The following is a 137,087-nucleotide window of genomic DNA, read 5'->3' on the forward strand; positions in this document are numbered from 1 at the left end:
ACAACAATGAAATTCTTAGTGTACAACAACTTCAGAATGCCACACAGCTCTCCAAACAATATACTGAGATTTTAGATATCTATTTAGCCAAGTTGTGCTTAGTGCCACAGTGTTGCCCAAGTGCCACAATGATGCCGTGCCAGGCTAGCCCAAGACATTTTGCTGCCTGAGGTGAAAGACAAGAACGCACCCTATTCTCCATTTAATGCACATAATTCAATAAGATGGGCACTTTTACTTCAACACTAGTGATGGGGCAATGCCCTCCACCATATTTGAGGGCAGCAGGCTAGTTTAGGGGTCACAGGGCAGGCAGTGTGGCATCCAAAGCTATGCCCCTCAAACCCTCACTGCCACGATAATTGCTAGTAACCCTTCTGGTTCCTTACGGAGGGGAAAACCCAACAGGAACTAAAATGGTCACAGTGCAGTGTGCATACAGAAATAGTTCCTCATCTCACACTCCAGTTAGATAAATAAGGAAGTTGTTCTTAATTGTAGAAATGGGGCTCGGAACTAGCTCCCTAACCCATATTCTTAATTGCTATGTTGTGGAGCACATACCTTGTATCCATAAGGTTCTAGGTTCTGGTCATCGCCAGTTAATAGGGTCTTGGACAGAAGAATTCAAACCCCCAATCTGCCATTTTGGAGTGGGAAGGTTGCATCCTCGCTGGCACTAGCCAATAAAACCCCCCAAAACATGGTGTTTGAGGTGGGGAAGGGGTTAGGGATAGGGGAGAAACTTGAATTAGTTTGCATTTGAAGCCAAATCTATCAATTTTACACTTTTTGAAACAATATGCAAACTGAAGCACAGCTATCCTTCAGAATTCTGTTATCAGCATTTTGCAACGCAGTTCTGCAACCTACCAGTATTCACAAAAATAGCAATAGGAATGCGGTGGTCTACACCACTGAGCCTCTTGGACCTGCTGATTGTAAGGTCAGCAGTTCAGAGAGAGAACTGAAATTGACACATCCTTCCATCCTTAGTGGGGGCCTCTGCTGGATCCTATGCCAACTGCTGCTGGGACCAAGAAGTAGAGTAATGTGGAAAGTAGAGTCCACCCAGGTTTGGTATTTAGACCTGGTTTTTTTTTAATAAAAAAACTTATTCAGAAGATTGGAGAATGGTGACTCAGGGGATGGATGGCATTCTCTCCCTATGTTGTGGAACTCTCCATAGAAGTGTGCCTGGAGACTTCATTCTATAGCCTTTGGCAAATGCTGAAGAAGCACCTCTTTCCTCTTGCCTTTGACATATTTTTCGGACCCACTTTATTTCTGTGAATCTAAGTTGTTTTAAACTATATTTAAGATTGTGTTTTAATTGTTGTAACCTGCCCTGTGACCTTAGAGTAAAGGGTGGGTTGTTGTTGTTATTATTATTACTACTATTATTGTTAGTAATAAATGAATGAATAATGGTATGGAGTTAGGAGTGAGGTGGTGAAGTTGCTGATGGAAGCAAATCGTTCAGTGCTGTTTTTGTGAAAAGCTCCAAAAGATTCTCTCCAAATGGGATGAACAGTCAGTAAAATGGCAAATGCAGTTCAATGTAAGCAAGTATAAAAAAATTGAAATTTTGCGTATACTCTCAGCTGACCAGGAAAGAGATCTTGGGGACATAGTGGGGACTGAACTTGAATACTACTTATGGGAACTGTTTTAAACTTGTGGTTTCAGCATTTCTTAGTTCCTTTATGCTTTAACTTCTGGTCACCAACCTAAACAAACCATTCATTACCTCAGTCCCAACAAGACCATGAGGACCACATGCAGCTGCCTTCTTCTGGGTGAGTAGGAAATGGATAGGCTAAGAAATTCAACATAAGCAAGGAGAAATAGCTGAGAGGCAGAACAAATGCACTGCATGCGGAAAGTTGAATTGATTCAGACTGCATATGCCCCATATATTTAAAGGCATATTTAAAACACATTCACCCCCAAATGGTTCTGGGCATGGTAGTTTATGCTACAATTCCCAGCACCATCAAGAAGCAAAATTTCTCAGGATTCTTCTTCTCTCTCTCTCTCTCTCTCTCTCTCTCTCTCTCTCTCTCTCTCTCTCTCTCTCTCTTTTGCAAGGGGATGTGCTTTAAGTGTGTTATAAACACATGGTAGTATGTATGTACAGTTAGACAGGTAAGATATTACAATGGTACTTCGCAAGACAAATGCCCTGCAAGACAAATTTTTCACAAGACGAATGCATCTTGCGATCTGATGGTGACTTGCAAGATGAATTCATTTTGTGAAAAATTCGTCTTGCAAATCGCCGTTTCCCATAGGAATGCATTGAAATTTAATTAATGCGTTCCTATGGGCAAAAAAAGAAATTTCAATGCATTCCTATGGGAAACTGCGATTCGCAAGACAAATTTTTCGCAAAACGAATTGACTCGCGGAACGAATTAAATTCGTCTTGCGAGGTACCACTGTAGCGGGTGATGTGAAAGACCCCCTATTTTCACTGGAGAAATGTCGGAGGGTGTGTTGTTAGGACTGGCGTAGAATGAACTGCTGTGAAGACCATTTAGCCAAAGCCTCCATCACACCCCATTTCCAACTCAAGTGGCAGACCCTGATATTCTGGGTGGCATTCAACTAAATAAAAGCACTAGTACAAGGGTGAGCACTAATGCAATTGGACCTCCCCCCTCCTACCTCTGTATGCACTGCACACTGCACACCCCAAACTCAGCTTTGGAAGGTTGGATAAACCTACAGAAGAGACTAAGGGGGCATGGGAGGGGGGGCATTCTGCTGCATAGGAAGAAATCCTTACTTTGACAGAACCTTGTCCTTGGTGCTATGCTGAATACAACCCTTTGTAATTATGAATAAGACGGAAGCAGGGAGAGGAAAGGGACAGACACAAACCTGGAACAACCAAAAAACATTAGAGGAAATCCGTTTCTGCAAAATGTGAAGAAGTCTCTGGCATTTTAAAGATGAATGTACAAAATTTTATAAGGAAGAACTTTCTGCGTTAGACATTTGCTGCCTCAGCAATGTTTCTTTTTTTTCTTTTTTTAAAAGCAACTCAGTATGGGGCTTTCTATCCCGGCAAACAGCTGTTTTTAACATCGTTTTTTAAAATATTGGTCCTAGGATTTGTTATTCGTCAAGGGATTTGTCTTGGATTTGTCGTGCACAAAGATGAAAGAGGTAAAAATTATTTTCTCCTGGAGAATCATTGGAAAAAATTGGGAGCAATTATTGATTCAATTTTTACTATTGTTTACTATTATTTTAATGTTGTTGAAGAGGGCAATGTGATTGGCCCCTACTCCTTGCAGGTATTCATCTATTTAAGAATGACCGTTTCCCCAACATAAAAGTGGAGGCGCATTTTGCGCAGTCGCGTGCAGCCCCCCCCCCTGGGATCCCTGAGGCAGTTCTGGAGTTTGGAAGCTGGCACTGCCTACCTGAGGCTGGAGGCTGGTGTCGCCGCCCACTCCGTTAGCCGACCAATCCAGCCAAGGGGAGGCATGCCAGGGGGATTGGCCAGGTAGGTTCAGGTAGGCTTACCTGCACACAAAGAAGAGGAGCCATTCCTGGGAAGCAGCCGACGGATTCAGAGCTTTCCCACCCTCCACTCCCTAATTTTATGCTTGATTTACAGGTTATTTACTTCCACAGGCTGCTTGCTTTACAGGTTCTTACTTCGACAGGCGTACACACATGCAGGCAGGGCCGTCTTAAGCGCCCCTGGCGCCGTGGTGTGCCGGATCCCTCCGGCGCCCTCCCACCCCGTTTCCCAGCGTGGTGGGCGGGTGGGCGCCGATGCACGCCGGGTGGGCGGGCAGGCACAGCGCGGTTGCCATGGGCGCAGCTGCGCGGCGGACCGGCCGGCCAGTGGGTGGGCGCAGCTCGCGGCGCCCTCCTGGCGGGCCGGCGCCGTGGTGCCCTGCGCCACCCAGCCTGCGACCGGCTGCTGTTAAAGGGCTGGAAAGGAATTTCCCTGCATTGGCAGGTTTCGCCTTTCCCGTAGCAATTCGTCACAACTTTGGCGGATGCAGGCCTTGGGAAGAATCCTTTAGTCATTTACACCAAGGGGAGGGGTGTGGGGGCGGTGACCCCCCGCCCTATTGCGGCGGCGATAACAGGGTTCCCGTAAACGGGGCTCCAGGGGGGGCATTTGGCAATGCCAATTGGCTGTTATTGCCCTCCCCTTCCAACAGCGGCGATCGAGGTGGGGCGGGCTATCTGCTTGAACATATGTTCTCCAGAGTTAGCCCAACCCCCACACATGCTGGACAACCCTGAAGATCACCCCACCCCCGGCTGGGGGCTGGGGGGGATATATGCCCAATGCCTGCGCCAAGGTCTTCCTACATCTGAATTTTAATAAAGCTGTGGCCAATTTTAATCCCATAAAACGTGGTCTTGTGTCATTATTCCGCTTGGGACTGCCCTGGGGACTCGGGGGGACTCCGCCTGACTGCGCAAATGTATTTAATTAAATGATCTATCAGCACATGTGATGGTCTTGCAAAAGAGTACAAATGAAGAAAATTTATGAATAATAGACCTCAATTTGTGGCTTTTAAAGAATTTTATGGGTCAAATATAGACTTAATATATAAACCACACACACACACACACACACACACACACATATACATATTATATATATATATATATATATATATATATATATATATATATATATATATATTAGTAGCTGCTTGTTTGACCATAATACAGGAACTGAAAGTTGTGTCAAACTACACATGCATTGTCCTCTGTACCAGACTTTGGAATGAAAATAAAAGGGTGGATAATTCCTGATGCATGGGTTTCACTTCAGAAGATGGGTAGCTAATTTGCAACTGCAAGATCCAGACAGAAAGTGAGATGGGGAGAATTAATATAGGCAGCAGTCAGCTCCTTAGCTGAAGCCCAGGGACAAAGGTTAATCCCTCTTTCTTTCCTTTATCTGCTGAATAGTCCATAGTGTCTATATTATGTGCACATCCTATCCTCAAATGCACTAGGAAGTACTGCCATGTAAACATATCTTGTTCATGGGACTCTGCTTCTTTAAAAAATGTTAACAATTGCTGCTTCTTTGTAGGGTCAGGTGGTCCACGACAATGGCGATTAGACGAATTATGGAAGCTTTATGGTAATGGTATGTTTTGGACCATGTCCGCGTTGTTAGCACCTGTAAATCCCGTGCTGGAGCAATTGAAAGGGTAACAATGCACATTGCTCCGTGAAGTGGAGCCCGACACGGAACAACACTGCATTTGCACTTGTTATGAAGTAAATGTTATACGAAGGCATGTACAAGCAACCCCTTCACACAGTAGAATTAGACAAAAACGTGTAGGCCATTGGCATGCATTTGATTGTTACAGTATGTATGCATTATTATTATTTTTCCAAATTTTTAATTAATTAATTCTATTAGAAACAAAACACTACATCCACAATACACAAATACAAAACAGAACATACAGAAGAAAAATACAAGAAAAAACAAAAACAAATAAACAGCAACAACAAAAATACAAAATTTCATAAACTTAACCTCTTTTCTAAGGGGCCCAGGTGGCGCTGTGGGTTAAACCACAGAGTCTAGGGCTTGCTGATCAGAAGATTGGCGGTTCGAATCCCTGCAACGGGGTGAGCTCCCGTTGCTCGGTCCCAGCTCCTGCCCACCTAGCAGTTCGAAAGCACATCAAAGTGCAAGTAGATAAATAGGGACTGCTCCGGCGGGAAGGTAAACGGCGTTTTTGTGCGCTGCTCTGGTTTGCCAGAAGCAGCTTTGCCATGCTGGTCACATGACCCGGAAGCTGTCTGCGGACAAACACCGGCTCCCTCGGCCTATAGAGCGAGATGAGCGCCGCAACCCCAGAGTCGGGCACGACTGGGCCTGATGGTCAGGGGCCCCCTTTATCTTTTTAACCTCTTTTCTAATCATTTTAGGGTGACATCCTCGAACCACCCATACTGCGATTCACAGCAAATCCTCTTTAGCAATTTCTATTTCTTAATCTTTTGTCATATTTTCTATCTATACTTATTTTTAATTCTAAACCATTATCTATCATTTTTTCATATTTTCCTTAATCCTAAAACAAATTCCTAAACTACAGCATTTTATGTATTTCGAGATCCATTTCATACTAATTAATATTACAATACTTCTGCTAATTTCCCTAATTTCAGCTAATTCCATATATTTCATCATTTTCAACTGCCATTCTTCCACTGAGTATGTACGCATTAAACCACGACAGAATCAACTTTAAAGTTAATACAACAGCCTAAAGGATAGTGACCTGGGTGGCAGTGCGAGCCTTGCCTCACCTTGGATCAGACTGATTTAACTGACCAATTGTGTCGCAAATACAGTGGTACCTCAGGTTACAGACGCTTCAGGTTACAGATGCTTCAGGTTACAGACTCTGCTAACCCAGAAATAGTACCTTGGGTACTAGGATAAGAACAAAAATCACACGGCTGCGGCACGGCAGCAGCAGGAGGCCCCATTAGCTAAAGTGGTACCTCAGGTTAAGAACGGTTTCAGGTTAAGAACGGAGCTCCGGAACAAATTAAGTTCTTAACCCCAGGTACCACTATAACTCGGTTCTCCCCGCCCCAACATAAAGCTTGTCCCCCTAACATTAAGCCTGCCCCCCCAACCAAATAAATCCTGCCTATGCCCTTGGCTGCCACCATGTTATGCCTGTTGGTATAATGATGTAGAGCCCTGACCCTCTCAGAGACAATCAAGCCATTATAAAATCGAGAGGGTTTGAAAATATTGCATAGCTAGCTGGTGACAGTTCTCTTTCCAAAAGTGTTTTGTATGAAAATCAGTGCACTCATACTGTTTATATACTTGTCATTGTGCTAGTTAGCATTTGCTAAGTAACACTGCTTATAAACTTGCGGCTTAAATATTTGTTCCTTGTCCACATCTTCCCAAGACCAACCAGTTCTTCTCTGCCCTCAGTGCAGGAGAGCACAGCTTGCCCGTGGAATACCATATTTATGTTTTCATCTGTTTAGTTTCTGTGGATGATGAAGACAGTACTACCAATGGCAGTGGCGTATCCATCGACTGTTGTCCTAATTCTGTTTCACATAATAAATCCAGCTGTGTTTGTGAAGAAGGATACAGGGAAATGACAACTTTGGGAACTGGTCAGACCAATTATGAGAGTAAGTGTGTTAATTCTCAGATCCTTTAAATGGCATCTTCTTGAGCTGCACAGTGATGAATGGAAATTCAATTTTCAGCCGTTGCTAATGTAATAACCAATGGCAATTCTCCATTATTGTTCTGTCAATTCTAAACTGTTTCTCAAAGGGTTTTAATTGTCATGGTTTCAACTGGCTTCTTTATTGTATGTGGAATACCATATTTATGTTTTCATCTGTTTAGTTTCTGTGGATGATGAAGACAGTACTACCAATGGCAGTGGCGTATCCATCGACTGTTGTCCTAATTCTGTTTCACATAATAAATCCAGCTGTGTTTGTGAAGAAGGATACAGGGAAATGACAACTTTGGGAACTGGTCAGACCAATTATGAGAGTAAGTGTGTTAATTCTCAGATCCTTTAAATGGCATCTTCTTGAGCTGCACAGTGATGAATGGAAATTCAATTTTCAGCCGTTGCTAATGTAATAACCAATGGCAATTCTCCATTATTGTTCTGTCAATTCTAAACTGTTTCTCAAAGGGTTTTAATTGTCATGGTTTCAACTGGCTTCTTTATTGTATGTGGAATACCATATTTATGTTTTCGTCTGTTTAGTTTCTGTGGATGATGAAGACAGTACTACCAATGGCAGTGGCGTATCCATCGACTGTTGTCCTAATTCTGTTTCACATAATAAATCCAGCTGTGTTTGTGAAGAAGGATACAGGGAAATGTCAACTTTGGGAACTGGTCGGACCAATTATGAGAGTAAGTGTGTTAATTCTCAGATCCTTTAAATGGCATCTTCTTGAGCTGCACAGTGATGAATGGAAATTCAATTTTCAGCCATTGCTAATGTAATAACCAATGGCAATTCTCCATTATTGTTCTGTCGATTCTAAACTGTTTCTCAAAGGTTTTTAATTGTCATGGTTTCAGCTGGCTTCTTTATTGTATGTGGAATACCATATTTATGTTTTCATCTGTTTAGTTTCTGTGGATGATGAAGACAGTACTACCAATGGCAGTGGCGTATCCATCGACTGTTGTCCTAATTCTGTTTCACATAATAAATCCAGCTGTGTTTGTGAAGAAGGATACAGGGAAATGACAACTTTGGGAACTGGTCAGACCAATTATGAGAGTAAGTGTGTTAATTCTCAGATCCTTTAAATGGCATCTTCTTGAGCTGCACAGTGATGAATGGAAATTCAATTTTCAGCTGTTGCTAATGTAATAACCAATGGCAATTCTCCATTATTGTTCTGTCAATTCTAAACTGTTTCTCAAAGGGTTTTAATTGTCATGGTTTCAGCTGGCTTCTTTATTGTATGTTTTAATAAATGACATTTCATTCCTCTCTTATTGAATTGCTATTGTGTATTATAATCACGAATGAATGTCCTAATTGATTCTATAGCTGTAAACTGCTTACAAGCCATTCTGGAATACAGGAAGCATGTAAGTTAATAAATAACACTGGGGTTTCAATCATCCCAAAAGGTAGAAAGCATTTCTTTATTATCAATGAAACTCTGATTCTGTTTCTGGAAGAATGGTGCATCTGTCAGGATCAGAACCCGAAGCTCTTTAGGCACAGATAAAAGCAGAGGATTGCAGCAACACCTGGTGGGTTGAGGGTGGCGGCTGCAATATATTCTTCTCTTACACATATAAGCTTAAATGATTGTTATACAAAAGCAATCCACGCCAAAAGTGTTTAGTATTTAGAAACCTGAACTCACCAGTTCAATACGTTCAGAAATAACTAGAAGATATAATTTTTGATCAGAAAAAATAATGGTGGCACAAACTGTCATCTCCACACACATAACAAGCACACAAATCATACAGGTTTACATGGACCCCTTCCATTGCATGTTAGTTGTACATTATGTTTTCTTTACAGAAATTCCCTACCACTGCCAACCAGATATTGTAAGACAAAATGATGTGTGTTTCAATGCAACAAAACCAGAGGTATGTGTGTTGTGATATGTGTGAAATTAATACAATTCTGTTAAACCACAGAGCCCAGGGCTTGCCGATCAGAAGGTCGGCGTTTCGAATCCCCGTGACGGGGTGAGCTCCCGTTGCTCGGTCCCAGCTCCTGCCCACCTAGCAGTTCGAAAGCACGTCAAAATGCAAGTAGATAAATAGGTACCGCTATAGCGGGAAGGTAAACGGCGTTTCCGTGTGCTGCTCTGATTCGCCAGAAGCGGCTTTGTCATGCTGGCCACATGACCTGGAAGCTGTACGCCGGCTCCCTTGGCCAATAACACGAGATGAACGCTGCAAACCCAGAGTCGGTCACGACTGGACCTAATGGTCAGAGGTCCCTTTACCTGTAAATCTGATATGCTTAACCACACCGGGTTGGCTGGTGTGCTAACACTGTCAATGTTTCTTTTTTGAAATGCAAATGGTGATTCTCCTCACTGGAACAGTAGTGCTAAATGAAAATTAGATGTTTTTATTGTTAGCTAACTCACTCTCATTCTCCCAATCTGTTGAAAATTGAGGGAACAGGGAAGGAGGGAATTGAACAAGGAAAATTCTTAGTTCATGTTCTACTTACTCCTTTACTTTATGGATAAAGGACATTAAAAAAAATGTTGAAGTGCTTCCTTCCCCTCTGCTGGAAAGTTGTTTTTTTCAGTTGGGCAGGTGGGGAAAACCATTTTTAACTGATTGTTGTTGTTGTTGTTGTTTAGTCGTTTAGTCGTGTCCGACTCTTCGTGACCCCATGGACCATAGCACGCCAGGCACTCCTGTCTTGCACTGCCTCCCGTAGTTTGGTCAAACTCATGTTCGTAGCTTCGAGAACACTGTCCAACCATCTTGTCCTCTGTCGTCCCCTTCTCCTAGTGCCCTCAATCTTTCCCAACATCAGGGTCTTTTCCAAGGATTCTTCTCTTCTCATGAGGTGGCCAAAGTATTGGAGCCTCAGCTTCACGATCTGTCCTTCCAGGGAGCACTCAGGGCTGATTTCCTTAAGAATTGATAGGTTTGATCTTCTAGCAGTCCATGGGACTCTCAAGAGTCTCCTCCAGCACCATAATTCAAAAGCATCAATTCTTCGGCGATCAGCCTTCTTTATGGTCCAGCTCTCACTTCCATACATCACTACTGGGAAAACCATAGCTTTAACTATACGGACCTTCGTCGGCAAGGTGATGTCTCTGCTTTTTAAGATGCTGTCTAGGTTTGTCATTGCTTTTCTCCCAAGAAGCAGGCGTCTTTTAATTTCGTGACTGCTGTCACCATCTGCAGTGATCAAGGAGCCCAAGAAAGTAAAATCTCTCACTGCCTCCATTTCTTCCCCTTCTATTTGCCAGGAGGTGATGGGACCAGTGGCCATGATCTTGGTTTTTTTGATGTTGAGCTTCAGACCATATTTTGCGCTCTCCTCTTTCACCCTCATTAAAAGGTTCTTTAATTCCTCCTCACTTTCTGCCATCAAGGTTGTGTCATCTGCATATCTGAGGTTGTTGATATTTCTTCCGGCAATCTTAATTCCTGCTTGGGATTCATCTAGTCCAGCCTTTCGCATGATGAATTCTGCATATAAGTTAAATAAGCAGGGAGACAATATACAACCTTGTCGTACTCCTTTCCCAATTTTGAACCAATCAGTTGTTCCATATCCAGTTCTAACTGTAGCTTCTTGTCCCACATAGAGATTTCTCAGGAGACAGATGAGGTGATCAGGCACTCCCATTTCTTTAAGAACTTGCCATAGTTTGCTGTGGTCGACACAGTCAAAGGCTTTTGCATAGTCAATGAAGCAGAAGTAGACGTTTTTCTGGAACTCTCTAGCTTTCTCCATAATCCAGCGCATGTTTGCTATTTGGTCTCTGGTTCCTCTGCCCTTTCGAAATCCAGCTTGCACTTCTGGGAGTTCTCGGTCCACATACTGCCTAAGCCTGCCTTGTAGAATTTTAAGCATGACCTTGCTAGCGTGTGAAATGAGCGCAATTGTGCGGTAGTTGGAGCATTCTTTGGCACTGCCCTTCTTTGGAATTGGGACGTAGACTGATCTTCTCCAATCCTCTGGCCATTGCTGAGTTTTCCAAACTTGCTGGCATATTGGGTGTAGCACCTTAACAGCATCATCTTTTAAAATTTTAAATAGTTCAGCTGGAATATCATCACTTCCACTGGCTTTGTTATTAGCAGTGCTTTCTAAGGCCCATTTGACTTCACTCTCCACTCTTTAACTGATTAGAAAAATAATTATTAGAACACAAAATGAAAAGCCTGTGCTAAGCATGTGTGGGAGACAACCTGCTTATGATTTCTATATGGGGAAGTAATACTTTATGTTGTTGTTGTTGTTGTTGTTGTTGTTGTTGTTGTTGTTGTTGTTGTTGTTGTTGTTGTTGTTGTTACTCTATATATCCACAGAGGTATTCATATGCATTCATATATATAGTATATATTTTGTATTGTTCATTGTTTTAAAGTTTCCTGATTTTAAAATCCTTTTGTTGTATTCTATTATTGGGACTTTTATGTTTGTCACTAATAAATGTAATAAAAATTATTATTATTATGTTGCAGACCTCACCCTGATGTTGAAGACAGGGTGTGTTAAGAAAGGGGCTGGGGGAGGGTTGTGAAAGAACCACAGTTTTTGTGAAGAGTTGCTGGAAGGAAAAGGAGGAAACTGAAATAGGTCTTATCTGCCCAACATCTCTGTGAAGTAGGTTTGGCTGAGAGATAATGGGCAGATCCACCCCATACATTTAAAACATATTCAGTGGGCAATAATAAACACATCTTTCTTCACAAAATCATGGGAATTGTAGTTTGTTAAGGATTCTGCAAATAGCAGCCCTGGGAGGGGGAATTACAGTTCCTAGGATTCTTTGGGGGCAGTAATTTGCTTTAAATGCTTGATTGATCTGCCCAGCAAAAGGCAGCGAGCTTCATAGCTAAGAGAGGATTTGAATCTGGGTATCTCTAATCCCAGTGCAACCATTATAACCACTATTTAGCCCAGGAAAAGTTTTTCTGCTCATGCCTGAGGCCATTTGACATAATCCCAGCCTATACAACTTTGTAGGTATTTCGTTGTATTTCCTTGTCAGCTGATCTCTGCCAACACACGATTCTTCTCTTCTCTTAGAATCACTTCAGTCATAACAACAGTTTCTACTGCTCAGTGGTAGGGCCAGCCTTCAACGTTTTGTTATCCTTCTGTGAAAATGGCAGTGTGACACCAACTGCCTTGCAGGTAAGGCTTCCCAAGAACTGAGGCAACATTTAGCCATAGTGTCTCCTTCCTGAGAAGTTCTGTGTCTTCCTGTTTGCAAGACTGTGTGGTTTCTACTGTGTACTGTGGTCAATGAATGATGGTGTGGTCGATCTATGACAGTTTACACGGACAAGGCTTTCAAAGTTCAAAACTGTTTAATTTCAAACAAATAAAAATACGGAGATCATGTGGCCCTGCAGATGTTATTGGACTAGAACTCCTATCGCATCATCCTTACCGTATTATCCATGGAAGAATATAGAAAGAAAGATAATATTTTTCGGTCTTGAAGTGGTCTATGTAGTTGATAATAAATTGTAAATTTTGTTGTTTGTTTGTTGTTTCACAATTGTTGTTTGTTGTTTCACAATTAAAGAACAGACAGACAGGTAGATATTTTCTTTTGCTCTAGGATAATGTACACCCATTGAGCCGTACAAAATCTACTGTGCTCTGTACGTATTCTGAGAATTTATTTATTTATTTATTTATTGAATTTATATACCGCCCTATACCTGGAGGTGTCAGGGCGGTTCACAAAAAAGATTGCAATATATGAAATCAAAGTAAAAACAATAATCCAATAACATTCCCCTCCCAAAAGTCACATTTTAAAGGGTATAGGATGTTGATTAGGTCAGTCAAAGGCCTGGTTAAAAAGGAACATTTTTGCCTAGCACCTAAAGGTGTATAATGAAGGCGCCAGGTGAACTTCCCTGGGGAGAGCATTCCATAGATGAGGAGCCACTGCAGAGAAGGCCTGTTCTCGTGTTTGCTACTCTCCTGCCTCTCTTGATGAAATGATTGTAAAAAGGCAAGCAAGGTTTTGAATGGTCAATGTCGTTTCTTTGCTTCTTGTAATGCTGCAGGACACAGTGGGCTCCTTTGACGAACTTCTTGTCAGCAGTTCCCTACAGAGTATTGAAACAAATGAAGAGCGTGTATCAGCCGTGACATTGGTTTTGGACGGACTGGCCTCAATCGCAGTTGCAAAAGCTATTGCATCTCCAGAGCACCAACGTCAGACTGTGGTTACTAACTCAATAGGTAAGGAGAATTAAGAGGGTTTTCAAAGCAGCAGCAGCAGGAGGAGGAGGAGGAGGAGGAGGAGGAGGAGGAGAAATGTTTTGTTCGTCTTCATTTTATATTGCTGAAACCTAGTGGATAAAATTCTGCTTCCCCTTTCCTTCATTCTGTTTCCTTGTATTTCTGTTGTGATGCTAACAGTAAGCCATGATTGGGGATTTTTTTAACCAACTATATTGGAAGGTTTAGAAGGAAGGTTTGGAGCATAGCTGCCAAGTTTTCACTTTTCTCGCGAGGAAGCCTATTCAGCATAAGGGAAAATCCCTTTAAAAAAGGGATAACTTGGCAGCTATGGTTTGGAGATTTCGAAAGGTTTGTCACACATAGGGGTGGAAGAGAATTCTGTTTGGTCTGCACTTTAAACTAGGGTTACCAGATGTCCCCATCCCCGGAATGCCCCCAGATTTCATCTCATGTCCCCGGGAAACGCAGCAGCGGCAGTCTCAGCAGCTTGGAGCAGTTGGCTCTGGGTGGCTTCAGGAGCTGCTCGGAAGTCCCCATATGATGGTGGTGCAGGGGCTCTAAGATGCAGCTTCTGGGCTGCCTCCACCTTCCCTCCGAAAGGCAGTGTGAAGCCTCCCTTCCCAGCTGAGGGATCCGCCCCCCCGCTCCTGCTTGCACGCAAGTAGGAATGGGATTGGGGCTGCTCCGATGGGAGGGGAGGCATCACACTGCCCGAGCCTCGCCGCCGCTGCTGCTCTCGGCCCTCCTTCTCCGTGATCCACGCCTGACCCACCAAGCACTGCTTCCTCACCACTCCTCCTCCACCAAAGAACAAACAACTCAGGGGCTGCCCAGGCTCATGGAGAAAGGAGATAGAAGCCTCAGAGGAAAGGAAAATGTGGCGGTTGAGGTCAAGGCGGTGGTGGCCCCTCTGCCATCGCCATTGCTGCAGCACCAATGTCCCGAATGTGTAGTAATTAATTAATTAAAGGGTCCCTGGATTCATTGAAAAAAATCTGGTAACCTTACTTTAAACAGAACATTAACAAACTTATACATTGAGTGGAACACAGTTAAAAACTCCCCTGCATGCAAAGGGGGATGGGGGATGAGTACAAAATGTGTATATTAGGAGAAAATGAATGAAACCACACAAACATTTTTCTTCTTAAAAAAAAAAAGTGCAGTAAATGGGATGCAACAGACTTTTTATTGAATGCATGTGAAACCGTCACTTAAATGGAAATAAGCTGATCCATACACCCCTAGTCATTTATAGTGATGGGTGAGCTCGCATTGGCTAGATCGGGAATGAGCTAGGCTCTTTGTGAACTTTCATGGTTAGTGTTTGGAAAAGTCAGTGTTTCATGGTTTGTGTTTTCCACAAAGGTCAGCACATAATGTTGGTGTATGTGTGCTCCTGCTTGCATGTCTGTTGTTGCAGTCCCTTCTGGGATTTGCTTTTTCATTGCCCCACAAACACATAGTTAGTCATCATAGAATCATAGAATGATATGTATCTAAGAACCCATGTCCTTTCTTTGCTCATTGTAGTGATCCAAACCCACATAATCAGTGAAGAGGTTATTTCAAAAAATGAAGCTCTGCATTTAGAGGCTCAAGAAGACCAATTGGACATTGATCCCAGGGCAGTGATTGACAGGTTCACCGAAGGTATGCTTTCTGCTCATTTCTCAGATAAGACTTGTTCAAGATAAAGAATAGCAACTTATCACAGCGCTTCTAAATCCCTTAGAAAAGTACCTCGAATATTCTCTTTCTTCAGACACACCAAACGTTTTACTATCTTTACCATGTTCTTTTAACTAGTTTCATTGACTGTCAGCATCAGTGTGACCTGTATTTCTTAGCAGTAACAAAGTGCAACCTAATTGTACATATTTGAGAAGGAGGTCCAGGCTTCAGATACAAACCACTGGCCCTGGCTGGGAAATGAGAAACTGAGACTTGTGGAAGGACAACTAGAAAATATGACTCCCTATCCCTTGTGGCTGGCATCAGGATGTGGTGTCCCTGTGCAGGGACTAAGAGTGCTTTGCGCAGACAGCAGCAAGAGAAATTTATATGTGTGGAATTGCCTAAGGGACAATCAAGTTCTCACTCCTGCAACACTCGATTCTACCAAAGAAGAGTACATGTGCATATACTGAGGCAATCTTTAGTATGGGACATGTATTTTCACTATTCTGCCTCCGATATTCCTTCTGTCTCTTGCAGGTCCTGTTGCTGTGGCCTTTATGTCATACAGTGGACTGGGATCACTCCTGAGTGGGATTCTTCTGCAGGATGAGACTCAGCAGAGCAGGGGAATTCTGGGAGAAATCTTCCACATGAACTCCAGGATGCTAAGCGTTTCCACCAGCCACTGGGCGAGGAATATTTCCAGCCCTGTCAACCTCACTTTTCGTCACCTTGAGGTGTGCAAATGAATTCTGTAGAGGAAATCAGGGAAGTGGGTTTTTTTTTCTATTCATACTGTGAATATCTATTAAGACATGAGAGAGACCCCTCCCCCAAATATCAAGGAAAATGTAGAGGTGGGCCAAGACCCCCAGCTGAACTCTCTGTATACTCCCTGACACTCAGATTCACAGGCAGGTATCCTAGTTTACCAGAAATGTTGTCATAGACATAATTCCTTCTGCTTGTCATGTATTCATTACCTGTTAATCTTACTTGGTGGCTCCTATTCTTTGCATCAGAAAGATGCATAGGTTTCAGTGGACTTTCTCCCCGTCTTCCTCCAACCCTTCCCCTTTCTTGCAGAATAAAGTTCCCCAGGAAAAAGTGGTTTGTGTCCACTGGGACTCTGCAAGCAGAAGTGGTGCCTGGTCCCCTGAGGGCTGCCATCTCCTCCAGTCTAACAGCACTCATTCAGAATGCAGCTGTCAGTACCTGTCCAACTTTGCTGTGCTGATGGCCCCCACTCCCAAGCAGGTAAGTCAGACTTAGGCCCGACAATGTCTGAGTTCTCTAACGGAGGAAAGAGTGAAACACTAGACCCTAAGTCACCACTAATCCATTTATTTTGGGTCTTGTTATAGTATTTCATGGATTAGATAGTGTGAGACTACTCTAGAGTTAGTGGTGGAGAAACACGTTCATAGAATACTTCTTAAAACTGCTGCAGGATTCTCTGCATACCTGCCAAGTTCCTGTCGGAAAAATAAGGGATCGGCAGACCGGAAGTAGCGCTGCCGCCATTTTGGCGCTGGGCGGAGCATGCTCAGAAGCGACTTTCAATGCTGCTCTGCCCAGTTCCAAAATGGCCACCGTGCCGGAAGTTGCGCTGCGGCCATTTTGGAACTGGGCAGAGCAGCATCGAAAATCGCTTCTGAGCATGCTCCGCCCAGTTCCAAAATGGTCGTCGCGCCAGAAATTGCTTCTGCGAATGTCCAGAGACTCCAGACATGCGCAGAAGGAGCCTCCCCCAGCCAGTAAGTAAAGCGGGGGAAAACAAAAAAATCCGTCTTTCCAGCTGGGAACAGCTGGAAAAACGGGGGTTTCCCGGGGAATACGGGAGACTTGGCAGCTGTGATTCTCTGTCATCATTAATGGTTAAAAGGGCAATGCGGACACCTGATGTGCCACACTGGTGAGGGGGTGGAATCAGGCTGAGGTGCTGCACACCAACTTTTTAGTATATTTAAGGCATAACTATTAGGTGATTGAGATATATATATGAATGACATTTCAGCAAGATGCTCAGCATCACTTTAATTTCCCTTATGAAATCACTGGAGTTTGTGGAAGCTGATGATTTTGTTCCTTTATGGAATCAAAATCTGCTAGATGCAGTGTCAAAAACCCATGTTTATCAAAAGTCAGTTTTTGGTTCTGAGAGCAACTGTCCTGTGTTACAGGGAGCTCTGATCCTCTCCATTATCAGCTACATTGGACTCACCATCTCGCTCATCTGCCTCTTCCTGTCCATTGTTACCTTTCTCTTTTGCCACTCCATCCAAAACAGCAGCACCTTCATCCACCTGCAGCTGAGTTTGTGCCTCTTCTTTGCTGACCTCCTCTTCTTAATCGGAATTGACAAAACATACAACAAGGTATTTTGGCGTGTCCTTGAAGGATATGGGGGAGACTCGATAACTCTGCTCACTACCCCATCCAGTCATGCCCTCTGATCCAAAGCAGTACAGGAATCTAGTACCGAGTACTGACAAAAGGGCCCCTTTCATTTCCATTCCAGATCCTATGCTCAGTCATAGCTGGGACACTGCAGTACCTCTTCCTGGCCTGTTTTGTGTGGATGTTCTTGGAAGGCGTGAACCTCTTCATCATCGTCAAGAACCTGAAAGTGGCAAATTATGGTGGTGCAAGCAAGGGCATGAAGATATCCATGTACCTCTGTGGCTATGGGCTCCCTGCCATGATAGTTGGCATTTCTGCAGCAATTTCACCTGGCTCATATGGGACCCATTATCAGTAAGTGTCTGTTTTAGAAGATAGACAGGGAGATCTTCCTTTGAAGTCCTCTGTTTAAAATAATTGGATTGCCCATGTAACTATTGCACCTCAATCTTGAATGATGGGTTTTATTATCACTCTACAGACCCAGGTTTGTGGGCTAACAGACACAAAGACCAACTAAGGTTTTCCAAGCCCTTTCCACATACCCCAACACAATAAGGAAGTGGTAACTGTGAACTTAGTTAGAACGTCACTGGGCAGATGTGGATCTCACCCCCCCTGCAATCGCTGGATCTATAATCAAATGGACATACCATACTGGGCATTAGACATAAAACAGAATCAATCTGCATTGCGTTTTTACTTTCAGAATGAAACTAAGTTTATGAAAAAGTGTTTTTGAGGGGTATATAGTAAGCAATAGTTCTAGACTGTGTGGGACTAGGTAGGGAGAAAAAAACAAGCTGAGTGAGCACTGAATGTAAACTATAATGTTGTGTACATGTAGCCATGTTTCCAGGTGTAACCACATTTTTGGTGCTTGTGGGTTTTCCAAGAGTTATGTTGATGGTATTTCTTTTTCCTTAGCTGCTGGCTTAACCATGAGAAAGGTTTTATCTGGAGCTTCCTGGGACCTGTCTGTGCCATAATCATGGTCAGTAAAAATAGTTTCATTCTCTAAAAAAAAAAACCCACAGGAAAATGGGGCAAAAACACAAGAAAACACAGACTGCTTGTTGAACATCTCCCTGCTTTATAACTGCTAAAGGAAAGGAAATCTTTTATGGGCTGAGGGACAGAATTCATCATTCTTGTTGTCAGCCAGATCTAGGCCAGGTCTTTGGCTTCATCTAATACTTGAAAGGCGTCAGACACTGCAGCCTTATATTTCCCTCAAGAGCCCTGAGAGTTACTTCTATATTTGCCCTCATGCCTTCAGTTTAATTAGTTATCAATACTGTGCAATAGCTCCCTTTTACTACACTCATATGGGCTAGGAATAATTTCGCAATGTCACTAGAAACTTTTTCAAACTGACAGTGAATCTGCATCACTCATCTAGAAACTGGATATGAATAAAGTGACTTCCAGAGAGTTTGTTCATTGAAATGTCATCCTGATTGGTTTTCACAATATTTGTGGGAAGGTTATACAATGACCCAGTTTATTATTTCTGCTTAGCTCATGGTGCAGTTACATGAGTTACCAGTACATTGCCCCATCATTTTCTTTCCTGCAAAAGGTCTGGTGTGTGAGTGTTTTACAAGTGGGTATATTGCACGTAAGCACTAAATTTGTTTTCATTGCCCAACATAAATGTACTGCTTTGCAATTGAATCCCACTCACAAAATGCAACAGCCCTAAGAATTATGCTTTGCATTTTCCAGTGGAACACTTTTTATCCTTTCTCAAATCATTTCTCTTTTTCTCAGATCAACATTATGTTTTTCTGCCTTATTCTGATGATCTTGCGTAAGAAACTTGCATCTCTCAATTCAGAGATAACTACCCTCAGAAATAGCAGGTAAGATAAACCACATAGTAGTGCAAAATCCAGCTGCCCAGTTTTAAGTGGTGATTTTAAAAACTGGACTTGGTGATTGGCGCCTGAGTTACTGGAAAAATTCAGATTATAGCAAATCTTAACTGCTTTCCATCGCTACCCACAAGTTTTCCAAGTCCTCTCCTGTCTTATGAAGCTTTGATTTCCTTCTATTAAACACCCCAGTACAGCCTTTACCTTTTCATGACATCCATGCTGTTGCCTTCCTCTTTTATAGGTCACTGACATTTAAGGCAATGGCCCATGTATTCATCCTGGGCGTGACTTGGTGTCTAGGCCTCTTTCAGTTTGGCCCTCTGGCTGAGGTAATGGCATACCTGTTCACAATCACCAACAGTGTGCAGGGATTCTTCATCTTCCTGGTGCATTGCTTGCTGAACAAGAAGGTAATGTATGGAACAAGAGAGGGCAGCACTTAGAGCAAGCAATATCAAATAAAATGTGGGGCAATAGGATACAGGTGTCATTTAAATTCTGCTCAATATTGATCCAGAGCAGATTCCAATGCATAGTTAGCAGGGGGAAAAACTTAGACCAGAGGCAATGAATATTTCATCCAGCAGAGCTTTACTGCTATAGAAGGCAAATGAGCATAATGGTCACAAATCCAATACATTCAGGACTGGCACTGTCCATAACAAATCCAGTTGCAGCAGACTTAACTTAAACTTACAATACTTATAATAAGTCTAAAACTTAACACTAAGCATACAGAACACCACACCAGACGGAAAAGAGATAGAAAGAGAAAGTAAGTGAAACCCAGACTCCTTCTGGCCCTACTATTATAGTCGGCATGACCTTGACAGAAAGAGATAACAGAACCAGTTTAAACCAGCTGTACTCAGCTTCTCAAACACCATGAAGATTCCTCCACACTGAGAAGCTTCCAGAATCCTCTTGAACTAAGTAGAATAGGAAAGATCTCTACACATCAGATCAATACTTTCTGTACTAAGAAATGTAAATTGACAAGAAGATATAACTTAGTGCAAATTTTCAAGGCTGACTCCTGGTTTGTGGACCGTTGAACAAGGGACAATTTTGTTCCTTGCTCCCTGCAATACTCAAAGAAACAGAATGAGATTGTTGTGTGGCCCTGGCAGCCAATACTGAGCAGATCAGCTCTGCAAGTGCACCTTGGGTTCAGAATCAGAAACTTCCTTCCTCCTCCTCCTCCTCTTATGACTCCCCAATGACCATTTATATTGCTACTACAGGTATTCAGAACTAAACTCCTCACTTTTGACAGCGCTTGTCCCCTTCCTCCTCTTAACTGGCGCAAGTGGAATGAATTTATGAAGCCTAATTAAGAGTATATAAATCACATTGAACAATTTCCTTCCATTTGGCTGGCTGTTACATGCATGCAATATAGGTTATGCTCTAGTGCAGGGATGGGGAACCAACAGTCTGGGAGCTGTTCTGGGTTTACTAGGCATCCAATTTGGCATGTGAGGAGGTCATTTCCCCCAAAATGCACCCACCTACCATCAGGTGATGATGGTTGGGAGGGCAATGTTTAATCCTGCCTTGGCTGTGTGCCCTGTTCCCAGGAGGAAGAAAGTTCACACAGCCAAGGCAGCAGGGTTTAATCTCCGCTCATCGTCTGATGAGTAGGGATTAAATCTTGCTCAAAAGCACTGTTTGAAGCAGCTCATGCTCCTATGAAGTGAGTGGCTGGGCAACTGTGACAACAACCTCCCCCCGCGCTGCTGCCTGCCTGCTTGCTTGCATGGGAAGCATGCAAGCTACTTCAAATAGTGCTTTTGAGAAACACCTTGAAGTAGCCTCCACTATCCTCTTTCAGCTCTAATGTCGGTGCAGAAGCTGCCTTAAAGTGCTTCTCAAAAGCACTGTTTGAAGCACCCTCACCTCCATGCATTTGTTTAAAGGTTATTGCGGAGATGGTAGATGGTAAAACTTAATCTGTGCCATTCTGTTTTCTTTCTTTTTGTTTTGCACTCTCATCTTCATATAACCTAATTAAGAGTGTATAAATCACTTTTAATAATCGGTCCCATTTTGCTTGCTTGTTACATGCATGCAACATAAGCTATCCTCTAGTGCAGGCATCCCCAAACTGCGGCCCTCCAGATGTTTTGGCCTACAACTCCCATGATCCCTAGCTAACAGGACCAGTGGTCGGAGGAGATGGGAATTTTAGTCCAAAATATCTGGAGCGCCGAAGTTTGGAGATGCCTACTCTAGTGACTGCAGAGACTAGGAGGGTTTGACTGAGGCTAGACCTTTAGTCAGCAGCTAGCATCTGCACTACTCTATTCCCTCTTTTTTTCTTCCTTTCTGGCAGTTTTTCACTCTCCATTTTGCAATCAGGCAATACAGTGGTACCTCGGTTTATGAACACAATTGGTTCTGGAAGTCTGTTCATAAACTGAAGCGTTCATAAATTGAAGCGAACTTTCCAATTGAAAGTAATGGAAAGTGGATTAATCTGTTCCAGACGATCCACAGAGTACTTAAACTGAAGCATTAATAAACTGAAGCGAATTTTCCCATTGAAAGTAATGGAAAGTGGATTAATCCTTTCCAGATGGGTCCGTGGAGTACTTAACCTGAAGCGTACTTAACCCGAAGTATGAGTGTAATTGGTTCTGGAAGTCTGTACTTAACCTGAAGCATACTTAACCTGAAGCTAACGTTCCCATTGAAAGTAATGGAAAGTGGATTAATCCGTTCCAGACGGGTCCGCGGAGTACTTAAACTGAAAATACTCAAACCGAAGTGTACAGTGGTACCTTGGTTTATGAACACAATTGGTTCTGGAAGTCTGTTCATAAACTGAAGCGTTCATAAACTGAAGCCATAAAGTGGATTAATCCGTTCCAGACGGGTCCGCGGAGTACTCAACCTGAAGCGTACTTAACCCTAAGTATGGGTGTAATTGGTTCCGGAAGTCTGTTCATAAACTGAAGTGTTCATAAACTGAAGCAAACTTGAAAGTAATGGAAAGTGAATTAATCCGTTCCAGATGGGTCCACGGCATTCGTAAACCGAAAATTCGTAAACTGAGGTGTTCGTAAACCGAGGTTCCACTGTATTGGAGTTCTCATAAGTAAGGACAATGAGCACAACCCTCAGATTTATTTTAGAGAAGCAAGGAGAGGGAAGACAGGATGTAGTTAAGAGAGGGCCTGAGAGTTAAGATGGGAGACAATAAGTTGAGAGTGGGGAGAAGCAGGAGAAAACTGAACATTGTGAATGTATTGGAAATGAGACAAAGGATGTGTGCTAGAAGGGAAAGCCTACAGTCACTGAGACACATGAAAGGAGATGTGGTGTTGGCTAGAGAGATGCATTCCAGAGATAGATCAGAAAAAGAACAGTGGGCTCAATAGAGACGGTTCAGACCTGCAGCTGTGAACCATGGAGTGATGAGACATCAAGCAAAGTGTTAACAAGTGATGTACAAGTTTAGGTAAAACAGCCCTCTGCAAAGGATGGGGGTCAAAGACAGGCCCCAAATAGGGAAATCTAAGGATGGATATCAAAGGAGGCGCTGAGAAAAAGAGGAATCTATGGTCACCAGTGTGAATACTGAAGTACTCAAGAAGGAAGGGCATACATCAAAATCTTAAAGGAAAAATCAAATAGGAGAGGGGCAGTGGGGAAGAAACAAGCACATACTTCAAAAGGAAAATTAGTTTGCAGAAAGTGTGACATGGGGCAATTAAATGGGGAGAGGAGAAAGGTTAGATAGTCACAATTGTCACTCAGCATCACGTGAGAAGAAGGGGCAGCTATGCAAGGGAGTGTTTTTATGGGGAGACTAGAAATCTCTTCCTAGTAGCTTTGTATTTTGAATCCTCAGGTGAGAGAAACATACTGGCATTTGATTTCTTGCAAGAAAGATATCAAGTCTCCTGTTTCTGAGATGACAATGACTTCTGTCCCCATCACCAATCCCATGGTAAGAATGGTGCCTAATCCTGATATTTTAGCAATAATGATATGGTTACCCTTGCTTCCGTCATGTATTCATGGAATTCCATAGGATAACTGCACATTTAGGGGGCAGATATGCTTCTCCAGCACATGCCATCCTCCAAGTAGAGGACAAGAACTCAGGCCACTGTAATAATAAGGTCCTTTTTGTGATTCAAATGATGCAATGATTTCAAAAAGTCTCTTCTATATGGGGATTTATTTATCAGATGAAGCGTGCATATCAGGTATGTCAGATATCAGATCAGGACAGGGCCCTGTTTCAAATATTCTCTTCATATAGAAGAGACTTTTTGAAATGATCGCATCATTTGTATCACAAAAAGGACCTTATTATTACAGTGGCCTGAGTTCTTGTCCTCTTATCGTTTTTGTGTGGTTCCTAGGCAAGAACTCCTACTTACTTATTGATCCTCCTAGTAGAAACATAATCTCTCCACAGATTGTAATTGGGAGAAGATAGCTGGCCATCATCTGGGTATCATAAGCCTGGCTAGAAAGAGTAATGCTGGGGCAGGTTCTGGGATGACTATGACTTCTGTGCCTGTCATTGTCCCCATGGTAAGACAGCTGCATGATCCAGAGATTTTCTCTAACCAGCAAGGCTATGGTTAACCTTGCATCTATCAGCCCCTAATATTCACAGAATTTCACATTCTTAGGACATCTGCCCTTTATAGGTGATGGATTTGCTTCTCCGGGACATTTGTTCCTCCTCCTATGAAATACGGTACCATCTATTCACAGATAGCTAAGCTGTTGTGGGATTATTATATACCTGGCCAGAAAGAGAAATGCTGGTGTAGGCTCTGCATGATGTTGTACCTTCATTTCTGGGAGTTTCTCTCCAACCTTCTGGTTCAGCAGTAAATTGCTCAGTCAAGTGAAACCTCGATGCAACTTTGATGAACTCTAGAGAGCAATCAGAGCTCTGCCTGTAATAATAAAAAAAACATCACTTTGAGCTGTGCTGTGCTGGACATTTTGAAATTTTCTTTTCAACCATTCATTGCATGAGAATGAAAGACTCCCAAAATATCATGGGGTGGAGAAAAGAAATTTCTTGGAAGTTTTGAGAGGGGTTTCCTTTGCTTAAGCTCACCAGGTGGCCAAAGGTTTTCCTTATTCAAGCTTTTTTCTTTCCTTTTTTTTAAAATTCCCATTCTGCTGAAATGCTGCAAAGCTCCTACTGCAGCTTCCCACTGGCCACACCCACTGAAAGGGATTTTCAGCCCAGCCTTAATTTCAGGCTCATATTTTAATAAACTATTTGGTGTATAACCCTAGTGCTGATCACTGCCTTGCATGGTTTAATCAGAGATGGTGGGAGGAACATGTTGTTCATTGCGCCAGCCTGGAGCTCGCACAGCAATTGCGCCCTAATTGGTCCCAATACCATCATGTGATTGCAGTGCAGCCAAACTGGGATGCAACAGATTTTGGCCACCTCAGTCCCTCCCTGTCGCAGCTCAGAGATTTCAGCTAGCTGTTGTTGGCAGGAAACACTTCAGCAAATGAAACACTGACTCTGTGCTGTCAGTGTGACACTGGCTGGTGTCATTCTGTATATGGATGTTGGCAGGGCTGAGTGTGGAGACACCTTGGCCCAAGCCCCTGGTGCCCCCGTGTAAAGGGGGTTTGGAGTGCTTTGTTGCAGATGTGTTTTAGAGATCCAGTATTTCATGGAATGTTTCATAGGAAATGTGTTCAGATATTCTGGATTACAGTTTTTAAAAGGACTGCTTTTTACTATTAGAGTTGCAGGTTGGGTGTTGTAGAAAATTCTCCCTGCTGTTAAATGCGGAAAGTGTCTTATTGGTTTCTTAAAGGCAGAAGGGGCCGATAGGTTTCTATGTTAAAAGTAGACGGACTCACATATTCTGAATTTTGCACTGTTTTGCTTATGTATCATAGCCTGTGACCTAAGGAACTTCTTTCCTTATCTTTTGCAGAGGAACGAGGAAAGCACCGCTTCAGGGAATCAACAGATGGTGGGATGGGGGGCAGAGCCATAATCAAATACCATGTTTTGGTCTCTTCTTTCTGTATCCAAAATACAACTGAATGAAACTGGACGAACTACAGGAATTTTTCATATCCAGACAATTATTCCTTGTTTGGTTGCCTTCCAGCTTTTTAATGTACCAGGATTTAAAAAAAAAACACGGAAATGCTCATATTCAACATGGCTCGTTAACCATGCTGGTATCATTTGGGCTTTCCTGGTATCTTTCCTGATCTGTAGTATACAGTCAGTGGGTGGTGAACCAACCTAAAAACTCCTTGATCAAGAAACTCCCCAATCTCCAAGCAAGTTGAAAAGGCTGCCAAGTTTGGCCCTTGAATCAGATGTCTCATCTGGTCAGAATGTGAAATTGTGAAAGGAGGCAGTGAAAGCAGATGTTGCTCCAGAGAAACCACTAGATGGTGAGGGGGCACACAGTTTAGGACAATATTGGTTATCAATAAGGGCATGCATGGAGAACTTTTGACCCTACAGTTCCCATCATCCCTGAACACTGACCATGCAGGTTAGGGCTGAACTGCAGCTCAACAACGTATGGGGGCCCACCGGTTCCCTGTCCCTGCAAGAGGAGTGCTTGTATCTGTGACAACTCTCCAGTTCTGCGCGTGGTATTAGTGTACAGTACTTGCTGTGTATTATTTATAGGGCACAAAAAAGAAAATAAATGAGTACAAATACTGTCAATGTATCTTGGTGGCTTTTTATTCTCTCTTTCTCTCCATAACTTAAACTTGAGTGATCCTGAGAGTGTGCCCTTTGCCCTTGCCTTTTCCCTCCCCATCGACCTCAGAAATGGCACCTCAGCTTCACTCACATTAACAATAGGGTATTGTACGCAAATCATATCCAAAAGCGTAGCGATGGAACAGTTTATTAATTTGAAATACATAATTTTCAGATCATATATGCCACAACGATGCTACCACCTGCACCTTCTTTGAAGGCATCTGACAAATAATTTTTAATAGGATATTAAGTGATAGTATTAGTTCAAATATATTGCTACGAAGTGACGATGTCATTGGCATTAGTTGATTAAATGAGCAAATACAGTGCTTGCATAGTTTAAATGCAGATTTTTTTTTTTACACCGCCTTTGCCAGTCCAACTTGGTCATTCTCCCGGTCAAAAATACTGTAGTATTCTCTGAGGAACATATCTCCTAGTATCAAGTGATCATAATCTTTGCTGCCAGAGCTAAAGCCACTCTTGCAATGGTCGTTATCCTAGAAGGAAAGGAAAGGATATCCTTAAGATGTGGGTGATTTGACATCCATATCAACCAAGAAATTAATCTAGGTAAAAATGCACAAGGTAAGGTTGCCATATTTTAAACCCTAGCATAAGGTAACATTCCAACATAAAGAAGGACAATGAAGGATTTTTCCTGGGGGGGGGAGTCTCAAAAGGAGATAAATATTGTAGATGTAACACTAGGACAATCGTAATAGCGTACAATATTGTAAATTGTGTATTCAGCCTATAATAATTAGCATAATACCTTAATAATGAACAACTAAATTGTACAAAGCAAATTCTCTACGTCACTGAGCTATGGGCCCCTCTATAGAGTAAATGGAGATCACAAGAAAATTATTTCCCATCTCCTCCTCGCTCCGCCTCTCCTGCTATCTGTAAAGGATCGGAGCACTGTGTCCCTCTGCAATAGAAGCCCTTCTTCGGGGCTACACGGGGAGCATTAGGATGCTGCTGAGAGTGAGATTTAGAAACTCTCTAGATTGTGTCATCACTACAAAGAGGAAACGAGGGGAGAAAGAATATCATTTGCTTCAAAATTCTTCCATATCTGAAACTGCCAAGCAAACACATCTGAGAGCTGCATATATATGTTGCTATATGTGATGGAAGGTTTAAGTCCTTCTGGGGGTGAACAGGCGCCTATGTTATACAACATATCAGGGGCAACCTTCCTGGGCTAGGAATCATCTGTAGTCAGAGATACTATACTAAACTGTCATGAAACTATGTTGGGAAATTTGCATTGGCCTTTTGCTTAAGACATGCAAGTTTGGGTCCAGCTCTTCTGACCGGCTTAGCATATCTAATAGGCTTTCTGCCCCAAAATGTATTCCATTTTTTCTTGTCTTTAGCTCATGTGCTCATAAATATTTTGCACTTCTAATCTGCCCCAAACTGTTTTAACCTGCATTATTATGGCAAGTAGATAATATTCCAGTTCTATCATGTACCTTATGAGTATAGGCTTGTGGAGTCAAAGGATATTGAATTCCGTTGATTACATAAACAACATCTGGCATATTGTGGAGGTTTCTGCAGTTGAAGGAATGCTGAAAGAGATAAGGAAAAGAGTTGAGTTTGGGCATTGCTCAGATCATGAAGGAATTGAACCAGCAAACCTCAAGTTTGCTTGAGAAATCTCGTGGATTTGTCCCTGAGCCAATCTCAGGAAAGCAAATGTACCACTTTAAGTGTGAGGACCTAATAACCATCTAGTGTAACTCACTTGAACAGCACACTGTAGAACACTGTAGCACAGAAGCAAGGCATGTTGCTGAATATTACAAATAAATCATTTCAACACTTCATATCGAAAACTCTCAGTCTAAAGCAGGCATTCCCAAACTTTGGCCCTCCAGATGTTTTGGACTACAATTCCCATCATCCCTGACCACTGGTCCTGTTAACTAGGGATCATGGGAGTTGTAGGCCAAAACATCTGGAGGGCCGCAGTTTGGGGATGCCTGGTCTAAAGCAATGGAGGTGATGCAATCCATTTCTAAAGTCCAGTATGAGACCAAATTCTCCATTCTAAAATTGGTGTTGCGGGCACACGGATGTACTGAATCTGTGTTGAGAGATGTCGTCTGGGGGAAATAAAGCCCTCACAGCTGTCCTTCAATGTTTTTGCTCCATAAGACACACCTCACCATAAGATGCACCTAGTTTTTAGAGGAGGAAAACAAGGAAAAAAATCTTTTCTAGCAAGAGCTGCGCAGAGGAAGGGGGGGAGTGGGCGGAGCGCACTACCTCCGGCACCATCGGGGAGGGGGGTACCATCGTGGCTGCCCCACCGACTTGCGCTGCACACCCCCCCCACTGTGCCAGGTGCCACACCCCTGTAGGCAGCATGCCACGCCCCCAGGATGCACGCCACGCCTCCATGATGCACGTCCCGTCCCGCAGGACGGCGTGCCACACCCCTGGGACGTGTGACACACCCCAGGATGCGCACCAGCCGTGCCCTTGCCTGCTCTCCACCCCCGGTGCTGGAGCATGCAGCTTCACTGATTAGGCCCACTGGAAGTGTTTATTTCACTGGAAGTCACCCTCCCAGATTGTTTTCTTTCCCTGCCATTTCCATAGTCATACTTTGTATGCTCATGATACATTTGCATGCATGTGCAGTGTCATGAAGAACTATGAAGCCTGGCACTGAGGTTTCAGCAGTTGCAGTCCAGGTGATATCCTAGGTCAAGCCTAATCCTCACCACCTTCGGTTGTGTGCCTCTGAAACTTGAGCTTTGGCTAACAATTAGAGCAGGCTTCCACAACCTCAGCCCTCCAGATGTTTTTGGCCTACAAATCCCATGATCCCTAGCTAGCAGGACAGTGGTCAGGGATGATGGGAATTGTAGTCTGAAAACATCTGGAGGGCCGAGGTTGAGGATTAGAGAATTAGAGTATGGGGTGTGGATGCTGGAGTGAAAAGGATGGTACAGGGCCTCTTCAGCTACAGTATGAAGACAACCAGCAAAAGTCAATCTTACTGTTGTAACTCCAATGGCTTGTTGGATTTGGCTAATTTCAGATGCTGGGCCGAGTAAGAAGGATGTCCCCGTGTCAAGAAGTGCTTCACAGCCATCTCTGCAGGCAACTGCCTGACCATACACTAGAATGCTGAGAAATTGGACATCATTAGATTCTTTAGATTCTGACCTTAAACATTAAAAAGCCACATTGTATGGAGCAGCTCTCCAGGATTTTGGAGAGGGAGTTCTCATAGCACTGCCTGGAAATATCAGTTAAGCAACCCAGGTGGAATATAAAAACAGTTCTGAAAATGCTTTAAAAAAAGTTTTTAAAAATAACCTTGAATTTTCCATAAGGCTCACCAACAACATCCAGCATCACATTGTATATTTCACTTAAAACACACTTAAAACAGCTGTATAGCTGTGTCCCTGGAGGATTCTGCTTGCAAAGCAAATGGTCCTCAGCTGAGGTAGGGCACTTCCCCAAACACGGGTTTGTTTTTTTAAATGGAGAGTGGGATGTGATAAGTACTTTCAGAAAGCTGCATTCAGTAACGTAGGAAGGTGGGGGTGGGGTGGGGCGCGCCGCCACAGCCAGCGCGATCCCAGGGGCGCCATCATGGCTGCCCGTCCCACCCCCAAAATGCGCACCCCGCCCCTCCGCGCACTCCACCCCGCCCCCAGAACACACGCCACATCGCTGGGGGCAGCGCGCCTGTGCTCCGCCACTGGCTGCATTGGAAATAGCAGAAGGCATAAAACAAAACTCATGAACTACAGATTGTAATATGCTCAGGGCAAGGACCTGCCCTCATATGCTCTGTAAATGCCATTTACAAGAACAGTTCTATATATATATCAACTGACAACTAGAAAACACAAAGTAAATTGCACATTCGTATTTGCATTTTATTGCCCTCCATCTCTTCCTGTTTAGCTAACTAGTAGCCATTAAAATTATTCAGGAAAACTTTTCAGTTTTATTGTACCCAGTCAATATGTTCAGATTAACAATAGTTGCTGATACTACTAATAAAAATAATTCCTGCTTACCTGTCCACTGCAATCTTAAATTTCTTATATGTGGCAGGAATCCAGTTAATAGGACCGGTGAAATAAGATCGATCAATTCCACCAAAAATGATCATGCTCCCATCTGTTTTTCTGAAACATAGATACGGTATACAGTGTGCTGTTGTGAGGTCATTCATTCAGAATAAGCTGGACTGCATATTTAAAAAGTGTGTGTATCATGTTCTTGTACCTCTGTCCAAATTAGAGAAAAAGAGAGAGAGAATAGAACTTTTTGCAGTGCACCAGTATCTACTGGTGAACACTGGACAATGAAGGCTCTAAGATTTTGAAAGGTGAATGCTGTTAATATACTATTCCTGTTTTGTTCTCCATATCACCATGCTTCGTGTTCAGCTTTGTATACAACACGCTGACTTCCCCCTTCATAATCTTCATATTTGAAGAAGTGTGCATGCACACGAAAGCTCATACCAAAATAAAAACTTAGTTGGTCTTTAAGGTGCTACTGAAGGAATTTTTTTATTTTGCTTCGACTCAGACCAATACGGCTACCTACCTGTTCATAAGTTTTGTTCTTCTAATTGGTTTTCATTGTGATTTTAAGCAAGCCAGTCTGGGGAAGTGGAAGCCATTCTGCGGAAAGGGCCTCTACTCCACCAACCTCAGTCTACCTCCAGCCAGCCTCACCTGCCTGCCTGCTTGCTTGCAGCACCCAGTCCAGGGAGTGTCACTGCCTGTCAGATTCCTCCTCCTTAGACAGTCTAATTGCTCCCAATATATCCTCAGCTCAGTGGAGAATGCGGGCAAAATCAGCTGGCTTTATTTGTGGCTGGCTCTGCTTCTACCTACTGCTTCCCTTCCTGCCTTCTGCCCTAGAAAGGCTTGCTACCTCCCTTTCAAAAAACCATCAATGCTGCAGTGCCAGGCACTATAGCACTGAGCTGACATGTACAGGATGGGCAGCATATTAGCCACCTGAAGAGAGGAAGCAATTTATACCCTTTAGTTCTTGATCTACCCCCCAAATAGTCAGTTGAAATGGTCTTTGTGATACTATCCTCCAGTTATTCTGCATGGGGTAGGATCGTGATTTGGAGCAAAAACTCCAAATCTCTAAAGAGGGGTTGGCCTCTTCATTTTCTGCCTCAACTCTGTCTACCTCCCTCTCTTCCCACATTAACACTTAGCTCACCTGAGCTTGGCCCCTGCTCTGCTGTGCTCTCAAGGCACAACAAGCAAGATGGTGCAGTCGACTGCTGGGTCCTAGAAAACTGGAGGGACCTTTTCTTCATCAAGTAGCCTTGGCTACAAGAGCTTATTCATCCCTGGAGGGGCTCAGCACTCTGACCAATTTGGGGATGGGGGTTCCATTCCCCTCTACCCATCAACCTCTGTGCAAACAAAGCACAGTGGTTGTTCTACAATATTCAGCAGGCAAAGCAATAGCCAACCTGTAAAGTAATCTCAGGCACGGTTTCCTTCCATGAGTCCTCTATCAACATGCAACAAATCTTCTTAGCAGTAAAGCAAAATAGTGTTTACCCGCTGAGATAAACAGAAAATTCATCTTTCTCAAGCAAGCCTTTCTTCATCAGGTTTTCAAAGAATGAACTTTTTTTCCAAGGGTTTAAGCCGAGGATCCCATCATATTTAGTTCTGGAAAAGGGGTCTTCTGACTCACTGGTACTCAAGCCGAATTCCAAATCGGAAATGGTAAGATCAGATATCTAGGAGAAAAACAAAGTATTCCCTTACTTCTGTATCAAGTTGTGAAGTTCAGAAGTTTTACGAGCGATGCATTCAGGCTACAATCCTGTGTTAACATGAAAGGGAACCTCATTTGACCTTTCAGACAATAATATTCAAACATGGATAGTGGCAGGTAACAAAATATTGGGGGCGGTAGGTAAGTCCCATCCTGCATGATTGATCACAAGACAAAGTCCATGCACACCATTTGAATGGCAAAGCCCATTAACTTTGGGGCGCAGCCCCCGTCATATAATATTTGGGGGATGAACGGACCACGACCCATAGGAATTGGTTCCTATGGATAGTGGGCAAGAGCAAATTAGGTCCCAGTTTTAAACCTGTTTATTCAGAGGTAGGTCTCATAAATTTCATTGATATTTACTTCAGCATTGCATAACCTTAGTACTGCAGCTTTAATTTGTACTACTTTGATTGTAACAACAACAATTTTAAATAAACTTCTTGGTTACCACATACTGTGTTCTGAATTCCTTGAGGAGCAGCCATCAATGTATATATACTGTACATAAATACCTCCACAGAATATAAAGGGCTGGTTCAGTTTTTACTGCTTTACATTTCCCAGGATTCAAAAACACTGAGAAGTATTGGCCTTGGAAATGCACAGAAGATTTGATATTTTTATAAGCTTGTATTCTCAACTTGTCCTGTATCTATAAAATACTATTAGTTTACCTTGACTGTATCAAGTCCAAAGATCCCTTCCATGCTTCCTTTCCCATACTTAATGGAGAATGGCTTTCCTGTTCCATGGAAGGTAGAAGACTTGCGTGGGTCAAATCTATGGTGTCTTTCTAAAAGTAAAAAGAAAACAGACACGATCCAGCCATAGCGTGGGGGCAGTGGTCCATAAAGTTTCCTTCAGATTATTGCCACCTTCTCTGCCTAGGTATTGAGGCCCCAGTAGTGGCAGCAGTTAGGGGGTGGAGGTATTGGGACCCCTAACAGGAGAGGAAGAGCAGTTGCCTCTGCAATACAAGGCCTACTGGGATGTGTTCTGTGAGAAGGAAGCGGACAAGCTGCCCCCCCCCCCCAGGTCTTATGACTGTAAGATAGATAGACCTCCTGCCAGGGGCTCAGATGCCTATAAGTCACCTCTATTCAATGTCTGAGACAGAGCTGGCCACTTTGAATGAGTTTTTAGAGAAAAATCTGGCACAGGGTTTCATCAGGCCATCCAAAGTGCCAGGGGGTTCCCCGTGTGCTTTGTTAAGAAGAAAAACACACCTGAATTGAGACTTTGTGATGGTTTTAGGAAGATAAACAGTATAATGGAGCCAAATCACTACCCCTCACATGCATTGGAGATTTATTAGAGAGGCTGAGGTCATTTCATTAAGCTGGACTTATAACTTGATATGTGTGTGAGAGGGAGATGAATGGAATACAATGTTTTGCACCAGGTATGGCAGCTTGAAATACCTGCTCATGCCTTTGGGGCTGCAGTCGGGGACAGCAATGTTTCAAGCCTTCATCAACCACATTCTAGGGAGCCTAGTGGACATGTTCATGATTAATTATTTGGATGATCTTCTGATCTACTCAGAAAGCTCAGAAACATGACAGAGGTGCTACAGCGGCTGAGAGAGCACCAGCTTTACATGGTTGGAGAAATGCCAATTAAACATCCCTGAAGTAGAGTTCCTGGGGTACAGGATAACACCGGAAGGGGTGCAGAGGAAAGGGTTAAGATGCAACAGAAGGACAAGAGGGGAAGGACCGGACATTGTCAGCCTTTGTGTTGCATTCAAGGCAGGGACACAGACTGAGCACCTCGTAGCTGAGAATGGCGTATTAATTGTAAATAAATGTACCGTAAATCTTCCAAAAAGCTCATTACCGTACTTCTTTTTGGAGCTTGTTTTCCTGCCTGAGATCATTACACCTGATCATTAAAAACTGAGATCTCTCTCTCTCCAGCAGGGGAGTGTTCTGTTTTGCCACTTGAAACATAATGGGATGTGCCCCCCCTACTACCCTGCCTCTCCCCCTCCACTGCCACCCTTACTTGGGCTGCGTGGGGACACTGGGGACACATCAGGTAAGTGGGTATAGGATTGAAAGCACACATTCAATTCTGCACATATTTATTTAGAAGTTGGCCTCACTGAGTTCAATCAACCTTACTCATAGATAAATAAAATTATGACCTGAGTCTGCAATCAATGCTGGATTGTGAAATAATGAATCCCTTCCTTTACATCACTTCATAGGCCCTCCCAGCCCATTTTTAATATCAGAGTGACATGCTTGAAGACTTTTTATTTTATAGTCCGTTACTTACGGCATGCTGGACTACTGCAATAGACAGAGGGTACCCAGAGAGTAGATGATCCAGTGTCAAACACAACAGTGAACTTCTGTGGTGGGGTTCCAATGTAGATTGTTCCATAGTATTCGGTCTGTTAATTCATAAAACAAACACAATTTGTAAAACTTTCCTTCTTTTTAGGCTTTTGAACATTTTACTTCTTCACAGATATGCAAGGTAATCACTGTAAATCTAAGTGCTACATTTTTAAAAAAATAGTTAGAAAGGAGAAATTTATTTCCTGTCAAAAGTGGGATAATGTGAAAAGGGAATTGTTCAAATAAACAAATAATAAACGACATAATGTAAAAGAGGTATGTGCTTTAACGTAACTCACAAACAGGAGAAATACAGAAGAAGAACTGACATTTTCCCCACTCTTCAAATAACTTCTGTGCATAACAAATAAGTGCTATTGTAAAAAACCTGCAGTTTCTAAAATATATAATAACATATTTTTTTTAAAAAAAGAATAGATTGAGACAATTTGGGGTATGCAGGGAAAGATGAAAACAATTTTAAGGCACCACAGGAAAAGGGGGAGGGAAGTCGAGATTCAAAGTGTCACAATTACTGTTGATTGATTTGTGAAATGTTTTCCTTTTTGTTATAATTGAAAATTATAAATATTTTTTAAGTACCATTTATTGCCATAGAGGAGCTCTCACAATGTTCACCAGAAAAAGCAAGCTAAAGTACTATTTTTCTGGCCTACACAACATCGTGGCTTCATCATTTTCCTGCCCTGCCCTTTAATAAGATGGCTAGATGCAAAAAAGAACAGGTTCTCACACCTTGAATAGTTGTAATAAAGGGGCACTCAGCATCTGTGAACTTGAATGAAAAGCCACAACCTGCTGAAATTCCCTCTTCTACACAACTATTAAAGGTGCAAGAACCCTGTTCTCTACTGTGGCTACCCTAGGTGTCAATGGGATTTCAATGTAACTGGCTGGATCATAACTCCTCTATGGGTCACAATCCAGCAAAAGTTAGTTGCAACCTCTTATGTTGAAAACAACAGGGCTTTGTGATAGTCATGGCTAAGTCCCATAGTGTGATTGAGTTGTGGCTGTGTTTTGCTGAATTGCATCTAACATATGTTAATAACCTCTGGGTGTCAGGAGAAATATGAAGAAGTATCTCAACTGAGCATCATGAAAACTTTGAGGAAATGTTGTTCAGCAGCACAGTAAATTGATAAGAGCAAAGCATCACCTCACCTCAAAAGAGTTCAGAAGTGGTTCTTCAGCCACCTGGGCAGCATTAGAAATATCTGAGTTGTATTTTGTACCAGTGTCATAACGGTGTTTCTGAAGAAGATTTTCCAGCAGATTTTTCTCCTTGAGAGTGTCTCTTACATTTGTCCCTCTCTGCAAGGGAATCCTGGAACACAGGAAACAAAATTACTAGGTTTGGATTTTCTGTCTCCCTAAAATTTGCCTATTTTGCAACCTGTCTTTACACTCCATAACTCCAAACGGACATGGAGCATTGGTTGAAGCTACAAGAAAGAAGATTCCACCAAACATTAGGAAGAACTTCCTGACAGTAAGAGCTGTTCAACAGTGGAATTTGCTGCCAAGGAATGTGGTGGAGTCTCCTTCTTTGGAGGTCTTTAAGCGGAGGTTTGACAGCCATCTGTCAAGAATGCTTTGATGGTGTTTCCTGCTTGGCAGGGGGTTGGACTGGATGGTCCTTGTGGTCTCTTCCAACTCTATGATTCTATGTCCCATCAGCCCCAACCAGCACGGCAAATAGTCAGGGACAGTGGGGGTTCAAGTCCAGAAACATATGGAGTGTTAGGATCCTAGTCCCCTGCATGACAGGGATGATAATCTGCTTCATCTCTCAATTAATTAAAGAAAGATATCTGAAAGGAAAAAACAACAACTGTAGGTGTGTAGGGTGTTCAATATTTGACTGACATAAAATGAATTCTTTGCAGCCCATTTTTTAGACTCCTTTTGTTTCAAGTAGTGTCAGCAGCACTTTAAGGTGTGCTGTTGTGCCTTAAATTGCTGATTACAAAGAACAGTTTGACAATTTTACTTTCTCTTGTCACTTTGGACATGCTGTGGGGAGCGTCAGGTGCTGAGCATCATCCTGTTACTGCGCTACTGAAGGCAAGGAGACCTATTGAGCTAAAAAACAAACAAACCACACACACAAATGCCCCAAAATATTGTTCCCTCTTAAATTAGATGTTAGCCATGCTTTCTTTTCAGTGAGTCTATGTGTTTCTACCCTTGTAATTGCTGCCAGAGGACCATTTTGCATTTACTGATCTGCTCTCAGCTGTGTGTATGTGTTTATATATATGTATATATCTTTAAAATTCTTTAAGATTTGAAGTTATAATTCACACTCCCTCTCCTCTTCATTAGTTAATCAGAAAGTATAGCTGTCAGATGAGTAAATATCAGCAACAAAACGATAACTTACTTAACAAGACATTCGGAGAGAGCAACAATGGTGAAGAGTACTGCAAGGTATTTCATCCTGCTTGACCAATGGGGGCTGCTCTAGTTTTTCTGGTGCTTGTTGGGGAAAAACTCTGTTATTTTATAGCTGCTTGAGAAGTGCCCACCATCATCTAAAGATCATATTTCATCACAGAAAGTCCAGCCCATTCTTGGAAATGAGAAGTAATCAGTCACCTTGCTTTGTAAACACAATGAAATCATACCTAAGAGGAAGCCATGTATCCAGCATATAATATTGTAAATATCTCACTCGCTGGATTGTCACCTTGTTGGGGAGAGTGGGTTTGCCCCTTCCTGTGACCCTTGTGAGCAACGCCATCAGGAGTCTCGTACTCCCAGCAGAGTCACCCAAGACGGTTAGGTCAAAGGGGAGGAGCTAGACAAAGAATGATCCAAAAAGTCCTCAAAAGATGAACAGGTGGAAGATAACAAGGTATGTTACAATGGCTGTGAAGGTGGATAAAGGCTGCAGCAGATAAGAATCTACCGGTCGTCGTGGTACTCAAGCCATCGAAATAGAGCCTTACTGAGAAGACTAAGTGTTGGTCAGGATGAACTGCATACATAAAACAAATTCACACACAGGTTTCTTCCAAAAATCCACCCCAAACCCAAACCCCCAAAGTCCCATGGCCATTGGCAAATGGTAACTGGGGCAGGACCGTAAAATCTGGAAGGCCCTATTCACGAACTGGCACATGATCACTGGATACAGATTCAGTCACTCTGACTCAAGGAACGAGGCAGTTGAGCAGCTCAGCAGCTGTATCCATGACTGAGCAGCTCTATATGGGATCCACTCAGTTCACCCCAAAAAGGGGGAGAGGCTAGAAAAGTTGCCCTAACCATAGCCTGGAGAAGAGAAGGTTAAGGGGTGATTTGATAGCCATGTTCAAATATATAAAAGGATGCCATATAGAAGAGGGTGAAAGGTTGTTTTCTGCTGCTCCAGAGAAGCGGACACGAAGCAATGGATACAAGCTACAAGAAAGAAGATTCCACCTAAACATTAGGAAGAACTTCCTGACAGTAAGAGCTGTTCAACAGTGGAATTTGCTGCCAAGGAGTATGGTGGAGTCTCCTTCTTTGGAGGTCTTTAAGCAGAGGCTTGACAGCCATATGTCAAGAATGCTTTGATGGTGTTTCTTGCTTGGCAGGGGGTTGGACTGGATGGTCCTTGTGGTCTCTTCCAACTGTATGATTCTAGTCTGCCTCCCTTTTTCCCTGACTGGATTACCATTCCCAGTGGAGTCACCACCCAGCGGTTGTAAAAGACAATTGTTTTTGGAAGATGGAATATTTTGGGTAACACAGACAATGAGCATCCCAAGCGCAGAACTGCCATCATTGCAAGGGAGCTGCAACGTTTTAACATTGATATTACAGCGCTTCAAGAAACTCGAAGAGCAGGTGAGGGACAACTTAAAGGAAGAAAAAGGAGGCTACACATTCTTCTAGAAAGGTCTACCTGAGCAAGAATGTTGAACGAAAGACTGTGTGTGTGTGTGTGTGTGTGTGTGTGATTTCAGAATATGCACTGCTTGCAAACGAAGCACTGTGACACTCCAGAAATTTTTCATGTGCAAACATAATTAAAATCATGACCACATGTAACCACCTCAATCAAATGAGCACAAATAATCATGAATGGAAAAAGAAGAAGAAAAAGGGATGCCAGGAAGGACCTGAAATTGCAGAAAAAGAAATGAATAAATCTTATTTTGGGGGTTGTCATTTCCTTAAGGGTGCTATACCAGCCATTTAGGAACAGAGAAAGCTCCCTTATACAGATCCAAGATGTTAGTCCACCTACATTATATCAGCCAATGTTCTCATGCCCTTGATGGGTATATTTACAGGCATTGTATGTCCAAAGAACAAATTTACTACTCTTATCTGAGGTCCTCAACACATATATTTGAGCACAATCACTTTGATGTCTTATTAATAACGAATGTACATATTTAACACTGCTATTGGACTAAGCAGTCTAGTGGAAATTTGATAAGCTGCTCAAAATGGAATGAGATAAGCTTCTCAATAACTTAGCAGGTGTGTATTAGGTAAAAGGTAAAGGACCCCTGAATGCTTAAGTCCAGACAAATGTTCAGTTAAACCTGGCTTGAGAGCAGTACATGTGAAAAGGATCTAGGAGTCTTGGTAACCACAAACTTGACATGAGTCAGCAGTGTGATGCAGCAGCTAAAAAAGCCAATGCAATTCTGGGCTGCATCAATAGGAGTATAGCATCTAGATCAAGGGAAGTAATAGTACCACTGTATTCTGCTCTGGTCAGACCTCACCTGGAGTACTGTGTCCAGTTCTGGGCACCACAGTTCAAGAAGGATACTGATAAGCTGGAACGTGTCCAGAAGAGGGCAACCAAAATGGTCAAAGGCCTGGAAACGATGCCTTATGAGGAACGGCTTAGGGAGCTGGGTATGTTTAGCCTGGAGAAGAGAAGGTTAAGGGGTGATATGATAACCATGTTCAAATATATAAAAGGATGTCATATAGAGGAGGGAGAAAGGTTGTTTTCTGCTGCTCCAGAGAAGCGGACACGGAGCAACGGATTCAAACTACAAGAAAGAAAATTCCACCTAAACATTAGGAAGAACTTCCTGACAGTAAGAGCTGTTCGGCAGTGGAATTTGCTGCCAAGGAGTGTGGTGGAGTCTCCTTCTTTGGAGGTCTTTAAGCAGAGGCTTGACAGCCATCTGTCAGGAATGCTTTGATGGTGTTTCCTGCTTGGCAGGGGGTTGGACTGGATGGCCCTTGTGGTCTCTTCCAACTCTATGATTCTATGATTCTATGATTCTATGACTATGGGGTTGCAGCGCTCATTTCGCTTTTCAGGCTGAGGGAGCCAGAGTTTGTATAGAGACAGCTTTCCGGATTGTGTGGTCAGCATGACTAAACCGCTTCTGGAGCAACAGAACACTGTTTACCTTCCCACCGTAGTAGTACCTATTTATCTACTTGCACTGGTAGGTTGGCAGAGTCTGGAACAGAGCAATTCATCCAGTTCATTGGCATTAACTATAGACTCACATTAACTATAGGCTTCTGCACATGAATCACTACAGAAAACCAAGCTTTGAGCCAGTTTCATAATTCATAATTTTCAGATTGTCTGTGCCATAGCAATGCTTCCACCTACAGGCACTTTAAACTTATTACTTTTAGAAAAAATAAAAAATCCTTCCAGTAGCACCTTAAAGGTAAAGGTAAAGGGACCCCTGACCATTAGGTCCAGTAGTGACCGACTCTGGGGTTGCGCACTCATCTCGCATTATTGGCCGAGGGAGCCAGCCTACAGCTTCCAGGTCATGTGGCCAGCATGACAAAGCCGCTTCTGGCAAACCAGAGCAGCACACGGAAACGGCGTTTACCTTCCCGCTGTAGCAGTTCCTATTTATCTACTTGCATTTTGACGTGCTTTCAAACTGCTAGGTTGGCAGGAGCTGGGACCGAACAATGGGAGCTCACCCCTTCACAGGGATTCGAACCGCTGACCTTCTGATCAGCAAGCCCTAGGGTCAGTGGTTTAACCCACAGCGCCACCTGGGTCCTAAGTGTGCATGCACATGAAAGCTCATACCTATGACAAACTTAGTTGGTCTCTAAGGTGCTACTGGAAGGATTTTTTATATTCATTTTGACTGTGTCAGACCAACCCGGCTACCTACCTGTAACTAGTACTTTTAGAAAGGCAGAAAGGGATCTACTTTAATTTTTTCTTCCCAAAGTATCATAATTTTCTGTATAAAGTAATTACTTATCATGGGGGGGGGGGCGACTTACAATATATTTTAGTGGATTAGATTTTTCTTTTGAAATTCAGTTGTTCTATATATTTTTAAATAAAAAGCCTCTAAAAACTTAAAGCTCTGTTTGGTTAATATTCATCTTGCATGCCTCACTCCACACCCAATAGGCACGGGACGCCTTTGCAGCAAAATACCAGGCAAGTATAATACACAGAGGAATTATACCAGAAAGATATGGAGGTCTCGTACACCCCAGGTAGTGTGGTTGCTGACCTTGAGCCAGACATCTTGGAGAGTGAAGTCAAATGGGCCTTAGAAAGCACTGCTAATAACAAGGCCAGTGGAAGTGATGATATTCCAGCTGAACTATTTAAAATTTTAAAAGATGATGCTGTTAAGGTGCTACACCCAATATGCCAGCAAGTTTGGAAAACTCAGCAATGGCCAGAGGATTGGAGAAGATCAGTCTACATCCCAATTCCAAAGAAGGGCAGTGCCAAAGAATGCTCCAACTACCGCACAATTGCCCTCATTTCACACGCTAGCAAGGTTATGCTTAAAATTCTACAAGGCAGGCTTAGGCAGTATGTGGACCGAGAACTCCCAGAAGTGCAAGCTGGATTTCGAAAGGGCAGAGGAACCAGAGACCAAATAGCAAACATGCGCTGGATTATGGAGAAAGCTAGAGAGTTCCAGAAAAACGTCTACTTCTGCTTCATTGACTATGCAAAAGCCTTTGACTGTGTCGACCACAGCAAACTATGGCAAGTTCTTAAAGAAATGGGAGTGCCTGATCACCTCATCTGTCTCCTGAGAAATCTCTATGTGGGACAAGAAGCTACAGTTAGAACTGGATATGGAACAACGGATTGGTTCAAAATTGGGAAAGGAGTACGACAAGGTTGTATATTGTCTCCCTGCTTATTTAACTTATATGCAGAATTCATCATGCGAAAGGCTGGACTAGATGAATCCCAAGCAGGAATTAAGATTGCCGGAAGAAATATCAACAACCTCAGATATGCAGATGACACAACCTTGATGGCAGAAAGTGAGGAGGAATTAAAGAACCTTTTAATGAGGGTGAAAGAGGAGAGCGCAAAATATGGTCTGAAGCTCAACATCAAAAAAACCAAGATCATGGCCACTGGTCCCATCACCTCCTGGCAAATAGAAGGGGAAGAAATGGAGGCAGTGAGAGATTTTACTTTCTTGGGCTCCTTGATCACTGCAGATGGTGACAGCAGTCACGAAATTAAAAGACGCCTGCTTCTTGGGAGAAAAGCAATGACAAACCTAGACAGCATCTTAAAAAGCAGAGACATCACCTTGCCGACAAAGGTCCGTATAGTTAAAGCTATGGTTTTCCCAGTAGTGATGTATGGAAGTGAGAGCTGGACCATAAAGAAGGCTGATCGCCGAAGAATTGATGCTTTTGAATTATGGTGCTGGAGGAGACTCTTGAGAGTCCCATGGACTGCTAGAAGATCAAACCTATCCATTCTTAAGGAAATCAGCCCTGAGTGCTCCCTGGAAGGACAGATCGTGAAGCTGAGGCTCCAATACTTTGGCCACCTCATGAGAAGAGAAGAATCCTTGGAAAAGACCCTGATGTTGGGAAAGATTGAGGGCACTAGGAGAAGGGGACGACAGAGGACAAGATGGTTGGACAGTGTTCTCGAAGCTACGAACATGAGTTTGACCAAACTACGGGAGGCAGTGGAAGACAGGAGTGCCTGGCGTGCTCTGGTCCATGGGGTCACGAAGAGTCGGACACGACTAAACGACTAAACAACAACAACCAGGCAAGGTTTTGCCCAGTATCTTGCCTGTCTGATGGGCTCGTGGGGAAAAGCTGTGCAAAACAGGATGCGCAAAAACCTAGGTGCTTATTTAATGAGCAATTTGTGTCGGTCTTTCAGCATGCCATAGCAGCTGTGGATTTGCCAGTACAAATGCACATGAAGTGGTGAGCAGAGTTGGGGGGAAAATTTGATTCTGTTCACATTGAAAGGCCACCCAACAAATGCCAAAATGCAGCCACCTTTCAGGAGTTGGACTACTCCAAATTTTGCAGGACAATTCTCCCGCAAAGCAATGCATGCAAAAAAATTAAAATCCACATACCAGGGTAATGTATTGGTGAGAGTAGCATAGAAAAACACACTTTTGCTTGGGGGAAATATGAATATTTGGCAAAATGGCATGCAAACGTGCATATTAGGAGACATTAGAACTAAAATTATGTAAATTTTCATGAACACATTTTTTTTAATTGTGGAAATGTGGAGAACTGAAGTTAAGGCTGAAAAAGGAAGAAACTGGGAGAAAGCTAAATGGATGGATTTGCCCATCCCTAGTGGTGAGGCTCCCTGGAGAAAGGATGTTTCCCGTACAGGATCCAAATATGGTCGTATTTCAATTAATCCAAATGTTCAGTTAATCCAGATGTTATATAATAATAATAATAATAATAATAATAATAATAATAATAATAATAATTTATTATTTATACCCCGCCCATCTGGCTGAGTCTCCCCAGCCACTCTGGGCGGCTCCCAATTAAATATTAAAACAATACAGCATTAAATATTAAAAGCTTCCCTAAAGAGGGCTGCCTTCAGATGTCTTTTAAAATTAGGATAGTTGCTTATTTCCTTGACATCTGATGGAAGGGCATTCCACAGGGCGGGTGCTGCTACTGAGAAGGCCCTCTGTCTGGTTCCCTGTAACCTCACTTCTCGCAATGAGGGAACCGCCAGAAGGCCCTCGGTGCTGGATCTCAGTGTCCGGGCTGAACGGTGGGGGTGGAGACGCTCCTTCAGGTATACAGGACCAAGGCCGTTTAGGGCTTTAAAGGTCAACACCAACACTTTGAATTGTGCTCAGAAACATACTGGGAGCGTGTGTAGATTTCTCAGGACCGGTGTTATGTGGTCCCGGAGGCCGCTCCCAGTCACCAGTAAGCTGTCGCATTCTGGATTATGACCAACATCTGATTATACACTCACTTTTCAAACTGTTCTTGCCTACCTAACAAGGTGGCTCTAAGGATAACTAAGATAGGAATCACCTGAAACTATTAGGTCAGCAAGGTGACACTGTTGTATCCTCTCCACCCACTTTAGGGCAAAATGTGATGATCAATTAGGAATAGAGTTGGGTAACCTTTGGTCCTTTGGATGTTGCTGGACTACAACTCACATATGGGGCATAGCTGTCAAGTTCTCCCTTTTTTAAAGGGAAATTCCCTCATGCTGAATAGGCTTCCTAGCAAGAAAAGGGAAAACTTGACAGCTATGCTATGGGGGGCGGGGCGGGCGCAGGTTCCCCATTCTTGAATTAGGAGCTCCTATATCTCTGGTCACTCTCTAATTCTGTGCATTGTTTTTTGTTTTGTTTTATTGTGCAGTAGAAAAGAAATAAAAACAAATAAAGTATATTGATGTGTTTTTTTCCTCCTTATAACTTGCACTGGAGTGATTCTTAGAGTGGGTCCTTGGCCCGTGCCTTTTCCCTCCCCTGCTCTGCTTGCTGACCTTTGAAATGGCACCCCAACTTCACTCATATCATAGGGGCCAACTCCTAGGCACCGGGGTCCCTTTGGTCCCCCAATAAAATATTTGAGCCCCCCCCCCCAAAAAAAAATTAATGGGCATTGCTATTCAAATAGTGTGTGCACACTGCATCATGTGATTGATTATGCAGGGTGGGGTTTACCTGCCCCCCCCCCATATTTTATTCAAGTTGGCACCCCGACTCACATTAACGCTAGGTTTTTGCACTTTGCACAGAAATCGCTAACAAAAAAACTTCACTTTAGGACAGTTTATTAATTTGAAATTCACCATTTTCAGATTGTATATGGCATAACAGTGCTATCATCTGCAGGTTATTTAAAGACATTAGATAGTAATTACTTTTAAAAGTACATAACTGGAGTTGCTGCTATTTGCTCAAATAAATAGCTATGAAGTTAAGATGCAATCTGAGTAAGTGGATTAGATGAGCAATTACAGCCCGCGCTGTTGTTTAAAAGCACAATTATTCTAGACTGCCTTTGCCAGTCCAACTTGGTTGTTCTCCCGGTCAAAAATACTGTAGTATTCCCGGATGAACACATCTCCTAGGATCCAGAGGTCCCCAGATGTGTTTTGGAAACCGCTAGTGCAACCTGCTTGCGTCACCTAGAAGGGAAGAAAAGGACAACCATCAGATAGGGGTTATTCTACATAAATACCCATCTAGGTAAAAATGCATAGGGTAACATTCCAACATTTAAAAGAGGAAGCTGAAAAAGTCTCAAAAGTAATGGAGAGAAATAATGCAAATTCAACAAGAAAAGAGACAATGGTTCACATTATGTATCAAGAAATAATTCAATATCCTAATCAATTCAAATAAGCAAAGGATAGTATTTAAAAGTTATAGGAAATCATGATTCTGACATTGCCTTTGTTCTGCTCTGTTGAAAACAGTAATTGAATGGAAATGCAATCCTATCCTTGAAATTTGTATAGGGAAAAGGTCATGTCAGTGTGGCGAATTTGCACCGCTGCACTGACATTAACCTTATTCCTGGCTGACACCACCACCACCACAAAGGGGGGGGGAACTTGATAGGGAGAAGAGCTTAGTTGGATGACAACAGAATGTGACAATATGCCCGCAAAAGAAGTTATCTAAAGGGGGGGGGGAAATACTTCCATTGAAGTCATAGGAAGATAGGGAGCTGCCTTATACTGAGACAGACCATTGGTTCATCCAACCTATTATTGTATACACTGACTGGTAGCAATTCTTCAGGGTTTCGGAGATGCCACAAATGGAAGATGCCACAAATTGAACCTGGGGCCTTTAGCATGCGATGTAGATGCTCTAGCAGTGAGCTACGACCCTTCCTTGTGGAGTCAGTGGAGGGCCCAAGAAAAAAAAGCATTGATTCCTGCATTGCAGGGGGTTGGACTAGATGACCCTTGGGGGTTGCTTCCAATTCTATGATTCTATTAAGTGCTACTTGCTTCCTCCCACCTGCCTCTGCTACATCAAAGGACAGGATTCAAGTCAATGCAAGTGACAATTACCTGGCACAGCACAATCATAGAATCAATCTGCCAGGCATCCTATATTGAAAACATATTGTATGCTAGGGTTTGTATTATGTTATGTTGCTGCTGTATCTAGGTTATTTCCCCCCCCCCTTTAGGATGGAGTGGGGAAATTGTGGCTCTCAGATGTTGTTAGACTCCCAACTCCCATCAACCCCAGACAGCATGACCAATGGTCAGAGGTGATGGGAGCTGGGGTCACACCTCATTGGGAAGGCCACAGGTTTCCTATCAATGCTTTAGGGCAACGCTTTGCCTTCAAGCCCTTGGTGTGGAAATAGAGGAGCTATTACGGATGGAGCAGTCAGGGGCAGCGGGTGCAAAGAGGCCCTTTCTCTTGCATTGTGTTTCCGAGGTTAAATTTGATGCATTGGGAAATAGGGTAATGTGGGGAGTGAGATTTTGAAACTCTCTGGATTGTACAATATCTGATAAGGGGAAAGAAGGGGAGAAAAACAGAGCATATTTCCACATTCTGCCATCTCTGCAACAGAAAAACAAATAACTTGTAGCACGTGAGCACTGTATTTATAGCTTGATCTCAGGAGGCTATTTTTGGTGGAAGGTGTAATGTGAGTCCTCCTGGGAACAATCGGGCACCCAGGTCTTCCACGTTAATGGGGCACCTTTCCAGGAAGGGAATCATCTGTGGTCAGAGATGCAATATTAACAGTCATGAAACTATGTTGGTGGAGAGTCTCTTGATCCTTGACAGGACCCAGCCATCTTCTGTACCTGGGTTGACCATTTTTGTGTGTGAGATACACAGGTATCAACTCAGCTCTTCAAGAAATCCTTTTAACTACAAGCCTTTGCTACCGGCCTCCCCTCCTTGCTTTTTTTTCGGTTTTTCGGTTTTTCTTTTCTCTCCCCCCCCACCCTTTTACCTCCTTTCAACTAAGGCAAAGTTGTTGTATCCTTTTTTATATTTTTCTTATCGTAACCACTGCCGTGCTGAGATCTAATTTTAATGAAGTTAAATAGCCTCATAGGCACTGCCTCCGGATTTTCTGACGCTTTTTTGCCAACTCTGCGCCAAACTGTGTTAAATTCTTTCCAAGGATTTCAAAGGCTTTCAAGGCTTTTAACTTTCAAATTCAAGGCTTTTAACCCCTAAAATCCTTTAAAGGAACCGCCTTAAACTCCTCTTAAACCCAGCTCTTCTGACAGTGTCTGTATATCTAATAATATTTCTTCCCAAAGATTTCTTTCCTTTTTCTGGTTTGCAGCCCATTTGTTCATGAAGATTTTGCCCTGCTGATAAACCCCCAAACCCTTTTGAACCTGCACTCGTGATGAGTAAATACAATTCTGAATCTGTTTTGTACCTGATTAGTATAGGCTGAAGGGGTGAGCGGATACTGGATTCCGTTGATTACAAAAACAACATCAGGCATATCGGGGAGGTTACTGCAGTCAATGTCATACTGAAAAAGATAAGGAGGAGTGTTGAGTTACTCTGAAGGAAATGAACAGGCAAACCTCAGGTTTGCTCAAGAAATGTAGTAGTCCCCTCCCCCCCCAAAAAAAAGTCTGCCTCAGGAAACCAAACCTTCCACTTGAAGTGAAACTCTGAAACTTCTGGACTTCACTCAGATAAGCATCTGGTATAACCCACAGGCCTGAGCGGAACATTGTGACATAAAAGCAAAGCAACTCACTGAAGACTACAAGTAAAGCAACCTAAAACTTCTCATCTAATCTTCATACATACAACAATGTGTGCCTCAACCAATTCAGATAATACAGCACAGCATTTTGAACTCTGGTCTGAGGCTCAGTTCCTAATTCTGAAGGTGGAGCTATTTGCATGCTGAAGTAATGAATGCCTAGGTATGCTCTGTGCTGAAGAACACTGTTTGAGGGAAAGGACCCCTTTTCACAATTATCAGTCAGGGTATTTTGAAGAGAGACAATAGTACAAATTAATGACAGTAAGGTGTCCCTCTTTTTCTCTCTCTGCGGGTAGTGTGGTCAGATGCAGAATTGAACAGGGCTCTTGTGCAGGGGTCAGCGACCTTTTTCAGCCGTGGGCCGGTCCACCATCCCTCAGATCATGTGGTGGGCCGAACTATATTTTTTGGGGGGGGAATGAACAAATTCCTATGCCCCACAAATAACCCAAAGATGCATTTTAAATAAAAGCACACATTCTACTCATGTTAAAATACCAGGCAGGCCCCACAAATAACCCAGAGGTGCATTTTAAATAAAAGGACACATTCTGCTCATGTAAAAACACGCCGATTCCCAGACCGTCCACGGGCCAGATTGAGAAGGCGATTAGGTTGCCTACCCACGGGCCTTAGGTTGCCTGCCCCTGCTCTTGTGAATGTCAGAAGACTTAGCCTGTCATGCTAGCTTACACCTACTGAAAATCCCTCTTCTACACAACTATAAAAGGTGTAAAATGTTTTTTAAAATTACAATGTAAAAAACTGTAAACCCTTCTCAGAATTCTGCATAGAGCAAAGGATATCCAGGCAGCCCCAAGCACACACAACAGTCCAATAAACTCATGGGACATTCTCGGGTTACCCTTATCATATGATAAAGGCAAGGAAACATGTGAAATCCCAGTCAGTCAGATAGAAGATTTCACAGATCATCCTCTCATTACATCAGGATCTAACAACAGAGGGCAATTTACCAAGAGTCAACAAGCCTTTCCGAATGAGTGCCATCTTTTCAGCTAACTTTGTGAATTCAGTATTAGGCCCACTGGAGCTGTTTCTTTCCCTGGATGTCACCCTGGCTCAGCCAAACCTCAGCTTGTTTCCTTTTCCTACCATTGCCGTTGTCTCTTCCTTCTGCATCCATTATACATGCTCACAAGGGATGCTACCACTCCAGTCTTACACACTGCATTTCCTTATGCTTGTGCACATTTGTTTGCCTCTGCAGTATCATGAAGAAACATGAAGCATGGGGCTGAGATGCCAGCAGCTGTAGTCCGGGAGGAAACTGGGATCAAGTCTAATCCTATCCATCTTATGTTGCGCATATCTGAAATCCAAACTCTGGCTAAAGATTTGAGTATTGATTGTGGATGCCGCAAAGTGAAGAGAATTGGTGTGGGAGAATAAATCTTACCTGCCCATACTGTGCTGCGGTAGCTCCAATGGCATTTTGGAGTTTGCTAATTTCATATCCCGGACCAGCCAAGAGGGACGTCCCAGTGTCAACAATTGCTTGACAGCCACCACTGCAGGCAATTGTCTGACCATTCACTAGAATGCTGAGAAATTGGAAATCATTAGATTCAGACATGGAACATACAAAACTGCCATATATAGAATCAGACCATTAGTCCATCTCACTGAGTAAACTCCAAGCTGACTACCAGGGGCTCATCAGTGTTTCAGATAAGGCTTCCTCCTAGCCTTACTTGAAGTTATTGAACCTGTAACCTTTTGCATGCAAAATAAAAATGCTCTGCCACTGAGCAATGGACCTTCCCCCAAACATGAACTTCAAACAACATGGATAGCAGGATGTGGTAACTGCCTTAAGGTAGCTATCCATTCTCATTAAGGAAACGTTTTCTCCTGTGTTAGCCAATATTACATCATTGGAAATTGTAGAAGGCAATAAGACCACAGGAACTATAGTTTGCAAGCTATTCTGGGCAGGGACCTGTCTTCATACACTGTGTAAAAGTGCTGTTAATGAGGATTCTATATAATTAGATAATAACTAGTCAATTCAACCTAACTGCCAGCTAGCAAATACTGTACAAAGTAAACTGAACATTAGTATTCACATCTCATTGTCCTCTATTTCTTCCTTTCTTTCTGCACTTCTGTATTTCTGTACTTCTGTAGTAATAGTAATAGTAGCAGCAGGAATTTCTGCTTACCTGTCCACTGCAATCTGCCAATAACCTTCCTGAGTGACAGGAATCCAGTTAATAGGACCAGTAAAGTAAGAGTGATCAACTCCACCAAAAATGACCATGCTCCCACTTGCTTCTCTGAAACAAAAATATATGGTGTGCTATTGGCAATCCATTCATTCAGAATAAGATAAACTGCACATTTAAAATGTGAATGTCACTTATTTCTGTACCTCTGTCCCAATTCCCATTAAGAGAGAACGAGAGAGAGAGAGAGAGAAGGTGTATAATATCTCACAATGAATAAGTATCTATTGGTGGTTAGCGTATTTCGAAAGGCATATTCTGTTAATACATTTCTCCAGTCTTGTCAAGTACATCATAATATTGGCAACTCTGGTCTGTATATCACAAACTGATTTCCCCCTTCATAATCTCATAATATTTTTCAGTTTCCTCCTCCATAGTGTCTGTCGAAACAAAATAAAAAAATTCTTTCCAGTAGCACCCTAGAGACCAACTAAGTTTGTCATTGGTGTCAGTGTTGCCCTTATAGTTCTCAGCCAGAAAGAGGACAAGAACTAGAATTGTCACCACCTGGAAGATTGCAGTCTTCCTTTCACAAGACTTCAGTCCTGTGCACACTAACTCATGAGTAGCACTGACTTCTAAGCTGACATATATAGAACTGGGCTGCATATTATACACATGGTGAGGGGAAAAGATTGGCACTTTTTGTTGACTCCTCTACCTCAGAAATAGGTGAAATTATCTTTGCAAGAATGCCCTCCAGTTATTCTGGATGGGGTAAGTTTGTGATTTGGAGCAAAGACTCCATTAATGTTTTTACAGGGATATCAAGGTGGTTCAATTGAAATCAAAAGGGATATTAACTCTACTGATGACATAGTACTTAATTAATTATTCTATTCTATTCTATTTTCACAAATTATAGAATAGTAAATGAATTAGAAGCCTCTTCTCTCCCTGCTCAACTCTGTCTACCTCCCTCTCTTCTACATTAACACTTAGCTTACCTGAGCTTGGCCCCTCTCTTCATAGCAAAGCCCTGCTCTCAAGGCACAACAAGCAAGAGGGTGCAGTCAGCTGTTACGTCCTAGAAAACTGGATGGACCTTTCCTTCTTCATCAAGTGGCCTTGACTACAATAGATCATTCAACTCTGGAGGGGCTCAGCCCCCTGGCCAATTCAGTGGGGCTTTCAAACCCTTCTGCCAATCACCTTTTGGGGTCCCTGCCTTATACCAATGCAAGGACAGCACAGTGGCAGCCATCTTACTTAGAGTACAGGGTAGGCCAGCCTGTTTTACAATACAACAGCCAGAGCAATAGCCAATAGACAAGCCATTTCAGATCAGGTACATGATTCCTCCCATCTATACAAAACAAATAATATTTCCAAGAGATTAAAAAATACCATTTACCGGTTGAGATAAACAGAAAACAGGTTTTGCTGAACTAAGCCTTGTTCCACCATGTTATCAAAGACTGGAGTCACTTCATCAACAGCAATGTTTGGGTAGCCTAAGCCCAGGATCCCGTCAAACTCAGAATAGAGAAATATGATGCCTGGCTCACTGCTGCTCAAGCCAAATGGCTGATCTGAAACGGAAAGACCGGATACCTAGGAGAGAAACAGAGTAGACCTTTACTTTTATGTCAAGCTGTGATCTACAGAGCAGGCTTTTACTAGTGATGTATGCAAGCAAACTAAACCCGGTAGGGTTTATTTCTTTTTCTTTTAACCATAGAACAGGATTAATCTGTGAAAAGGTGCAGAGCAAGTAGTGGCTCTTTTAAACTTGCTTTTTTCTTGAAGATGAAACTTCTTTATAAGGCCAACTGTGTCTTGACATTTTGTACATGAATCAATAACGTCCTCCTATGTAGCCCTCATTTGGGAGTCTTCCCTTTTGTCAGAGTATGTGTCTTATATTTGTTCATCAATGTTTGTTTCTGTTTAACATGCTTGCATCCTCTTCTTCCATCTGTTAATTCAGAAGGAAGTCCCATCTCTTTCACTGAAATTTACTTTAGGATCCTATGACTTAAGGACTCCAGCTTTAATATCGCACGGCTCTGATTCTCAAAATGACCATTAAAATTTACACTATTTGGATAAGAGATGGTTTGTTCTGAATTACTTGATGTGCATCCATCTACACATCTTTAGAGGAAAAGCTGCTTTCCAGTTCCAGCATTCAAGCAGACTGAATTGCACTGGTTCTAGAGAAGCCTATAACAATAACATTGTCTTCTCAGTTTTTGCTGTACTCATGTAATGCAACTGAACTGAGTTGAATTACCTTGACTGTATCATATCCCAAGTAGCCTTCCATGCTTCCTGTCCCATACTGAATGGATATGGTCTGTTGAGTGCTTTGAAAAGTAGAAGACCAAGATGGGTTAAACCTCTGGTGCTTTCCTAAACATAAAAAGAAAGGAGTGTTTAATTAACGTAAAAACGGCTTTTAATCATAGATATAAGACTACAGCATAAATTTGGTTGCTTGAAGAAAACTGTTGGAACAATTTAAAGTGTAGGGCATTTGGAACATATCTAGTAAATCTTAGGGATTTTGTTAGTCTACTAACAGGAAAAGTGAAATAAAACTGGCAGCAGAAAAACTCATATATTCAAAAAAGCACATTCTTTTTAGCATTTTCGTTTTTGTATACATTACTAAAAATAATTGTGGACAAAAAAATGGGAATTAAGTTTTGCAAAACCAAGTCCACATGATTTGGAGTAAAGTTTTACGCAAGTTTACTCAGAAGCATGCCCCATAATTGAATCTGAAGGAGCTTACTCCCAGGTAAGTGGATATAGGGTTGCAAGCCCACATTCAATTCCACACATATTTATTTAGAAGTTGGCCTCACTGAGTTCAATCAACCTTACTCATAGATAAATAGAATTATGACCTGAGTCTGCAATCAATGCTGGATTGTGAAATAATGAATCCATTCCTTTACACCACTTCATAGGCCCTCCCAGCCCATTTTTAATATCAGAGTGACATGCTTGAAGACTTTTTATTTTATAGTCCGTTACTTACGGCATGCTGGACTACTGCAATAGACAGAGGGTACCCAGAGATTGGATGATCCAGTGTCAAACACAACAGTGAACTTCTGTGGTGGGGTTCCAATGTAGATTGTTCCATAGTATTCAGTCTGTTAATTCATAAAACAAACACAATTTGTAAAACTTTCCTTCTTTTTAGGCTTTTGAACATTTTACTTTCTCACAGATATGCAAGGTAATCACTATGAATCTAACTGCTAAATGCATCGAACATACAGTGGTACCTCAGGTTACAAACTTAATTCATTTCGGAGGTCTGTTCTTAACCCAAAACTGTTCTTAACCTGAGGCACGCTTTTGTTAATGGAGCCCCCCACTGCTGCTGCACCGCCAGCACGCAATTTCTGTTGTCATCCCGGGGCAAAGTTCGCAACCCGTAGTACTACTTCCAGGTTAGCGGAGTTTGCAACCCAAAGTGTTTGTAACCCGAGGTACCACTGTATTATGTTGATAACCTCTGGGTGTCAGGAGAAATATGAAGAAGTATCTGAACTGAGCATCATGAAAACTTTGGGGAAATGTTCAGCAGCACAGCAAATTGCTAAGAGCAAAGCATCAACTCACATCCAAGGAGTTCAGAAGTGGTTCATCTGCCACCAGGGCAGCCTTGGAAAAAGCTGAGTTGTATTTTGTACCAATGTCATAATGGTGTTTCTGAAGAAGATTGTCCAGCAGATTTTTCTCCTTGAGAGTGTCTCTTACTTTTGTCCCTCTCTGCAAGGGGATCCTGGAACATAAGAAACAAAATGCTTGGTTTGGATTTTCTGTCTCCCTAAAATTTGCTGATTTTGCAACCTGTCTTTCCACTCCATAACTCCAAACATAATAATAGGTTTAATATCACCACCTCATCTAAACTCCCTTAACTACTAGATCTAAGCTACTCAAAAAAAGGGGGGTACTTAGGAAATTGAACTGAAAGTTCGCACCCACTCAATGCAATCAAAGTCTTTTTTTAGCATCAAGAAATAGTAATATAGCCTATAATCTTGCACACATCCATTCATGCATCTTTTCCATAGACATGGATGGGATTTGAACAGCTTTAATGCAGGGGAAAGAAGCCAGTGGGGATTTCCAGAGGTTGTTGAACTCCATGTCCCATCAGCCCCAACCAACTAGTCAGGGATGGTGGGGGTTCAAGTCCAGCAACATATGGAGCGCTAGGATCCCAGCTCCTGCTGTGATACATGACAATGATGTTAATCTGCTTCATCTCTCAATTAATTTAAGGAAGATAGCTGAATTAATCTAAGGACATAAAATGAATTCTTTGCAGCCCATTTTTTAGACTCCGTTTGTTTCAAGTAGTGTCAGCAGCACTTTAAGGTGTGCTGTTGTGCCTTCAATTGATTACAAAGAACATTATGACAATTCCACTTTCTCTAGTCACTTCGGACATGCTGTGGTGAGTGTCAGGTGCTGAGCATCATCCTGTTACTGCGCTACTGAAGGCAAGGAGACCTATTGGGCTAAAAAAAGCACACACACAAATGCCCCAAAATATTGTTCCATCTCAAATTAGATGTTAGCCATGCTTTTTTCAGTGAGGCACTGTGGGTTAAACCACTGTGCTTGCTGATCAAAAGGTCAGTGGTTCGAATCCCTGTGACGGGGTGAGCTCCCGTTGTTCGGTCCCAGCTCCTGCCAACCTAGAAGTTCGAAAGCACACCTTGCAAGTAGATAAATAGGTACCACTCCGGCGGGAAGGTAGATGGTGTTTCCGTGCGCTGCTCTGGTTTCGCCAGAAGTGGCTTAGTCATGCTGGCCACATGACCCGGAAAAACTGTCTGCGGAAGCGGACAAACGCCAGCTCCCTAGGTCTTTAAAGTGAAATGAGTGCCGCAACCCCAGAGTCATTCGTGACTCGACTTAATTGTCAGGGGTCCCTTTACCTTTACCTTATGTGTTTCTACCCTTGTAATTGCTGCCAGAGGATCATTTTGCATTTACTGATCTCCTCTCAGCTGTGTGTATGTGTTTATATATATGTATATATCTGAAAAATTCTGTAAGATTTGAAGTTATAATTCACACTCCCTCTCCTCTTCATTAGTTAATCAGAAAGTATAGCTGTCAGAAGAGTAAATATCAGCAACAAAACAATAACTTACTTAACAAGACATTCGGCGAGAGCAACAATGGTGAAGAGTACTGCAAGGTACTTCATCCTGCTTGTCCAGTGGGGGCTGCTCTAGTTTTTCTGGTGCTTGTTGGGGAAACTCTGTTATTTTATAGCTGCTTGAGAAGTGCCCACCATCATCTAAAGATCATATTTCATCACAGAAAGTCCAGCCCATTCTTGGAAACGAGAAGTGAACAGTCACCTTGCTTTGTAAACACAATGAAAGCGGAAGTTATACGTCCAGCATATAATAGTGTAAATATAAATATCAATGAAGTCAGTGAATGTGTTGCAATGCATTCTGGTTTCATCTCCTGTCTGAAATTTTGGAAAACTGATGACAGTCAGCATAGGCTATGCTGAACTAGAGGGACCAATGGTCTCACTCTGTATTAAATAGTGTATTCTTATCATTTAAATTTGTATACCACCCTTCATTCAAATGTTGTTGTTGTTGTTGTTGTTGTTGTTGTTGTTTATTCATGTCTGACACTTCGTGACCCCATGGACCAGAGCACACCAGGCACTCCTGTCTTCCACTGCCTCCCGCAGTTTGGTCAGACTCATGTTGGTATGGCATGGTATGGTATCAAGTTTGTTGCTTATAGCCAAAGGCTGCTGCAATGTATACAATGTCATTTAGTAAAATATATACAAATATATATTTGTATATATTTATAAAATATATACAAATTTGGTACAAAACTTAGAACGTTTACATTATCAAAACATTAAGAACTCAATAGCATAGCCGTAGCTGGTTTTGCTTCTGACCCCTCTCCCAACACTTTCCACAGTAGGGAGTACCATAACACGCCTTGCCTTCTGCCACAGGGAAAAGGCAGGCGACCCAAATGCAAGAAGGGCAACACACACAAAACATACGTTCTGTGCTCCAGTCCTCAACCATGAAATGTTTCATATACTTGATGACACTTAAGATCAGGTCATTACAGGGAGGAGGGTTATTGATTTGATTTGATTTTGATTTATTACATATTTTGTGTTGTCATTTTCTATTTATATGTTGTGCATTGCACTGTGATATTTGAGTGAGAAGAGAAGAGTCCCTGGAAAAGACCCTGATGCTGGGAAAGATTGAGGGCACAAGGAGAAGGGGACGACAGAGGATGAGATGGTTGGACAGTGTTCTCGAAGCTACCAACATGAGTCTGACCAAACTGCGGGAGGCAGTGGAAGACAGGAGTGCCTGGCGTGCTATGGTCCATGGGGTCACAAAGAGTCGGACACGACTAAATGACTAAACAACAACAACAAATGTTGATTGAATTTCTTTTTACTTAGCTGCTAGATGAACCATGAGAACCATATGGGCAGTAAAAATAGTTTTTGCTATAAAAAAGACTGAAAAATGAAAGGGACAAAAAACACAAGAAAATGTGGTGCCATCTATTCTTGCAGGTGTATTGACACAACAATGGTGCATTAGTGGTGGTGGTGTGTGTGTGTGTGTGTGTGTGTGTGTGTGTGTGTGTGTGTGTGGTTTCAGAATATGCACTGCTTGCAAATGAAGCACTGTGACACTCCAGAAATTTTTCATGTGCAAACATAATTAAAATCATGACCACATGTGACCACCTCAATAGCACATGAGCACAAATATCATAAATGCATAATAATAATAATAATAATAATAATAATAATAATAAGGGGTTGCCAGAAAGGACCTGAAATTGCACAAAAGGAAATGAATCAATCTTATTTTCATCATTTCCTTAAGGGTGCTATACTGGAATGATGGGTTACTGGGTTCATCAGAAGACGTTGTGGAAATGTACAGCAGTGAAAACAAAACAGGAAAAAGGTGTAATTTCCTCCACACAGTGAAATTTGTACCTTCTGACGTCTCCTGTGAAGGCAGCAAATTTACAGGGGCAAAATGGAAGGGGTAGAGGCAGCCAGCCAATTAGGAACAGAGAAAGCTCCCTTATCCAGATCCAAGACGTTAGTCCACCTACATTATATCAGCCAATGTTCTCATGCCCTTGATGGGTATATCTACAGGCACTGTATGTCCAAAGAACAAATTTACTACTCTTATCTGAGGTCCTCAACACATATATTTGAGCACAATCACTTTGATGTCTTATTAATAACAAATGTACATATTTAACACTGCTATTGGACTAAGCAGTCTAATGGAAATTTGATAAGCTGCTCAAAATGGAATGAGATAAGCTTCTCAATACCTTTGCAGGTGCGTGTTAGGTAAAAGGTGAAGGTAAAGGACCCCAGGATGCCTAAGTCCAGTCAAAGGCGACTATGGGGTTGCAGCGCTCATCTTGCTTTTCAGGCTGAGCGAGCCAGGGTTTGCATGGAGACAGCTTTCCAGATCATGTGGCCAGCATGACTAAACTGCTTTCTGGCATGACAGAACACTGTTTACCTTCCCTCCACAGTAGTACCTATTTATCTACTTGTGCTGGTAGGTTGGTAGAAGCTGGGACAGAGCAATGGGAGCTCACCCCGTCGCGGGGATTCAAACTGCCAACCTTCTGATCAGCAAGCCCAAGAGGCTCAGTGGTTTAGACCACAGTGCTACTTGTGTCTCTATGTGTGTGTTAGGGTATATCTGAACCAATTCTTTCTCATGGATTTGCACCTAATCTGAATGTCCTGTGATGAGCTTCTGCACAACATCCTGAATTCTGCTCTACCTCCAAGGTGTTAAAGTCCAAACCTGCTGGGTAAATGTCTTTCAAGTGTGTGCTATTCAATTGTCTCAAACACAACAAGGTTTAAGAAGACTTCTGAAAAAAAATTAGTCAACTGGCAATGCAGGAAAAACTAAGAATTATGAAATGACAAAAGTCACCCTGCACCTCTGAAAAAGTGGTTTGTTTTGCCTTTAGAGCAGCAATTTCAAGGAGAAAAAATTGTAGAGATAAGCTACATTCTTCAAGAGAGCACACTCTTATCTGACAGAATGCCTGGTTATAATAATTATTTTAACTGTATGGTGTATTTTGTTCTGTTTTATGTATTTTGCTTTTTGTAATGTCTTCTGCTACACAAATAAATAATATTTGTATTCATTCATTTAAGTGTATGCAAATATATAGCCCTGTCTCCTCCCAACCTTTATTCCTCCATTGCTCCTCCAGTATCTGAATGTTCCTGTTGTTTCAGAGTAACATAAAAAAGCATTTCCACCTATTCATCTGTCCTCCAAAACATTCGCCTCATACAGGTTGTTTCTTACTGACATTTTTTGTGCCATGATGTGGCTCCAACTAATTTTGTATACCAGTCAGATGGACGTTCTCCACAAGCACCTGTATGCACTCCAGAAACATTATTGGTAGGAATGACCCGTTTTAATGCATAGTATGTGGTACTGCTTCTCATTTCTCAAATATTCCATTCAATTTGATCTTCTGGTGCAATAATATCACATCTTCAGAACTTGCAGACTTCAATGTTGATAGGAAAATGAGGTCCCTTCTCTTGTTAGCACATTCATTGCAGTGTGGAATGTGGTTACAGGAGTTCCAGTGACTAGTGTTAGATATTGCATGTGACCCCTGCACAACTCTGCCAGTTTTCCTTGCCATTTTGTAACTGCATTTTGTGACAAATATTACATGATTGAGTCTTCTTTTTTAAATGTTGTGTGAATGAACACAGTGATTCTAATCTATCTTAGTTTCTGGATAAAAAAAGTGCATAGTTTATGAAATTCGCTATCATAGGGTGTGCTCAGGGCCACCAGTTTAGATGACTTCGTGGAGGATAAAGTGGCTGGCTATCAATGGTTACTAGTCTTGATGACTACACATTACCTGCAGTTATCAGAGTTATGATGCTCATCTCTGTGATACAGCCTCCAAAAAAATTCTATCACATGCTTATGGTTGACATAATTACGCGGATGAATATCAGTAACAGGGTCACGCGCAAGAGAGTGCTACTGTTTGTGATTCACATAGGCGTCTGGTTTGTCATTGTGAAAAACAGGATGCTGGACTAAAAATAGGTCTTTGGTCTGATTCAGCAGGGCTGCTCTGACGTTCTTAACACCAGAAGGGTATTTCGTCCCGCACAGCTGTGCCCCACAGCTGGACAGATTGTTTAAATCTCAGCAGATTTTAGGGATTGAGATCTGATGTTTGGTGAATACTTACTTTTCATTGCCAGTGCCCTCACAGAACTGCAGAACAAGAACTCTGGGTGATATTCCTATCCCTTGTCCCATCAGTACAAGGATTTCTGTCCATGCAATGGGATTATCCTCCCTCTCCTCGCACTTTTAGTCTTCAACTTGGTACAAGATACTGTTGCATTTGGACTAAACAAACATTTGGTCTGATCCAACAGGGCTCCCTATGCTCTTGTCCTATTTCCTCAATTCAAATTTATTGCCTATTTCCCTTATTAGATTTGTGCATGACTTGTCATGACGCAACAGGTCATTTGAATTTGACACTGAAGTGCTTAAATAAGTCAAAGCACATTAGTTACCAACTTTATCTTAGCGAATAAACAAAGAATGAGACAAGAGCTCTGGTGCTGTAGGTCACCTTTTCTACAAAGCAACCTTCTTAGGATGTTGTACGTGGCAAGTATGGATTCACTTAGCAGGTCAACTCCTCTTGCACAAACTTCTCATTGTCTGGCACATGGAGGGCAGGTTATTGCATGATATTTAAAATGTGCAAAGTTGTCACTTTCAAAATGATAATGTGAGGAACACCACTATTATTCACATTTTACAGATGGAGAGCCGAGTGAAAAAATGGAGACTTGCAAGGACAGGGTGGAACGTGAACCCAGGCTTGCCAGAGGGATAGACAACAGGGATATCTATAGGCCACAAACACAGGCACACGGGCCATTTACCTGCTCCTTAGACTTCTGGGTAAGAGACTAGTTCAATCTCAGCCCAGTTTTATCCATATTGCAGACAGGGCTGATAGCAGGACCAGCCAGCACAGCAGTAGGCAAATTCATAAAGGACAAGGCTACCAATGGCTACTAGCCATGATGGTGATATTCTACTGCCACTGACAGACACAGTATGCCTCCAAATACTGTTGCTCAGAAATGCAGGTGGGAAGAGTGGTCAATTCCTGCTTGCCAGGCTTCCCACAAGCATCTGGTTGGCCATTGAGAGAACAGGATGTTGGACTAGATGGGCCATTGGCCTGCTCCTGCAGGGTCTTCTTCCCATAGTGCGTACACACAATTTCTTTTTTTCCCTATTGGTGAAACAGGTTTGTGAAGCTGTACAAAAACAGCAAAACCTATTTATCAGTGGCCAAAGTAGGAGAAGTGCCCGTGTCACGAGAAGTGGCCTCTTTTTCAAGCATCTATGAAAAGGCTTTGAACTTCTGGCTCCAGCCAAAGAGTTCCAAAAACAACACCACAATTTCACAATGAGACAGAAGTTCCATACATATATAATATTATGAATAACTGCAGGAAAAGAATTCAAAGTACAATACAGCAACACTTGATGGTTAAAGAAACAAATGTACACATTACAGAGAAACATTCCGTGTTATATGGCATATTCAGGCCCCATAATTCTGGGCTTCAATCCACAGTCAAAGCAATGTTCTTGAGGCTGCGATTCGGATATACACATCTTCAGCAGTGAGCCTGCTAGGAATTCACGCTCAGCCCATTTTTCAATGGATGTACACATTGTCAAACTGAGTCAAGATAAAAGGTGAGGCTTTCCCCTTGATTCCAGTGGGAACTAGCTGTGTGGAATGCAGATGTGGTCAGTCCTTGTGGCAACCATATCACTTGCCTTTCTCTTTCCCTCCAGCCATCCCCCTGAGGAATATTTCAATGCTTTTATTTATTTATTTTAAGGATTGGCTTCTTATTTTAATAATTGTTAAAATAATCTGTGAGGTGGTATCTACACAAACAGGAAAAACAATTCCACTGGCCGAGTTCCTGGGGGTGGGAGGTGGAAGAGTGTTTAAGATTAGAAGTAAAAGTCTGTCCAGAGCAGCCTATGGAAGCCTGGAAACTGGTACTGGAAGAACACAACACTATATATATAGTGTTATATTCTTCCAGTACCATATATGTCAGTAGAAGTGTGCATGTCATGCACCCAGTAGCAGAAAAACTTGCTGCAGGAAGATATGTCCCCACACAAGCACTTTTTCATGAAGTAACTACTTCAAATTGTATCTCCATGGAACCTTATGCCTGATTTATTTGGCCATCATGGGCATTCATTACTATAGAAAAATAATACTTAATCAGGCCTTAATAACGTAAAATTGGGGCAGTGCCAAACTAGATGGGACTTTGAACTTAAAAAATTAATAGCAGTCATGGAGGAGGAGGAATAAATATAACCAAGACCACAGTACTAGGGGAACGTACCTACAGATTTTGTCCTACAGGGCAACTGGAAGTTGCAGAGGAGATTTTATTGGGGGAAATCTATAGGGGGAAAGATTTGAACCTCCCACACTGCAATCCTGATATGATTTGATTTCCTTCCCACACACACTCAGTGTGGCACGTGAAAAGCTTAAAAACCCAGTGACTGAGGTTGATGGGAGATGTAGTCTGAAACATGCGCAGGGTTGGAGAGTCTGCTCTAGACAAACCCAACCAATCAAAAGCCTTTTTAGGATGGAGTGCAAACAGCAATTCCCCATACCTTTTTTCAATTATATTCAAAAATCTCCCCTGACTCATTTGTGAGCACAATTATTCTGTGTTGATAAATCACTGGCTGCTGAACTCCATTAAAGTCAATGGACAATGCTTGTGTAAATGGACACTGATTTTTTCTCATAGGATGTCAAAGAAACAAGGATGTGTTTACTATGCACTGCAGGGTAGGAAGGCCTATGCAGCTTTCCTTTCCATTAAAAGTCCATGCTCTTGAAGTCTATTGAACATCGGTATCGGCCATCAATGAATTTGGAGCATATGAAGTTTGGCAAACATGGACAGGTATGATGTTGCCGTTTTCCAAAGAAAGGGACCTTTCAGAGAAAACACAAAATGAAGAATGTTAATAATATGCTATCAGTGAAACCCAAGGTAAATGCTTTAGAACAGAGCTGGCAGACTTGTGGAATCTACTTTGTGTTTTTGCTAGAACTCCCAGGTCCACATCCAGATCTGGCTCAAGTGGTGGAAGCAATTAACTATTGCATCCCAAATTCACTGGACTAAAATGCAAATATGAGTACAAATAGACATCTACAAATACTACAAATTGGACTCTAATACTAGCCAGCAGATATGTACAAAGATCAGACAGAAAGCAACCGCATCAGATGTATCATGTCCCTCTCCTTCTGTCCCTCTTCTGTCTCCACTCTGCCCTTGCCTCCATGCCTGAAGACAAGCAGACAGACAAGCCAACCACTGCTTAGAGACATTCCACACCCCTTCAAGCATGGCAGCACCCTGTCCAAATGCGCTCCCCTCCATCTGACCAACTATGTAAAAAAAACAAAAAGTGCATCAGCAGTCATTAAGAACATTTAAAACAAATGATGTTGGTTTGTGGGCCATGGCCACTTGCAAATACCTTATGACTGATGGGGTGGCATTCATCTCCCTCTTGCCCTAATGGCGTGCACATCCGGAGCCCCCGGAGCCACAAGCTGATGGCGCAGCATGTTCCAGCTCCACACTGGAGGTCCCTTTCACAGGCCTAGAAGAAAGATACACCACAGTAGTATGAATTAGCAACATGGAGGAAACTACTATTCCTGGTAGCAAACTGACTTGTCTGGAGATGCGATTGTATCTAGGAAATGTAAAGGTGCCAATCTCTGGTGAAGAGCTTTTTAGGCTAGAAAGGAAACCATAATGTCTCGGAGACATTGCGGAAGAAGAAGAAGAAGAGTTTGGATTTGATATCCCGCTTTATCACTACCCGAAGGAGTCTCAAAGCGGCTAACATTCTCCTTTTCCTTCCTCCCCCACAACAGACACCCTGTGAGGTGGGTGGGGCCGAGAGACTTCAGAGAAGTGTGACTAGCCCAAGGTCACCCAGCAGCTGCATGTGGAGGAGTGGAGACGCGAACCCGGCTCCCCAGATTAGGAGTCTACCACTCTTAACCACTACACCACACTGGCGGAGTAGGAAGAGTAGCCATGTTGGTGGTGATTATAGGGGCACAGGTTTTTGTAACCAGTAGTAACATTTAGACAAGGCTGGCACCAAGCACAAGGGACTTTCTGATAAAGTGCCTCCCAGTGTGCCTTCTCCAGTAGCTCCTCTCCTGGAGACAACAGCAACAGCATTGCAGCAATCTGTGGTGGGTGCCTGTGAGCTGCCCATTGTTTCTATTTCCCCCCAAAGGCCTTGATGTAGCATCTCTCTGTGGCATTGTGGGAACATCCAGAAAGTGGCTTCCCAACTCCTTGCTATTGCTGCTACCCTGTAATCCCAGTCACAGGGACAGAAGAAGATTGGTGAATGGCTGGGCCTAGTCTCATCCCAAAGCAAGCATTTACGTTGTTGGACCCTGCCAAGGTGCTAGATCCCCAGCCGCTGACCGAGGATGCCTGGTGTTGCCACCAACCTCGTGTGTAGATGATGACAACATTCAATGACATCTTTTACTTTATGGTCTGTCTGGGTAGCATGAAACTAAACGTGGTATGAAAAAGGCAGAAGTCAGTGCTTCTTCTTTGGTGATCACTCAGAGCCAAGTAAGATTGTCTTCCATGAACATGGATCCTTAACAGTGAGTGCGTAAGTGACTGTGGAGGCTAATTCTGGATTGACACGTCTTTCCACAATGGGAATGTAGGTTTCCGAGCAGGAGTTCACCAAACGTGCCTTCCTCTTAACACGTTTCTCCATTTCTTCCTGAGTTTGTGTGTCTTCAAAGTCCACGACACCTTTGGTAAAGGCCGTTCTCCAATTGGAGCACTCGCAGGCCAGTGTTTCCCAATTGTCAGTGTTTATACTACATTTTTAAAGATTTGCCTTGAGACAGTCTTTAACCCTCTTTTGTTGACTACCAGCATTATGCTTTCCATTTTAAAGTTTGGAATAGAGTAGCTGCTTTGGAAGACGATAATCGGGCATCCGAACAACATGACCAGTCCAATGAAGTTGATGTTGAAAAATCATTAGTTTGCCTGTCTTCCCAAGCGATATGTAAAAAAAAATTCGGAGACACCATTGATGGAATCTTTCGAGGAGTTGGAGATGGCGTTTATAAGTGGTCCATGTTTCAAAAGCATACAGTAAGGTTGGTAGTACAATAGCTTTGTAAACAAGCATTTTGGTTTCCCTGTGATTGTTGACGGTCCTCAAACACTCTGCATTTCAATCCGGGGAAAGCTTCACTTACAGAGCTCTGGATTTTGGCATCAATGTCGGCCCTTGTGGAAAGATAACTGCCCAAGCAGGAGAAGTGATTGACACTTTCCAACATTATACCACTAAGTTGGATTTGTGGCGCTGCAGAGGGGTTGTTTTGTGCTTGTTGGTGCAGCACTTTGGTTTTTTGGATGTTGAGCTATAGACCAAGCTTTTCATAAGCTTCAATAAAAATATTTAGGATAGTTTGGAGGTCATCCTCTGAGTGTACACAAACTACATTGTCATCAGCATACTGAAGCTCTATGACGGACGTTATGGTAACCTTACTCTTTGCTTTCAGCCTACTCAGATTAAAGAACTTTCCATCTGTTCAATATATGATTTCTACACCATTGGGAAGTTTCCCTTCAACAAAGTAGGATTATGGCAATGAAAATAATAAATAGAATTGGGGTGATAACACAACCCTGTTTAACCCCTGATCCCACTATGAATGGTTCATTTTGAGAGCCATTATTATCTAGGATTGTTGCTGCTATATTAACATAGAGGAGCTGAAGGATGTTCACAAATTTATCTGGGCAGCTGATTTTCAGAAGGACAGTCCACAGGGCATTATTATTTACAGTGTCGAAGGCCTTAGTCAGGTCAATAAACACCATATACAGCGGTTGGTTTTTCTCTCTTGAAGCATTCCACTGTCCCTCTAGGAGGTCTAAAACCATTTTGGGATTCAGGAAGAGTAGCCTTAGATATTGTTAAGAGACAGTTTGCTAAGAATGTTGCCAGCTGCAGCTAATAAAGAGATGCCTCGATAGTTTCTCCAATCCGTTCTATCACCTTTTTAAAAGAAATTGATAATTTTGGCATCCCTGAAGTCTGCTGGGATCCAGGGCCGTCTTAAGCATATCTGGCGCCCTGGCGCCGTGGTGCGAAGATCGCTCCGGCGCCCGCCCCCCGCCCTGTTTCACAGTGCAGCTGTCTGGTGGGTGCAGCAGCACGGGGGGCCCCCTGGCAGCCTGGCACCCTGGCGCATTGCGCCATCCAGCCTTGCCTTAGGGCCGGCCCTGCTGGGATCTCTTTCTCCCAGATTTTTTGGATGAGCTTGTGAAGTTGTTGTGTGTTCAATTCCACACACTTTGAAGACATTGGCAGGTATCCCATCAGGTCCGCTGGCTCTGTTGTTTTTCATTTTGTCAATAGCTGTACACAACTCTCCCAGATTTGGAGATACTGCAAGTTCATCTCTAATTTGCCTTTGGTGCAGCTCTTACTAAATATTTTTCTCTCTGATCTGCAATCCCACCTGACTACTCCTTGTTTTCCTTTTCCTTTTGGAGGATGAAAATCTGATGAATTGATTACACTGGACTGTGTTTGGTGTCCCATTGGCACAATGATTTCCGCTTGTGTAATGGGAACTCCACACACACACCCGTGCCTGCCCTACACTCTCCCCAAATCTAGAGGGTTGGGGAAACATCTTTGAAAAGATCTAGGGGGCATGTGGAGAAGGAGTGGAGGAGAAACTCAGTGCTACATTGGATTCCACCCTCTGAAAGATGGGGTGAACATAATGGATCCTGCTCTTGAGCATTCCATTGGATAATATGTCATAAGATCCATTCTAGCTATAACCTTGCATAATTATTATTATTATTATTATTTAAAATGGTTATTGGTTTATAGATGTAGCCTTAAAGTGGGTTGATCTTTTTAAAACATTTACTTCCACTGTCATTCAAAAACCATCTGACTCACTCACACAGCTGTGACAATTTAAATAGATAAAAGTCAGGACAAATATGTAATAATGCAATTTCCTGCATCTGTTAAAATTCAAATAGTTTAAATTAAGTAAAGATGAGGAAAATAAGTATCAGTCTCATTCAAGGAAATGCCACACAAATAAAAATCAAGTTCTGCCAAGCTTATTCATGAGACATCACGTTGAAGCCATCAGAATTATTTAAGGAACAGGAAGTAACCCATCAATAATGAAACTACCACAACCCAGTTATTAGAATATGAAGTTTGGCAGTTTCATCCTTGTTTGAGACGGGGGGCTGGGGAGGACAACTGTGATGGAGTGTTGATGAAACAGACTTTGGATTGATCTGAGTTCTGCTTGTTTTAGAACTTTATAGAGAATTTATTAATTTAGTTAAAAGCATTTATATCACAAAAAATCTATGCCACATCTAAATAAGTGCTCCGTATCTTTGGAAGCAACTTTATTTTTCACAGAAGAATACTGATTTTTTTCTCAGAAGAATAGGCTACTCCAAACCGCGTAATATTTTTGCCCATTGAAGAAGTGGAAGTCTTTGCATCTGCTTCCACTGACGGGGCTCCTTAGGCGAATCCCACTGATAGTTACACATTTTTGCAAAGCAATTTCCCATAATATGGTGCTTTTATACACTATTTTCACTTATAGATGCGTTGAAATGCTTGGGTGGTTACCCTGCCTACTTTCCATGCTGTGCTTTTACATCAGTTTTAGCACAAGCTGCCTTGAGCCTTAGAAAGCCACCTTATTAATGCTTTGTTGCTGTTTTATCAGCTGGGTTTTCTGCCACCTCTGTGCCATCTTTATATACTGTATATATAACAGCAGCTTTCTAAACACTTAAGCAGTCTTCAGTTCTAAAGAGATTTCCCAGCAGCTTCATAGGAAGCTGCCTTATATTGCATCAGACCATTGCTCTATCTGGCTTTGTATTCTCAACACTGGCTGGCATCTACTTTCTGGGATGACAGGCAGAGATTTCTCCCAAGCCATACCTGGAGATGCTGGGGATTGAACCTGCAACCCTCTGCATGCAAAGCAGACAATCTACCATGGACCTACAGCCCTTCTTCAACCACAAACAGAATTTCGCCTTAGAGCTGATGTAGAAATCAGCTGCTGTGTGGAAATAACTGCTCACGCAAGTGCTCTTCTCACATGAGAAGTGTAACATGCAATACTGAGACTTATGAAACATCTCTGGGGCTACCTTTGCCATTAGAAATAATGGTAAGATGCATAGCTGCCAAGTTATCCCTTTTTTAAAGGGATTTTCCCTTATGCTGAATAGGCTTCCTCGCGAGAAAAGGGAAAACTTGGCAGCTATGGTAAGATGCCATTTTTCTAAACACAGAATAAACTGCTGCAATCTTCTATAAAGGCCTTAATTAACACATGGAGGTATTAATTAGGTGTTAAAATATACTTAAAATATAAAATTTGCACCAGCTCTGGTAATAATAGGCATTTTAAAGCAATTTAAAGCTACTTTAAGTTGTGAAATAGCAGCATTTGGGGGTGGGGAGTTTTCTCACCATTTTGAGTAGGAAATTCTATATTGGAAATAAATTTGACAGAATCAGTAATACTGAGTGGCAAACAATGTATCTAATCAAAAGAAAAAATTCCTTCAGTAGCACCTTAAAGACCAACTAAGTTTTTATTTTGGTATGAGCTTTCGTGTGCATGCACACTTCTTCAAATGTATCCAATGTTAGTTCTACTTCAAGTAGACCTACTGAAAGTAATGGACATAACTTAGGTCCGTTAATTTTGATAGATTTGCTCTGAATTGATTTAGTATGATTCCATGCACTATCAAGGAAGAAAAGCATTTCTATAATTAAGGTTGTGTTTATAGTGAAATTTTAGAGAACTATTCTGCATCACAGACAAAAAAAGCAATTCTTACTATTCAGTATTGCTAGTCAAATTCAGTATTGTTGTTTTTAAAAACTAAGATGAAAAATAATTTGACATTCATTTAGCTTGCACACTAAACTCTTGAACCATTACATAAATGGGTTAGGGTCACATTTTAATTCCCCACCCTCCTCCCCACAAAACTTCAATATAAGTTCAAGCAAAATATTTGCACCCAGTTCCATGACTCCAGGACCTGGAGCTTTGTGAAGCTGAAAATACAGCAAGCCTTAAATAATTCAAATAGCTTGTGTCACTCTTGTCCATTTCTTTTGATGTTTGATTTCTTTTGTTGTCATTTTGCAGGGTGAGATTTGTCCCCCCCCCCTTTTCAATCCTGAAGTTGCATTAAATGGATGTATGTCCTTAATAAAGGGTAAAGTAACAATTTTACTGTCATATTAAAAAAGGAAAGCCACCCCTTCATTTCTTCCACCCTGGCTCTAAACATATTAACATGCAAATCACAGTTCACTTGTTTCAGTCAGGCTTGCCCCATCAACTTTACCAGTGCAGTGGTTAGACCTAAGTAGTGGAGCCCAAATCTGAATTAAGCATGGCCATTTATATCAGCTGACAATAGAAGGTAACACAGCTTTCTAATTGCTACTGTAAGTATTGCCATGACCTTAAATAATAGCAATTTTAGTTTTTAAAATGCAGATTTGGGGCTTCTGCCAAGAAGACCTCTGCTCTGGAGATCAGGCTTCCTGTTTGCTTCTGCCCCACACTTGCCAAAAACATGCTCCCATCTTCCTAGCAAATGGGGCACAAGTTTCCACACATCCCAGCCAGACCTTCTGCCACAATTAGAATCAGACAAGAAAAGTAGAAAGAAAAGAACAACTTACTCCTGTGATTACCGCACACTCATACAAGGTTATCAACAGAAAGATGCACATGATTTGGATAGTTATTTTCATGGTGCTTGAAAGAATAAGGAGATCCTTGTCTTTTTCCTCCTCTTCACAGCCTCTCTTTCATGTCACGGCTGCACTGTGGTGTCACGAGTCCCTCTTCTCCCTCCTGCCTTGTTAGGTTCTCAACGAGAGCTGATCACACACCCCTCTCCTGCCTCTCTATTTAACATCTTCTCAGCCCCATTCAATCTCTTTTACTGATGTGAGACTTGCTATGATGATCCCCGATATAAGGCTCGTATCCATAACATAGCAAAACAGGAGGAGAAGGATGTTGACAGCAGTCTGGGGGCTTTGAAAGATTTATTGCACGTGGAATTAAATCACACATCATTTTTAAGATTGCTTTATTTTTAATGTAATGTTGGTGGATTTACAAGATGTTGAAGTCCTGTGGCTTTAATTATTCATTTGCATGAATTTACCAATTTGCTGTCATTTATTATCATTACTTTTATATCTCAACTGTCCTCCAAGGAGTTTAAGGTGGCAAACATTTGCCATCACAACAACCCTGTGAGGTAGGTTAGGTTGAGAGACAGTGACTGGCCCAAGGTCACCCACTGAATTGACTGAGTGGGGATTTGAACCCTGGTCTCCCAGTTCCTACTCTGACACACTATTACATTACAATGGATCACCAGTGTTATGTCCATCTGTGCACCTTTAGGCATTTGGAAAGGAGTGGGTGGAATATAAACTAGAAGTACATGGTCTCCTCAGAGACAACAGTGGTTAAAGGCAAAGGGACCCCTGACCATTAGGTCCAGTCGTGACCGACTCTGGGGTTGCGGCGCTCATCTCATGTTATTGGCCGAGGGTTCCAGGTCATGTGGCCAGCATGACAAAGCCGCTTCTGGCGAACCAGAGCAGCACATGGAAGCGCCGTTTACCTTCCCACTGTAGTGGTACCTATTTATCTACTTGCACTTTGATATGCTTTCTAACTGCTAGGTTGGCAGGAGCAGGGACCGAGCAACGGGAGCTCACCCCGTCGCAGGGATTTGAACCGCCAACCTTCTGATCGGCAAGCCCTAGACTCTGCGGTTTAACCCACAGCGCCATCCATGTCCCTTGTCACACTAATTGATGTGGAGTAGCTGAGTTGGCATAAGCAGTAGGTTACACCACCATAGCTAAAGGTTGAGAACTCTGTACCTGGAAAGAGAATCTCAGCCTTCTAGTCCTATCCAATAAGTAACAGGCAAATTCTCTACTGAGGCCGGCACATGGTTAGAAGCAAAGAAATCTACCTTATACCAGCTCCTAGCCCATAGATGTCTACTCTAGAAATGGCTTCCTTGGGTCTCAAACAGAGGAATTTTACATTGCTGTCTACCCGGTTCTTTTAACTGGAGATGTCCAGAGCTATATCTGAGGCCTTCTGCATACAGAGGTGCAACAAAGCAGGGCTAGGCTAAGACATTTTACTGCCTGGTGTGAAGGGCAAAATGATGGCACCCTTCCCCCATTTCTGCTGCTTTGGCAGTTGAACTTCAACATTAGTTATGAACAGCCAATAAGGGCAAAATGGGGCACAGCTCTGAGCACATATTAATTTATACATAGAGATTCAAATTCAGAAAGAAAACACTAGAATCTAACTGGAAATGCACTGCATCTCACCATAGTGGGAAAGACTGTGACCAGGGGGCTTTTGCTGTGTGTTTGCTGTCCCGGTGCTGACTTATGATGGGCAACTTCAAAGCCCCTGAAGCTCTCCCGTCTGATGCCTCTTTCTCTTGAAGTTGGACACAGCCCTTCAAAGACAGAGCTGTTGTTTCTAAAGTTCGACACATGGCCACTCTGGCCCGTGTTTTGATCCCTTGGAGTTCTGTTAGAGCTCTGAGACTTAGAGAGCAGGATAGGTTCCACTAGCTCACCTCTTTCAATCTCCATTCTAAAAGGGTGCTTTGATCGAGCAGTATCACCACTGCACCCATCACCCCTTCTTCTTCTGAGGAACCAATATTTCCAAGACATCCTCCTGAAATATTATTCCCAGAGAGACCCCCATGGTGGATTTCACCTGTAGAGGTGTTAACTGTTAAAAAGATAAATATGGGGGGGGGGGAGGAGGGCCACCTACAAGGAGATTTTGATGAAATCAGATAGAGGTTGGAAATGAAAACCATATGAAGAAATAAAAGAGGTTTTGACTGGATGGTTGCAGTACCACCAAGTGAATGATGTATTGTTAAATGACAGGAAAATAGGTTTTGATAAAAGGTCCAAATTTCAAATAGAATTGTTGGAAGGCAGAGTGAAATTGTTATCGAAAATGTATAATTTTTTGTTAGAGTGGTTTACGAAAGATGAAATGACAAAAGATGTGATGATAAAATGGGCAAGAGACTTTGGATACAATATTGAATATGACACGTGGTTTAAATTGTGGAGTGAAACATTGAAATTTACTGCATGTACCGCTTTGAAAGAAAATATAATGAAAATGATGTATAGATGGTACCTAACACCAGTAAAATTAGCTAAAATGTATAGAATGAGTAGTAAACTATGCTGGAAATGTAAAGATAAAGATGGTGAATTTTACCATATGTGGTGGACATGCGAAAAAGTAAAAAGATTTTGGGAAATGATATATAATGAATTGAAAAAGATGTTTAGGTATACCTTTCCCAAAAAACCTGAAGCTTTTCTATTGGGACTAATGGGAGAGGAAATAGCAAAAGGAGACCAGAGATTATTTATGTATGCTACAACCACAGCAAGGACTTTATTAGCCCAAAAATGGAAATTACAAGAGATACAGACGATTGAGGAGTGGCAGACGAAAATGATAGACTATGTAGAGTTAGCAAAGTTGACCTGCGGGATTCGTGACCAGGGAGAGACAAAGTTCCAAAGGGAATGGAGTAAATTCATTGACTATATGGAGAAGAACTGTAGAAGTTTAAAGACACTTGCAGGACTGAAATAAATCTATGAACTGGTTAAAATGTAGGTAAAAAGGAACTGTGAGATAAGAGTGAAAAATAAAGCCGAATGATGGGAGGGAGGGAAGTCACAGCTTGGCAGAGCGAAATGAACTGAGATGGGTGAACGTAAGATGAATTGTATGGAAAAAAATGGTTTTTGTTTTGTTTGTTTATTTGGAAAATTTAATAAAATTATTTGAAAAAAAGAAAGAAATATTATTCTCAGAGAAGTGAGGCTTCACTTGTGAGAAACAATGGTCTCCCTATGGGACCTCTTCCTTGCAAAATATTCATGAATTCAGGGTTTTTCAGAGTGCTACCAATTTGGATGGCCTGGTTACAGTATCTAGTGTGGCCAGCAAATCTCAAGGGAGAACATGAACTGGGTAGTCCAAGAGCACATACGATTTCTGTGCTTTACTGTCATTGTTGCAACAAACAATGCAAACTTAGTGCCCCACTACCACTAAGTAGCAGTGGGCTGAGAGGGGTCCCTTCCTTCTTAACTTACCTAGGTAGTTTGAAAGCTGCTTCCCTCATATAGAAGTGCAGCTAGGAAAGAAGAATGGACGAGAAAATGGTGGACACCTCTCACTCACCCCAAGTAGCTGATGGCAAAGGCAGAAGTTATACTCTGGGTCAATAAATGTGTCTGCATTCACCATGAACAGCTTTTTTAAAAAATGCACATAACGTTTTGGGGGTGGTTGTTGTTAATTATCAGAATTGCAGCTTCAATCAAAACTAAAATTGCTCATCTGAAACTGCAATTTGCATTGGGAGGAAACCCCATATTGGGTGGAAATCTCCTTTTGGCACCAATGCAAACAGCCATTTTAAAGTTATATTTTGCCTTTCTACCTGCTGTCATTCTGATAGTTTTCAGGGAGCCTTCCCCAGGGTGCAGTATTTACTTTTTTTTTTTAAGTGATCATGAACTACTACGATGTATCTTTGCATTAAATGCATTTAATGTTACATCTAATTTGGCCCTAATTGTGAGAAGCACTCTATATGCCTGAGGTGGGGGTCACTGCTGTCTGAGATAAGAAGGGGAGTTCATGCAACAATGTAGTATCTTGCTCAACTGAGCAACTTTCTTAAGGTGAAGTGCATTTCATTGTATTTGTGGATAGTCACTGAGTTAACAGTAGAAGTTGCCTACCATTTAATACTGGAGAGCCATAAGCAGAAGTCACAACTCAATGCTGTAAGGGCCCCTCCAGAATGGAGTTTTGTTTTGCTGGTGTTTTCTGTAGCATTACATGTAATCTGGAGGGGCATGGATAAATGTGGAAAAAGAGCAACCTTATGCAACTCGTCCACAGGGTTCCAAGGGCCAATTGCACAATAACATGCAAAGTATGGTTGACTATGTGCAAGAGCATTGCAAGCACAAATTAGTTAACTGTGGAGAGAAATGTTTCCATTTTATTATAAGTCATTTGTGAGTACCCACCTATCTGCTTAAGTCAGAACAGGTAATAAATAAACCACTGATGTATTTATATTGCAGCATCCTGATGAGTCAGTAATTAGAATTAGAATTATAAGCCAGGAGCCCCTAGACTCCTCCTATTAATCTTCCTGGCATTTGCCTTAGGATGACATTTATTTTCAACTGACCTTACTTGCTTTTTGCCAGCACTGAAATCCTACAGTGGGATCCTGGATCGGTAGAGGCTGCTGCTGCTCATTCTTTTCATTCCCACCTTCACCATAATCACTGACAACAATCCTGTCCTTCTATAGCATTAGGCTCTATCTTTTTCATAACCAATGCCCACCATTTGTACCCACCTACACCAAGAGACCCGCTTAATTTGTTTTCAGCACATATGATTATCCTCCTCCTCCTCCTCCTCCTCCTCCTCCTCCTCCTCCTCCTCCTCCTCCTCCTCCTCCTTTTCTCCTGTCTTTCCCTCCATTGATTTTCTCCTCCGTCCCAGCTCTGTCCTCTGAAAGAGGAGACTTGGCTCGCCACAGGCTAGTTTAGCTTTAACATGTGAAGAAAAGAATCGCAGAATATGAGGAGATAGTTTGAACCCTAGTGAGTCAATAAGAACATAAAAAGTGGTGTATTCTGGTTGGATGCCATATACCACAAGGCAAGATTAATCAGGAGTTCCAGGACCATGGATAGCTCTGATACAGCTATCCATGGTCCTGAAGCCTGCTCAGACAAAGCCTCTTTCTGAACCCCTGCCCCAGACTACTTCTTCCAGGCTCTGCCTCATTGTATTGAACTCAGATCCTTAAAGGGCAAACCATCTGTAAATTGTGGGGGTACAAATTTCTCCATTCAATCCAGTTCCTGTCTCTTCATTGGGTTGGGAATTGCATATTAATATACACTAAGAAAACGTTCAGGTATGTAGGACTCCTCAGAAGATCATCAGACGCTGTGTAATATGGTGTATTACTCAGTTTGTGATTGATAAGGCAAGTTCCAAGTCTTACTCCAAAGTAATTAGGGAATGGTAATATGTCAGAGAAATCCTTGTTTAATATGTTTACTAGACCAACCAGATATATGGGTACAAAGCAATGCATGAAGGAGTCTGATGGACTCAGCATAATTCTTTAAAGATAACTCAGTTGAAACTGATGTGTTTAATACCAATATTCAGAATTTATTGAACACCTAAAAGATATAAGCCTAAGAAAAATAGATCATGCCTAGATGGTCTTGTAATCTAGTATATTGTGTAACATGGTGTATTACAAAAAACAAAATAAATTAAGGTAGGGGAAGAAAAGAAACATGCCAAAATTAATTTATAACAATTTAACCTTAAATTAGGTGAGGGTCAAACTAGACATTTGTAATTTTATTAAGCCTTATTAGTTTATCTTATTTGTAAACCTCTATGAAGGTGGTTGTGGTTTTTTTTTTTTACAGTCAAGTCATAAAATCATAGAAACATAGAACTGTAGAATTGGATGGGACCCCGAGAGTCATCTCTAGTCCAGCCCCCTGCAATGCAGGAATCTCAGCTAAAGCATCCATGACACCCAACCTCTGCTTTAAAAGCATAACTTCCTAAGGGAGACCGTTCCACTGTTGAACAGCTCTTACTGTCAGAAAGTTTTTTCTGATGTTTAGTAGGAACACCCTGCTTTTACTTACCTTGCAGTATGCCCCATTGAACTCAATGGGGCTTAATTCCGAGTAGTTCTGCATGGGCTTGTGTTGTAAAATAGTATCATAGTAATGCAACATGAAGCAAAGCAAAAGAACGAACCAAAACAGAAAGGAAATTCAAAAGAAAGGAAAGAATGAACTCCTTTGTTTGTTAACAATTGAAATGGAAAGACCAGGGCTATGGATGGAACCTGAAAACAAAACTAAAGCAAACTATCAAAACTGTTTAGCTTGAGGAGGGGGAAATATCAGAATGGAGCTTATAGTCAAGCCTTTTTCATGTTTATTGCAGTTAGAAATCTACTGGAAATTTAGCAACAGATTTGACACCAATGGAATATATGCTAGATAGTTGGACTATATAGCTGGAAGCACATTTCCTGTTCCTAATTTAGATGCTCACATGCCATGTTTAATTACCCAGTTCTCTAAAAGTGCATCAGCAACTTTCTCTGCTGGGAACCAGTAATTATTTAGAAGATGGGACTTTTTAGATTGCCCTGGTGCTTCAATACCATCCCAGGGTGCATGGCTGTGAGTTAATTACCGCGAACCACCGAAGAAACCAAGCAAATAAGGGCTTATCCCAGCAAGTGAGCAGAAATAAAATGTGGCAATACAAAGGTACATCCTGTGAGGCAAAGCTGACCTGTTGCCTATGTTGTGTCCTGTGGTTAGGGTTTCTCATCCCATTGGCAACCACACTTCCTTCATTTAATTTATGAACTGGGATCAATGGATTGTAAAGGCAAGTGACCCCGCCCTTGGAGGTTGTGTTCTAGTCATTCACAAATGAGATAATTCACATACATGCATGAACACCACACACACACACACACACACACACACACACACCATTCATCCAGTCTATGATGTCCATTTATTATTATTATTATTATTATTATTATTATTATTATTATTATTATTATTCCCTGCCCATCTGGCTGGGTTTCCCCAGCCATTCTGGGTGGCTTACAGCATATATCAAAACATAATAAAGCATCAAACATTAAAAACTTCCCGATACAGGGCTGCCTTCAGACGTCTTCTAAAAGTTATGTAGTTCTTTATCTTTGACATCTGAAGGGAGAGTGTTCCACAGGGAGGACGCCACTATTCTATTAAAGAAACAGACATTGTTTTTTACTCAAGACATTGTTTTTTACTCAAGGGTACACAGTACTGGCACCTTTTTTCTAGAAGAAAAGCACTGGAAACAAATGAAAATCACTCTCTGAGCATGACCTAGTTCAAAGGTGAGGAACATCAGGCCTGGGCGTAGAATGTGGCCCTCCAGGCAGTCCATCTGGCCCTCAGAAATTTCCTCAGGCCACATCCCTCACTGGTCCTACTCCCCCCCCCCACTAGTGCTTTTGCCCAGCTGGAGTGTGAACTTGAACTCTGATAACACCTCTTGCTTGTCTGGATGGAGGTTAAGGGAGGGGTGAGAGAGTGCGCATATAACCTAGCTTCTTGTACAAAGGTAAAATTGCCATTCATTGCTCTGCCCATTTTTTGCCTCTGGCCCTGCCCACCACTAGCATGCGGCCCTCAGAATGCTGCCCAGAAATGAATGTAGCTTTCAGGGCAAAAAAAAAGGTTCCCCACCTCAAAATAGTCCTAAAGAGGAAGAGAACCAAAAAGAGTCTTGCGTGCTCAGAGAAAGCACCATGTAGTCTTGTTTCTAATAGTGGCCAACCAATTGCTTCTGGAACGTCCACAAGTATGACATGGAGGCACTGACCTGCCTGTGTGTTGTGTGTTGTGTGTGTGGCGGAATGAGATCACTTGCCTCAGAAGAGGCATTTGCTATACTGAGAAAACCTGCCTGCTGCTCTTGCTGCCTGCTGCAATGGCATCATCCACACCACACCTGACTCTGGGGTGGGGGACCAAAAGGGTGCCCAAAGGACGCTTTGCCCAGTGCCTCTTCAACCAGGCACCTGCCCTGGCAAGGCAGAACAAGGAGCATTTTTCAAACAGAGAGTTTCTTAAAAGCTTTCCTAAGTTTCCCTGATGAATAACATTTTAATTTTCTCATCTGACAAGGCTGGATCCTATTGACACACAAGATGGGAATTTACTGTAACTTGCAGTCTATTTGTATCTATCTTTGACTCTGCACATTTACTTTCTGAGAAGAAGAACCTTACTGGCTTGCCGTGTTTTTTTTCAGTCTGCCTTCTGAAAAACAACAACATTGCTTGAGTCTGAGAGAAGCTTAAAAAATTATTTGCTTTGCGGAGATTGAATCTACAGTAAAAAGAAATGAGAATGGATAAAACATAACTGTATTCTCAGCTGCGAGGGGTGGAAATCCACTGGGAAGTTCTCCTGCACAGGTTCTGTTGAAATGAGGGAGATGCAGTGAAGAAATGGCCTTTTCTGTAGTGGCACCCCAACTACGGAATGCCCTCCCCAGTGAGGATATGATAACTGTCTTCAAATATCTGAAGGGCTGTCAGGTAGAAGATGAAGGGAATTTGTTCTTGGTTGCTCCAGAGGGCAGCATGAGAACCAATGGGTGGAAGATGCAGAGAAGCAGATCTTGGCTAAATGAGAGGAAAACCTTCCTAAATAGGATGTGTTTGACACTGGACCAAACTGCTTTGGGAGATGGCGGTGGCATCTATGCTGGTGCTATTTACGCAGAATTCACATAGCATTCTTCAAGAGATGCTGGTGTTGTATCCTGCATTTTAGATCCTGCATTGAGCAGGAGGATCTAATAGATGATCCACCATGGACCCTTCCAAATCTAAAACCCTATCCTTCCATCCACTTTGGCAGACAGACATTTTAACAGGCTCACGAAACATGCCCAAGGCCACCCAGAAAATTTGGGGCTAAGAAGGTATTGTGCATGTTTACTCAGAAGTAAACTGGGACTTACTCATTGGTAAGCATAAATAGGATTGCAACTGGAACCTTCCTGACCAGCATACAATCCCCTATATCAAATAGATGCATCATTCCTTGGCAAGTTCTGCTACAGCAATATCTTCTTCACAGTGATAGGCACAATTGCAAAGAAAAGACTTATTTTAGTGCAGCATCAATGTATTTCAAAGCACTTTGCTTCTGACTTAATGAAGTGAATTACAGGAAGCAGCTTTAACTGCTCAGGCTCCATCTAACAGCAACAGTAAGTCATCTACATTGGATAAGCCAATGAAAATGTATTTCCCGCCACGAAAAGAAGACGGCACCAAAAGGCCAATTTAAACAGCTCATGTAAGCAAATGTGTTTTCATAAAAGCTATATTAGCTTAGCTCCTGACTAGATGCACTGGCAACAGAGCCATTTTCTTCAACTGCAGGCCTAGAATGTACGCCTCACATCAGGAAATGGACCACCAAGGCCAAGAGGGTGCCACATTGGTTAATGAAGAGTCAAGGAAGCTTTTAGTGGTAAGAAGGCTTCAGAAAATGGAAGTCTTGTCAATATGAGAACAGGAGAACAAACCTTTGCCAAATAAACACAGGCAGACAATGAAGGATGCCACCATCCTGTCTCACCTTGTCAGAGTAAGGAAGTGAGAACAGTTCAACAGTTCTGTCCCACCACACTAGGCACTATTTAAATACTACACAGTCTAAAGTGTTATAACAGAAAACTGCTTCCAGCTATAGCTGCAGCACCAAATGAGAACATCCTGGGGGGGGGGGGGATTGTTACTGGCTTATCACACACTAAAACCGAAGTTGCTATTGTTTAGTCGGTTCTCTGTGTTCATGCAGTTCTTCCTAGAACTCCTTTAAATCATCTGAAGTTCAGCTGCAATTAAATAAGGTGCCTTTGACACCTCGCAGTGTGAGGTGAACATCTACTCTCTGTTGGAAATATTCAATGATGAATTGTTAGGCATCACCCTGGTTGGGTCTCTCTGGAAATTTGAAGAGCTGCATTGTAAAGGAAGCACCAGAAACTCATCAGTTAAAATCTACTGGTGGCCCCACCTGATTTGGAAGGTCAGAGTCAGAATGGAGGAAAGGGCAGGATTAAGCAGCAGAGCTTCTTATAATGCCCCTGGGGAAATTAGGCCATATTGATGCGGTTATATTCACACAACAATCCTGGCCCACTTGGCAATCACAGTAGCAGCTGTATTCATCCTTCTTGCAAAGCAACCACATTGTTTTGCCTTTGACCATACTAAGCAGGTTGAAGATTGTTGGTACATGCTGTTAGGTAGGCCTGAGATGGACTGGAGGAACATGAAAAAACTTAAGCATGTGGCAGTCAATGCAGGAGACATGATGCAAAACTCGTGTTCAAAAAGCCCAGGAGCAAAGACAATGGGTTGTATTCAGTGTAGTGCTGTTCTAGGGTATTCCTGGGATGGGACAGAGAAGAATATTCTTTCTTTTAATATTCTTTCTTTCAATTTATTTTAATTAAGAACCATTATATACCACTTGTTTGAACATAAAACCTTTAAGCGGTTTTTTATTTATTCTTGTCTGCTACCTGTTGCAACTGTTAAGGAACTTTAGAAACAGTATTTAAGAAACTGTAAAAAATAAAAATAAAAAAGTGTATGTAGCGATGGTACCTAATGGCTGATGCACTCTCAACCAATATATCCCATGATGTTCTCATAGTTGTTGTTGCTACTCAAAGAGAATTTGAAACAATTTGGAAACTTCCGCCATCTAGTGCCCAGTTATGGTTCCTCCTTCCTCCAACTGTTACAACAGGGGCTTCTTGCCCTGAGGGAGAGCAGAGAAGCAGCAGAAATCAATCTTTCAGTGAAGCAGCACTTATATTCTGGCATTCCCTGTCTATTAATATTAGGCAGATGCCTTCTTTGCAATGTTTTGGCACTTGCTAAGAACTTTTTTTGTTTAGGCAAGTCTACCTTAAAAAAAAAACCCTCTTGATTTTATTTAAATTTTGATAACTTTATGGGTCACGAAGAGTCGGACACGACTAAATGACTAAACAACAACAATGGTTTTAAAAGTCTGCTTTTATTGCTATGTTTAGTTAAAATTTCATACCATTTTATGTAAACCACATTGAGATTTTTAAATGATTATTAAGCGGTATAAAAATCAATCATTTCTGCTTTTGATAGAGTTTCAAGCTTCGTGGATCAGGGAAATGCAAATACGTCTTGTATCTTGATTTCAGGAAGGCTTTTGACGAAGTCTCCAGCGATATTCTTGTGGAGAAGCTAGTAAAATGTGGGCTGGTTGAAGCTACTGTTATAGGTGGATTTGTAGCTGGTTGACTGACCAAACCCAAAGAGTGTTTGCTAATGGTTCCTTGTCATCCTGGAAAAAATGGACAAGAGGGATCCTGCAGGTCCCTCATTGTTGTTCAACATCTTTATAATGCCTTGGATCAAGGTATTGAAGGGACACTCATCAGATTTGCAGATGTCACCAAACTGGAAGGAGTAGCCCAGGCATCCCCAAACTGTGGCCCTCCAGATGTTTTGGCCTACAGTTCCCATGATCCCTAGCTAACAGGACTAGTGGTTGGGGAAGATGGGAATTGTAGTCCAAAACATCTGGAGGGCCGAAGTTTGGGGATGCCTGGAGTAGCCAATACTGCAGAAGATGGAATAGGGATTCAAGATGATCTGAACAGGTTGAAGAACTGGGCCAAAAGTAAGAAAATGAATTTCAATAGGGACAAATGTAAGGTTCTACACTTAGGAGGGAAGAGCCAACTACACAAATATAAGATGGGGGGTACCTGGCTTGCAAGTACATGTGAAAAGGATCAAGGACTCTCAGAAAATCACAAGCTTAACACAAGTCAATAGTGTGATGCAGCAGCAAAAAAACCTACTGCTATTCTAGGCTGCATCAATAGAAGAATAGTGTCCAGATCAAGGGAAGTAAGGTAAAGGTAAAGTGACCTCTGACCATTAGGTCCAGTCGTGACCGACTCTGGGGTTGCGGCGCTCATCTCGCATTATTGACCGAGGGAGCTAGTGTACAGCTTCCAGGTCATGTGGCCAGCATGACAAAGCAGCTTCTGGTGAACCAGACCAGCACACAGAAATGCCATTTACCTTCCCACTGTAGCGGTACCTATCTATCTACTTGCACTTTGACGTGCTTTCGAACTGCTAGGTTGGCAGGAGCTGGGACCGAGCAACGGGAGCTCACCTCATCGCAGGGATTCAAACTGCCAACCTTCTGATCGGCAAGCCCTAGTCTCTGTGGTTTAACCCACAGCGGGAAGTAAGACCTGCTTAATTCTGCCTTGGTCAGACCACACCTGGAATACTGTATCCAGTTCCGGGTGCCACAATGTAAGTGGGAATATACAGAGGAAGGTAACCAAGATGATAAAGGGTCTGGAATCCAAGCCTTATGAGGAACAGTTTAAGGAATTTGGTATGCTTTGTCTAGTAAAGAGGAGACTCAGCAGATGTTATGGCCATCTTCAAACATCTAAAGGGTTGCCACACGGAAGATGGAGCAAGCTTGTTTTCTCCTGCTCTGGAGGTTAGGACCACACAGGTGTAATATTGATGCCTGAAAAGAGAGCCTTCTATAAAAGTATGTATGGCACAGATTGATGGATTTAAGAGGATAAGCAGGTGAGATTCTTATCCTGCCCATGTCAAAGAAAACAAAGGAAAAATATATATTGGGGGCTTATTTGGGCTTTACACTTTATCTTGTTATCTGAAAGCATTTTGTTCTGTTTTATCCAGATGTGTTTTTCTTTTAGCAACCTTCATGCTTGTTTGAGAGATAAATCTGTGTCCAAGTTGGATTTTGTGTTAACCCCAAATAATAAATTACTCAGCTGCACTACAGCTATGAACACATTAGCAGTTTGAAACCAATGAGGTTGTGCGCTCAACCACCACCACCACCAGCAGCCCCCACTGCATTTCAAGTCTTATTTTTCCCCTGCTGTACACAACAGGGATGTTTCCACTGCATAACCTGATTTGTTTCCCCATGTCTGCACCTCCCCACCAACTTCTAGTTAATGAATCTGTCATCTGCGTATGCACTGCCCTAGCTCCTCTGATATCACAGAGAGATAAATAAACTCAGGCCATGTCACTAAATGCTACCTTGGAGATTTTAGGGTAATAATTCGAAGGTCTGTGTGCAATTTCTGTTAAATACAGCCTCATAAAACTAAAGCTTTTAGATCTACCTGTGTGGCCATACTACTGGACTGCATGTTAAAATGTCATCTAATAGGAACAGGGCTTTCTTTGATGTGCCTCCAGTATCGTGGAATGCCCTCTTGGGGGAAGGCTGCTTGTAACCTTCTTTGGCAACCGTTCACAAACAGCTTTATCATATATATTTTATCTGACAGACTTATGAGGCGCTTCTTCTTCTTCTTCTTCTTCTTCTTCTTCTTCTTCTTCTTCTTCTTCTTCTTCTTCTTCTTCTTCTTCTTCTTCTTCTTCTTCTTCTTCTTCTTCCTCTCCTCCCCCTCCTCCCCCTCCCCCTTTGTATCTTGCTTTTCCTTTAGCTGATTTAAAGTATTAAAGTTGAGTTTAGATTTTTATGAGTTTTAAGTCTTGCTTTGGATAGACCCTATTTTATGATAGAAACCACTTTGGAATTTTTTGTTGCTGCTGCTAAAAAGCAGTATATGATTTGGAATAGCACCTTGTTGATATAAATCAGTTGAGCAGATAGTTGCAGTAAATGTTTAGCTTGCTGTAATCAGAATGCGTTTGTATGCTGCACATGAGAATGAGGTGGAATATATATGGATTTTCATGTTTGGGTATCCAGTGTGCATAGGTGAAACATCTTTTTCGGATGTTGTTTGTCAGCTGAGTGGCCTCATACAGTATAGCTGCTGGGGTAGAGATCAGAGCTGTTTCCAGAGCTGTTTAACACACAGAATTCTGGACTGCGGAGAATGATGGAGGAAGTTTCTCTCTTGTTCATAGTTACTTGTCCACAAAATGATAAACCTTTATTTTCCCCAAGTAATTCAATTGGTTTTTCACTCTCGGCCTGTGCTGTTAAGATGGATGGAATTATGTACATCTTACATCCTCTTAGACGATTGGGAGTATCAATAGAGACATCACTCTTTTTGCTTCTGACAAGCTCATCAGGGAAAGAGTGCTGAAGCAAAAGAATTAATGTGGCACTTGATTTAATACACAGAACCCAGTACTCAATTCCAGTAATGACATATGGCTTTGGGGGCAAGTCAGCTAGAGCTGTAAAGGAGCGGGGATTGCAGCCTGATTCTGCTAAGGAGTTTGTAAAATCAGTTCTCAGATTAGCCATTTTTAAGAGAAAAGAGTGAGCATGAATCTTAGTTTTAAAATACATCCATCTCAGAAGCATAGAACTAAATATCCCTACATTTGAGGTAGGAAATCTAAACAAAAGTAAGTTTTAAAAAAGAAGAAGCTTGCAATCATATTTTGTTCTGCCTGAGCCACAGAGGGAGAGTATGAACATAACATTTGGGGCAGCATAAAAAAGAAAATTTGAGCAAGATTGCTTGCTATTTTTTGTTTCGTTTTTTTATTATTACATATTCATAGGTGAGTCAATGGGATCCTGAGTAATTTGGGATTGCATACACACCATATATTTAAAGCATCCATCCACAGAATCCCGGGAAGTGCAGCTTGTTAAGGGTGCTGGGAATTGTAGCTCTGTGAGGAGGAAGCCACAGTTATAAGGATTCTTCTCTCTGTGTGTTAAATGCACAGTGTGTGTTTTTGTGTGGCATGGAGCTGTTAAAGACAAGAGTTCCCTATTCAAACTATTATCTGCACTTTTAAGTGAATAGGGATCTAAGAACAACCTTCTGTTTCATGATCTCTGTGCTGATGTAGTGTCCGTAAAGGGGATCACTGGTCCAAATAGCTTCATAGCCACCACTTCTCAGAGCGCTACCCTACCCCACTCGCCATCCTTAGTAAATACTGGCCTCCTTTATACAGGGGTTGTAACGATTGTTGAGAATAGGCCTCTGAATTAATTTGCATGCTTGAAATTTGCTATAGAAACACAAATTTCCAATATATATCATTAGAAGTATCCACAGGGCCAGATTTAGGTTTGATGAGGCCCTAAGCTACTGAAGGTAATAGGGCCCTTTATATGTCCAGCTGTCCTTTGTCAACAACAAATTGTCACTGTTTTTTGTGTTGAATATATGCTATAATATGGCCAGGGTGCCCAAACTTTTTCCAAAGAGGGCCAGATTTGATTAAGTGAACATGTGTGAGGGCCGACCAAAGTTGTTGACCTTTTTTAGGGTTGAAGTTGAGCTTTTTTTTTTTTTACGATTTTACCCCAGGAAATAAACTGCCACAGGGGCTGAATTAAACTGACCGGCGGGCCGGATTAAGCCCCCGAGACTGACTTTGGACATGCCTGCTATAATGTATGGACCTAACAGGTATCTAAAGCCATTTGCATATAACAAAATATGTATTTTATCAAAATAATTGTTGAACTGAAATACAATTAAGAAGAAGAATGTTAAGTGAAATACTTTTAATTTTTTGGTGGGCCCCCAAGAGTGGGGCCCTAAGCTATAGCTTGTTTAGCTTATACGCACTGAGTATCAGCCGCCTGGCCTGAAACAGATAGAAAATATCTGTTACGGCTCTCTACTTTGGGGCATAAGAATCTTTCCTACATTTCCCAGCCACTCCCCTTTCCTGAGAGTAAAATCCTTTAAATCTGCACGCCTGGTGTCAGGGTCTGGCCTCCTGTTTTATTGATGTGAGCGGCTTTGCCCGAAAAGACGGGATAAAAATAAACAGGCTCGTAAACGAAAGAAGAACTGTGGTATGAAGTTCAGTGACACCCCGTTACTAAACATGTTCTTTGGGAAATAAGCTCCACTGATGGGTTTTTGGGAGAAAGCTTCCTTTCTCCCAAAAGGAAAAGGAAGGACACTTTACCCCCTTATTATTCCCGAGAGCCGAGCCGATTTTTAAACTCATGCAGCCCCATCAGCAAACGCTTCGCCTCCAGGAATTCTGACCCTGTTGAGCCACCCTACCAGCCCCTTGCCATCATGTGATTACAAGTCAGCTGACAAAAAACCACACTCCCGCATGCGGAAGTAATCGCTGTGCTCGGCAAGATGGAGGGGGCGTTGGAGCATCATTTAGAAGACACGTACGTGCTGGGGAGGGCAGGAGGCGGCGGGCGAGCCTTCTCCCTTTTGCCAAAGGGCCGTCGGAGGAGTCGTGGGGCGGCGGGGAGGGTGACGGGGTTCTCTCCTCGGGTGCATCCGGTACAGTAGCAGTCTCTGATCTCTGCCGTTTCCTCCTCCTCCTCCGTTAGAATGAAGAACCCCTCCATTGCAGGAGTCCTGTGCACCGATTCCCAGGGCCTAAACCTGGGCTGTAAGTAACGCCGACACCTTGTTGTTTGCATGTTCCCATAACGCCAAAGATGCTGTCTGTGTTTTTAAAAATAGCTTGCTACCCCCTTGAAGATCCCTTGCCTTCCTCTGTGGTTCTACCTCAACTTGTTCTCTCCTCTCGTCTCCTCCTAGTGTCAGACCAAGGTAGGGCTCTTCAAGCACCTAGCCTGGTCTCTTATTGAATTAATGAGATACACTTATTGGGTAAGAGGAGAAACCCAGATGGTTTGTTTACCAAAATGCTACGTTTGCCCACAACTGGGAACTTAGTAGGGTGGGTGGTGTTAGGTGCAGTGCTTTTTTCTGGGGGTATGCAGGGGTACGCATACCCCTAAACATTTTGTGAATCTAAGTTTGGCCGCATTGAGGGGCAGTATTTCAATATGAGTAGGAAAATGAGAGCACCCCTCAACATTTTTTTTAAGGAAAAAAGCACTGGTTGGGTGTATATGCATAAATAATAGTTACATATGTAATTGAAAAGCAGTGATAAATGTGTCTGTGGCATCTACATCCTTTTTGCCAAATGTTATCAAGATGGTGCCTGAAGAGAGATCTACATGAATTCTGAGCATTCATTGTTTTTAATAGTTTAAATTAGGCAATGATTAAAACCTTGTTTTAATCTAAAGTGCTGTGTATACAAAGAAATTATTTAAAAGTCAGATTGGTAGTTATAGCATTAACAGCAAAGAGAAACTAATAAGAGACCTCCTATTGCTTGCTTATGTGGTAGTTGCATTGCTATCTAGACAACTTGCACAACTTAATACAATCTCCTTGTATTGCATGGTTCTAAAGTGCACAGCTATAGTGAGTGACTTTAGATCAGCCAGCTAGCTTCAAGTAAATCAGTAATGGATGCTCCTGTATCTTCTGAACACTGCTATTTAAGAATTGTGAAGGCATGGCAAATTAAAACATACTGCTAGTTAATAATCACTAACCCGACACAGCTACAAAATTCTTGCTATTAGTTTTCTTTAAAGGTGACCTGTAAAAGTGAGGACACAGGGATCACTATGGCAAGGCAGGGACTTAGTTCTCCTTCTCTCTTGATTGAGCTCATTTATACCTTAACCTCCTATGCACACGCTATCCACTTTCTTATGCAACAACACTAACAGATCTTGCATATCATCTTTCTTCCTCAAGTGGCTCTGTTTCTTAAGGCTGCCTCTATAAAATCTATGTGTCCTAGAAAACTGACAGGTGTTCCTTATGTCTGAGACCTTCTTGGCCTTCACTTAACTATTCCCTAGCAGCTGTAATCAAGTCAGACTGTCAGATAGCGGGCAGGCAGGGGGAAAAGGAAATATGAGGAAAGAGAAAAGTGAAGTGAGAAGGAAATGGTGGTAAAATGGGATATGGAATGGGAGTGAGAAAGAAAGGCAGAAGAAGTAGGAAATGAATAGCTATTTGGGTTTTCTAAATATTTTTAATTGGGAAAAAATATTTGCCTATTAGGGTAAATTGCACCAGGAAATTTTTGTTGCCTTAGAGAGTGATGCAACTTAGTATGTTTATTTTACATATATTAAGTAAACAAAGCTTTAAAAACCTTCAGTACTTTGATTTTTTGCCTCAGTACTTTCATATATTTAATTTGAAATAGTTGATGGGGGAAATTAAGAGCCCATTTAATGTGGTTTAAATGTTATATTGTGTAAAAGTATTTACTGGAATATTCATAAAAATGTAAAATGCTAGCACTGAGATGATTGCCTGAAAAACATAAATTATTACTTTGTAACTGCCAAGCTTCCATAATACTGCAATTGGCATCCATTCTTCGTTATTGTTTTCAGTTTATGGAATTGAAAATTCTCTGGTCAAGGACTACATTTGGTTTCCCCCTTTTCAGTCAGCATGTTTTGTTTTGCATCCCTGAACTGACCACATCCTTTATTTCTTTACTCATTTTAAATGATGAACCATTGTCTTCTAGGTCGTGGTACCCTCTCAGATGAACATGCAGGTGTGATATCTGTTCTAGCCCAGCAAGCAGCCAAATTGACATCTGATCCAACAGATATTCCTGTAGTGTGCCTCGAATCAGATACTGGGTATGTGTATTTGGAGCTATTACTTCCTTTACTTAAGACAAATTAACTGACACGACAGACCCATTGCTTAAGTTGCCTTCTCATATGGATAAGTTGGTTAATTCTCGCTGCTCTCTGGGTTCTGTTCTGTCTTCCATGTGCATGGTAACTTGTTTGGAAAGAACAGCTTCAGTTTCTGATCTTTTGTTCTTGGATTTTGAGCTGGCTTGCAAAAGTGCTCTTAAGAGTGAAGACACAAAGACACAGTTAATGTGTTTTGCCATCAAGCTCTCCGTGTAGCTGGGAAGTAGGTTATCGTTCTTCCCATTTTTCTTAGCTATAGTGCTGCACCTCCCTTGATCATATTGCATGTTGCAAGAGCCTTGTCCTTGTAGTTTTCCCCCCTGCTATGGAATAATTTGCTCTCTTCTGCTAATGGGTTGTGGCAAACATAAGAGGAAATAGGATCATCTGTTTAGGATGCTGATATGGAATAAATTGAAGGATTCTTCCTTGGTGCATGTGGCTTCGCTGACTTTGGAGTTCTGCAGGACTAATTTTAGGCTTTAAACATATACTTATTGGAGCCTTGTAAATACACCTCCCAGTTACTAGTCTGCCTGGAGCTGGCAGGGGTGAAGTGAAGAAGTGAAAAGCTGCATTGTGTGTTGGGCATTGATGAGGGATGGAGTGTACCACCCCTCCTCTGCCAGTTCACTCAGTTGCCTGCATGAAATGGGTACCAGGCTAGGGCACAAATATAAGGCTAAGTGTTAAGTTTCTTGTAAGCAGGGGTGTGCTTCCAAGCCTTGTCCCCTCCAGCATGCCACCATGACCACATTTGGAGCCTTCCATGAATTTGAGGGTGAAGGTCTGAGGTGGGAAGCTTCTACTTACAGTCTCCCTATAGATTTAGATCTCCAGTAGCCCAAGGCTTTAAATTGTGTGTGTGTGTGTGTGTGTGGAGCCTCAAAACTTTTGAAGGGCTCTAAATGTGGTGATGCACCCCACCTCCCATGTTGGTTAACATGTGAGTAGAGCCCATGCCCAAACAGGGCACTGATAAGGTTTACAAGGAAAAAGGTTTAATAAATAATTCTGGATTTAAAGTCTACCTGATTTTGCTAATATTTGAAATAAGTGGTGATTAAAGGGGTGTCATCAAAATGTCTATAGCTGTATTACTAATGATGACAAGCGAAGAGAATCTATTTGTGATATGAAAAGCAGCAGATCTAAAGGCAATAACAGTGGGCTGCAGTTATTTTGGTTAACATTTGGGACTTGTTTCATTCTGTGAAAGTGGTGTGTTTAAAAACAAACCTTCTGTTTCTTTCAGCAATATCATGATCCAGAAGCATGATGGCATCACAGTAGCAGTACACAAAATGGCATCTTAACCTTATATATCCACAATACTCCTTGCTCTTCGACATTTATGCACCTTTGCGGACTACTCTTCTACAGATTAATACAGGTTGAATATCCAGTATCCCTAGGTAGAACCTAGCTGGATTGGACTGTAAACATTCTCCCAAGTTGGTATGGAATCTTAATTGCTCTGAACTTGTGCCATTTCATATTATCATGTGTGGAATGTTTTCCTGTTACATGGCTGGGGAGAGCACCTTGTCAGGTGGCCCCAATACTCAATAAATCAATCAATCAATAAACTAGAACACACTGCTTGTTCACTTCCATTTGACTTAATGTTGTTTTATTTGGTGTGCCTAGCCAGGCAATGACATTCAGTTGTCTTAAGAAAATGTAGTTGTTTTGTACATGGAAGGCAGCTGAGTATACCAAACTAACAATCACATATTTAAAAGGGACTTGACCATAATAGTTGCATGACTAATGAGACAAACTGTTTTGTGTCATCTGCTTGTTAGCTGATGGCAGTGCATTAGCTACCATCTGCAAAGCTCTCTCTTCTGACTTTCTTGAATTCCACTAGCTGATCAAGAGATACACATTGGGTTGATAGTAAACCTGGCTATTTCATGGATCAGGGATAGTTCAGTCAGTAGAGCATGGGACTCTTAATCTCAGAGTTGCAGGTTTGAGCTCCACGGGCAAATGATTCCTGCATTGCAGGACGTTGGACTAGACGACCCTCATGGTTCCTTCCAGCTCTACAGTTCTCGATTTTATGGTCTAGTTCCAGAGACCTATACATCTAGCATTTAGGATATCCTAAGAACGAACAAATCAGAATCCCCTCTGGAGTCCTGAGAACCTATACATTTCAGACCAAACTCTGCCATAGGTTAAATGGTGGAAAGTGTTACTAGAGCTAGAAGTATAACACTAAAAAAGGCACATGACTACAGTGTGTAAGAAAATAGTGCAGGGTCTCATGTCAAGTGTGGAATGTGGGGTTTGTGCTCATCAGAACACTTTCTCAAGTACAACCCAGGATGAAGGGCAGCAGGATAACCATGGCACATAACAGAATCTTTTTCCATCTAGCTTCCATCCCAGTTGAAGTAAAATGTATTAGCTGCTCTAGCAGATTACTATGCCAGAAAATACAAGATGAAGGTGATTCTGTTGATTCTCCTTTCAGCGTTTCCTTATTAACCATATGTTCCTGGACCATCTGTCTGGGTTTGGATTCGAAGCTGTCCTGGTTGTTCCTACCTGGTAGGGAAGTTCTGGAAACTGGGTTCCGTGTGGCAGTTGTGTGGCATATGCCAAGGTTCATTACCCTCTGCTCCATTTCACTTTTTAATCTAATCGAGTGTTTCCCAAATTTGGGTCTTCAGCTGTTTTTGGACTACAGCTCCCATCATCCCTGACCACTGGTCCTGCTAGCTAAGGATGATGGGAGGTCCAAGTTTGGGAAACACTGATCTAATCCAGGCATCCCCACACTGCGGCCCTCCAGATGTTTTGGCCTACAACTCCCATGATCCCTAGCTAACAGGACCAGTGGTTGGGGAAGATGGGAATTGTAGTCCAAAACATCTGGAGGGCCGAAGTTTGGGGATGCCTGATCTAATCCATTTGAAGTAGTTGACATTCTACACAGGCTCCTTGCTGTTGATCTTCTGATAGCTGCATGAAAAATACAATCCAACTTGTATTTTGGATGTAACCATTGTAAAATGAAGTGTTTACCCCTGGGGGATAAATCTTTTCTGTAGGATTAAAAAAAAAACAGGAACACATTTCTAACCTAGAATACTTGAATAAATTTATTTTTTACAGGTACTTGTTTAAAGAAGGAAATATCACATATTCCTCAAGATGACAACCAATCTACCTTTTCATATGCTAGAGAATATTTTTATTGTGTAATCTATAAATAAATAAATAAAACATGCTGATGGTGGTATGCTGAGCTATTTCTTTTTTAAGAAATAATTTAAAGGGAGCCAGGACAAGGGCTTTACCTCCAGGGGCACTGGCTCAATCCACTTGTAGGAAAAAATACATTGTTTTCACCAATGATATCAAGACACTTATAATCAGGGAACAGAGGGCTTCCCCTGAAGCTAGGTTCCAGCTGCTGACCTTCAAACATGCAGGGTTTATTATTTTAAAGGTACAATGGAGCCATTAAGAGGAAATGGCCAGTGTTTTTTACCTGTCACAGTTATTTTGCAATTATTTACTTTCATACCAAAGAACATTGCATAACTAGTCCAAACACATTTCCTAGTAGGGGTCCTGGCACAGTGGGTTCTCTTTATAGCTTCTACAGGTGCAGGGAGGCCTTTAAAATGGAACACTGAACAAAAAGGATCGCTCAGTCAGTGGAGCATGAGACTCTTAATCTCAGGATTGTGCCCTATGTTGGGCAAAAGATTCCTGCATGCAGGAGGTTGAACAGGGGTCAGCAAACTTTTTCAGCAGGGGGCCGGTCCACTGTCCCTCAGACCTTGTGGGGGGCCGAACTATATTTTTTGGGGGAAACAACGAATGAATTCCTATGCCCCACAAATAACCCAGAGATGCATTTTAAATAAAAGGACACATTTTACTCATGTAAAAACACGCTGATTCCCGGACCGTCTGCGGGCTGGATTTAGAAGGCGATTGGGCCGCATCCGGCCCCCGGGCCTTAGTTTGCCTACTCATGAACTAGATGACCCTTGTGGTCCCTTCCAACTCTACAATTCAGTGATTCTATAGAAATGAATCCTGCCTTGCTCCTGAACCCTCTAGCAGGAAGGAATTAAGAAGAATGCAGGAGGCATGGCCAGGCTCCTGCCTCTGCTGTTAGCCCACCTTGGTGGGGAGAGGGACCTGAGCAGGGGAAGCTAGTAAATAAGCAGGGCCTGGTAGAAGTTAGTTGAGGCAGAAAGCAGTTGCTTCAAAAGCCTGTGCAAAAGAACAGTAACTGCTTCTTGTCCTCTTCAACAAGCCTTCTTTTCAGGTGCTGGGGCTGTTTTTTTAAACTAATGCCTACTGGCTGCCTGGATTTTTTTGCTCACAAGGGGTATGCTGAAACCAGAAGTCCTGACCAAAGCACAATTAAGATGAAAGAGAAGTCTGGAGTTTGAATTAAAAAGCATGCAAGACATGCTAGAGCCTAGGCTTCAGCAAAGCACCATGGAGACAAGCCTTTTGTGTTACTTCCTGCCCAGGATGAACTAGGGTCAATTCAGAAGCTTTTCCCTTGAGAGGAAGCAGTTGTGTGACTCACAATACAGAGCAGTTTCTGACACACGGCATTTACTTCCGAGGCCTCCCTTGTCAGGCAGAAGGATCTTGCTGCAAAAGTGTTAGCTGACAAAACATGCACCCTGAACCGCCACAGAGCTTTTAAAAAACAAAACCACTCTGATATATATTTCTTTTAATGTCGAAGCAGTCAAAAACAACTAGAAAAGCAGTAAAATTAAGAGGTCCATCTTGTTCACTAGGGTGATACCAGCATTTTAGTGTTTAAAAACATTGGGTTAATGTTTAAGTTGAAAAACTGCAGGAGCGTGTTAAAGCAGCAATGGCAGCTTTTATTCTGAGGGTTTGTCAGCAATGTGGACTATTATCTTTTGGGTGTAAGAGCACTTTGACAAGGTCAATTTCAGCTACTTGCTGGAGCTCAAATCTGCAGCAGGAATGGAGAGAACAGAGAGTGAACAAGAAGCTGAAGAAAGCACCAAACAACATGACGCTGCAGAAGCTCCCGATGGAGGCTGGGGGTGGATGATTATGCTTAACTTTTTTCTGGTAAGAAAGAAATGTGACATAGTCTGTGGAGGTTTGGTTTTGGAACAAAGGAAGCTGCCTTATACCGAGCCAGCTCAGTATTCTCTACACTGATTGGCAGAGGCTCTCCGGGGTTTCAGACAGGAGACACCAGGGATTGAATCTGAGATCTTCTGTATGGGAGACTAACGCTCTGCCACTGAGCTACAGTGCTTCATCTTTATGTACAGTGGTACCTCGGTTTACAAACACAATTGGTTCCGGAAGTCTGCACTTAACCTGAAGCATACCTAACCTGAAGCGTACTTTCCCATTGAAAGTAACGGGAAGTGGATTAATCCGTTCCAGACAGGTCCGCGGAGCACTTAAACTGAAAATACTCAAACCAAGGCTTACTTAAACCGAGGTATGACTGTATATGGCATTTTACATAAAAATGGGGGTATTTGCACAGGGAATGAGGTCCACACATGCAATGAGCCTTTACTGTCCTCATCCCCTATGTGCACCCTAAGACTTTTTGGGGGTTTCTTAACCCTCCCCACAAATTTAAGGGGGTACATAGGGGCGGTGTTCCATTGCACAAGTGGACTTTGTTCCATACATGCAGCCACTTAGTTGAATGACACTCTGTATATTTTCAGAAGCCACAGAATAAAATTGGGGGCAGCGGGAGGGGGGGGGAATAGAATTTGAATGCTCAACCCCCAAAAACATATTAATAGCCAAGAAGAGAATCTCATGCACACCATGAGATTAAATCTCCCACCTAACATTTTATAATCACTGAGTGGTGGGGGAGAGCTCAGACCCAGCAGGGGTCCCAATATGGCTTGTGAGACATTTCCCCAGACCAGACCCATCTACTCAACACTGGACAACCTATGTAGGCAGGTAAAGACATGGCTGAAAAGGAGCAACCTTGAGCTTAAAAGTGTGCTCCCAATTGCTCCTTGGCAAGTAGGGCTCCCTTTCAGTGCTGGTCTGCACTAGTAAAGACATTCCCAGTAACTTCCTTGTGCAGCCTATGGAACACTTTCAATACTCATGCATAACAAAATTTCCCTTTCAATTTGCCAGGATGGAACTAGACCACCAGCTGCAAATCTGTGTCTTTCGATGCTTGCTTAACAGCCATAAATTGAGCACAGTGGATGGGTCAGGGAATGAGAAGTGGAGAGTTGGGAGGGGATGTTGCGCCATCCATCCCTCTCTTCCCATTCCTCTCCTTCCAGGCGACTTTTTCTCCTACCGTAGGTCAGCTAATTTCTGGGCTTGGGGAAATCTCACTGGAGTTCAGAACCATTTCATTTAGTTTCACCTCAACTGTGAGTTATCCAAAGTTAAAAGCCATCACAAATTTGCCCAGGGAATAACAGGTATTATTCTAAAAATGGAAAATGCTACATTCTGTAGGGCAGGGACAAGTGGCAGCAGGCAATTCACGTGCTTCAATTTTACTGGATGTTTTGTTTCTTTTAAGGTAAATGTATGTACAATGGGAACAGCGAAAAACTTTGCCATTTTCTTTGTGGCCTTTCAAGAGGATGTTGGCGGTTCTTCTGAACAAATCAGCTGGATTGGCTCTATCATGTCCTCACTTCGATTCCTAGCAGGTTAGCACAAATATGGTTGAATATGACTTGGTGAAGAAATACTACTTTATTTGAAGAAATAGTCCCGAAACACTTTTAGTGGTACTTTTTACACACTTACCGCATTTGTTTGCTGCCCCATGGGTTGCTCACAGTAAGAAAAAAGCAAAGCCTAAGTAACTACTGTCCATTAAGGGGAGGGGTGCCTATGTATACAGCAGTCCTGAAAACAATTGGAAGCTTATAAGCACCTATGACCAGAATGTAAGAACAAACAATACGTAAATTACCATCAATGGCATCCATACTGTCAATATGGTGGCAGACTTCAGGGTTAGGGGATCTACTTCATTTTTTCCTTGAACCCTAAGGTCTCCCCAGTGGAGACAGGGAGGACATAAACTGCAGCTGGTCTCCCACAAATTGCCCAGAGATAAACCAGTAGATCCCAGTCTACCTTTGGGCCACCCCTGATGTAGTGAATAGTGCCAGACTTAAATTGGGGACACCTGCACTGAAATCTTCACGCTGCCCACAGAACCTGCTGGGTTAATCACTCTCTGTCAGCCTCATCTATCTCACATAGAAGGACAGAAAGGGGAAATGTCATGCATACAATTCCGAACTCCCTGGAGAAAAGATAAGTGATAAGTATATGTGATAAGTAAGCCCACTAATATTAAGGACTACTCTCATCAGCCATGCTGAAGCAAGTTTTTTTCCTCAGCTCTGTTTAGGCAGCAGAAAACATTCTCCTGACAGCTCTATGATATAATTTGCAAAAGTTAAGCATATGCCAGGTTCAATAAATAAGCATATGCCAGGTTCTCTAAAACTGGCAAAAATGCCTACCTCCAAATCTCTCCTTCTGCCAGTTGCACCCCTTTCCCCAAGCCACCATGAAGCCGTTTTTCTTCTTTGTTGCAGCACCACTGGTAACTATAGTAAGTGATATTATAGGAGAACGACCAGCATCAGTGATTGGGGCTTGCCTGGTCGGCTTTGGTTGTCTTATCAGCATATTGGCTACAAACATCCCCTTTCTTTGTGTGTCCATGGGATTCCTGACAGGTGAGCGTACCTTGACCATATGTTTAAAAATCAGCCACAGTAACAGAAAAGTCTTAATGGAAATAGAAAAACTGAGTAACAGTCAGGTTAATGTTGGGTTGGGTTGAGCGGGGGGGGGGCTTTTGTTTATTTTTTGCAAAGGCCTTCCCCACCAGAATGAATAATGGTCTCCCTGCACTGCTGAGACACAGGGCCCAATTTAGAAAAAGTTAAGGATAATCAAAGGGAGGTACTCTACCTGTTGGGCTACTGGAGGCACTTACAGGCAAGTGCCCCCTTTCATTCATATGTGCCCCAGTAGGTAAGACAAAAATGTTTTGTTGCACGTGCCCCCCCGTAAAAAAATAAAATAAAAATTACCAGTACATTGAAGAAGGTGAGAAAGACATCATTTTGGGCTGTATCCAACAAAATTGTTCCACTCGCTGAATGACTTGAGCCTGTCCTTTCGTTGTGTGGCACCCAAATCTAGGGTTGCCTACCACCCATCACAGGACCCAGGCTGCGCTGTGGGTTAAACCACAGAGCCTAGGGCTTGCCGATCAGAAGGTCAGCGGTTGGAATCACTGCGACGGAGTGAGCTCCCATTGCTCAGTCCCTGCTCCTGCCAACCTAGCAGTTCGAAAGCACGTCAAAGTGCAAGTAGATAAATAGGTACCGCTCCGGCGGGAAGGTAAACGGCGTTTCCATGTGCTGCTCTGGTTCGCCAGAAGCAGCTTTGTCATGCTGGCCACATGACCTGGAAGCTGTACACCAGCTCACTCGGCCAATAACGTGAGATGAGCGCTGCAACCCCATAGTCGGTCACGACTGGACCTAATGGTCAGGGGCCCCTTTACATTTACCTTACCACCCTTCACAGAAGATTTTGGATGGGCCCAGGAGAAGGAGCATCTTTCTTATGTGTTTCTTTTCATTTTAGGATTGGGTTTTGCTAGCTTGTATCAGATAGCAGCTGTGATGATTGTAAAGTACTTCAAGAAACGCCTGGCTCTAGCCAATGCAATCAGCCGTTCAGGAATGGGACTGAGTGTTATACTAACACCATTTGTTCAAGTCCTGATAGAAATGTATGGATGGCAAGGTTGGTAGCTTTCACTTCCCACATTTCATTGTAATTACCACCTCATGTGTTTTGGCTTTGAGAGTGGGACAGGGGAGTGCAACCCTGCTACTCTTCTTCAATCTCTCAGTGGCTTTTTATACTATTGACCATGGTATCTTCCTAGTCAGGAAGGCACTTTATTAGTAGATTCATTCCCACCTGCACAGTCAAGTCCAGAGAGTAGCATTGAGGGAGTATACTTTGCTCCTTAAAGGAACAAGCACATAGATTTGGGGTACTCCTGCGTATGTCTTTGTTATTAGAGGCCCAAATGATCTCAGTAGCCAGGAAAACCTTTTGCAAGTGGAAGAAGACTCCTTGGGGAGTCGGGAAGGAAGGAGAAAAGCGTCTGATATCTTGCCTAAAAGAATGCCAATTCTCCCAGCATGACTGAAAATTAACTTATTTTAGACCCTCTGAAAGTCACCAAAAATGTTCCTTCAGAGGGGGTGCTAATAGAATTTATTAACATTTCTATTTCCCTGTTATCGCAACATAATGTCACATCTCAATCTCTGTCTAATCATTTAGGTGCCCTCCTGATATATGGTGGCGTGATGTTGAACCTTGTTCCTTCTAGCATGCTACTACGACCGATTAAAATGATGAAAACGAAAGTTTTAAGTATTGTACATGAAGACAAACAAACAGCTGGGCACCTAAAAATTGTAGAGACTATTGAAGACAGCCTAGATAAAACTGGCACCATAGAACCGAACAGAGCAGATCCCCTCGATCAAGAATGCATCAGTATGGACAATCTAAAGCAGGTTGGAGTACAATTAGCCCCAGAAAACGACAAGTGTTCTGAAATGCCAGAGGACGGGAGCCACAAGAACAAACATCCCAATCGGAATGGTAATCAAAACTGCTTTCCAACAAACAAGGAAGGAAATTCCAAGCCGCAGCCTTTTTCTTGCAAGCTATGCCATGTTGATTTTTCCCAGCTAAAAAACCCTTTCTTCTACATTTTCACATGGTCTTTTCTCTTCAGCCAGCTAGCCTACTTTATCCCCACTTTCCACCTTGCAGCCAGAGCTAAAACACTGGGTATCGCACCAATGGATACTGCTTACATCATTTCAGTGGCTGGTAAGAAAAACTCAACTTTTAAAGTGGCTTTCTTAAGATCTCTGCATGACAGCTTCACTAATAATTCACTTTGGGTGAAGAGAAACTAATTCCTGTAGAAAAAAATGTAAAACTGCTTATGGCTCAACATACAACTCTTTTAAAAAAACAACAACCCATTTTGTTTAAGTATGTATGAATTTAAAGAAATTGTATTTTAACATGAACTTTAATAAAGTTGACATTTTAAAAATTAAAAAAAAAATTAAAAATAAAATAAAATAAAAAAACAACAACCCAGAGACCTGTTGTTTTTAAGTATGAAATCAAAATATTAGTTATAAAAAGGTCTCATAGCAATACAAGAAAGGATAAAAAAATTACAGCACAACAGAAATGATACTGGGGAAATTGAATCTGATTTTGGATTAATAAATAGCTCCCTAGAAACATTGACCTTGTGTGCTGTGTGCTGCAGCCATCAAGAATGTAAAAGAGTGTTGTTAATAGTAAATACAGTACTTTGAATAATATGGAATATATCTCATCTCTTTGTCTTGAATGTGTGTTTTATATGCCAACTGGTGTGTTTAATCTGCCATCTCATCTATTTTTTTAAAAAAAGTGTCTTTATGAACTTCTAAGTAAATTGTTCTGAACAGAATCTGTTCCCCTCCTCATTTCATATTAGTATTATGTAATAAGAAACAAACTTCAATAATTATAAAGACTTTATTAAATGAAGCCATTTTCTCCCATTGTACAATGATACATAATAGGGATCAGCAAGTAGAAGTTCCAAGCCCAAATCCAGTCACCCACCCAAAATACTCCCCTTCCCCCTCCAATCTGAAATTTGCCAACCGAAAACGAAAGGAGTAACATCTGTGGCAAATGTACTTGTCAGCAAGCAATTTCAAGAGGTAGGAGTTGGAGACTTGGGCCCTAACCCAGCAATTGCATGCAACTAAGTGACTAAGTGACTGTTTTAAGAAAGCGTTACTGAGCAGGGATACAAAATATGAGTCGTGCAGACTGAAGGTAATGGCAAATGGCCATAATTTCAATTGTGCAAACTTTCTCTTAACAAAAAAAAACAAAAAACAAAGAAACTGGCTGCATGCATACATGTAACCTTTTAACATAAACAAGTTTGCTAGACTGTAGCCAGTATACTTTGTTGTAAAATGAAAGGAGGGGAAATGACAGCCAGGACTTTGAAAATATTTTTAGTATTTGTTCATAAAATATTTCACAAATGGCATCTAAGAATCTGGAAATTCCTGAGACATCCCCCCCCCCATGGGTAGATTACCAGGATATCACTGTTGGCGATTGGTAGTGATGAAATACAAAATTCTAATGGATGGCACTTACCTTTCAATTAAGCAGATCAACAAATTAGTCCTGAACTAAAACAAAAACAATCAATGTGAGCTACTGATGTTTTCATAAGAATACCAAGTAAGCCAAATTAGAAGTGGCATAAAAAAGACAGAAAGTTACCTGAGCTGTTTTTATTTTATTTTGGGAGGATATTTTAAAATTGCACAAATAAATACAACCGAGCTATCCTCAATTTTATCGACAAGTAAGAAGGATTCTTCTGACAATACTTAATGTATGTTCTTAACTGTTCTTTAAATCATAATCCTTTTTTATATAAAAAGTATATAAAAAGTATATTAAAAGTATTAGTATATAAAAAAGTATTAGATCTCTGCAAGGAAATACTAAATGTTAAAGAAATAAAAGATATTAAAATAACATTCTTTTTTTTCCATGTAAACTGCCACCAACCTCTGTGCCTGAAATTTTAAATTTTCACATTTATTTTACAGAAATAAAAGAAGGGTACAAACTCTTTCCTTTCTGACCTTTTATCTGTGTTTTTCAAAGCTTCTACATAAATAGTTTGAAAATTCATTATTTTTCTGCTTCCCTTTAGGTATAACAGAGACAGTCAGCCTTTTGCTCTCTGGTTGGATTGCAGATCAGAACTGGATCAAGAAGTATCATTACCACAAGACGTACCTCATTTTTTGTGGTGTCACTAACCTGCTGTGTCCTCTTGCCACAACCTTCCCATTACTTATGACCTATTCTGTAGTCTTTGCCATTTTCAGTGGTGCATACATGGCTCTGTTACTTCCTGTACTGGTAAGCAGAAGAAAGCAAGTAATCATCGCAAGGCGATCCAGAATTTTTATAAAGCACAGCCCATCCAAAACTTTCACCTACTTCAGTACACCGAGGACAAACCAGAAAATTAAAAATGCTTTGAACAAGATATACTTGACGCTTCATTTATACATAGGAACATGAGAGAGAAAACCTTACAGATGCTCTGCAGATCTATTTGATTGGACCCAATGCATTTTGAGTCTGTGACTCTTCCTCCAAAGCATTAATTAAGTATTCTGTACAACCTCAGAACCAAACTACACATGACTTTTGTCACACTTTTGAAAGTCTGCTTAATTGAACCCCTTTGACTTGGGCAGGGTGGGGGGATCAGTTGTAGGGCTCTGATATGAAATGTTCTCCCAGTCTAGATTGCCCTCTCCTCTCCCTGATGAAAACCATCCCCTTCATATTCATCCCCTCTAATTTCAGATTGTTTAAACCTGTGGTGGCCACTCTTTTTTAGCAAGCATGTCACAGGTCTAAAAGATGAGACTGTTCCACTCTACTGCAAGCTACATTCATTTATAGTCCACTGTGCCTTGGGTTGGTTTGACCTCAAATATTATATACTGTACTGAGCTGGGGAGAATGCAGCAGTACAACACTGGATAAACAGGGAGGAGTAGAGATACGATTCTAGTCCAGGCATGGGGAACTTCCAACCAACAGAACAAATTAGACCCTAATTTGTTCTGTGGATAGGTAAACATACGGTTGTGATCTGGAGCTTAAAATGTGCTTCAGATTGTTCCTCATCAAATGAGGCTTGCTGAGAGTAAGCCCAATTGAAGTTGTACGTCCGCTGCAAGTGTAGTTTATACACCTGTAAATCAGGCATAGGCAAACTCGGCCCTCCAGATGTTTTGGGGACTACAACTCCCATCATCCCTAGCTAACAGGACCAGTGGTCAGGGATAGCTTTGCCTGTCTGTGGCAGAAAAGTCTCCATCTGTAGGTGCAGTTTGAATCCAAACAGAATCTGCAAATGAAAAAAGTGAGACTCACTGTGGGCACCAAGAAGCTGATTGGGGCTGACAGTGAGCTCTTTTGAAGTTGTCCCCTGACATCACCATAAGAGCATCAGATGCCAAAGTAGCCCGTGGGGTATGTGAAGGGTCAGGATGTAGCCCTCTGGCTGGAAAAGGTTTGTCACCCCCACTCAAGTCTATGCCAGAGAAATACCCATGTGCCTTTCACATCTCATAAGCCTCTACGGGCTGTGCCAGAGATTGGTCACCTATGGGCTTAATTGCAGAGGCTAGATGGTTTATTTTTATTATTATCTTAAAAAATTTATTTCTAAACATGCAAATGAAGGCAACATGCAAACTGTTTTCAAAATGGGGGACAATGTGTAGAAAATATTTATAAAACATATAAATAATTACTGTAACACTGATTGCTTCAACAGGTAGAGTTTGTAGGAGCCTCCAGATTCCACAGTGCTTTGGGACATGCCTCATTCATTGCTGGCCCTGCAGTCCTCGCTGGACCTCCTATTGCAGGTAACTTAAAACAACCTCTTCCTTCCATTGAAAGAGTGCTAGAATTCCTTTCTTGTCAAAAGCAAGGCTGAGTAAAATTTGCATCCAACAAGGTCACTCCACAAACTGAATGACTTCCAGTCATGCCACAGAACTTCCCTTCCCTCCTCCAGCTGCTTCCGCTCCACATCCCCTGATATCTGCTCTGATGATTCCCCCAGCAGATTTTAAAGGGCGCTAGGAGTCCACTAGGAGAGGAGAAGGAAGGGAAAGTTCAGTTGCACGAGTGTTAAGCCGTTCCACTCACACGACGACTTCATTGGATTCAACCCTAATTCTGTATTGGGTTTCCCCCTCCAAAACACTATCAACAGACCAACCTATTTATGGACTTTCATTCATTTTATCTTAAAAGTCAGCACACAAAAAGGGTTTTCCTTAACCCCGTTCAAGGTGTGTGGAAAAGGAAAATAAAGCATGCACTTGTGTTTTTAATCCTTCCTCTTGCCTGTGGGGTAAAGCTCTCTAGAAGGGGGGGGGGGAAATCCTTAGGAAGTAACAGGAACTGTTGCCCACCCACAAGGGAAATAAGCAACAGCAACTGTGTAGCACCATCTGTTTAAATGTTAAACAATCTCATATCCTGTATTGGGTTTCCCTTTTGTCTATTGTAAAGCCCTTTGGGAAAGCAACCTCTCCTCACCTTTGTGAAACTCCAGGTACATGGATAATGCAATATAAATAACAATAGTAAGGAAAAATATTGCTCACAGTTGATGCAGGCTGGGTATTTGCCTCCTACCTTCCGTCTTCACAGCCCTGGCCCTCTCTCGCTCTCACGGTCTTTCCTAGACTGTCTATTCCAGTAGTGACCTCTGGGTGTTGAGCTGCAGCTCCCATCGTCACTGATCACTGGCCACGCTGGCTGAGGCTGGTAGGAGTTGGGAGTTCAACAACGTCTGGAGGGAATCATGTTGGTTATCTCCATGGACTAGGCTTTTCCCTACTTTGTCTTTCCCTTTTCCGTGTAGACTCCTCTGGAATAGAATTAATTGGCACATTAGGATAAATTATTATCATGGAATAAGGCCCTAAATCCCATCTCACAGCCCCATGTGATAAAGGGTTCTTTTCCCTCATTCCCCTGGGGAAAAACTTAATACATCTCTAGCATGTAACTAACACACCAGTAAAAGGAACATATGTACCTGTTAGCCAAGCAACTTGCAGCAGCATAGGAAGCAGCCAGGAACAAAATGACAGATAATCCAGAAAAGCTGGACGGGGGGCGGGGCGGGGCGGGGGGGAAAATCTCTATTTTCAGACATTGACAGTTCAAATCCCTTGCATGCCTATTGAGATGTAAGCCCCACTGAATTCAATGAGGCTGGAATCCTTTTTTAAAAAGGAGAAGGGAAGGCAAACAGTCACATCTACTTTCCTGCTAGGGCTTGCCAGCAAGGTGAGAGAAAAGGTGGAGGAGCACTCTCACTGTGCTAGCTATAGGGCTGACAGTTTCCTCCCTAAATTGAGAGGCTGTCAGGGGACTAAAAAAGGATTTGGATCCAATTCTTCCCTTGGTCTGCTCCCAACACCCTGCAGTGATTTCCATAGCAGCAGGAAGTAGGCACCCAATGTTGGCTCTCCCTTTCTGCCCTCGCAGGGACTAGAGGAATACAAGGCCCCTTTAATATTTCTGTGACATTCAATGTACTTGACTTGTTTGATTTTTAAGGTGGTACAGACCCATTCAAAGCCAGAAATACAAATTTCCAAAAGGTTATAAAGTCCCACGAAAGCTACGCCAGATTATAGAAACCTGCACACAGGACCCTCTTGTCATGTCATCTCTAAATAGAAAGAAAACAATTATCTGGGGCAATGGACTATGAAGCATTTTCTAAGAAGAAAGCAGTGCAGTTAGCCACAGTTTGCTATCAGAAAATGCTCTGGGAACCTGCTGGAGGGCATAGCAACCTAACAAATATACACACTTAATGATGTCACAGCACCCCACACCAAGTGAGATTTAGCAAAAGGCCTAAATACAGGAGAGAATATAAAGGCACCTCGTTGCCCTCTGAGCAGCCTGCATGTGATAGACAAAGAGAAAAGGGGAGGGGAAGAAAAGAGAAAATAAATCCCATTTGCCCAGGCAACCCGCCAATGCTGGCTTGTCCTGTAACGCTGGCAAATTTGAGACTTTCACCTCAAGCTGTCTTTAGTCCTGCATGACTGGGTGAGAATGTGGATGGGGAAGCACACCTACAACCCCACATTCACATTCCTGGAACTGGGTAGTTTCACATTTCCTGTGGTGGTGTTCGTGTTGTGGAACCACATGCCCTCTGAGTTCAGGGAAATGCCAAAGTTAATGTCATTTTTGCATCTTCTAAAAACACATCTGTGATCCCAGGCCTTTGCTGGTGCTCATCTCCAGGAAGCTGCTATGCTTTTTAACTCTGGCCCGAGTTGCCTGTTTTGTGTGTGATTTTAGTCTTTGATCTGTTTTTCAAAATGGCTATATGTTGCCTCGTGACTTACCGTATGTAGGAAGCAGAATTGAAAACATAAAATGGAAGTTGAAAGGATGGCCAAATCCCTTCAGTAACCTTGGAGTTTGTTTAAAAACCATTGTAATAGAAACTCAGATAAAATGTTCGTTCCCTTTCTAACCTGTGGCATGCAAGTCCAACAGGATACTGGCATGGTTAAACAACAGCGTGAAGAAAGAGGCAACTTGGTGCCCTCCAAATGTTGTGAACTACAACACCCACCACCCCTGAACCTTGGTCATGCTGCCTGGGGCTGATGGGAGCTCTAGTCCAGTAGCAACTGAAGGGTACTACACTGGCTACCTGCACTTTTAAAAGCGAAAGACTTGCCCTAATGAGGAAAATAAAGAACACAAGGTCCGGGGAGGGGGGGGGATCAAGCAACAAGAAAGCAAACAATTAAAGCAATGAAGAGAAAGCTGCTAAAGGCATGAGCAAAACATGTATTTAAATGCAGCAGGTGCAGGAAACCAACCAGGGAGACATAGTACCTTAATGAAAGGCATAAAAGAAGTACTGAATAAGGAGAGGGAGATTGCAGAGGTGAAACAGAATCTTTGCATCATTAGTCACTGTGGTAGAAACTGCAGAGAGATCCAAATCAGAATCTATTGTTATCTTGGAGGGCATTTGAGGAGCTGTGTCAATACAGGCAACAAATGAAGATGTTTAAAGCTAACTGACAAATTACAAATTAACAAGTCATTGGAGCGCAACCCGGTCACATTACCTGAGAGTTCTTAAAAGGAAAAACATGAAATTACTGAACATGCATATATTGGTCACTGATAGCACCCCTTTTACTAGCACTTTCAAGGTAACTAATTTTGTGTGTGTGTGTGTGTGCATGTGTGTGTGTAACAATCAAGTTAAAAGACTAAAATCAAATTAGAATTATTTGGGTCAAAAGCAGCAGATAGATAGGAGAAATCGTACAGCCATTATAGCATCAAAAAAGGCAAAGTAAACTTAGCTTGAGATAAGGGGGTGATCTGAACTGCTAACATGGCTAAAGAACAGGAAGGCGAGAATACTTTATAGATGGTTCTCACAAAGATGGTTCTCACAATGGAGCAGTGGGGTGCTCAAAGGATCTGCATTGAGACCGATGCTATTTAACTTCATAAATATTAACTTTATAAACCTGGAGCCAAGGGTGAGCAGTGGAGCTGTCAGGACTGTGGATAACACAAAATTACTCAGGGTGGTGAAACTCAACACAGGTTGTGATCAACTCTAGAAAGATCTCTCTAAACTGAGTGAATGGTGAACAGAAGAATAGCAACGGCAATTCTGAGTAAGTGCAAAACTTCTTATACATAGCAATGGGGTCTTAACTGAAACTAATGAGGGGAAAATGCATTTGCTTGAGTGCACAGCTCACTGAAAATGTTAGCTCAGGACGCAGTAGCAATAAAACACGAAATGTTGAGTATTATTAGGAAAAGAACTAAAACGGTCGCTGTCTCTCTCTTTGGTATAAATCTAGTTGGCAGCATTTGCAATATTGTGTACAATTCAAAAAGGACTGGAAGGGGTACAAAAAACAACAACTGAAATGATAGGGGCTGGATAAACTTCCCTATAATAAAGATTTAAGGCTTTAAGGTGTTTTAGTTTGGTGGGAGAAGTTGACTATGGTGTGGCATAAAAGAGGTTTATAAAAATCATGCACGGTATAGAGGAAGTTGATAAAAAAAGTAATTATTTCATGGAGTCAATCAGCAAAATGGATACACAGTAGATTCAGAAGGGAGTAGTCTTTCACATAATGCAGTTAACTTAAGGGGTAAGGCTGCAATCCTATGCACACTTTCTTGGAAATAAGCCCCATAAAACACAGTAAGACTTATTTCCAAAGTAAACCAGCATAGAACTGCACAGAAAAACCAGATTCATAAAACTCCATCAGCAACTACCGGTATTAGCCTTGATAGCTAAATGGAGCCTGCCTCTGAATGCCAATTGGCCCCTGAATGGGGTAGATCTACTTGCATGTGGAAGCACCGCATGAATGGAAATCTGTCCTCCATTGGGAGTTCATTTCAGAATACAGTACAGTACCTTGAAACAGACATCTATTATTCCAGTGAAGAAAAAAGAGTGGGCCCTCTGGTGGCACATTTTAAGAACACCTTGGCAGAGGACAAAAATATTGCTCAGAGAAAAACTGGAAGAGTTACTAAAAAAAAGGCCACAGGGATTGATCGATTTATTTGTATGTATGTATAGTGCACCAATCAGATATCGCAAAGTCAGAGCGTATCTCATCTGATTGCTGTGTGGTCAGACTGGTGTTTGTTTCATGCTCCAAAATGTATTGTACAACAAATGCTTTGGGTGGGACAAAAAGGTATTGTACTGTGGACTTCTATAGTCTTGCAGAATAAACATTTAAATTCTCAACTATTTTCCTTGGCTCTTCTATATAGGCTCTGCAGTAGTAATGTTGTGGAAAATGAAGTGATATTTAACTGAAATATCAAAAACTTAAGTAAGTGAACCCTGATTCCCTCCTACAGGTTGGCTACATGATTACACTCAGACATATGCTTACTCCTTCGTTTTTGCGGGCAGCTGTTACCTCGTTTCTTCCCTTTCACTATTCCTTGCACCAGTAGCCCAAAAATGGAGGCAAGAAGAAAGCTGAACTGACTACATAAGCAAGCAAAATTCTGCAGCAATTGGAAGAAGCCATATCATGTAACATTTATAATAGTTTGTTGACTATGTATTAAAAAGAAATAAATTAAAAGACTTTTCCAAAATATATCTTTTTGAAGCTGTTGTGCCTTAACATACCAGTTTGATAGTAAATTTATATACTATGAAAACTGAAATTAAGTATACTTCGAATCCTAAACATACAATTGAATGCCTCTGCCATAAAACCGAGTTTTTACCACATTGTTAGGTACAAACAACATTGCAAGAAACATTTTTAATAGCTAAGTCTAACAAGCCTGGTATCCCATTCCTTCCCAAAATCCTCAAACACAGGAAAAGCTAACTCACCTCTGAAGGTCCAAATACTAGCAATCTAAAAGTGTGAAAGTCAGAGGTCACTACTTAAAGATTAAGCAGAAAACCCAAGGAGGAAAAGCTGCTTAAGGGGATGAAATACATTTAACAGCAAATGCCCCCCTCCCGCCTCCGAAAGTCAATTCCATTTCAATAGTAATTTGCAAAATACAAACTGTCTGAAAGCATATTTCCTATACTCAAAAGGAAACAAGCGCCAGAAAAAGATCAACGATCATGTCACTTCTGATGACCTACAGGGGCTATCACACAAAATGAATAAGGAAATCTGTGAACAGACCCCTTAATTTGTTTAGTTCACAGGTTACAAATGCCCAGAGTCATTTCTGATCATCACACACACATTTTGCTGCATGTACATAAACACACAAATCACCACTTCTTGGCATAAACTTAAGACTGAGACACTCATGTTTCGTATTGTATGGGAAGGGACCATAGCTCAGAAGTGAAGCATATGCTTTTCATACAGAAGGTCCCAGATTCAATGCCTCGCATTTCCAATGTTAAAAGTCAAACAGTAGGTGATTCAGTGGCAGGGGAAACCTCTGCCTAAGACACTACCAATCAGAGCACGCAGCACAAGGCGTCAGGGACAAAAGTATCACCTGCTGTGAGGTAGTTTCCCACCTATTAGTAGTAGTGATTATAAAATGTAATAATTCTTATATCAAATATAAATCAATGTTCTTTCATGTAGGAAGTTTGTAACATGTCAAGTGGCTCCATGTGAGAACATTTTTCCAGGCAGCAAGAATGAAGTATCCACTTTGCTAATCACCCCTGTGAATACCCCACCAGCAAATATCCAATGGAATATCTATCCTTGTACATAATGCTGCTACCCAAATTGTCTTCCCAATGTAATGGGATGCACAGAGAGAATTACCATTTTTAATTAACTTCATGCAGGCATTTAAAACTTCCTAGCCATGAGGGTGAACTGACCAAAATGTGAGGTATTAAACCCTGTAAGGTGGCACAAGCCAATAATATGGTGGATACTTTTATATAAGGTCTCAGGCAACTCCAGCTAAAAATCTAATGTATCCCTAAAGACAGGAATTGTGGCTTGTCACACACTTGACAATCTGCTTTCCCAGTTCCAGACACTAGTTTTATCGCGGCCAAGTGGATCACCATTCATGACAGGTGGGCTGGGTTTGACTTGCGAAGTCTTTCATTGCGCAGGCTGGTAACAGACAGCATTAGAAAAGGTGGCCTGCTGATCTTAGTTTCATTTGAGTTGGTCTCATTAACTATGCTACTAAAGATGTTTCAGTAAAATAATGGAATGAGCCAAACAGAGAAACATGCAAATACAACAAAGATATGAAGGAAACTGGGATCATTCATATTTACCTCGACTTGACACTTTGCAGTTAAGTTTACAGGCCAGATCTGAAGGTGCTTCTACTAAATAGAGGTAGAGTGGTGTTGAATTGCAGACAAAAAGATATAGAAGGGAACCCCATCACCAGCAATCCCAAGCTGGGCAGACCTTGTCCAGCAAAGAGGAAGGATTCCTGATATGTACCATCTGTATAGACACAGTTTAACAAGGACACCAAAACAGATATCCAGTTTATTCCAACAGCGGGCTGCTACCTTGTTTACTAGAAATATATGTTCCAGAGAAATGCACCGTTCCCAGATGTTCAACATCAGCATGGCAATATGAAAACAAATTCTGGCCAAAAATCTTGCTTCATCTCAAAAGCATCCTATACCTTCCACCTAAACATTAAGTCGCACTAAGATGGCAAAACCAGTCTAGTTTCTGTTGTTTGTGTTTATGCTGATACACACTTCTTCTTTGCTTTGGGTGATAGCTCATTTGCTAGCTATTTTCAGGGCTGTGTGTAGCCAATGCATCCATGGAATCATCAGCTCCCTGTCCTCACCAGAATGTGTATGTGTGCATGAAACTAGATCAGCTGTTTTTCATATGATCTACTGCTAATAAATACACGATGTGCTGTCAACTACAGCATAATGTAATATTGGTCACCCTTTTTCTGTACACTGCTTCACTTTGGGGGAGCTGTGTAGACATCTGTCATTAAAGAAGACAAACATTCCACAACTAGTTTAAAGAGACCTCTCCTTCTTGGCAACTTCCTTTTCAAATGTATTTTCTTGTGCATTTATTCACTGTAGATATCATGCTAATTTATCTGATGTGCAACTGACCGTTTCATAATACAGTCATACCTCAGTTTAACTACTGCGGACCCATCTGGAATGGATTAATCCACTTTCCATTACTTTCAGTAGGAAAGTTCGCTTCAGGTTAAGTACAGACTTCCGGAACCAATTGTGCACTTAAACCAAGGTACCACTGTACTAGAACTCAGCTACTTTACAATATTGTCTTAAGTCCCCATGACCCCATCTTTTGCTATAGTGCAACTAATGTACAAACATCTCTACGGAAATAATTGTATATAATCCATGTCATTTCAGCAAAACAAAAGCCTGCAACTTCCAGACAAAAAACCATGTAAGAACTGAAAATGAGTAGAGATTGCATGCTACTGATGGTGGTAGGTAAAAAGGTAAAGGTAAAGGGACCCCTGACCATCAGGTCCAGTCGTGTCCGACTCTGGGGTTGCGGCGCTCATCTCGCTCTATAGGCCGAGGGAGCCAGCGTTTGTCCGCAGACAGCTTCCGGGTCATGTGGCCAGCATGACAAAGCTGCTTCTGGCGAACCAGAGCAGCGCATGGAAACGCCGTTTACCTTCCCGCCGGAGCGGTCCCTATTTATCTACTTGCACTTTGATGTGCTTTCGAACTAGGTGGGCAGGAGCTGGGACCGAGCAATGGGAGCTCACTCCATTGCAGGGATTTGAACCGCCGACCTTCTGATCAGCAAGCTCTAGACTCTGTGGTTTAACCCACAGTGCCACCTGGTAGAACAAGGAAATTCTTGTATATGAAGCAGCAGGAGGGGAGGATGCTACCTGGTTATTGCCCACATTTTGCTGTATTTTAAAACATTAGCATCATTACCGCCCCTCCCCCTCTAGGTTCTTCAGTATTTCAAAAGCCTCAAATCCTATTTTTTTCTAATAAAAAGTGAAAGGTATATTCATAAATAATGGACAAGGTTTTCTATAATATTTATGCTGCAGACAGGACCTGCCTTAGTAGACTATGCCCTGCCGTTTCTTAATTATGCCTACTGATTTCATCTGGAAGAATGTTAACTGCGCAGTGGCTTCTCTTCCTTTGCATAGTTCTGCTTCTGAAAGTCACTGCAGCCATAATATGTTGATCTATAAATCTCTGCTCTTCCCTTCAAAGCCATAACCATACGGCTGCCATGACATTAACTATTGTTACTAACCAAACACTCTTTTAACTCTAGTCTTGCAAAACTACTTCAACCCCTGCTTAACAGGGAATCTCATTGGCCTCATTTTAACAATGGTTATAATGCGAGATGAGCGCGCAACCCCAGAGTCGGTCACGACTGGACCTAATGGTCAGGGGTCCCTTTACCTTTTTTTAAGGTTGATGAAGACATTGTGGCAAAGCGGATTTACAGTAGAGAAGGGACCAACATTACACTGATAGGTGCATAAGTTCCTGGTTCTCCTCCTGCATCTTGTTTTATAAATTGGCTGTTGCATTGGTTATCCTCCAATCCAGTGCTTAAGGAGGACAGGTTTAGTGATACGTGGTAGGTAAGTAGGTTAGTTTAATAACAGTGGGGTAAGAAAAGAAGCACACAGGAATCCTACAAGTGCAACTAACTTTTGGTAAGTAAGCAGAAGTTTCATTGATATGTCTTAGCACTGGTGTCCCTGAATATATTCCTGAATGATCTGGAGTCAGCAGGATGGAGAGTGAAATAGACACCCCAAAGCAGTCAGTTAAATGTTAATACAGCAAAGCTCTCCAGAAAGAGAAAGCACCCTGTATGAAGAGAGGGTGAAGTTTTGTGATTAGCAGCTCCACCTTCCATTTTTAGGGCTTACTCATGTCTGCTTTTAGGAGTGATGTATCTGAACAATTCCACCCATCTTCATTGTTTGCTAGTTCACTCTTAGAAACAGTAACTACTTTACTATTTGGTTATTAAATTTCTATACCGGCCTTCATCTGAAGATCACAAAGGAGTTTATGGTTAAGTGTTGGTGGTTGCTTTTTGTCCTACATGATCTAAACCAGGGCTGGGGGACATATGGCCCTCCTGTGCCCCCAACCCCCATTAGCTCCAACGAGCATGGCCTATTGCCAAGAACAATAGGCACATTAGTCAACATCTGGAGGGCCACAGGTTCCCCATCCAACCTAAACTTCTTTTATTCCAATCCCAACCAGTCATTTCCTATATCCAGAGAAATGATTCTCAAAGTCATTCCCTAATTCCCTTGTGCTCTTAATTTTTCATTTCACTTACTGTGTCCTTCTCATTATTCATATTAGTGGGGCATTTATTATTGCGAGGCAGGGCCATAGCTCACTGGAAGAGCAGCTCCTTTAATGCAAAATGTCCCAGGTTCCATTTCCGGGTAGGGCTCAGAGAGCCTTCATGTCAGAAATGCTGGACAGCCACTGCCAATCAGTACTAAGCTAGATAAACCAATGGCCTAATTCAGTGTAAGGCAGCTTCCTGTGTTCCTATATTGAAGTCACTTGCCTTCACCTCTGACTCCCTCATTGTGACCCAAGTTGTACATGCATTTAAGTTCAGCATTACAAAAAAGGGGGGGGAAATTATGTTAGGGTAGTACGCTACTGTAATCTTCCTGTGTGCTTTGTTATGTGTGAGTGTGCCCTTTTCAGGTATTCAAAGGTGGTGCAAGGACATGCATAGAGGTCCTCACCCCCATGTCCCTACTCTCCTCCCCACCTCCAAAAAAGTGGGTCTGAAGGGGGCTTGAATGTGCTTACCAAGCCCCATTCAGACCTTCCACTTCACACAAGGAGGTTGTGAGTGCAGCAAGCAGGGAGTGGAGCAAGCAACGACATCGGGTGCAGGAGAAGTATGCACACGTCCCCTTCTCACCTGTGCCTGTTTTTTGAGCACCTGAAGACTATGATGTTATCATTGTTGACAAGCAGTATACTTCCATGCTTCAGGAAAATGTCATCCACTCCGTCAAGGAAAAAGCAGGAGGGTGTAAAGTTCACATTGCCCCAAGGCAGTTACTGGGAGGAGCAGCAAAAGTGCCAAGTTCAGTTCAAATCCACCCCACAACTTTAAAGGGGGTCTAGCAAAACAACCCCCTGCACCTTTCTGTATGAAATTTGGCAAGCTTTATCTACTTAGAAGAGGCTAACTTCATCTAATTGCAAAGAGTGGGGAAAGAGCTAGTTGTTGATTACCCCACCATGTTCACTGGAAAGCTTTAGATTTTCTGCAGCAAGGCTCTGCTTCGGACCCAAATCCAACCTGGGATTCTCTGAAGTGGTACAAGGTAAACCAACCTGCTTCGTAAATCACCAAGTACGTTTTTTTCTTCTGAGCAGAGCCCTCAATCTTATTCAGTGTAAATGACATACCTAAGTACCACACCCTCTAATTTTACACATTAAGATGATGTTGATCTAAATTCACAGTAACTCTCCAGGAAATGTTTTAAGGTCATAGAAGAACTTCGCTCAGGGTATCATAGCACTGAAAAGGGCAAGTTCAAAGTTAAGCACAGTATTGGATAAATTAATGAAAATACTGTAAAACTTTACGGTCCAGACATGCCATTACATAGATACATAGCACAGAAACGTTTAGAATTTCATGTACAGCTCAGGCAACTTAACTAGAAAACATGTATTGTAGATAGAAAGTAACAGAGAAGGAACTGGAATGATGTAATGGGATGATGGCTCTCCCTTAAGAAGAAATGGTAAAACATTTGTGGCCTTATAGTTTATAAAGTGGGGAAGAGGGAAGAAAATGGAATCACTTAATTTGGTTTAATTCAATTCAGTGTTGGATTTTGTTCCTTATCTTTAATGTTATGTTTAAGTGACTTCATTTTACATCACTTGGATATTTTTTATGAGTTGACAGTTTATAAAAATTATTTTAAATTAATCATTGTAATTTCTAAAAAAAATTGAATACTATAGAGAAGTAGAAACTTGTGAATTGTTTTTCTTCTCTCTCACTACTAGAAATTGACATCACCCAACAAAGTTGACTAGAAGTAGATTCAGGACAGACATAGGGATACTTTTAGTTAACATGTAACAGCTACTAATTTAAACAGTTTTTAAAAAGACCCTGGCCAAATTCATATCTTTCTGAACCACTGAATAAATACCCTAAATATATCTGTACCATAAATGTATTGAAATGTCTGTTTTATGTTCAGTCTCTTTCCCAAAACTGAATTTCCCACCTTTGTTAAACTGACTTAGTCACTAAAGATCCTACCGTATGTGTCAATAGGTAGTCACATATAGTCCAATGGAGAAGAAAAATTCTACCTTAACTGCAAGTGTATCTCCATGGTTTGTATCCAATGAAGTAATCCCATTTGTCCAAGGACTTCTCTATGGACAAGATAAATCGCTCTCCTTCTCCTGGCACATCATCTGCAAATCTGCTCTGGAGGGTTGGGGGGAACCCCCCAAAAGAGATTTGAGGGTGGAGGAACAGACAGGGAGAAGAGAGGAAATTCTGTTGCACAGACAGGATTCCTTGCACTAACTCAATAACTTTTCCCTGTATACTGCCTCTGTAAAAAAGGTAAAGGGACCCCTGACCATTAGGTCCAGTCGTGACCGACTCTGGGGTTGCGGCGCTCATCTCGCGTTATTGGCCGAGGGAGCCTGCGTACAGCTTCCAGGTCATGTGGCCAGTATGACAAAGCCGCTTCTGGCGAACCAGAGCAGCACACGGAAACGCCATTTACCTTCCCACTTAACACGAAATCTCCTGACATTGCTCTTTCGTCACCCTGAATAATTGCACTAGTTACATCACAATTTATCCCCACTCTAAATCATGGTCCATCCTGAGTAATACAGGGTGAGATCCAATGTGAGTGTCCACTTACACATTGGGGATTTCCCTTTATTACCTTCCCCTGAAGCCCTTTGCACAAACCCCAAATCATATATCAGTGAGGGGGGGGGGAATGCAGGGCACTGGAGAGGGGACAAAGAAACTAGATTGTTGGGATCTGCAGGGAAGAAGAGAAACCAAAAGTCCATTTCCATTCCACAAGCAGGCATTATCACTGAATGTTTGGTGCCAACCATGTTTATTTTGGCTATGTCTGATTAATTACTCCACTGCAGTCAGTATTCTCCAAACAGAGTGAGTATCAAGATTGAAGTATCTGATTTGGATGAAAAAAAGAAACAGCTTGGTGCTGTTACAGTATACTGCTCCAAACCCCATCTTTCTCCATCTGGAAGGACTTTACAGGTTAATGGCCTAGGAAAGCAATGAGCAGCTGCTCATTACTCAAGACCTCCTTGAAAAATTAACTTCCAAACAAAGGACTCCACTTTTCAATGCCTTGTCAGCCAGGAGAGGAATGACTTTAATTGACAAGAGACATCCCATATATCAGAGTACGCAGTGTAATACTGAACCTCTGATATTGTGCGTTTTATACGTAAAAGAGAATCCTTTGAAGCAAACTGAAAGTGGTATACACAATAACAGCAAGTGTGTGTAGAAATGCATAGTTCCTGAGTATGCAAAGCTCAAATTCACACATCTATTTGCTAACTGGAACTTTCTGCCAATTCGCACACTACAGAAAGCAGCAATGATATCTTTGATGCTTTTATTGCAGCAATAGTCTCCCTTCCCAGTCATTCAGGTCTTCCATAAACCAGTCACATCAAACACAGCATAACTGGTGGGCACTGCTACTCATGAATGCCTGGATTGTAGTCCTTGCTCTGCCATTTATTATATGCAACCATGAGACTGATAGTAAGATTTCAGAACCCTAGGAGTATATCATAACTCCTGAAGCTTTCCAGGAACAACCAAACTAACCTGCCCACCGTGTAGAAAGGAGGGGGGGGCATTTGTGCCTCCCAAAGTTGAATGACAATAAAGTTCTCTCACAATCTATAGCCAGAGTATCCATTTTTTTACCAGTACAATGGACCCTCCGGATACAAACTTAATTTGTTCCAGGGGTCCGTCCACAACCTGAAAAGTCCGTATCCGAAGGCACCGCTTCTGAGCACTTTGCTGCATTCGCAAGCTGAAGTTTACGTATCTGGAGGGATACGTAAGTAGAGGTACGACTGTAAGTATTGGTTCCTAGTGGGTCCTGCTACACGCGGCAGTCCAAGCAACTAGAGAAGAAAGATCCAAAATGACCAAGGGCTCCAAGAGTCCCAGGTCTTCCTTGAAATGCTTGCATCCGCATTTACTGAACCAGTATTTGGGAAATATCCAAAATAACCTAAGGCACCAAGACCTCTAATTCCATGAACATAACTCTATGTCACAACCTTTTAGCACATTTTCTTTTTTTATGACTAGGGCATTTTTAAAGACACTTGTCCTACCGTGTTTCTCATATTATAAGACATGTCTTATATTTATTTTTTCCTCAAAAAAACACACTATGGCTTATTTTCAAGGGATGTCTTATTTTTTCCCTTCTCCTCCTGCCGCGGCCGGCATTGCTGCTGCACCTATCACTATGTCTTATTTTCGGGGTATGTCTTATATTCCTTGAATGCTTAAAAATCCTGCTATGGCTTATTTTATGGGTATGTCTTAAAATATGAGAAACAGGGTATGCTCCACCTCACTGCCCCAATGCCTGGTTGGCTCCTTCAGAAGAAACACTGTTCTTTACACAACCAGATTTTGTAATAAACAAATTATGGTCTGTTGTTTTGCTCACTACTGGTCCTGTGTTACACAGCAGAAGCAAATGACCAGAGCATCACCATGCCCTTAAAGTGCTTTTCTACACACTTTGCTCTCTTCCACTTCCCATTAAAATAGCAATTGACTGCTAATTCCTCTCCCACCCCCATTCATTCACTCCCCAGAGCAAAAATTCTCAAACTCTGCAAGACTGTCAAGATGTCAAGGTGAGGTGTTTAGAATAGAATTAGGGTATGAAGCAGCTGGAGGAGGGGTGGGGAATTTATTTTTGGACTCAATCAGTGATAGCCAGCATGGACAATGTTCAGGGATGATGAGTTGTTTTCTAGTAACATCTGGAGCAGGCGTCGCCGTTTTCTGCCCGTGGGCCGGAGGATTCCCACGGACTATTGTCCGTGGGCCGGACATGGGCCAATTTCCGGTGCCGCGCTGTCCATGTCCAGAACACCGGAAATGGCTTCTGTGCATGTCCACAGCTGCGCAGAAGCGATTTCCGGTGCTGGCTGCCCATTTCCAAAATTTCCGCAGCGCCAGAAATCGCTTCTGCGGCTGCATAGACGCAATTTCCGGCACCACTCGGCGAGTTCCCGTGCCGCGTTGCACCGGTTCACGGGCAGCCCGTGGGCCGGATAAACGGTATCCATGGGCCGGAGGTTGCCGATGCCTGATCTGGAGGGCACCAGGTTCCCTACCCCTGAGCTACAGAAATCCTTGACCTTCATGATACCTCTTCTCCCTTACCATCAACTAGGCTGATAAAAGAATAATTATTTCTCTTTTCCTAGAGTACTGAATATGAAAAAGCAGAATGCTCCCAAATCCATTCTGTATTCAGTTAAAAACTGGGATGGTTCTCAGATCCCCCAATCCTTGGTGCCCAGAATAGGAAGTAAGAGAAATGCACTATATTGCTAGTGTTCAATATATCACTGACTGGTGGCTACTGGATAAAACAGCTCAACTGCAACCAGAATCTCACCTGCGGTAGCCTTTCATTTTTACAACTGTTCCAATTACGGTAGATTTGCAGTCCCAATGTCAGAAACGCACACCAAGCAGACTAAAAATCTACCTCCAGCATGCAAGGCTGGATTGAAAGCAGAAATGGATATGCAAGCTATGCAACACAGCTTGGTGCACACCTGAGCTTCTTGTCTCCTGACCTAAGCAGTGAAAGAGGTCCAAGTGATCAGAAAAACACAGCAGGTTAATGTAGGAAAACGAATATGACATTTTCTTGCATTTACATTTTCTCAGAAGCTCAGGTGCCACAGACGAAGGTGCCACAGATTAAATTCTGACTGCCTGTAAATGGAGGGCTGTGTGCACTAAAATCAAAATTCTGTACTCAGAAAATCTAAATTTAGCTAACTATAAATTATTCATGCTTACATATACTTGCTTATATTGCATAATTTATTTTGGTTCAATTATTAATGAGGAACAAGTATCTACACAGGGCATCAAAACCCTACCCTTCTAACCAGTGGGAATGCTATTCACATGTCCCCTCATCTACTAAAGATGTAGTAGGCATGTCTGTACACATCTTCACTCCCACTTTAAACCATGAAAGCAGAAGGATGCTGCCTTCTGGGCAGAATATTTAAAATCTGCCTCTGTGCAGGATTACAGCACACACAAAACCCTGAATACATCTAGTGTTGCCCCAAAGGAGACTGCAGCGTGGATGCATTATGTGCAACAAAGGTCTGAATATTAGCCAGAGGTGGGGAACATTTTTCCACCCAAGGTCCACATTCCAGTCTAGACAACTTTCCAGAAGCCACGTGCCACTGTTGGGGATGCCCAGAAGGAAAAAGCAGGCAAAGCAATGCATGTGAACTTTTACTTTTGTGTACTAGGCTAATTTCTTCACATCCACATATCCCTTACTACATTCCAGCCAGAGAAGCAAGGAGCATTATCAAAAACATTCCAGCCAGGCAAAAGTACTCAAAGGAGAGTGCAAAGCAGGACTGATGAGAAGTGTGACTCAGGAGGGAGTGCGGCCTGGAGAGAGTCCCGAGTGCTAGTTAGAGAGGCCTGGAGGGCCACATCATGCCCAATAAAAGCTGTAAATGGATGCAGCCTATAACTGTAGACATCCCTGACATTAAGTTGCCAAGATATAAGTAATTTCACACACAAGGTTGATTTCTTACCAAAAGACCCTCTGTTATTTGGATAAACACTTTTAAGCCCTCCTTGTTAGTATTACCTGCTTGTTTGATATACAGTGGTACCTCGACTTACGAACGACTCGACAACTGAATTTTTCGACTTACGAATGGGGGTAATGGCCGTGCGCTTACGAATGTCTCGACATCCGAAAGAAAACCACGGTGGTTTTAGATAGGGATTTTTTGACTTAGGAATTTTTAGATAGGGTTGCTTCAACTTACGAATTTTTCCGTTTCCAGTCATAGCTGCCAAGTTTTCCCTTTTCTCGCGAGGAAGCCTATTCAGCATAAGGGAAAATCCCTTAAAAAAAGGGATAACTTGGCAGCTATGTTTCCAGTGCATTCCTATGGGAAATCGCGTTTCCAATGGCGTTTTTCGACTTACGAATTTTTCGACCTACGAAGGTGGCTTCGGAATGGATTAAATTAGTAAATCGAGGCACCACTGTACTCTTCAAGTAAGAAACCTGGCATACCTTATGCGCTCATTCTCCTCTACATATAAAGATCAATTAATTGGATCACTCTCTTCTGATTCAAAGCCCCAGATCAGGAAACATCAGAAGGCAAAGTCCTCACATTGTTAGGATGTCCAAAATGGGATCCATAAAGCTCACACAATCTTCTCGGGTTCAAATGCAGTACTGACAATCTATAATGCAGATGTGGAACCTGTACACAACTTCCACAATCCCTCACCAATGGCCATACTGGCTAAAAACCCAACAACAGCTAGAGTGCTAAAGTTTTCCATCCCTGATCTAGTGCTAATTGTAACTTATTTCTCATGATCCAATGTTCTAAAGCAGCCTTCCCCAACCTTGTTCCTCAAACATTGTGGTCCAACAACTTCCATCATCCCATCAGTTGGGCAACTGTCAAGGATGAGGAAATCACTAGTCCAATAACATCTTGGGGGAAAAGGTTGGAGAAGACGCTTTACAGAGCACAAGGCTCTAAAGCTAAGGGAAGAACAATGTTAGTCTTTCTTATATGTTCAATCTAATCTAGTCTTCACCAACCTAGTGCATGCCAGATATTTTGGACTGCAACTTCTATCTGTCCAAAACAGCTGGAAGTCACAAAGTTAGGTCTAACCATGGATCCCCATGGCCAACCAACTTCTTTTAAATTTACAAAGCAAAAGTACATACTTAAGAGTATCCTATCCTGTGCAATAAGTGCCCTGCTCCCAGCTTTCTTTCAAATAATCCCAGAAAGCAGCAGGCACAAGATTTGCCAGAAAATAATCAGTGGTCTATGACCACTGACAGATCACAGCCTACTTTCTGCTATTAGCAACTGCCAGAATATATTGTCCAGATTTTATACTTTTTATCGTCTTAGTTTTAACAAATTACCTGGAACAGAATAACTCAAGAGACACTAACATGTCCATACCTCTACATTTTACCAATTGCTAAACTTAAAATTTGTATTAGATGGGACACTTTGGATAAGCTTCCATTGATAATAGCTTTCAACCAATCAATTTTCCTTTACAACCTAACAAAATAGCAATAGGAGGTGTCCAACTAAGTTATACCCAAGTCCACTGATCTGTAGTCAACTCAGAGTTGGATACCATCCTATGAATACAGAGAAAGTTCTTTATAGCTCTTGTTGCGAAAAGGTAACATAACATCTAGAACTATACACTGGTGTGTGAATTCTATGGGGATCTAATTGATACTTCTTATAATTAAGAATAGGTGTTTTTCCCAGTCCTCCTTCAGACACTACTAAATGTGAAGTGTAAGTAATTGTTATTTGTCAAATATTCAGAGGCAGAATGTAGAAGTAAGAGTTTGTATACAACTACAAACCATCTCTTATTGAGGTGCAGAAATATTTTATATTGTTTGGTGTATCTTTTATACATTTTATAATGAAATGCTTAGCTTGAAGATTTAGAACCTTAAACACTTATCTACCAATCCACTTTCAATTGTGTCAGTTATATTTTTTAAGTTGATTGTACATTATTTTTAAATGTTTTCCTGTTTGTAATCGTTTTCTTATGAAAATTAACTAATGCTAAAGAGCAATGGCTAAGCACTTTTCAGTCCCATTGATTTCTGAGAGAAAATACGTATACTCTTCATCCCCCTTAATGAAAGTCTATTAATGGGGCTTAACTTTTGCTGGATCACGCTCTTAATATACTGAATGGCAAACTCGGTGTGCAGTTCAAGAGAAGCAAAGAACTTCAAAAACATTCTTACCATAGAATGCATAGTTATAAAGAAGCAGGTTCAGTATTTAAATACTTTTCTGTCTGCTTGGTACGCTTACAGTGTGCTTAAATCCATTTTTTCATATTCTTATATGCCATAGCCCAAGCCAACTTAAGCAGCAGGAATTCAGTATGTTAAGAAAAATGTACAGTTTACCTTTCAGACAAAGATGTCCCTCTAACCAATCCAGAGGGGCTGACCAATCCTGTGAAGAAATAACTCACTATTATGGAGCAGCCATTAGAGCATCCCCCAGCATCACAAATGAACTGCAATTAAAAGATACTGGGGTAAACAATAAGAGGGAAAGTACAAACGACTGTGTAGTTTTAATTCAAAGTGAATCAACTCAATTCACCTGAACAATCCTCTAAGGAAAAACCATTAAAGGAATACTGCAAATATAGCAGACTGCATTTCAAGTGTGAACATCTAAATCAGCTGTGGCATTCGCACCATCAAAGTAGGCTGCAATCCTACACACACTTACTTGGAAGTAAGTTCCACTGAACTTTACAGGATTTACTTCCAAGGAGTCATGCACAGGATTGTGCTGCTGATGGTCCCAATTACTCAGATTTTGATAAAGGATGTGTAACCACCTCTTTCCATTTCTTTAGTTAAAAGGTCTGTTTTCTTACAATACTTAAAAGACAATTGAGGGGAAATTCAAATTACTTGCCAAAACCAGGACAGTTGTGACAAAATTTTAAACTGTGCCTGTTGATACCAAGAAGCTGTGTTCTAATATGCTCCAGCATTCCTCAATCAGATCTGTTGTATCACTTCGCAGAATTCAATATCCTCACAATAAAAAGAAAGTTCTGAATCACTTAAAATCTAAGTATGACTATCTCTTCACATTCAATGACCTTCCTATATATATTCCATGTAGGAAAAGGCATGATCAAATGACGAGCATCTGCTTGTTTCTAGGTAGGCACACAACACCAAGTGTGCATTTTCACATGACTGCATTGATTTTAATACAGAAAAGTAGACCATATAGAAAGTCATGTGTGAAGCAGCCCTTTGAGCCAGTACTTTAATTTACCCAACAGAAATATCCGCATTTATTATTAGGAACAATGGGTGGTATCAAACTAGTCATACTTGGTAGGCCCACTGAAATCAACAGACTTAAGTCAGTCATGATTAACTTAAGTCCATTGATTTACCAGTAAATGAGTTTATTCTCAGAACTACTAAGTTGGATACCACCCAAAAGGTTGACTGCTCAACAATTTGCAGATTTAAAAAAAGGAAATCAGAAATCAACTAAAAGTGACATTAAATGACAAGTTTGAATTAGTACTCAGGCATCCTGGAAGTCATTGCACTTTGGGTAAAAGTGAGTTAGTAAGAGATATATCAGTTACCTAAGGACTTGGAAGGCTACAATATAATGAGAAAAGCCTAAAAGCAGTAAACCCAGCTCCCTAGAATTACAATTTAGTTTGACCTCTTAAAATCCCTTACCTGTTTAAGTGTTTTAAACAGCAGTTTGCCTTGGGAACACATAATTTGTGGAACACAATCGTTGCATCCGTGTGTTGATAAGCACCTGCTGCCTAGCAGTCATCCTGCGTGAATACAGGACAGTGCTAGTGTTCTTTATCCACAATAGGTTAAATATTTCAAGGCAACCAGAGCAAGCTTGCATTTCAAGATGTCTTCCATCTGCATGTCAAATGGCAACTAGTTAATTCTAAGACAGAATGGCAAACATATGCGGTTTCTGCAGCCACGGTGCAGGTGCAGCACTGTTCGCTTCCTCTTGACCTCTGGTGGTGTGACGTCAACCATGCCCCGAAGTCTCCTGCAGCAAAGAGTTGTACTCCTGCACAGTGGGAACAGCTTTCCAAAGCTCAAGGTCCCCAAATGCAGGGACACATTTTTCAAAGTGTCACCACTTTTTTCCTCCTCTCATCATCTGTACTACAAACTACAAGTTTGCAGTGGTACCTAGGAAACGATCACGGTTGCATGCACATCCAAGGTGTGTAGACAATTTGCTTCAAAACTGGTCAAGAGCACCAATACCAATGGTACAGGTTTTAATGACAGCATTCTAGCTCTCAGGAACTCTTCATCCATTCAGAACTACACCCAGGACTGCACAACTCTGGTGAAAAGCCCCTGGATGCGGAGGAGCTCTTTCAAGTGTGTCTGGAAACGCGCTATCCCTTAAAAAATTTTGAGTTACTTTTTCTTTTTTTCCAATTTGGTGAAAAGGTTTCTATGCGCAAGATGCAAAGCAATTTCAAACTTTCTTCAAACTAAAATCAGAACTAAGGCCAAACAAGTTAGGTGAACAAAACAAATCAAGAACTTAAAATTCAGGAACTCCAGCTCTTCAAAATCAATGAAGTCCCAGATTTGTACACTGTTCTGAGACTTAAGATGCTTTCCCTGCTTCTTGCATGCCAGCAACAGCACCATTTCCTCGTAAAGATGAGGAGATAGCAGCCATTGATCCCCATTCACTGTAAACAATGGGACACAGCAACACAACAGACTAGATTCTTCAGATCTGATACAACAGGATGGTCAATATCAATGCGTAGGTCTCCCTGCTTCTTGTCTGAGACCCACAACTATCAGATCGAGGAGGAGGAGGAGCGGCAGCAGCAGCGGCGGCAGCAGCAGCAGCAAAATACCCCCACAGCTGCAAACAAAGGGGTCAAAGGTTTGTTGTCAATTCATTTCCAGGCAGAAAAACCACTTTCCTCAAAAGAAACAATTTATTTAGAATGAAACAAAATTAGCTCGACTGTGAGCGCATGTTTTGAGTGACAGCTAGTTTAAGCTGTGTGAGCCATAAAAAGGTTTTTTTCCTTTACTTTTGCAGAAATCTTGTGTACACAGCACAAAGCAAAGAGGTCAATTTTCCACTTAAAACACGGGCATTGGCATCACAATAGCAGATACACAACTTTTTTTAAGCTGCCATTTTAGTAAAATGCACAAATACTAAACAGATAAGCTTTCTTCCACGAGGCCCATGTAAATTCCACACAAGCCAGAGCTTTTCTTCGCAAAGGTCCATTAGAGCTTGGAATCCCTTGTTGTCTTCGGCAGTTCAACAGCCTTGCTTTCAGGAGGAAAGAAGAGGTTATTCAGTACAAGTGTTTACAACAGAGTTGTCCTCTCCCTACATTAACAGATAATTTATAGAACTACAAGGCTTTTCCTGAATATTCTAGGGGAAGTCTGAAAGCACCAATCACCCTTCACTGGCACAAAACTTTTGAAATGAATTAACATCTATATATAGATGCACAATGAATAGCCCAGGGGTTTTACAACGTAAAATACAGTTTGAAGTTATTCAACTGAACTGGTAAAAAAGGTAAAAACCCAGGAGGAAAATCAAGTCACACAATTTCACTTTTTCAAAAAGGCAACTCAAACAAGAACATGAAAGTTAACTGTTCTGTTTGTATGTGTATTTTCTCACTTTACTGCATATTACCAGCAGCAAGCTCACTAACTGCAGGAAAGAGGGGAAGCCAATGATATACATCAAATTCCACCAAATTACATCTGCACCCCTCCCCGGTTTTTCTAAAGTATTGCAGTTTGGTCAAATACAACTGGAAATGTTTACATTCCATGACACATCTGGAGTATCTATTCTTATCTACACAAAATAAATGGAAGCCAGGGTAAATTACTACACATCTTATTTTTACATTGATTTCTTCACTTCTAATTATTCAAATTTTATCAAGTGCCCAAGTATAGTTCCTGAATACACTTTAGTGGTAACCTCTAGCTTTTCCATTTAACCATCTAATTCCATGAGGTTTTTCCATGCACCTTTTCACTCTAAATCATGGCCACGCTCCAGCTGCTTGCTTAAGACACCCAAATAAGTTATTTCTTTTGCCTATTATACTCCTAGGGAAGTGATCCACACTGAAGATTGCTTTAAAAATGCTATAATCTTGCCTCCACTTCCATTGCTCCCATTTGGACTGCCCATGTAGGAAGCCATTCTACAGAACACAGAAGTGGATCTCACAATAATGAGGTAGCCTTAAATTCATGCCATGTTGCCAGCCAACAGCAGTCTTTATGCTGAACTTTCAAGCATGCAGTCACTGGCTAACAGCCAAACCGCTGTTTAAAGTTTCCAATTGTTAAAAAAAAAAAGTATTAATGGCAATATGCCACTTAAAGGTTTTTCCCCAAGCAACAAAAAGTGGCTATTAAATGATCTATCAGAAAAAGATAATTCTCCATTCTAACGCAATACACTGTAATGAATGAAAACAGTTGTGAATATATGCACCAATCAAGTGTGCTTCGCTCATACTGAAGCTCCATAATGCCATATACAGAGAAACTAACTCTGATCTGTTGTGTATAAGTGGCATTAAATGCAACATTTGCTAGTGCTGAACTCTTACCCAGATGGCTCAAACGGATAATCACTCTGCTATGCACACTCAAAAGTAAATACAGCCCCCAAACTTGTATTTAGATTTTATGGCGGTTTTAACTAAGTGCTGTGACATTTAATGTTGCTTGTCATTTATTTTACCCTACAAAGGGCTCCTAAAATGCTAGGTTTCCTTTTCTAGTTAACAAATGAACCAGATTTTTTACTTAAAAAAAAAATCTAAGTAAGGATTTGGAAATTGAAATTGCCCATTTCACATAACCTTAACATACTTCAAGTCATGAAGATAAGCAGCAATGAACATAATTTGTTTCCATTTTCAAAGAGGAAAACCCCCATGGTGTTGAGTTTTTCTGACACCAGTTGTCAGTGGCTTGCTAGTAAGCAAGACTATTCATACAATTTATTGCAAATTCAAGTTCTGTAGGGCTTTTCTCAAAAGTGAGCACTGCATATTGGAGAAATGGTACTATTGTTCACAAGTATAAAGGTTTTGAAGGGTTACATAGGTGGCCTTCCATAAATGACTCAGAAGTCTAACATAGAGATCAAGCTGTTACAAAAACCGCAAGAGAATCCATTCTATATGCCACCAGTGCTTGACAAGTGCAGTAACATGGATAACTCAGCAACAGTCATGTTATGCACCAACTGGCAACATAGGCCTATCTTACTGAGACTTCGTCTGGAAGCAGAGAATATATGAAACAACTCCCTACACAATTCTCATTAAAAGTAAGGAAAGTGGCTAGATTTTGCATGCACATTGAAGGGCTCTTCAGCCCACAGTTCAAGGTTTTCTTCCTTTATTACAGGACAGCAGACATTTTCAGTGTGTGCTGGTGGTTATTTGAAATTTGCAATTACTCATCAATGGGGTTTAGGGTGCTAAAGCTGTTTTTCTTAAAAAGTGAAAGGATTGACTGATTTCAGAAATGAGGCTTCACTCTAAAAAGTGACTTTAACGTGCTTCTCAATTTAAGCTTACAATGAGCAACATGTCACCTTTCAAAGAATGTAAACCTTTATACCTGGGCAAAACCATTTTACACCAAGTGGAAAACAGCACTCTTCATTACTCAGAGGCTGGTACAATGCCTTAGAGGGTTAATAAAATGTTTGAATGAAAAGATTAGAAAAATGAAGCCACATGTCTGAACTACTTCCCCCTATCTATATCAGGATGTTTTTGTGGAGTTTAAAAAACCTCATTTCCCCAAAAAACAAATTATGTTCTTTGAATAAACTGAACTGCTTCCCCAACACTTGGAAACACAAGACTGCAAAAATGTCAAGATTAAAACAGTGCAATCCAGACTATAAAACCTTGCATAATGCCCATATTTACCTGAAAGTAACTACCAGGTAGCATTCATTTCTATTTTCATGGCTATAAAATGATATTGAAATGGTTATGTGGCGGAACTTTTTACAAAAGTTAAGTGCCATCTCTGAAAATTATATTTCCAAGTTACATTTTGGAATTCACTGTCCCTAACACAATTAGCAAAGGGCAATAACAAAAATGCAAGTAATCACAGTTGTCTTAAAAGCACCTGCTTCTTACATACTGAAGTGCAAGATGTTCATGGATTATAGCAACGCTCTTGGTTCTTTATCATGTATCACAACTATAACCCCAAATGAGTAAGATTCAAAAGTTCACCTGTGTACACATTCTTTGTGTGCATGCACTTCTATGAACTTGGCAACAAAACTAATACCCAGTGAAAGAAGCCTAGTGTACCACAAAAGATAAAGTATCATCTGCCTTGGGGAAAATCAATCCTGAATCAATTCAAACTCAGATGTTATTTTCAGGTTCTTGATGGAGGGATTATTTTGATTTCAAGGCTACAAGCCCAAGGCCTTCACTGGACCATACGGCTCACAATGGGCATTTGCTTTAGGCATGTGATTCTGTATGAGCCACAAATGTTTTAAATCTGGCCATTTAGATTTGTAAATGTAGGGATGTTTTTATGTCTACTTTAAAGTTATGAAATGAAAGAGGACAAGAAGTTAAAGGGTATTTTTAAAAAGGGGGGGGGAAGAAAGAAATACGCTTGTTCTGGGATTCATATTTTAGTTGAAGCAGACCTTCCATTCCTGCTACCTGCACATCAGCAAGACAGTCATGGTAGCCTAGCCATACTAAAGAACAGCTAACAAGTCTGCCTTCTAGAGAGTTTATAGAAAACTGAGGGGAGGTAAGATTAACTACATATCTAATTAAAAATTATACTTGGGGAAGTGGCTAAGGCTTATCGCATAGCACCTGGCAGACACTGGAACAGAGGGGAGGGGGGCTGTGTAAAGCAGCAGGAGAGAGCATAGAAAGTATTAGGGCTTTAAGATGCACCACGGACAATGATCATGACCAAATAGTCATCCTCTGATTTAGCCAGGGCCTTGGCTGTAGAATCCAGGAACTGCTGAGAAAAATCACAGGGTGGGAAAGCATGCAAGACCCCGCTGTTTTCTTTGTCTTTATTGCCCCCTACTGGGAGGCTTATCACCCCAGCTGCCTGTTTTTGTTTAAGATAGGACACCAGGTTTCTGAGCGGCCGCTGTGTAGAGGTGGTGTTAGCTTCACCAGCCCCAGATGAGGCACGGTTGTCTGTGGTACCAGGCACAGCCAGGAGAATAGCATATCCATTGGGCCCTGCCACTTTGATACGACGGGTAACTTCATCCAGCTTGGGCTGGTCCAAACGGAGGCGCTGTGTGATCTTTAGCTGGGCCACTTTGCCACCAGTTGCTCCTTCCACCAGGAGACTGCTGGCCACACTCAGATCCCCTTGAAGTAGGTGCATGTTAGACGGAAAGTTGCTGTTCTTCAATAGAAGCATTCCTTGCCAGGCGAGGCATAGTTTGGGGGATGACCCAGACTTTGAGGTTCCATCCTGCTGTTGTTGCTTTTGAGGTGGAGGTTTCAACCTAGATCCTCCACCACTGCTGCCTTCGGATGCATGCTCATCCTTTTTAGCTGGACTCTTGCATTCTTGGGTGGTAGCAGTGGTAAGTGTGCGATGCTTTCGTTCCCTTTCAGAGCTTTTGCGGTCACGCTTCTCACTCTGGCTTCGCTCCAAGCTACCCCTGCGTGGCTCTCGGATGGGTGAAGGGCGCTCCAGTAACAGTAAACGAGAGGTTGGTCGTTCTGCATCACTACTATAGCGGTCTCTGCCCATACTTGGCTCAGGACTACGATCTTGTGGAGAGGCTGCAGCAGGACAGTGACGTTTGCGAGATGAAGATGATCGTTCACTATCCGGAGAACGATCCAAATGCCGCCCCCCATCCTCCACTAGCCTTCGCTTCCTGGGTAGATCCCTACTGCTTATGACTAACTCCCTTTCCCCACGAGTTCTTTCTAGAGACCAACCATCTCGCCGACGTTCCAAACTTTCTAGTGTATCATAAACAGTTGCTCTGCTCCCCCTGTCCCGAACTGGAGGTGGGGGAGGCACCCACTCCGTCTCAGGATAGAGATCTCTGTCACGATCGCCATACACTAGGGGTGGAGTCCTATCCCGAGCACCTCGGAGTGGATCAGACGGGGCTCCACGATGTGCCCCAAAGGCAGATGTCTCTGCTACCAGATCATAGTGAGGAGGGGGTGGGAGTGGCAATGTCTGCAAATAAGGTTGCTGATAACGATGCTCAGTGTCAGCAAAGTCCACCCGGAGACGGCGGTCTTGCCCACCCAAAGGAAAACCACGCATGTGGCTACAAGCAGCTTGTGCAGCATCCAAGCTCTCATACTGGATGTAAGCCCATGAGTCACCTTTACGATAGTCAATGGTGCGAATAGTGCCAAAACGGTCAAACTCCCTGGCAAGAGCAGCCAATGGTACCCAAGGCCCCAGACCACCCACCCAAAGTCGTGTGGTTGGGGTGGCCTTACCATAGCCAATTTTGATAGGGTTACGCAGCAGCACTTTACCGGACATAGCAATTTTAGCCCGGTGGGCCATATCCAAGTTTTCAAACTTGAGAAATCCATAGGTGCTAGTTTGACCTCGGGATGACCGCTTGATGTCCACCTCAGTGATAACCCCAAAGCGGTCAAAACCTCGACGTAGATCCGATTCAGTCACCGATATGTCCAGATTGCCGAGGAACAGGGTACGATTGGCTCTCTGGTCATCTTCGGGGCTAATCTCTTCCTCGCTGGCTGTTCCAGTGCCACCAACCCCACGAAATGCAGCTGCCGCCACCCCGGCAACTCGATCCAGACTGTAAGCGGGCCTCACACGGTCATAGAAGCCCCCATAATCTCGTTCTCTTTCCAATTCCCTAGGCAGAGGTGGTGGCGGTGGTGGCAAGCGGCCGAGGGCAAGCTGCTGTAGCCTGAAGTCTCTGTACCCCAAGCCAGCTCCTCCACCAGCAGGAGAAAGCGCCCTCTGAGTAGCCCCAGTCGAGGGGTGCCTGATAGCTGCAGGCGCCGCACCTGCTACACCCACCGCTGCGGCTCCGTAGGGAGATTCCTTGTCCAAAAGGGCAGGAGAACGGCTGGCGCGACGCCGGCCGCTCCCCCCTCCGCTGCTGCTCCCCACGTAGACAGCCTCGATCTTCAGCGGCCGGTCGTAGAGAACCAGGCGGCCGCGAGCATGCTTGGCAGCTCGGGCGTCCTCGGGGCGCCGGAAATTGACGAAGGCCACCCGCTCGTCGCCAGCGCCGGTGCCGGGCGGCAGGCGGCTGATTTTGACACTTACGTCCCCGAAGCGCTTGAACTCGTGGAAGAGCCCGTCCTCGATTGCCTCGTCGCTCAGCGCAGAGCCCAACTCGCTGATCTTCAGCGTCTTGTACTCACTGCTGCTGCCGGAGTCGGAGGGGGGCGCCCGGGAATCGCCGCCGCCGCCGCGGCTGCCACGCGAGGACGATTCCGCGTTCTTGCTGCTGCTACTGTTGCTGTAGCCGTGGCGGCTGCTGCTCCCGCCGCCCCCGGAGCTGCCCACCGTGGCGGAGTCATACTCGCGGCTGCTGGCCCGGCTGGCCTTTTCCAAGTGAAGGCTCCGCCGACTGCTGCCACCGCCGCCACCCTCGCCAGAGCCGCCGCCGCTCGCCGACTTCCCGCCGCCGTTGCTTGGCTTCTTACTGCTCCGCTCGCTCCGCGCCGAAGAGGAGTCCTCGCCGCCCCGGGACCGTTTGGCCTTGGCAGGGGAACGCTCCTTGCCCTTCATGGCGGCGAGCGCCAGCAAGAGGGAATCGCGCGCCGAGTATCGCGCCTCACGCACCCGCCGCCATCTTGGAACACTCCTGCACACGGCAACTCCGCCCACTTCGCATCCATTGGACGACTTAACCGAGGTCCGTCATTCTCATTGCACAAAAAGTGTGTCAGCGTGAGGCGAGGGAAAGGGGAAAATCAACCCAGAGCCCCGGAAGCGGAAACCCTCCTTCTTAAATAGCGCTCATCATCCCATTAGACGAGGCGGCAGTCACTCCGAGGGTCCGTGAGCTCCGCTGAACTGCGGCGGCAGGAGAGTCACACCATAGGTCGGCTATGGAGAGGGTACGAGCAGGAGCTGGGATTGGGTTGGACAAAAATCCTGTCAGTCGTCTTTATTTCTCCCTCCGTCACAGCCCGAGTCGCCCAAGCATTCATTGGCCATTTTCTTCGAATCCGGGCTCCTGTCTCTCCCTGTTCTTATTAGCGCGGGACCGGGCGGGGCGGGGAGGTCTCGCGCTGCAACTTTGATTTGATTGGATGTTGGCGATGCCCAACTCGACCGTTTCAACTGGCGGCTGGGATTCAGTAGCTGTCTGCTCATTGGTCTGTCGACGATTGTCGCTAGAGATGAGGCGCGGCCTTGCTCGTTTGATTTGGCTGAGGCGCGAAGGCCAGGAGGCGTTGGTGGTTCCGCTGGGAAAAGCTCGGAGCCTGGCGTTTCCCGTACACAGTGTTTCCTTCATCGTCACCGGCCTTCGTCCCTCAGAACTCGCCCTGCCTCCGTTGCAGAAATCCCGCCCAGAGTCCCGCACTGATAAAACGTTCATAAAAACCTCTCGGCCTTGGCTCCGATAGTATATAAGACGTTAAGGACAGTAAAAACACCGTAACATAAATATACGTTCAGTACTTCGAAATAATAAACGCTAACTTTGAAAGTCCAAACGAATAAAAATTTTTTGCCTAGGTCCTAAAGCCCACCACTAGTTCCGCAACTGGGGAGGACTCTTCTGTGGTACCCAGATCCTAAACCTCCATGCAGTCCTAGCGACAGCTGCAGCTCCCTCTCTCTTTTTTTGCCGAACATTTTAAATAGGCTGCTTCATGCAGTAACTGGTACAGTTTTCACAAGCCCTGGTGTGCGTGCCAGGAGCAGGAGCAGCCCAAGATATTTTGACACCCGAGGCGAACCTCTCTGCCAGGGAAGAAGAATGGCTGAGTGAAAGTTCACATCAGGAACAAGAAGGGGAAAAAGATGTATGTTATGTACTGCTGATTGGTCCGCAAGCAGTACAGTACATAACAATCTACAACAGGATATGCTGCCCCTGTGGATCCTGCTGCCCCTGTGGATCCTGCTGCCCAAGGTCCCTGGTCAGTAGTGGTAGATTCATTACCCCCACATGCAATTCCTGGAAAGGGGAGGGCTCAGTAATAATTATTATTATTATTATTATTATTATTATTTATACCCCACCCATCTGGGTGGGTTTCCCCAGCCACTCTGGGCGGCTTCCAACAGAAAAATGAAATAAAATAATCTACAAACATTAAAAGCCTCCCTAAACAGGGCTGCCTTCAGATGTCTTCTAAAAATCTGGTAGCTGTTTTTCTACAGTGATCTAGGCTGCTTGCACCAATAAAATGCACCTCCTGAGATGCACAGGCAGCACAGAGATCACTGAAGACCACATTTGAAATTGGGCAGGAATTTTCCATCCATGCAATATACACAATATTGGCCGGTAATAACCTTAGTTTTCAGGAGCAATTGTACCGTTCAAAAATAATCCATATAATCTACAGTGTGGTCCTATATGTATACTTAGAAGTAAGCCCCATTGAGCTTAGTGGAACTTACCCCCAAGTAACTGTATAAGATGGTACGCAAAGAGGAGTATCAAAATATTTCCTGGCAGATTTACTAACTTCTCTGTCACACCGTTTGGCATTATTCGTAGCAGGGAAAACCTGATACAAAAAAAATAACGTACTGTTTATGGATTCATAAATCCGTATAAATACCAACTCACCCTGGAAATGCAACAAATCCTAACACTTTGATGCATCTTTAAGATGCCTGGGGAGGAGTCAAGTGATTATTGCCTGCAATAAGTCCCACTGAACACAGTGGGACTTAGATAAGATTGTCTTGTTAGAATGGCCAGATGCAAAGGAGGTCAGGGATCAAATGTGTAGCTTCTCCCTCTTGTACACAAGTATTAAAGATGCAGGTGCCCTGTCTTCTTTTGTATCTGACCATACATAAAACACTCCTTACATTCTGAATACAGTGGAAGCTGTTAATAGTAATTAGGTAGAGTCAGGGATTTTATATAATTCGTAAAAATAATTCTTACTTGGCTTTTTAAGGATTCCTAGACTTCCTACTTGGCTTTTTAAGGATTCCTAGACAATGTGTATCAAATTAAATAAAGAATTTATAACATCCAAAAAGTGTTCAAACAGAATTCATGTTTGTTCAGCTTTAATTTAGTTCTAATTCAGGCTAGTGGGTTCTTTCTTTAGTAAAGGTTTTAAAGCAGAAAAAGAAGCAAAAATAGGTGAATAAATTATACTGTTTGCTGTCTTGAGCCTTTTTTATTGATTAAAAAAATACATTGTGCATAATGTATTTGCTGTATTAAAACTCGCTGTCTATGAAAGTTCATTTCATCTTAAATGTCTTCTGTCTGTGTATATGCAGGAGCAAGCCCCAAAAGTGTTAATAACACCCAGGAGCAACTCTCATTGAGCTCAGTCTCAATACACAAGCTGCACTGAAATTAGTGGGAGGTGTGGAAGAGTTCTACCATAGTGACAATAATTTCTTACAAGATCTGGTTCATTTCAATGAGATTTCCATAGGAAAATTTCCTGGCAGATGGATAGCTTGAGAATCATGTTCTGTCCAGTGATTATCTCGATCATGATAATCTGTGAAAAGAAAAAAGGAACAGTTTACCTAGAAAAAGCTATTTCTGCCAGTATCATAATGCTCTTATATAAATCTATGGTGCAAGCACATGTTCAATTCTGGTTGCTCCATCTCAAAAAACAGCTGGAAAAAATTATAAGGGAGTTAGAGCAATTTTGCTAGGAGGAATGGCCAGTACACTGGGTAGGGGGTTGTTTAGGAAAAAAAGTGGGAGAGGGTATGAGGGAGATTTAGGAAATTATGTGAAGTGTGGAGATGGGGAACAAAATCTCCTGTAATACCAGAACCAAGGATAATCTAATGAAACTGATTAGCAGTACTGTAGTTAAGGGCACACTATATGTGTGTGTACTGTATATATGTATCCCCCCCCATCTTTCAGATACAAACCCTTCTAAGATGGCATACAAGTAACGAAGATACTTCAATAAAACCACAGCAATGATTTTGGAATATAATACTTTACTAGGATCCTTTCCAAAGGGCATGTGGTAGCAGGGGCGTAGCTAGCGTACCTTTTATCACTTCAGTAGATTCACAAGTTGCAGCCTCTCAGAAAAGGTGGAACTAGCATCAGATATTCATGCTTTTTTTTTACTTCCAGACTAGACTAAGCTTCTGGCCATGTCTGCTCTTGGTATTGTATTTAGAAGTAGAAATACAGTAGAAATACTTCATTGTCACCGTACCACTTGTTTACAGTGAGATTAAATGAGCCCCCTTCCCCCTCCCTCCCCCACAATCTCTCAGTCCTTGTTACACTCTGTGCCCGAACATCAGCCGCAATGTTGCTGTCTTCCGTTCAGCAGCCTCACAGCCCATGGATAGGAACTGTTCTTTATCCTGGTTACAGGTAGGTAGCCGTGTTGGTCTGGATCGAAGTAAAAAAAAAAAAAAATTCCTTCAGTAGCACCTTAAAGACCAACTAAGTTTTTATTTTGGTATGAGCTTTCGTGTGCATGCACACTTCTTCAGATACCTGTTTATCCTGTTGGTGTGGCTTATCATGCTTCTTTATCTCCTGCCCAAGGGCAGGAGATTTAAAAGGTGCTGTCCAGGGTGTGAGTCATCCCTGAGAATGTTCCTTGCTCTTCTGAGGCAAAGGTCTCCCGCGATAACATCTAGCAGACTCAGGGGACAGCCCGCGATGTTGCATGCTGTCTTGACCACCCACCGTAGGGACTCTGTCCATGGCTGTCAAACCAGCATACCACACCGTGATGCAGTATGAGAGAACACTTTCTATTGTGGGCAGATAGAAGGAAATCATCGGTTGCTGTCCAACCTTGTTCTTTCGCAAGACCCTAAGGAAATGAAGTCTCTGTTGGGCCTTCCTAACCACCTGGGCTGTATTGACCTTCCAAGTTAGGTCTTCTCTAAGATGGACTTCCAGGTATTCAAAGGAAGAGTCTCTCTCCACACAGCCCCCCCCCCGATATACAACGGGGCTAGCTCCCCCCTCTTCCTCCAAAAGTCCAACACCATCTCCTTTGTCTTTCCAATGTTTAGGTGCAGATTGTTCTCTGAGCACCATGTGGATACATTTTTGAACCTCCTCCCTGTACACAGATTTGCCTCTGCCTGTAATTAAACCCATTATAGTCTCATCAGCAAACTTAATAATTGCAGTAGATGGGTCAGATGAAATGCAATCATATGTATACAATGAATACAGGTATGGACTTAGCACGCATCCCTGTGGAGTGCCAGTGCTGAGCTTCAGGGAGGTAGATGTAACAGGTCCAATCTTCACTGATCTCTTTATACTTCTTAGTGTGACCCCCTTCTTCTGCCCCCAGCAGAGGAATGGGAAGAGGTGGAGGGTGAGAGTGATAGTGATGGGGACATATTGCACCTTCTGTTATGCCTCCTAGCCTTGTGTTTGCTGTGCATTTTAGTCCCCCCCTGCCTGCAGATGGAGGAACAGGAGGGACTGCAGGATTGACAAGGACCCTAATGGGAGTCTCTACTACTGGTGTTATGGGAGAGGTCCTCGCCCCTTGTGCCTCCTGAGCCACTATGCCCTCATCAAATGCTTTTACCTGGGTGGATTTTGTCCATCAACACTCCTAGCTTGCCGGGATGAAATGGGGGGCAGGGAAACAGGCTGTATCCTTGAGATAGAGAGGCCTGAAAGGCTGAATTTCGCCCCCAGGCCAGAGGTTCCCCAATCCTGTTCTAGCCCCTGCACTGTTTAATAACGGTGTTAAGTTGCCTAGTTCAGTATTAACTGGTATGTGTATTGTAGCCTTGTGTATTTAAGCTGATGTCTGTGGCTGTGATTGGTGAATGGTGACATCTGTTTACCGGACCTGGTCATATGGAGGGGAAACGTCCAAGTGAAATACATGAGAAATTTCCATCCAAGCATAGAAGTTTCACCCATTGTAGAAATTGGATGCAAATCTCCTTTGGGGGCTAAATGCAAGTATGTTTAGCTTAGCTGTAAAGTGAATTGGGCTACAAAGTTTACACTGAAATATTACACTGAATTAGTCCGATATGTATTAATCTTAGAAAATAAGAGCTAATAACTTCATATTTCAATATAGGTTACTTTCATGTGGATAAAGATTTACGAGTCTGTGTGGGAGACAGGCAGAAGAACATACTCAGTTAGACTGGGTGTCATAGAAACGAATTAATGGTTTGCATGAATCTATTTTCAAATCACATTGACAGAGCCTCCATTAATTTCTATTTTGAGCAGCTTTACTGGGTTTGGAGAAGGATGACATAGCAGAAAAGCATACACAACTAGCTTTGATCTTAATGGGATTTAGACCAGATTGTCATCAGCTGTAACCTATCTTTCTACATCACTGAATACAGTATTACTGTATACAGCATTACTGAATATTATGCTGGATCTGTCAAAGGCTCAACCATTTTCCTCACCCCCATTTCTTTTTTTAAGTTTAACATTCAAATGTACCTAAAGTCTTGAGAGATGCAAAATGACCATTTTATTACTAGAAAGGCTTCTAGAGTAAGTTTCTTTACATTCACAAGGAAGGTGATTATGCAACGTTTTATACAATTGCAAATTATTATTATAAAAAATATTTATCTAGGATATCCTTTGTCAAAATCACATTTAAAAATATTTTCAGTCCAGTGTCACATTGTGTTGGTTTTGTTTCTGAGAAGAGCCATTCCGCAGATACCGGGAAAGAGCAGAGAATACTATCAGGGGCAGCATTAGCAAGTCTGGTGTACTTCAGCAGTCAGAAAACCATTGGTAAAGTCCAAGTGCAAAGATTACTGAGCAATCCTTTACTTACATCATGCCAGGAGTGGAGATTTGCTGCCTCTGTGTCACAGGACAGCCCCCATATCCAATGTATGTTCTATCCAATGCAGGTTCCCTGGTGTGTGATGGGGGCAAGCCTTGCAGAATGTAGGATGCAGTTAGGTGTTGAAGAAGAGAGGCTGGATGAGGGGAGAGGGCAATGAGATCTGCTCAGCCCATCAGGTAAAATAGGAAGGGGCGGTCACATGGGTTGCCAGCAGTGGGCCAAAAAGATTAATTGGCCCATGCAGGAGCCAGGCTTTTGATCCATGCAGCAATCCTGATTGGGTCAGGTATGCCTGATTGTTGAAAGGACCTAACCACTTTCCCTAATTTGAGATAATAACCTAGATTAAATCCTGGGTCATCCTGAGCATACGTCACAAGCTGCTCCACCTGGCTGGGGTCCCTCCTACAACCCTTGCCCTTCAGGAATCTATGACTGGATGACTGGGGTAGACAATTGCACCATGATATGTTATGTACCAGAGGGACGCGGTGGCGCTGTGGGTTAAACCACAGAGCCTAGGGCTTGCTGATCAGAAGGTCGGCAGTTCGAATCCCTGTGACGGGGTGAGCTCCCGTTGCTTGGTCCCAGCTCCTGCCAACCTAGCAGTTCGAAAGCACGTCAAAATGCAAGTAGATAAATAGGAACCGCTACAGCGGGAAGGTAAACGGCGTTTCCATGTGCTGCTCTGGTTTGCCAGAAGCGGCTTTGTCATGCTGGCCACATGACCTGGAAGCTATACGCCGGCTCCCTCGGCCAATAACGTGAGATGAGCGCCACAACCCCAGAGTCTGTCACGACTGGACCTAGTGGTCAGGGGTCCATTTACCTTTACCTTTATGTTATTTACAGTATTGGAACAGCTATGCTTTTTCTTTGGCACTGAATCCCCAGCAGAGGGCAGAAACCGTGTAGGAATTTCCCTGTTGCTTTTCTAAATGTGCTTTTCCATCTGTGGTTGACCTTAGATAATAGTAATAAGAGCCTCCAGAAACAGAACTGTAAAATCTATTGAAATGTCTCATCTCACCGGAGTAATTCTGCCTAATTGTACCAATCCCAGCTCAGTCAAATGACGACTGGTGGTGCCGAGTTTTAATAAATAATGAGAGACCCATTAATGCAATCATTGGCCACTTTCTTCTAGTGTTCTGAGTCTAATGGACAAAAGTTGAGGAAAGTGGCAGAACAGGCAGCACTAGGCAATTGAGTACTCATTGAACCGGAAAGATGGCAGAAGTTCCTTCCTTTCCTAGAAGCTGTTGATAATTAGATTTTTTTAATTAAAAAAAATCCATACCACAATTTGTCAAAAGATTGCACAGCAGTCTAAAATATATTGGGATGGCGTTGCGAATGAAGTGCTAAAATTCATTCCCTCTCTTTAAACACTTTTTCGCCCAAAACCCCCCAATGACTCTTTATTGAAGTCTGTACTATTAGCTCTGTTACAGTTGTTAACCACAGAAGCAGTAGTTTGACCCAATAGCTCTTCATATTGAGAGAAACAAGGAGGTATTCCGTGGTCCCTGGTGCCCATTGAGGCTAGTAGGGCAGAACACAGGTAGCCCAACAGTAATTTTGAGCCAGAGC

The 137,087-nt window shown here is 42.3% G+C and overlaps 7 protein-coding genes across 8 annotated transcripts; 3 read left to right on the forward strand and 4 right to left on the reverse strand.

Moving 5' to 3' along the window:
- Positions 1-1,750: 1,750 nt before the first annotated feature.
- Positions 1,751-26,142, forward strand: LOC118089111 (adhesion G protein-coupled receptor E3-like). 2 transcript variants are annotated; one of them, XM_088674114.1, is made up of 20 exons: positions 1,751-1,799; positions 3,118-3,174; positions 5,087-5,143; positions 7,033-7,185; positions 7,409-7,561; positions 7,785-7,937; positions 8,161-8,313; positions 9,079-9,149; positions 12,301-12,408; positions 13,299-13,476; positions 15,013-15,132; positions 15,697-15,896; positions 16,246-16,416; positions 17,343-17,537; positions 17,681-17,916; positions 18,490-18,556; positions 19,336-19,427; positions 19,684-19,852; positions 23,299-23,397; positions 25,385-26,142. In XM_088674114.1, exons 1-20 carry the CDS (start codon positions 1,769-1,771, stop codon positions 25,445-25,447), a joined length of 2,526 nt encoding a protein of 841 aa, XP_088530240.1. In that variant the 5' UTR covers positions 1,751-1,768; the 3' UTR covers positions 25,448-26,142. The 2 variants fall into 2 exon arrangements, with proteins under 2 accessions (XP_088530240.1, XP_088530241.1); XM_088674115.1 differs by lacking the exon at positions 5,087-5,143 and having other exon boundaries at positions 1,752-1,799.
- Positions 26,143-26,543: 401 nt separating this feature from the next.
- Positions 26,544-36,812, reverse strand: LOC118077562 (embryonic pepsinogen-like). Its single transcript, XM_060277518.2, has 9 exons — positions 36,757-36,812; positions 35,535-35,697; positions 34,285-34,402; positions 32,676-32,794; positions 31,770-31,954; positions 30,246-30,356; positions 29,208-29,337; positions 27,669-27,767; positions 26,544-26,684 (listed from the first exon to the last, which is right to left on the reverse strand). The coding sequence occupies exons 1-9, from the start codon at positions 36,810-36,812 to the stop codon at positions 26,544-26,546; spliced, it is 1,122 nt and encodes a 373-aa protein (XP_060133501.2).
- A 7,568-nt stretch (positions 36,813-44,380) lies between these two features.
- Positions 44,381-54,851, reverse strand: LOC118089401 (embryonic pepsinogen). Its single transcript, XM_088674116.1, has 9 exons — positions 54,733-54,851; positions 53,183-53,345; positions 52,590-52,707; positions 51,837-51,955; positions 50,955-51,154; positions 49,535-49,648; positions 48,769-48,913; positions 47,004-47,102; positions 44,381-44,754 (listed from the first exon to the last, which is right to left on the reverse strand). The coding sequence occupies exons 1-9, from the start codon at positions 54,786-54,788 to the stop codon at positions 44,617-44,619; spliced, it is 1,152 nt and encodes a 383-aa protein (XP_088530242.1). The 5' UTR covers positions 54,789-54,851; the 3' UTR covers positions 44,381-44,616.
- A 5,296-nt stretch (positions 54,852-60,147) lies between these two features.
- On the reverse strand, positions 60,148-68,673 carry PROK1 (prokineticin 1). Its single transcript, XM_035124295.2, has 3 exons — positions 68,602-68,673; positions 62,281-62,406; positions 60,148-61,726 (listed from the first exon to the last, which is right to left on the reverse strand). Exons 1-3 carry the CDS (start codon positions 68,671-68,673, stop codon positions 61,607-61,609), a joined length of 318 nt encoding a protein of 105 aa, XP_034980186.1. The 3' UTR covers positions 60,148-61,606.
- Positions 68,674-84,814: 16,141 nt separating this feature from the next.
- On the forward strand, positions 84,815-88,858 carry LAMTOR5 (late endosomal/lysosomal adaptor, MAPK and MTOR activator 5). Its single transcript, XM_035124209.3, has 4 exons — positions 84,815-84,858; positions 85,027-85,088; positions 87,057-87,174; positions 88,493-88,858. Exons 1-4 carry the CDS (start codon positions 84,824-84,826, stop codon positions 88,551-88,553), a joined length of 276 nt encoding a protein of 91 aa, XP_034980100.1. The 5' UTR covers positions 84,815-84,823; the 3' UTR covers positions 88,554-88,858.
- Positions 88,859-92,191: 3,333 nt separating this feature from the next.
- Positions 92,192-106,151, forward strand: SLC16A4 (solute carrier family 16 member 4). Its single transcript, XM_035123521.3, has 8 exons — positions 92,192-92,334; positions 93,797-93,929; positions 94,836-94,979; positions 95,902-96,063; positions 96,616-97,176; positions 99,104-99,315; positions 100,754-100,847; positions 105,904-106,151. Exons 1-8 carry the CDS (start codon positions 92,224-92,226, stop codon positions 106,029-106,031), a joined length of 1,545 nt encoding a protein of 514 aa, XP_034979412.3. The 5' UTR covers positions 92,192-92,223; the 3' UTR covers positions 106,032-106,151.
- A 16,247-nt stretch (positions 106,152-122,398) lies between these two features.
- On the reverse strand, positions 122,399-132,176 carry RBM15 (RNA binding motif protein 15). The gene has a single exon (XM_088674127.1). The coding sequence runs from the start codon at positions 129,265-129,267 to the stop codon at positions 126,433-126,435; it is 2,835 nt and encodes a 944-aa protein (XP_088530253.1). The 5' UTR covers positions 129,268-132,176; the 3' UTR covers positions 122,399-126,432.
- Positions 132,177-137,087: the final 4,911 nt, after the last annotated feature.

Source organism: Zootoca vivipara, chromosome 7 (genome assembly GCF_965207765.1).
Source record: "Zootoca vivipara chromosome 7, rZooViv2.hap1.1, whole genome shotgun sequence".
NCBI classification, from domain to species: Eukaryota; Metazoa; Chordata; class Lepidosauria; order Squamata; family Lacertidae; genus Zootoca; species Zootoca vivipara.

What these genes read in the sequence shown, in the direction of transcription:
- LOC118089401 (XM_088674116.1), bottom strand. Translation starts at nt 54,788, where the DNA reads ATGAAGTACCTTGCAGTACTCTTCACCATTGTTGCTCTCGCCGAATGT. An exon ending in TTTTCTGTTTATCTCAACCG is followed by an intron (nt 49,649 to 50,954) that starts GTAAATGGTATT and finishes TTTTTGTTTCAG; the next exon opens with AGAAGCAAGTGGGAGCATGG. An exon ending in CCGCAGCACAGTATGGGCAG is followed by an intron (nt 47,103 to 48,768) that starts GTAAGATTTATT and finishes TATCTTTTTCAG; the next exon opens with TATGACATTGACTGCAGTAA.
- PROK1 (XM_035124295.2), bottom strand. Translation starts at nt 68,673, where the DNA reads ATGAAAATAACTATCCAAATCATGTGCATCTTTCTGTTGATAACCTTG. An exon ending in AGTGTGCGGTAATCACAGGA is followed by an intron (nt 62,407 to 68,601) that starts GTAAGTTGTTCT and finishes TCTTTCTTCTAG; the next exon opens with GCCTGTGAAAGGGACCTCCA. An exon ending in GCCACCCCATCAGTCATAAG is followed by an intron (nt 61,727 to 62,280) that starts GTATTTGCAAGT and finishes TTTCTCTGAAAG; the next exon opens with GTCCCTTTCTTTGGAAAACG.
- RBM15 (XM_088674127.1), bottom strand. Translation starts at nt 129,267, where the DNA reads ATGAAGGGCAAGGAGCGTTCCCCTGCCAAGGCCAAACGGTCCCGGGGC.
- LOC118089111 (XM_088674114.1), top strand. Translation starts at nt 1,769, where the DNA reads ATGAGGACCACATGCAGCTGCCTTCTTCTGG. An exon ending in TGACACCAACTGCCTTGCAG is followed by an intron (nt 12,409 to 13,298) that starts GTAAGGCTTCCC and finishes GTAATGCTGCAG; the next exon opens with GACACAGTGGGCTCCTTTGA. An exon ending in TGTGGTTACTAACTCAATAG is followed by an intron (nt 13,477 to 15,012) that starts GTAAGGAGAATT and finishes TGCTCATTGTAG; the next exon opens with TGATCCAAACCCACATAATC.
- LOC118077562 (XM_060277518.2), bottom strand. Translation starts at nt 36,812, where the DNA reads ATGAAATACCTTGCAGTACTCTTCACCATTGTTGCTCTCTCCGAATGT. An exon ending in TTGCAGTAGTCCAGCATGCC is followed by an intron (nt 32,795 to 34,284) that starts GTAAGTAACGGA and finishes TTTTACTTTTAG; the next exon opens with AAAGACACCATAGATTTGAC. An exon ending in AAGCCATTGGAGTTACAACA is followed by an intron (nt 27,768 to 29,207) that starts GTAAGATTGACT and finishes TATCTCTTTCAG; the next exon opens with CATTCCTTCAACTGCAGAAA.
- SLC16A4 (XM_035123521.3), top strand. Translation starts at nt 92,224, where the DNA reads ATGGAGAGAACAGAGAGTGAACAAGAAGCTGAAGAAAGCACCAAACAA. An exon ending in AGAAATGTATGGATGGCAAG is followed by an intron (nt 96,064 to 96,615) that starts GTTGGTAGCTTT and finishes CTAATCATTTAG; the next exon opens with GTGCCCTCCTGATATATGGT. An exon ending in CGCTGGACCTCCTATTGCAG is followed by an intron (nt 100,848 to 105,903) that starts GTAACTTAAAAC and finishes TCCCTCCTACAG; the next exon opens with GTTGGCTACATGATTACACT.
- LAMTOR5 (XM_035124209.3), top strand. Translation starts at nt 84,824, where the DNA reads ATGGAGGGGGCGTTGGAGCATCATTTAGAAGACAC. An exon ending in GAGCATCATTTAGAAGACAC is followed by an intron (nt 84,859 to 85,026) that starts GTACGTGCTGGG and finishes CTCCTCCGTTAG; the next exon opens with AATGAAGAACCCCTCCATTG. An exon ending in TGCCTCGAATCAGATACTGG is followed by an intron (nt 87,175 to 88,492) that starts GTATGTGTATTT and finishes TGTTTCTTTCAG; the next exon opens with CAATATCATGATCCAGAAGC.